Genomic DNA, 125,147 nt, shown 5'->3' on the forward strand with positions numbered 1-125,147 from the left:
GCTGAAATAGGAGGACCACAAATTCAAGGATAGCCTGGGCAACTTGATGAGATCCTGTCTCAAAATAAAAGGGCTGGGATGTAGCTCAGTGGTAGAGTACTTGCCTATCCTGAGTGAGGCCCTGGGCTCAATCCTTAGTACTGAGGGGAAAAGGACTTTGAAAACCTGATATTTTGTGCTGGGTGTGGTGGTGCACGCTTTTAATCCCAGCATTTGAGAGGCTGAGACCAGAGAGGATCATGGTTTGTGGACAGCCTCAGCTACTTAGTGAGGCCCTCTGCAACTTAGTGAGACCCCGTTTCAAAAATAAAGAATGAGCCGGGCGTGGTGGCGCACTGCTTGTAATCCCTGCGCTTGGGAGGCGGAGACAGGAGGATCGTGGAGGTTCAAAGCCACCCTCTCTGGCTTAAGAGACCCTGTTTCCAAATAAAATATAAAATAGGTCTGGGAGTTGTAACCCGGAGGTAGAAGGGTTTCATCCCCAGTACCACCAAAAATAAAAAAAGAAAGCAAGAATAAAAAATAGGGCAGAGGGTATAACTTGGAGGTCAAATGCCCCTTGGTTCCATCCCCAAACCCGCAAAAAAAGAAAAAACAAAAAACAAAAAAAACCCTGATATTTTATTTTAAAATGAGGGCTAGAGAGCTGTTACATTAGAGACTCAGTAAGTATATTATTTGCTGATGAGGGTATTTATTTTGTTCATTTATTTTTTATTTTATTTTATTTTTTGGTGGTACTGGGGTTCCCGGAAGCCCTTCTACCTCCAGGCTACACTCCCAGACCTATTTTATATTTTTGAAACAGGGTCTCTTAAGCCAGCATGGATGGCTTTGAACCTTCGCGATCTTCCTATTTCCGCCTCCCAAGCGCAGGGATTACAAGCATGTGCCACCACACCTGGCTATTTTGTTCATTTATAAATGAGCTTTTGATCCCAGTACTTGGAAGGCTAAGACAGGAGGATTGCAGTTCACGGCCAGCCTCAGCAACCTTGTGAGGCCTTCTATAACTTAGTGACACCCTGCTTCCAAATAAAAAACAAAATATGGTTGGGAGTGTACCATAGAGGTAGGATTCAAATCCTAGTACCACACACACACACACACACAGAGATTTTTTGTTTGTGGTACTGGCAATTGAACTCAGGGGCATTTTACCTCTGAGCTACACCCTCAAGCCCTTTTTTATTTTTTATCTTCAAACAGGGTCTTGCTAAGTTGTTTAGAGTCTCACTGCATTCCTGAGGCTGGCCTTGAGCCTACAATCCTGTCTCTGCCTCCTTTGTACTACAGTTACAAGTGTGAGCCACCACACCCAGCTAATGAGTTTTTAAATTAAAAAATATGGTGATTATATTTTTCTGAAACTGAAAAATAAAAAAGGGCACATGGTCAGAGAGAAAGATATTCTTTGGGCTGGGGCGGTGTGGTCAGTGGTAGAGCACACACTCTGCGTGTGCAGGGCCCTGGGTCTGACCCCAGCATCACAAGAAAAGGGAGGAAAGGCGGAAGGAAGGGGATATTTTCTAATGTATAAAATCACTGGGATGAAAGCTCTTATCCTGGTAGAAGAATTAAATCATACCTAGCTGTACATTTAATGGATCCTTCTTAAGGAAAATGCAAAGTCACATGAAATTCAACCCAACCCAGAACGTCCTATGTCTCACCACCCTCCTCTGTCCCGCATGAGTCAGGCCCTGACTAGGATAGGGCCCAACACGTCACCGCATTTCAGAAGCAGGGAAACTCGAAGTCGGTCCAAGAAAAACAAGGGTACGGAGAGTGATTGAAAGAGCGGAGATGAGGCTCCTTTGAGGGGATCTGGGAGTGTTTCCCGAGGAGGCTCCAAGGAGGGGAGGCTCTAACACTGTGTCCAAGTACAGATTTTTTTTTTTTTTTTTTCAGTACTGGGGATGGAACCCAGGGGCATTCGACCTTCAAGGTGCAGCCCCAGTGCTATTTTTTATTTTTTATTTTGAAACAGGGTCTCGCTAAGTTGCAAAGGGCCTCACTAAGTAGCCGAGGCTGTCCACGAACCGTGATCCTCCTGTCTCAGCCCCCTGAATGCTGGGATTACAAGCGTGCACCACCACGCCCGGCTCAAATACAGATTTTTATTCATTGAAAGTTGGCAAATCAATTCTCAGGTATGCAGAGGGTTAAGCAAGAAGATACAGGCTGTAGAGAAATAAATAAAAATGTTCGTACCCCAACCCTTCCTTTGGCTTCTGGGCAGCCCCCTGCCTGGCTGTGCTCAGGTGGCTTTTCCTCGGCAGGGCTGGGAGCCGTGGCGCCGGTGGGGAGAGTGCGCCAGTGTCTTTTCTCATAACGTCTCAGTCATTCCTTCCCCGTGGGGCTTGGCCTCTGTGTCACGGAACCCTTACGGTTAGGTGCCACGGGGGGTTCTCTTCCATCTAACTTAGAAAAGCTGGGAGATGTTCAGCGGCTCTTAAGCAAAGTTTTATTATTACAGAAAGAGGGAAAGAGAGGGAAAAAAAAAAGGCAATGTGTCTAGACCTTCTGGGCAGAATACCCCTCCAAGAAAGACCCCCGATATTAAATAGGGTTTCTAGTGCTTCCTACCTGGGTTGCTGTGTTCAGACTGTTTTCCTCGCACAAAGCAGGCACGGGGTTATTTATTTTTTTTGTCTTTTGGGTTCTTAGGGAAGGGGGAAAAAGGGAGGGGAATTACTGGCAAAGCTGGGTGTGTAAAATCTTTTTATTTTTCCCAAGGGTGTGTTTAATCTTTCCTTGCAGCCTTGGCTTTTGTTTTTGTTTTTTTCTTAAAAAAAAAAAAAGCAAAAAGCAGCTTCAGTAGGCTACGAGTGTCTGTGTCTTCCTTGCTTGCTCAGCATGAGATGCCCACCTGAACACATCGCCGGCACACAGCCGGGCAGGGCTTTAACTCTGTAAGAACTGAAATGCAGCTGCTGAACTATACCAGAACGGGGCTCTGTATACACTTGGGCTACCCACGCCCCATCTCTCAGGATCTCATCTCACCCTCAGTGCCCCTCACCCATCCCACCTCCAAAGGGTGCCCTGTCGGGGCTTAGGCTTAAACATACAGGTCTGGGGGCACGGTCGGCCCCCGACACCCCCTCCCTCACTTCTCTGTGGGCTCCCTGGCTCCTCAGAACTTCACGGCTGAGCTGCACTTCCTGCTCTGGCCCACTCCTGCTCCAGGGCTGGTGGACTGGGCTTTTCCTTTCCAGGCTCCCACATCAGGAGGGGTAGCAGCCCCCCAGCTCAGAAAGGCCCTGCGCCCCCACCCTCCACCTGTGCCATGGCGGGGAGCTGTCTCCCTGAGTGTTCCCAGTTGCTTTCTCCATCTGCTGCAGGTGCCGGGGTCCAGGTGGCCCGTGGTCTGCAAGGTTTTTGACTGTCCTGCCTGAAACCAGAGGGCAGAGACCTGAACATCATGTTGATACATCAGGCCGTGTGTGTGTGTGTGTGTGTGTGTGTGTGTGTGTGTGTGTGTGCGCGCTGGGAATTGAACTCAGGGGCATTCTACCTCTAAGCTACACCCCAAGCCCTGTTTTATTTTTTACTTTGAAACAGGGTCCTGCTAAGTTGGTAGACAGCCTCACTAGGCTGCTGAGGCTGGCCATGCAGGGGCCATCGCTCCTGTCTCAGCCTCTCAAGTCCTGGGACTACAGGTGCTCACCAGGCTCTTGATTGATCCTTGGGCAGAGCTTACCCTTAGTGGTATTTTAGAGCTTAATTGGAAGTGGTTTGTTTGTTTGGTTGGTTGGTAGGTTGGTTGTTTGGCTGGTTTTTCTCCATGGTACATAAAACAGTGGTTGATGGTGTCAGCTCAAGTGGTCTGAATTGTAGAAAAATTTCTGAAATAAGTACAGCATGTCACAGCACAGGATTTGATTGATTGATTGATTGATTGATGCTGGGGATTGAACCCAGAGGCATTCTACCTTCTAGCTAAACCCCCAGCCCTATTTTATTTTAATTTTGAAATAAGGTCTCACTAGATTGATGGGAGTCTCACTATTGCTGAGGCTGTCCTTAAACCTGTGATCCTCCTTTCTCAGCCTCCCCTGTACTGAGATTACAGGCGGGTGCCGCCACACCCAGCTAGAACTTTAGAGATAAGAAAGAGGGGAGATAAAATAATTAGAAGACTTGCTTCCTTGCCTAAGACCTCACCGCCCAATTTGTAAAATGCAGTTTAAGAAAAAAAAATTACTTCTCAAGCAACATATAAGCAAGTGAGAACTGAGGGTCCATCAATGCATCTGAGTGTGTCATAGACACCGTTGTCTAGGGCTGAGCATTCCAGGAAGGCTTAAAGTGAGCTTTGGTTTAAAAAGAAAGGAAAAGTGGTCTAAAGGCTCATCTGCTTAAATGGACACACCGTTTCCATGAGGTCGTAAAATCTCCAATTTACAGAAAAATAAGCTGTGCAGCTGGGCTCTGAGCTCCCGGCCTGGGGTCTCTGCGCATCAAGGTCGACTCTGGCAAGGCTGAGGCTGGAGTGGCCGGGTCTGCCTGGGCTGCTCACCTTTACTTTGCCCTCCAGGGCATCCCTGGGCTGCCCACGAGGAAAAACATCTGCTGGCTGTCACAGCTGGATTCTACCAGGACATCACAGTGTCTGCTGGCTCTGGGGCTATGCTCTTTCCGGAATGTGCCCTGTCTTCTAACCCAGCACAGCAGAGTGCGGTGGGAGAGAGGAGGCCAGTTTGGGGTAGTTTTGGGTACTGGGGATTGAACCCAGGGACATTCTACCTCTGAGATACACTCTAGTCCTATTTTTCATTTTTTTAAAATGTATTTAGCCTGGCGTGGTGGCACATGCTTGTAATCCCCACGCTTAGGAGGCAGAGACAGGAGGATCATGCAGGTTCGAAGCCAGCCGTACTGACTTAAGACACCCTGTTTCCAAATTTAAAAAAGTATAAAAATGGGTCTGGAAGTGTAGCCTGGAGGTAGAAGTGTTTCCAGGAACCCCAGTACCACCAAAAAAATTAAAAAAATTTTTTAAATGTATTTATTTATTTTGCGGTACTGAGGATGGAACCCAGGGTCATTGTACTTCCGAGCTACACCCCCCGGCCCTATTTTTTAGTCTTTTATTTTTACTTATTTTGTGGCACTAGGGATAGAACCCAGGGACATTCTACCTCCAAGTCACCCCCACCCCCAGCCCTATTTTTTTATTCTTTATTTTGAAACAGAGTCTTGCTGAGTTGCAAAGGGCCCCACTAAGTAGCTGAGGCTGTCTGTGAACTGCGATCCTCCTGTCTCAGTCTCCCAGATGCGGGATTAGAAGCATGTACCACCACACCTGGCTCTAGTCTTTCTTGAATCAAGGTCTCACTGAGTTGTGGAGGGCCTAAGTAGCTGAGACAGTCTGCAAATCTGCAATCCCCCTGTCGTAGCCTCTCAAGTACTGGGATTACGAGAGTGTGCCACCACACACGGCTTACGAGCCCAGTTTTGGGGGAGCCTGATGAGAGAAGTCCCTGGGTTCCATCCCCAGTCCTGCAAAACAAACAAACAAACAAACAAAAAAACACCTGCACAGCTCTCAGCAGGGTGACCCAGGTAAGCTGGCAGCCCCTGCCCCTCCTCCGCAGACTGCCGTGGTGGGCCTGGGCCTCAGGACGGGGAGGGCGCTGGCACTGAGGGGTTGCGCAGGCGGACCTCAGGAACTGCGCCGTGGTTTGGGGCTACGACCCCGGCGCGGCTGCCCGGGGCCTCGGGGGCCCTGGCCCAGGACGCTCGGCCGGGGCAGCCCGTCCACTGGCCGCGCGCCTTCGCTGGCGCCCGCCGTCCAGGGCGGCGGCCACGCCCGGCCGGGAGGGTGCGGGCTCGGGCGGCCCTTAGAAGGCGGCGCCGTCCAGGGTCCGGCTCGGCCGCGTGCCAGGCGGCCGCCGGGGGGCGCGCCCTCCCCGCCCGCGAGGAGGCTGCGGCGGGCCGGCGCCATGGCCTGAGCACCGGGCTGCGGCCGCGAGCGAGCCCTGAGCCATGGCCCTGAGCTCCGGGCTGCGGCTGCGGCGGCGGGGCGCGGGCGGCGTGCTGCTGGAGACGCGCGGCCGCGCGGACGGGCTGCTGTTCGAGGCGGGCACGGTGGCCGCGCTGGGTGAGCCGGGCGGGGGCCGGCGGGGGGCGGGGGCCGTGGACCCGTCGGGGAAGCGGGGGAGCCCGAGCCAGACTCGGCGGGGCGGCCGGCACCGCGGCGCTCGGTGCTCGGTGCTCGGTGCTTGGCGCTCGGTGCTCGGCGCTCGGTGCTCGGTGCTCGGTGCTCGGCGCTCGGTGCTCGGTGCTCGGCGCTCGGTGCTCGGCGCTCGGTGCTCGGCGCTCGGTGCTCGGTGCTCGGTGCTCGGTGCTCGGAGCGGCCGCGCGGCTGGCGGCCTCCACCTGGGCTGGGTGTTAGGGTTCCCACCTGCGGTGCCCGGCACGCGGAGACGGAATTCCCCCCCCCTATGTTTTCACGATTTTATGAAATCGCGCTCGTTATTCCCATAATTCAGATGAGCACACTGAGGCCTGAGAGGCAGGGAAGCCTTGTTTGCTCATACAGGGCGCCTGTCTCGAGTGTGGCGTGTGTGTGTGTGTGTGTGTGTGTGTGTGTGTGTGTGTGTGTACTGGAAAGAGAACTCGGCGTATTCTACCTCTGAGTGACACCCCCAGCCCTATTCTCTATTCTTTCATTTGAAACAGGGCCTCACTAAGTAGCCGAGGCTGTCTGCCAACCGCGATCCTCTTGTCTCAGCCTCCCGAATGCTGGGGATATTGTGGTGTGGTCCTTCGGTGCCTGGTTCCCTGGGCAGGCACCCCCTGGCCCTAGTTTTGTGGCGGGTTCAGGAGGAAGGCCTAGGTAGCGCCAACGCCCGGCATCCGGGGTTCTTAGGACGGCGCTCCCGGCCTCTGGAGAGTGCAGCAGCACCTGTTCATCTGCACCGTCTTGTCCTTGTTGGACCTCGCTGGCACAACGCTTTATAAATGTCTCTAGCCTGGTATTTTGGGGTGTGGGTGGTGCTGGTGCTGGGGATTGAGTCCAGGGCCTGACACATTTAGACCCTTCTCTCCCAGAACTACACACATCCTCCGCCCTCGCCTCTAGTCTTGTATTTTGGCTCTTGTGTTTGACTCCATTTAGAACATATATGTGTGTGCATAGACATACGCATGACGTTTTGGAGTGACCATCTCTTCTGTTTCTGCTTTCCGGGTCGGTTCACTGACGATATCTACTTGGCTAGCTTTCAGGCTCTTGACTACTAAAAGTGTCTCCCGTTTTCTCAACATCAAAAGCGTGTTGCAAATCATGGATTGAGTTATTATTATCAAGTTATTCTGATTTGGGCTTAGTCCTAAAAAGTCCAAGTTTGGTCATTTGTTATGGCCTTGAAAGAAAACCACAGAAATTTCCACTCCATTTTAGATGTCTGCTTCATACCACATTTATCAGAACTGAGAGATTAAATTTCATAGTGCAAAACAACTGTTTCATCAAAGAGATTAAATGGTCCGGTTGGATTGAGACGAAGCCCGGCAGGGTTCGCGCCCACGTACGAGCTCCTTTGAAGTCACCTGGGACCAAAAAGTACTTCGCTTTTTCAAAGTGGAGACTTTAAAATGATTAATGAAAGTCACACAATTTCCATTAGGAAATTAAGTTGGGATTTTATGGCCGAGCAGGCGATGAGGGAGATGGGCCTGTCTCTGGCCAGCGGGCAGGCCACATGTGTTCCTTAACCCACTGCTTGTTTTCCAGATCTCAGGCTGAACACTTAAGCTTTCTAAAAAACGTTTTTATTGGTGCATTGTAAGTACACATCACAGTGAGTCAGTGGTGCACATACCCGCACCCATCGCTGGCGTACCTCGGCGCCCCTCTCTCCCTCCCCTTTCCTCCTTTGTATGTTGGTGAGGGGGGTAGTGATACCTTCCTGAACAGACAGAACTTTGCTAGAATGCTCCCTGCCTCCGTCCTTCCACTTTCCTTCCACTCCCTCTCTAACCCCTTCCACTCCTCCCATTTGACTGGTCTCATGGTGTTCTTTTCCTTCTGATCTCATCTGCTCTAGTTCCACCCATTTCCCTGCCAGTGACATAGTTTTGTTCTTTGTGACTGAGTGCAGTCCGTTCTGTGGAAGTACCACGTTTCATTTCTCTGTTCATCTGTTGCCGACACCTACGCGGGGCCCACCAAGTGGCTACCGTGAGTTACTAGAGCTGGGTATGTGGGCTGGAATGAACCCTTCAGCTTTTAAAAGTCTGTCTTGATTAAGTGAAACTTTTTGAAAACAGCAACTGTAGCACTTGGCGGGTATTGCTCAACCAACTGATTTCTTTGTGTTACTAGAAAAACTGTTTCAAACTTTTACAACATCCCACACCTATCCAGCAGCACTTTTGGATGGGTGGGAGGAACTTGGAGTGCCCATCTTTGGCTGGCTAGTTGTCCTTTCTTGACAAGGTTAAGGGTGTTTTACTTTTTCTCAAGAAGGCTGCAGCCTCTCCTTTTGGGGGGCTGTGCACTGTAGTAGCCTAATCCCTACCTTTCCACGGTTAGGGTTGGGGCTTCTTTTTCTCTTCAGCTGGGCTTTTAGGGGCCAGAGACTAAGTGTGTGCTTTGTTACCGTGCAGGGTTCCCAGTTCTGCCCAGCTCTGTTGCAGACACACCCAGCTGCTTTCACTGGGCGCGGCAGGTGGGCAGGGACGTGGCCTGGCACCCTCAGCACCTCTTTGACACCGTTGCCCACACCTTCCTAGCACATTTCACCTTGGAGGGGCCTGACTGGTGTTTGCAGGCAATGCCTTAAGCTGGTGGTGTGTGATTGGTCGGTGGTTGGACTCCACCCCTTCGTACCTGTTCTAACCTGTTCTTACCTGACCTTACCTGTTCCAACCTGATCCATTCTGCAGGGAACTTTGCAGATGGTCTCCACACAAGGCCAACTACCCTGCTCACAGGGGAATCCTTTAAGGAATAATTCCAAAATTCTGTCTCTAAGAATTCAGTTGAGAATCCTTTATGTGGAATGGTGAGCTGGGATTTCATGGGTACCTTGCCCTCGGTCCAGAATTGGTGTACACAGGTTCTCGTTTACACGCTTAGACCACAAGCCCTGGCTGTCTTCTGTCTCTGTGTCTTGGGTGGACAGAACAGAGGGAAACGTGCGGATCCTTAGCAGAGTTCATGGGATTTAAGAGCCAGTGCTCCAAAGTTCAGTGTTCTCCAAACACTGAAGGGCGCCTGGAGGGTGTCCCCGTGTTTGCACTGGGCTTGTGTGTGTAACCTGTAACCTGTCTCTTCCTCGCCAGCCCTCAGTGTTGAACCACAGCAGGAGAGAGGATTTAGTAGTGAAAGTCCCCGGATTTCCTTGAGCTTTGGGGGAGACTGTTCTGTGTAAACAGGAGCTTCAGGATCCTCCTCTCAGCTGCCCTGTTTGCCCCGAGGCCGCGAGTTGTGCTTGGTCGAGGTGGCGGAGCTGGCCCTGGAACCTGCCAAGGCGTGGGCTGGCCACTTACTCTAACCTTGTGAGATGTCGGAGAAAGTGGAGTTATTTGGTCACTGACCTGATTGTGAGCGTCACAGAGAACCCAGCAGGTATCCAGTGTGCCCCTTCACACAGAAGTGTGTGTCAGGTGCAGGGCCCGGGCTCCTGGCCTGGGACGTTCTGACCGGGCGCAGCGGCCTCTGCCCACATAAGCCCTGCGGTCCCTGCCCTTGCTGCGGGATCCCTCAGGGTAGTGCGTGCAGAAATGCACGGGAGGCGAGCGTGTATCTCTCCCTGCTATTTTTGGGTTTTGTTTGTTTGCAGTACTGGGGATGGAACCCAGAGGCTTTCTACCTCTGAGCTATACCCCCAGTCCTATTTTTTAGTCTATATTTTTTGAAACAGGGTCTCATTAAGTAGCTGAGGCTGCCCGCGAACCCCATCCTCAGGTTTCCGCCTCCTGAATGCTGGGATTACAAGCATGCGCCTAGCTCCATAGTTTTTTTTGTTGTTGTTGTTGTTAGATTGTGACTTCAAATCTTGCCAGGCTCTCATTTTGGTGTCTCAAAAGCTTTGCTTTTAACCTTTAATGGTGAAAATGTAAAAACATACACCGAAAAAGAAGGAAAAATCGATCTCCGTGGGCTTTTCTTTCAGTGTTGACAGAAGTATGTTGTCAATTTTATTTCACTATCCTTGTATTGTATTGTATTTTTCTTTTTCTTTTTTCTTTTCTTTTTTTTTTTTTTTTTTTTTTTGCAGTACTGGGGATGAAACCCAGGGAATTCTACCTCCAAGCGACACCTCCAGCTCTATTTTTAATTCTTTATTTTAAAACAAGGGCTCACTGAGTTGTAAAGAGCCTCACTAAGTAGCTGAGGTTGTCCACGAACCACAATCCTTCACACCTGGCTTATCCCTGTATTTTTAATGAGAAAAATAATGAATCTCCTAAAATGCAGTTTGTTCAGTGTCAAGAAAGATTTTATTTAGATTGTTTTTCCCCCAGCTTACATTTATATATGTAAGTTCAACTTTTTATTGTATTGTCAATTGACAGATTATATTTGCAGGGTTCAAGTATTGTGATGATACATGTATGCAGTGTGGGGTGATTAAGACAAGATAATGAGCATGTCCAGGGGCATTCTGCCACCAAGATATATGTATATATGTATATATACATATATATATATATATAAATATATATATTTTTTTACTATTATTTATTTAGGAGCAGGGTCTCACTAAGTTGCTGAGAGCCTCACTAAGCTGCTGAGGCTGGTCATGAACCTGCAATCCTCCTGTCTCAGCCTCCCAAGTACTGGGATTATAAGCACACCCAGCTCTGGTACTTTAAAAAAAAAAAAAAAAAGTTTTCTGGCTCAATTGAAAACCCGCAGGGCGCAGAGCAGGCCCTTCCCCTGTTCAGGTGGGCTTTGTCTGATGAGCCTGGGTCTGGCTTGTGGAACATTCCTTGGCAGCTCTGGCTCCTGTTGGTAATTTTTGGCTGCTCCATGGTCTTGCCAACTGAGCATGGGAACTACGTTGTGCTTTATTTCACTTGATTGTCCTTCTGGCCCTGGGTAAACTGACCCAGGCTCAGACTTGGGAATTCAGTTGGGTCCCAGCATTTCAGGGCTGGGCTGTGTAGTGGTGGCCCGTCTCCCCTTGAAGGAAAACTCAGCTTCGGCCAGGAGGTTGTCTGCATCCCAGAACACTGAAGGCCACGAACAGAGCCCAGCGCCGCGCCCTTCCTTCTCCACACACTGGTGCCCTAAGGCTGCTGGGGACAAACTGGGTCCTGTTTAGTACAAACACAGCCCAGGCCACCTCCTGTCTACAGGACAGATTGCAAGGGGGCTTCAGGTACTGGTCAGGTAAATGTGAGCCAGTCTTTCTCAAGAAATTTAGGCAAGTGAGTGAAAACCCGTAAACGTAGGCACGTCGTTGGTCCAGAATTCTGCCTATGGAAACTCATCTCAGGATCGAGTCACAGATCATATTAGCCCATGTTGCTTCGAGGATGTTTGTGGCGAGGTTTTTTTTAAAAAATATTTTACTGGTTAAATGAACTTTGATGCCACAATTGGTGGTGCACACTTGTAATCCCAGTACATGGGAGGCTGAGACATGAAGATTGAAGGTTCAAGGCCAGCCTGGGCAACTTAGCAAGACACTGTTTTAAAATTTAAAAAATTAAGGGGCTGGGGGTATAGTTCAGAATTAAGAGTGCCCTTGGGTAATAAATCCCGAGTGCCAAATATAAAAATAAAAATGAAAAAACTTTGGTTCAACTTGATAGTGGCTAACGTTTTATGACCATCTTCCAGAAGCTGCTAAGTGGTTTACATATATTAATTTAGGTAATCTTCACAATTAGCAGCTGCTATAATCCCCACTTTACACTTGGAGAAACTGAGGCTCAGAGAGGTGTAAGGACTTGCCTGAGGTTCCACCTCTAGTTAGCGGCAGAGCCACGATTTGAATAGGGCCCGCAGGTGCAGAGACAGTACTGTCAGTACAATCTCATTCTTAGCGAACAAAATAAATAGATGGGACATGCACTTTGTCCCACTGTTCTTGGTTCTTATCTGCAAGTTTAAACACTCACGTGTAGCTGGTAAAGACAGGCTTGCTGGTGCGTGTAACTCACCAGCCCGGTCGCTCGGATTGTGAAGCGTTAATCAGCCACTCTTCCACAGCAGAGGTGCCCACTTGGGGAACCAGCTGTGCTCTTGCCTCGCAGGGGCGCAGCCTCCCCAGACAGGTTTGACCATTGTGAGACCTGCGGGCTCGAGCCTGTGTGTCTGGAGGGCAGAGCCAGTGCTCTGTGTGGGTGCTGGGGCACCGGAGCACAAACCAGGTGCAGCCTCAAGGTGCTAGAGAACGGAGCCCCGAGACCCCAGGCTCTTGGGGGACATTCTGGACTTGAGGACTGTCGAACATGAAATGCTGGCCGGGGTCATCACTGAGGTCTCCTGGGTTTCGAGTTGGGAGAAGCCCTTGAGGGAGCTCCTCTTGGGCCCGGTTGGCTTCTTCTGGGACTGGAGCCCTCGGCCAGGTGGGTGGACAAGCAGTGCTTTGCACTGAGTTGGCCCTGGGCGGGTGCCAGCAGCTTTGCCAAGGACCCATGCAGGAAGACTGGGTGCAGCGGCCAGTCCTTTGCATGTTGGCACATGCAGCTTAGGAGCTGGCAGGGTCCCGTTGCTGCTCAAGCTTCCTGATTCAGAAATGCTCAGAGCAGGAGGATTCCTTTGGTGTAGATCAATCCTGGAGGGCAGGTGGGCACCTCACTCCTGGTTGCCCGGACGACCCAAGTTGTAAGAGCATGTCCTGAGGTGTTGTGACCGTGGTGGCCAGGTGAGGACAACCCGGCCTTCGAGGGGAGGTAGGTCTGTATCCCTTCTCACACCCCAATAGCTCTGTGAGCCTGGGACAGCAGTGCTTTGAAACGTGACCGTCCACCCATCTGCAGCCCCCAGAGAGCTTGTGAAGATGCTGAGCCTGGCAGCTCTGGGGAGGGGTGGAGAATTCATGTCTCAAAAGCTCTCAGGTGGTGCTGCTTCACAGATGGAGCTTCCAGCACTAGGGCTTGGAGGAAATGTGAATTCCAGCCCTGGCTCCTGCTGTTCCTCCACTTGGGAAAGTTACTATTCCTTCCAGGCCTCAGAATCTGTGTCTATGTATGTGTTACACTCTTGGCCCTTTTTTTTGTTTGTTTGTTTGTTTGTTTTTTGTTTTGTTTTGGTGGTACTGGGGTTCCTGGAAGCCCTTCAACCTCCGGGCTACACTCCCAGACCTATTTTTACATTTATATTTGGAAACAGGGTCTCCTAAGCCAGCGCGTGCAGCTGGCTTCGAACCTGCGCGATCCTCCTGTCTCCGCCTCCCAAGCGCGGGGATTACAAGCGTGCGCCACCACGCCCGGATCCTTGTTTTGTTTTGAAACCAGGTCTCATTAAGTGTTGCCCAGCGTCTCCCTTTGTTGCTGAGGCTGTCCTTAAACCCGTGATCCTCCGATCTCAGCCTTCCAGGCACTGAGATTAAAGACATGCACCGCCGTGCCCGGCTTCAAACCTTAGACTCTTAACCTGAAAACAGATGAGTTACAATCTGTGTTACCTTTCGTAGGCTGAAATTCTGTGTATCCAAAAGTAAAAAATAAAATAAAATAAAGCCAAGCATGGTGGCACATGTCTGTAATCCTAGTACTCAAGAGGCTGAGATAGGAGGATCACAGGTTTGTGGCCAGCCGCAGCAACTTAGGCCCTCAGCAACTTAGGGAAACCTTGTTTCATAATAAAATAAAATAAAATAGGAGCTGGGTGTGGTGGGCACGCTTGTAATCCCAGCATGCATGAGGCTGAGACTGGAGGATTGTGGTTCGCAGACGGCCTCAGCTACTTAGGCCCTCCGCAACTTAGTGAGAGCCTGTTTCAAAAATAAAGAATAAAAATAGGGCAGGAGGTGTAGCTCAGAGGTCGAATGGCCCTGGGTTCCATCCTCAGACCCACACACACAAATAAATAAATAAATAAATAATAAAAATTAAAAAAAATAGGGCTGGGGGTATACTCAGAGGTAGAATGCCCCTGGGTTCAAGCCCTAGTACTGTAAAGTAAATAAGTAAAATAAAAAATAAAAAACACTAAGTGTCAGCACCATCACTACCTCACTACCTAAAATTTTAAACTACCCAGGAATTTGACTCTCAGAAGTGGTCTGGCAAGGTGCAAGCTAAGATGGCTTTGAGGTCTGAGCTAAGCCTAGAAATCTGCTTTTACACATTTTTTTTTGGTGACTTATGAGATAATGAAAATATAAGAGATTATCTCTCCTTGATTCTTCCCTTTTCCTATCACAAGCAAAAAAAATAGTAATTTAGTAATTTAAGCTTAAACTGGGAATACAAAGTATTCCTTAACATGTCATAAATTATGTCATTTCATGGCTGCATTAGCAGATCCTTCTTAGGAGCCATTGACATCATTAAAACCATAAGTCTCAGCATTGCCCAGCATTTTTTTTTTTTTTTTTTTTTGGTGGTACTGGGGTTCCTGGAAGCCCTTCTACCTACGGGCTACACTCCCAGACTTATTTTTACATTTTTGTTTGGAAACAGGGTCTCATAAGCCAGCGCGCGCGGCTGGCTTCGAACCTGCGCGATCCTCCTGTCTCTGCCTCCCAAGCGTGGGGATTACAAGCGTGCGCCACCACGCCCGGCTTGCCCAGCATTTTATTTTTAATTTTTTATTGGTGCACTGTATTCATACATCATAGTGGGATACAAAAAAAACTTTTGTAGACATACATGCATACATTGCCCAGTCAGCCCCCACCCGATCCCCACCCCATTCCCTCCCCATCCCTCCTTCCCATGCTTGGCTTAGTGGTTGACATCTAGTATTATAGCAATTTATCCAAAATTAAAAATGATAATCTCATATAACAGTTTCATTTGTCTGATACCAAGCTTTTGATAACTTAAAGATAACATTTCAATATTTCTTTTTGCTTTCTTTCTTCCCAGAGAATATTTTTTTCTTTTTTTTTTAGGTGAAACTACCATATATTTATATATTTATTTTTCAGAAAAAACTCTATCCTAATATGGAATATGGACTCTAGATACCCAAAATGATCTTGAAAAAGAACAAAGCTAGAAGATATATATTTTCTGATTTCAAACCATATAAAGCTACAATAATTGAAACAGTGTAGAACGGGTCTAAAGGCAGATATATAAACCATTGGAGTTAAGTAAAAGCCTAGAGCTAAATTCTTCTCTATATTGTCAAGTTATTTTTGACAAGGTTTCCACAAATATTTGGTGGAGAAAATAATAATCTTTTAACTAAATATTGTTGAAAAATAATAATTACATGAAAAAGAATAAAATTGGACCCTTACCTAATACCATATACAAATATTAACTCAAAATAGATAAAAGACCTAAATATAAATCTTAAGAATATAAACTTTTAGAAGAAAATCTGGGTCATAAAACCTCACAACATTGAAATTGGCAGTGATTCTTGGATATGATTTCAATGGCACAGGCAACAGAAGAGTATACAAACTCCCTAAAAAAAAAAATATTGTATATCCAAAGACAATGTAAACAGAGTTAAAAGTTACTAATAGAATGGGATAAAATATTTCCAAATGCTATATCTGAAGGCATATTAATATTCCAACTAGAAATCCTAAAAATTAGCAATAATAAAAGCAAAAATACAATTTAGAGATAGGTAAAAGACTAACATAAATAATGAATCTCCACAGATAACCAATCTTAGTTGTCTGTTGGATGGAAAATCTTGTTTCTCTGGTTCTGGTGTGTGTTACCTATTTCTTCTTTGTAGTTAATCTCTTTGAGTATTTTCTCTAGCGCTGGTTTTGAAGACATAAATTCCTTCAGTTTCTGTTTGTCATGGAAGCTTCTTATTTCTCCATCTAATTTGATAGAAAGTTTTGCTGGGTAGGAAATTTTTGGCTGGAAGTTGTTTTCTTTCAGAGTTTGGAATATGTTACTCCAAGCCCTTCTGGCTCTCATGACTTGGTTTGGGAAGTCTGGAGTGATTCTAATTGGTTTGCCTCTGAATGTCACTTGGCCCTTTGTTTTTGTTGCCTTTAAGATTCTCTGCTTGGCTTCCACATTGGACATTTTGACAATTATGTGGCGTGGGGATCCTCTTCTCCGATCCTGTCTAAAGGGAGTTCTATAAGTTTCCTGGACCTGTGTATCAACCTCTTGCTCTATGTTTGGAAAATTTTCTGCTATTACTTCCTTGAAGAGATTGTTGATCCCTTTGGTTTCACCTTCTTTTCCCTCCTCTATTCCAATTATTCTTAGGTGAGCTCTCTTAAAATGGACCTATATTTCTTCAATGTCAGATTCCTGCTGTCGGATATTTTTTTCTAGATTAGAAACCATGGGTTCATTTTTGGATTGATCATCTTCTAAGAACGAGATTCTATTCTCTATGTGGTCTAATCGGTTGTTTGTACTTTGAATTGAGGCCTTTACTTCATTAATTGCATCCTTTATCTCTTTTTGGCTCTCTCTGAATTCTTTTCAAAACACCTCTATTATTTCTACAGTTATTTTCCCGATTTGATCTTCTAGATATCTCTGATTTTCTGTTTTATCAGGTTCTGATGATGTGGGGTTGTGGGCATTCATTGCTCCATTGTTATTCCTCTTTCCCATGATTTCAGAAGTTTGTGCCTTCTCTGGGTTCTTCCCTTGGGTCACTACGACTTCACTTAAGGTGCTCTGGATCTTGAGTCTGTGGTATCTCAGACCCCACTACTCCTGTACTGGGTTGTATCGCAGAGTCTCAGACCCCGGGAGTCAATTGAGGCTGCTTTAGACCATGGGTGGTGCCAGGTTGCGTGTTCTCCTATGGTGTAATATCTCTGCCACCGCCACTTCCCCACTGGGTCAAGTCCCTGGGAGTACAGTACTGGGATTTCTCCTCTGGGGCCCGCAATTTGACTCACTGTTGTTGAGTGCGCAGATGGAGCTGTAGTGGACTCAGTGAATTCACTGCTGCTGCCGCCGGTGGCAATATGGCGCCACTGCCACGCCCTCGGCCGTGAGGCTGGCGTATTTCTTCTCTGGTTATGAGCTCTGCTCTGAGTCCCTCAACTTGCTGTCTGCTGCTCCTCTGTGGAGCCTGGTGGGCTGTTGAGTGCGTTGGTCTGTAGCCGTAGCCGTCCTGTGAAGTCGCCTCTGCCGCCGGCAGTAAGGCGCTGCTGCCGTGTCCTCAGGCGTGAAGCCGGCATATCTCCTCTGTGGCTCTGAGCTCTGTTATGAGACCCCCTCCTCTCTGGAGCCTGGTGATTTTTTTGTTTCTCTAGTGATGGTGTTTTCTGGCTATGAAAGGCGCTGATTTTGTGGTAATGGAGATTGGTTGTTAGCTTTTCTCGGTCACCATCTTCCCGGAAGTCCAAGCATTTGTTTTAATGACTGGACTCATTCGCCTACAAAGGTATCAGTTTCTGTGTCAGAAAGAGAGAGAGAGAGAGAGAGAGCGGGCATGTGTGTTTTAATCTGTTTTAATCAAGTGAAGTCAGCTTTGCCACAGATCTTATCAGTGGCTGACAACTGTGTTGGGAGCACCCAGGCCCTGGGCTCCTGCATGATCCACAGGAGGCCAGCTGGAGCCTGCTGCAGGTGAGGGGTAAGCTTGCTGGGCCTGGGCTCCAGGGGGGACAGTGACACTGGCTGTCACTCAGTTTCCGTGGGGGTAGGGGGACTGTTCTTCAGTGGTGTGGCTAAAGAAAGGAATATTAGCTGGACTTAGTGACACACACCTGTAATCTCACCACGTTGGAGGCTGGGACAGTAGGATCGCAGGTTCAAGGCCAGTGTGCGAGGTAACTTAGTGAGACCTTGTTTCAAAACTTTAAAAAGGGCTGAGATAAAGCTCACTGGTAGAGTACCCCAGGATTCAACCCTCAGTACCATACACACACACACACACACACACACACACACACACACACACACAGAATGTTAGAAGTAGCCAGGGCTGGAATGAACTGCTGTCCAGCCACCCAGGCCTGAGCCAGGCCCTGGTAACAGGCTCCATCTTGGGCTGGGCTCAGCTTCCCTTTCTCTGGACCACCAGGAGGAGAGGGGCAGGCGCGGGCCAGTCTTGGAGCTGGGGGGAAAGAAAGCCCAGCTGGAATCTCTCTCCAGCCTGAGTCAGCAGCGTCTTGTGTATCTTATTTCAAAGCTTCCCCCCCCCCCACTCTATTTCTCTAGACAGACCCTTGGATGTAGAGTGAGGACTGGAAAATTTTGCCTGAGAGGATAAATTGATTTTAACCAGAAGTAATAACACTTGACTTCTTTTTTTTTTTTTTTTTTTGGTGGTACTGGGGGTAGAACCCAGAGGCTTTCTACCTCCGGGCTGTACTCCCAGACCTTTTTTATATTTTATTTGGAAACAGGGTCTCACTAAGTTGATGAGAACCTCAGTAAGTAGCTGAGGCTGGCTTCGAACCTGTGCGATCCTCCTGACTCAGCCTCCCAAGCGCGGGGATTACAAGCGTGCCCACCACACCCGGCACACTTGACTTATTTTTTATTTTAATTTTGCTATGTATTAATAGAGAAAGAAGTATGGTTTTAAATTTTAGAATACTGACAGCTCTAGAGACCCCTGGAGAGGTGGAATTCCTAGCCTTCAGTGAGGTTCTCTGGGGATTAGGACAGGCGCTCCCCCTTGCCCTGTCCCCCGCCTGCCCCTTCCTTAACTGCAGTTCCGCATCTGGATCTGCCTGGGCTCCTCCTAAATCCCATGGAGCCTCCAGGCTGCCCTGGATTGCCTGTGGTGGTGAGAATGGCTGACTCGGCCCTCCCCTCCCCCTCCTCCATCTTTTTTTTTTTTTTTTTTTCTGTGCTAGGGATGGAACCCAGGGCCTTGAGCATGCCTGGCAAGCCCTCTACCACCAAGCTACACCCCAGCCCTGTAATGCAATTTTCAATCCACTGTGGAATTGTGTTTGTAGCCTCCACCCTAAAGCAGGATCTAAATGCCTAAAAGCAAACAGGGAAACAGAAGGAAATTTTGCGGTCTGTGTGGGATGGCAGGAGACCTCCTTCCTGGGTGCGACTTAGCAGCACCCTTCCTTTTAGGTTTCTGGTTCAGTTTGCTGTCGAGAAAATTAGGTTACTGGGAGCTTATTAGAATGTTGCCTTCAAAGAGCAGATGAGCTCAGAAGTATTCCTTGAGGTGCCGTCCCCTAGAAAGATGTGCCTGCCATGGGGGGGGGCACACCCCTCCCTGGCCTTCCTGGAGGGTGTGGGTGATAAGAGACTCCTGTCTGGCATTTGTCTGGAGTCATACAGCAGACAAACAGATGGACTTATGCTTAGATACACAGCTGGGGCTGGGAGGCAGGAGAAACCAGAGTGGAAAATGCTGATAACTCTTGTCCAGGGTCATACGCTGAATGAAGGTTCATTGGACTTAGCGAGTGAGTTCATAAATTGACTGTTTTTCAGTATCAAGAAAAGCATTCTGGGGGCTGAGCTGGAGGACCGCGCTCCCGGACAGCCTCAGCTACTAAGCGGGGCCCTTTGCAACTCAGTGAGACCCTGTTTCAAAAACTAAAAATAGGGCTGGGGTGTGGCTCAGAGGTACAATGCCCCTGGGTTCCATTCCCAGTACCGCAAAAAAAAAAAAAAAAAAAAAAAAGAGAGAGATAAAAAATCAAAAGCCTTTCCGTATACTATCATTAGCTAATTAAAGTATGTAATGGGAAAAAGAAAAACAATTCCACTCCCCACAGTTTCTAGGAATAAGCAAAATAATTAAGGTTGAAAAGAAAACAGCTTGCTGGGTGTGGTGGCAGATACTTGTAAACCCAGTCATTGGGAGGCTGATACAAAAGGATTACAGGTTTGAGGCCAGACTCAGGAACTTAGACCCTGGTTCAAAACAAAAAACAGAAGGGCTGGGGTGTAGCTCAGAGGTAGAACATCCCTGGGTTCAATTCCCAGTACCACAGAAGGAAAGAAGAAAAAAAGAAAGGAAGAGAGGAAAGGAAGAAAGAGGGAGGGAGAAGGGGAAGGGAAGGGAAGGAAGACAGCTGTGGAGTCACGCTCTGGTCCTGGGAGGTGCGCATTCCCTCCGGCCGAGTCACTGATCAGAATTTGGCAGAGTCCCGACTGGGACTTAGGGAGCACTTAGAGGCTGATGTCAAAGTAGGCCTGGAAGTCCCCGTTACCCAGACTCATTCTGACCTCAGCCCTCCCGTCTTGGTTCCCTGCAGCCCCATCAGGCAGCTACCCTAGGCGGAAGCCCCAGTCACCCGACTGCCCGATTCCTTAGCCGCAGCCACCTGCCGGCCAGCCCAGCCGCGGCCTTCAGCGCTCTGCCCGGCCACCTCCCCATCCGGAGCTCAGCTTGGTGACTGCAGGGAGACCTGTGCACCGACCATCTCTCTTCCCCCTCCTGTCCTTTCCCTGTAGCTGGTCACTGAAATGACCTTCTGTATTTGCTTGTGTGCGTGACTCCTGTTGCGCACACCACAACAATGTGACTGTGTTGGTGTCAAACACCCAAGACAGGTTGGCCTCCCAAACTTTCGTGCCTGTGATCTAACTAGAGGTAGGGTCTTTGCAGGTGCAATTGAGGTGTAAGTTAAGTCTCAGCCGGGCGCACAGCTGGGTGTGGTGTTGAGAGATGAGAAGAAACTAGCCCAGAAGATTCTGAAAAAGACCCACACAGGCCTGCTTGGTCTACCAGAGCACAGAAGCTCTGATAAATCCCGACCGTGGCCCAGGTGACTTGGTTTATTAAAAGGTGACAATCAAATGCAGCCAGGGAAAGGGTGAGCATTTGGAAGTGGCCCTGGCCCAGGTGGCTGCGTGGGCCCTGACAGAGCTCTTGCTTTATTCAGCTGAGTATTCAGACGGAGCCCTGCTTGGTGTGTCGCCGAAGAAAGGAGCAGGCCAGAAATGTCCCCGTGCCGCAGGCAGGGCACTGCGCCCATTCAAGGAGTGCGTGGCCCTCGCAGCATTCACACAGCCGAGGGGTTGTAGAGCTACCTCCTCCCTCAGTAAAGCCCCACTCCCACAGGAGCCAGGATCCCTTATAAAAAAATCCATATGCATAGACCCCAGGGTTCATTAAGGAACAGGCCCCATTATAAAAGTTATTGTCCCTAAGAAGGCCTCAAGCCGGTGTCCCGCTGATGGGTTATGATTCACTTAGAAGCCGAGTGTGGTGGCACAAACCTATAATCCCAGTACTTGGGAGGCTGAGACAGGATGATCACAGGTTTGTAGCCAGCATAAGCAACTTAGTGAGGCCCTGTTTCAAAATAAAAGAATAAGATAGGGCTGGAAGTGTAGCTTAGAGGTAAAATGCTCCCTGGGCTCCATTCCCAGTACCACAAAATGATAACAATAATAACAATAACAACAGCAACAATAATATAATTCACTTATGGACCTTTACTGTCCAGAGGCAATTTTCTAATCAAGGTCATCTTTACTGCAAGCAATGTTGAACTACATTAGTTAACAGTCTACTTTTATGGGTTCCCAGGTGCATTTGTGCATATTCTGTTGCTATAACAAAATACCTGAGACTGGGCACTTGATAAAAGAAGTTTATTTAGCTTATAGTTCTGGAGATCTAATAGCATGACACTGGCACCAGCTTCTGGTGAGAGACTTTGGTAGACAGAATCACATGTCGTGGAGGGGCTAGACTCTTGAGGTCATGACCCCATCACCTCCCATGAGGCCCCAGCTCCTCAAGGCCCCACCTTCCAGTACCACCACGCCGGGGACCAAGAGTCTAGCACATGAAGCTTTAGAGAAAAAACCATATCCAAACCACGGCACCAGGGAACCAGAGGCCGAGAAAGAAACAGACATTGGATTCTAACTCATAAGGGAGAAGAGAGTGGCTAAGCCTACGACCACAACTATCCTGTGGACACTGTTGAGGTAGACCCTGGGCTGGGGTGCAGCTCAGTGACAGATGACCTGCCCAATGTGTACACAGCCCTGGGTTCCATACTCAGCACCTCCTAAAAAAAATTAGCCAGGCATAGTGGCGCATGCTTGTAATTTCAGTACTTGGGAGACTGAGACAGGAGGATCGCCTGTTTAAAGCCAGCCTGGGGAATATAGGGAGTTCTCAGAAACCTAAAGAGATCCAAATGAAGAAATAATATCGGCTGGGGCATAGCTTGGAGGTAGAATGCTTCTGGCTTCAATCCCAGGTACCAAAAAAAAAAAAAAAAAAAAAAGATCCCTATATCATGCATTTAAATAAATGCCAGAGAAGGAGATGCAGGTGATGCTTTCACAGGCTTAGGGTGTGGGGAGATGTTCTAAGCAAAGCATAAAATGCAGAAGACATAAGGGAAAAAATAAGGACAGATTTAAGAAATACGTTTTACTGAAATGTAACACACAAACGGAGAAGACGCACTGGAGGTGCACGGCTCCATGAATCCCAGCCAGTGAGCGCCCTGGAGATGCCGGGTGGCAGCGTCCTGGGACACCCCCCCCCCCAGTGCCACGCGGGCAGATGTGCCGACACAAAGGCTCTAGTATGTCAAGGACACCTGAGTGTCACTACAAGACAGCAGCCGCCTCTAGGAAAGGAGCCTCTGCAGTACGTACGACTCATCTTAGAGCATGGAGGAGAGTTCCCGCAGATCACTCAGGAAGACGGTGCGGCAGGAAAACAGACAAGGGACTCAACAAGCGATTCTTAGAAGGAAAAGTCCAGACGGCCAGAACAATGGAGCCAGCACAGCCGGCTCCGCCTAGCACGGCTGTCGGCGTGGCCAGGCCGGGTGGGCCCAGGCTGATTCTTCTCCCTTTGGGCTTGCAGTCTCCTCCTGGGATCTAAACACACAGGTGGCGGAACGGAGGCCCCAAGTGACAGACAGCACACTCTGGGCAGGCAGGGAGCCCTCCCTGCTGGGGCTGCAGCTGTGGCCTCGCACCTGTCACCCCACCATGGGACATGAAGTTCTCTGGTGTGTGGGCTCCTTGGGTGGGTCCAACAGGCTCCAGGGTGGGTCCGGGGCAGGCCCAGGCTGGACTCGGCCCCAGGGAGCACACCTGCTGGGCTGCCAGCCAAGACCTTAAGAGCAACCTGAGGGCCCAGAGCATCAAGGCAGGACTCTGGAGCTTGGGCAGGAGGCAGGACTAGTGTGCAGGACAGGTGGACAGGGGCTGGGGCATCCCATCTGAAGAGGTCAGGGGTAGGGAGGACCGAGCAAGCCTCTGAGAGGAGTCTGGGACAGGTGTCAGAGCCAGGCCCCGCCCTCCTTCTGTAAAGGCTGGTCACCCCAGAGAGGGGCCCCAGCACCCAAGGATTCCACAGGCAGATGACTGTCACAGGAGAAGAGGTGATGGGAGAGAGAGAGGGACTCAACTCAGGACTGCTGCAAAAAAACCTTTCAGCATGCGCCAGAGACATGGGCAGGGATTTATTCAGAAAGCAGAGTGCATGTTCAGGGGACTGTGGGCCTTCTCCAGAGGGAGAGGTGTGCTTTGTGGGTTTGTGGCTCTCCTCCTCCCTTTTCTTTCTCCTCTCCCCTTCCTTCTTCTCTTCCCCCTCCCTACCCCCTCCTTTTTCTCTCTGAGCTACACCGCCAGACCTTTTCATTTTTAATTTTGAAATGGTCTCACTAAATTGCCAAGGATGCTAAGTTGCCGAGGTGGCCTTTAACCTTGATCCTCCTGCCCCAGCCTCCCAAGTACTGGGATTACAGGTGTGTGCCACCTTGCCCAGGATGGCCCCTCATTTAAAGGAAGCCCGTGACAGGGAGCACGGCGAGGTCTGTGAGGACCACAGTACTCCAGGGATCAAAGATGGCGTATGGTGGAGCGGTCACCTCCTGGATCCTGATGTGGTCTCTGCCTTCAACTCTCCATTGCTGTGCAGTTAAAGTGCTCATGGTAATTGCCGTAGGTGAATGAGTAAAGACTGGTCAATTTCCCAGAAGTCTGAGTGCAGCCTGCTGGCCTGGGGGTGAGGGCTGAGGAGCTTTGGCCTAAGGCTTCTGTATTCCAGCTCCTTTTCCTCGTCCCTCCCTCTGTCTCTTTTCTGCTTATGTCTTTTATGTCCTCTGACCTACCTCAAGTGGACACCGCTCACCCTGTGTAGAATGTCCTGCAGCTCCCGAGGCCCCGTGGAACTGCCTCCAGGGCTGAATACCGACCAGGAGGAAGCTGTTTCCAGATCAGTGATATGGAGGTGTCTCCGGGTCGCCCAAGGCTTCTGCTGCCGGTCTATGGGAAATAGTGTGAACGCTCTTTGCTGATCTAGTCCGGCCCTCTGATGAGCAGCCAGGTTCAGTCCAATGGTCACGTGTTGAAAGAGACCAGAAGACTCTTGAACAATATGGATCCCCAGATATGGAGTCTGTGAACGCACGTGGCTGCCGCAGCCACTGTAGCATGTTTGCTCAGAGTTAACTTGGCGGCTGACCCCTTTGTTTTTCCTGGACTGTGTGTCCGTGTGTCTTTCTGAGACCCAAGGCTCAGGCATCTGACACAGTGAAACGCAGGTCTCGTTAGCTACACACACACACCTGAGACGATGTGAAATGGATTGTGGCGTGTTTTCTGGGTCGTGGACTAAGACGTGGGGTAGGAACCACCTCTGGGCTGATTGGCTTCCCCAGCCTTCTGTCCTTCCTGTCCTATCTCTACAAAACCTGCACGATCTCCTTGCCACCTCACTCTTCCTCACCTGTACACGCCCCCTGGTTGGAACAGTGTTTTGCAAAGTTGCTAAGGGTCCTGCTCAGTTGCTAAGGCTGGCCTCTAACCTGCAATACTCTGGTCTCAACCTCCCCAGTACTGGCATCAAAGGTGGGCGCCATGGCACTGGGCTTGAGCCTTCTACAGGCCACTCCGCCATTTGTCCACAGGGGTGGGTCTCCATGTCCTTCACGCTGCCTGGCCAGGTCTCTGCCTCGCGCGCCCCAGTGGGAACTTTCAGGCCCCTCCTGGGTGCCACGGGCTGCCTTCCCAGTGGAGGTGGGAGCTGGCTAGGGCTCGCTCTGACCCCATCCCAGGTGAAGCCAGGGCTAGAGGATGCTTCCCCCGCTGGCCCCGCCCCTGACCTCTCACATCCGAGGGGAAGCCCCGCCTCCTGCAGTCCCCCCATCAGATCCTGCAGCCCCAGGGTGCCACACACCCCACCCCTTCCCCTCCCCTCGGCCCAGAGCTGGGAGTCCAGCCCTTGCACTCTCCGCTCTTCATCCCGGCTCCTCCCTGCACTGGCCAAGGGCGTCCCGGGCGCTGGGGGCACTGCCCAGCTCCCTGTGGCCTAAGGGAGACCAGCTCTGCTCATTTTCTTTTGTGCCCCTGTGTGGTCCTGGCTGGTCACCTTCCGCTCCCCAGGGTGGCTATTTCATGTCTTCTCACCTAATGACAGCTTCCTGCCTCCCTAAGAAAATGAAAGCAGTTCAGAGAACTTTCACTTAGTCCCCAGCTCCTGAGTCTGCACCGCCCTCCTCTGTCACCTGGTGACCTGCCCGGCTCCTCCGCTCCAGCCACCGCCCTGGCCCGTCCACCTTCATCTGTTAGGGCCTCGCCATCGCACTCCCCTTTTCCCACCCACGGGGCCATTTCCATGCTGCCAACAGGCCGGCATCTCAGTTAAGAAGCCCTTGCCAATGGCCACCCGGGGGGTCCGTCTGAGAATGAAATGAATGGGTGGAAATGGATGGAACCACTAAGTGAGACCTGTCAGTCTCAGAAGACACATAGTTGTGTGTTTTCTTTCATCGGTAGAAGCTAGGGAGAACTTGGCTGACAAGAGAGACCTCAGAGGAACAGAAGGTCCAGTGGGGCGAGGGAGGGGCTGGGGGAAGGGGGCACACTGAAGGTGACAGTCCAGATAATACCACGCACGTGTGCCAGATTGTCAACACCAGACTCAGTGGTAAGGACATGGACCGGAAGGGGAGGGAGGGCCGTGGTTAGTATCCAGAGGGAAACCCCAAGTATGCGCACGAGGATATTCCTAACACGCTATTAACTGTGTCATGTAATTATACGTTAAGGCGTATAATTACAATGCACCAATAAAAGTGTGTGTGTGCGTGCGTGCGTGTGTGTGTGTGTTCCTGCACTCCTGGTGGACACAGGCAAGAGACACTGAGAGGGAAGAATCAAGGGAGAAGAGGTAGGAGCCCAGAAACTGGTCTGGCAGGTCTGATCAGGAAACTGGAAAAGCGGCTAAGGCCAGGGGCTGGAGCCAGATGGAGCATCCGGTGTTTGGAGAAAGGAAGGGGGAGGACGCGCGGCTCTGGGGACGTCTCTGGGGGAGACTGAGGACCTGCCTGTGTCTTCACAGATGTGCGCACGCACATTTGGAGAGGAGTGTCAGTATACTGCCTTCTTGTCCCCTGCCGGGGCTGTGGGTCCTGAGCAGAAGGACCTGCTTAGGGTGGGCCCTCCAGACCTTAGCAACACTGTGCCAGGGTTTTTGTTTGGTTTGGTTTTGTGGATGCAAATTGCTTTCCTGGATTCCTTCTTTTTTATTTTATTTGCTTATTTATTTAATTTTTTCAGTACTGTAGGTGGAACCCAGGGGCACTCTACCTCCAAGCTACACCCCCAGCCCTATTTTTTATTCTTTATTTTGAAACAGGGTCTCACTGAGTTGCGGAGGGTCTCACTAAGTAGCTGAGGCTGGCCGCAAACCTGCCATCCTCCTGTCTCAACCTCCCAAGTATTGGGATTACAAGAGTGCGCCACCATGCCTGGCTTGGATTCCTTCTTTAAAAAAAAAAAAAATAGACTCAGTGGCCAGTTGTGTCTCCAGCTGTCTTGTCCAAGCAGTGGCCTCCCCAGGGTCGGGTCACCTCGGCCACACCAACAGCTCAGCACAGGGCCCGGCTAGCCAGTTTCCCAGCTCTGGCCGCAGAAGGCTCAAACTTCCTCCCTCTTTCTCTGGTGCCCTGGTGCGATGCAGTTAGCTAATGATTTTAGTGTCCCCTCCCCTGGCCCTTTGTGGCCTGGACTTTTTGGTGGAGAGGAGGGGAGTTGGCGGGGAAGGCAGTTAAGTTTCCTGTGGCTGGCTGGCTGGCTGGCTGGCTGATGGCTGACGTGTCTGGCCAGTTGGCTTTTGTCTTGGAGCTCCGCTTGTGTTTGAAACAGATGTTTTGATTTCTACTTTGCTTAGCAACCCTCCTGCAGCCTCTCTCTGCTCAGGGGAAACCATCGTCTTTCTGAAGAGCTTGCTTCAGCTCCAAACTGATAACTCAGGGTGAAGTCTGCGCTGTGCTCAGGATCATCACAGGGGAGACTTGGCCCTGGAGCTGGACCAGCTTACCCTCTTGAGACCCTGAAATGCAAGAAGATGGCTTAACGACATGCTCAAGAATGTGGCCAGAACTGAAGCCTCAGGCCTGGGCCGTCTGCAGTCTTCAGTTGACCCATTTATTTTGCTAACCCGTGGGCAGAGCTTAGCTGGCATTTCCTTATGGCATGATATTGTGGAAAATACAGTCAAAAAGAAAGAAGCATGTGAGGTTTGTCCGACTTCAGAGCTGGACTGGCTGCCTGCTGACCAGAGCGCAGCTGCCAGGCCTGGTGCTTCAGAAGAGCAGGCGCCGGGGAACAGCTGCTCCCAGCCAGGCCGGCCCCCACCTCGGGAGGCCTGATCTCCCGAGCTCCATCCTGGAAATCCGAATTCCCAGGCCGTCACTGCTCTGCCCTGGGGGGGCAAATCTCTGCTCCCCAGAGGTGGCAGCTTTCTCCTCCACTGGAGGTAGGAGCCTCCTGATCTCCTCGGGTCTCTGCCTGGCTCCCAGCCTGTGCGTGCAGTTCTTCTGCTCAGCCTGCATGGCCCTATGTTGTGATGGTGGTACTGGGTGATGAGCCCAGGGGCATTTTGTCTCTGAGCTACACCCCCAGCCCTATTTTTTATTCTTTCTTTTGAAACAGGGTTTCACTAAGTTGCAGAGGGCCTCACTAAGTAGCTGAGGCTGTCTTTGAGCCTGTGATCCTCCTGTCTCAGCCTCCCAAGTACTGGGATTTTAAGCGTGCACCACCACGCCCAGCTAAGTGACTCTTTCTCGGTCCTTATGCTGTAGACATCCAGCAGCCTCTGCCCCTGGCCATTCCAGCTTTTCCTTCCATACTCCAGGATCTTGTCTTCTCAGATACTTTTCAGTGTGCCTGACCTTCCAGCCCTGTGCCTAGAAGCCAGCACCCAGCCCTCCCAGGCCCTGGACACCTCCTGCTGGCCAGGGCCCAGCCGGACTCCTGCTGCACGGCCTCATGTTGTGTGGCCACTCGGTGGCGTGTCGACCTGGCCTGTGCTGCGCCATAGCTGTCCTCAGGCTCTACCACCTGCACTTCAGAAAGCGGGCCTGGCATCAGCCTGGAGCCTTGTCTTTCTCTCCCCACCTACAACCTGTCCTGAGCCCTTCTGGTTCCTCCTCCAAGTGCACCCAGACATTGGATGTTCTCCAAGAATTATGGTTAGGTTGCTGAGATGTGGTAACGGTATTGTGGTTATTTTTATTAAAAGAGTCCTTAGCCAGGCATGGTGGCGTATGTCTGTAATCCCAGTATTTAGGAGGCTGAGACAGGAGGATCACAGGCTCAAGGCCAGCCTCAGCAACTTAGCAAGACCCTGTTTCCAAAATAATAATAATAATAATAATAATAATAATAATAATGATGATGATGATAGGGCTGGAGGTGTAGCTCAGGGATGGAATGCCCCTGGGTTCAATCCCTAGTACCACAGGCGCTCACAACGGGTCTTACCTTCTAGTGCTCCTTACTGAGGTGGGAATGGATGGAACGATGTGGATATTGGGGTTTACCCAGTCACCCAGCGTACTGAGGAGTCTTGAGTTAGACTCCCCCAGAGGGCTTGATACGCGGCAGGGTTCTGGGTCTCACTCAAGGCCAGTGTCTCTGGGTCAGTAGACCTGGGATGGGGCCAGTGGCTTGTGTTTCTGAGACGTGATGCTGCTGGTTCCCGGTCCACACTGAGGCCCACTGATCCTGGGGCAGGGAGGGGGTGGGGGCTGAAGCAAGCTGGGCAGGGCGGGTTGATGGAGGTGGAGCCGGGCTCAGGGTGATGTGAGTACACGGGGCCTTTATGTTGCTTAGAAAATTTTCAAAGGAGAGAGAGAGAGAGAGAGAGAGAGACAGACAGACAGACAGACAGACAGACAGACTGTCTCCAGAGTTTATTGCTTCCTGCTTCTTAGCACCTGTTGCTACTGCCCTGGGCCACACTAGGTCCTCCCTTGCCTAGATCACAGACTGCCTCTAGAGTGTTCTCAACAGCAGCTAGAATGACCCTCAAAACCCTGCCGTGGCTCCATCTCCCTGAGCGAAGCCCCGCATCTTTATGGCCAGCAAGGCCCTGTGTGGCCTCTGTGAACCTTCAGCAGAGCTCCGCACTCATCCTTGCACACATTAGAAGTGCTGGGACAGGAGGATCGCAGGTTCGAGGACAGCCTCAGCAAGTGGTGAGACTCTCATCAACCTACTGAGACCCTGTTTCCAAATAAGAAATAAAACCAGGCTGGGGTGTAGCTTAAAGGTAGAATACTCCTGGGTCCAGTCCCCAGTACCACACACACACACACACACACACACACACAAGTGCTTCTGCCTCAGATTCTTTGCACGAGCTCTTCTGGGCCTGTTGCACCCCACCCACCCCACATTTCTCTCTACCTTCAGGCTTGCAGTCAAATGTCACCTGTATCAAGGTCTTCTCAGACCAAAGTGTCCAAAATGTCGTCCCCCTGCCTCGCATGCTCCTCTCTTCTCTGAGCTCCTCCTTGGTCCCTGTCTGTAGTGGATGTGTTGACCTTGTCTGCCTGGGCACCAGTGGACTTTGCCCAGCCTTGCATCCTGGTCTGCCCGGGCAGCGGCACCTCCCGCTGCACCCAGGCCAGCCCACCGGCTGCCACTCCTCTGTCTGCTGAGTCCCACCTTTGCCGTTGTCAGCTGCCGGCCTCGCTCCCTTCTGCCATGGATGACTTTCATCGGGTTTTCCAGGGTCCCTGTGCCTGGACGGGGTGTGCCATGACAGGTTGGCACTCCTAACGGGGTCCGCTGATCAGTGGCTGAACCCGGGGACAGAGGCTGAGGGGCAGGGCATCCTCACAGGCCGGAAGTTCATGGGCAGGGAGAGGGCGCAAAAGAGATCTCCTGTGGGAAAACCTGCCGGAAACGCAGCCAAAGGTGTGAAGATGGGAATATTCCAGCTATTTTTGAGGGTAAGGAGGGGCGAGTTGCTGTGGGCAGGCGCATGCAGCCTGCTGAGGTGTGGGGCCACCCACGCGGCGCCGAAAATAAACCCTGACTGGCTGCCAACACTGAAAACCAGAGCTGTCCTATTTCTCTCAAGAAACTACAGCCTGGCGGCCCGACAGTGGCTGTCCACTTCGCCTGCCCAGGAGGTGTGTTCTCTGGCCAGCGTGGCCTTCCCGGGCTTCCCTCATTCACTCACACCTGGTACTCTTAGACATCTGATTTGTGCAAGCCAAGGGAATTTCTTCCTCCTTCTGGACTCCTTGTGGAGAAACGGTTGTTTAGGGTGAGCAGAGTGGGCGATGTGTCTGGACCAGGCCAATGCTGGGAGGGGCAGTGAGGGCAGTTGGGGTCCTGCAGCCTGGGGGCAGGAAAGAGAAGAAGCCCACTGGATAACATCTGCAGGGGAGTCTGACTTTTATTTTATTTTGGGGGGATATTGGTCTCACACACACAGAAAAGTGGTGCTCTATCTCTGATCTATACCTCAAGCCTTATTTTATTTTTATTTATTTATTTATTTATTTTTGATGTACTGAGAATTGAACCCAGGGGCATTGTACCTCCTAGCTACACCCCTAGCCCTGTTTTTTAATTAATTAATTAATTAATTTTTATTTTTGCAGTACTGAGGATGGACCCTAGGGGCATTCTACCTCTGAGAGTTATACCCCCAGCCCTATATTTTATTTTATTTTGAAATGGTCTCACTGAGTTGCAAAGGGCCTCACTAAGCAGCTGAGGCTGTCTGTGAACCGTGATCCTCCTGTCTCAGCCTCCCAAATGCTATTACAAGCGTGTGCCACCATGCCCAGCTTTATTCTTTATTTTGAAACAGGGTCTTACTAAGTTGCAGAGGGCCTAAGTAGCTGAGATTGGCTACAAACCTGCAATCTTCCTGTCTCAGCTTCCCAATTACTGGGATTCAAGCATGCGCCACCATGCCTGGCTCTTTTATTTGTATTATTATTATTATTATTATTATTATTATTATTATTATTTTGGTGGTACTGGGGATGGAACCCTTCTGCCTCTGGGCTACACTCCCAGACCTATTTTATATTTTATTTGGAAACAGGGTCTCTTAAGCCAGTGCGGCTGGCTTCAAACCTGCGCGATCCTCCTGTCTCCGCCTCCCAAGCGCAGGGATTACAAGCGTGCGCCACCACACGCTTGTGTTTCTGTTTTTTTTTTTTTTTTTTTTTTTTTAAACAGGGTCTCACTTGTGGGCACTGTGAAGTCTGGTCATGAGGTCATGCCTGAGGAGCCCCCTTACCATTGCTGTACCCTGAGATGACCTGACCAGTGGCTTACACAACGACTTCTGTACTCACCCCCTGGCTTCCATGCCCATAAAAAGCCCCTAGCCTGTGAAGAGTGTGCTCTCTCCCCAGTCAGATGCTTCCTTCCAGGTTTTATTCCTAAATAAAGCCTGTTCCCTGCCGTCGGGCCATATTTTCTTTGCCCCCATGTACCCCAATATCACTGAGTTGTGGGAACCTCACTAAATTGCTGAGGTTGGCCTCAAACCTTGGATCTTGTTGTTTCGGCCTCCCAAATACTGGGAGGTATGTACCACCATGCATTTATTTTTTATTTAGAAACAGGGTTTCTCTAAGTTACTGTGTGCTGGTGTAGAACCTGCAATCCTCCTGTCTCAGCCTCCTATGTCCTAGGATTACAGGCATGTGTCACTTCACTGAGCTGGGACAGTCCAGCTTTTAAAAGGAGTAGCTTACACACCTGAAATACCAGTACTTAGGAGGCTGAGACAGGAGGATCACAGGTTCCAGGCCAGCCTCAACAATTTTGTGATGCCCTTAGCCACTTAGTGAGACCCTGTTTCCAAAAAGTAACATAGTGCTAGGAGGGTAGCTCAGAGATAGAATGCCCTTGGGTTCAGTACACACACACACACACACACACACACACACACAAGTACTGGCTCCCCAAGTAAGATTACCCAGTGTTACAGGCTGGGCTATGTCCTCCCCAAACCACGTGTTCAAGTCCTAGCCCCCAGAATGGGACCTTATTTTGAAGTAGGGTCGTTGTGGCCACGACGTTGAGATGACTTTGCGTTGGAAAAGGGTGGGCTGCTAACCCAGGGAACTCTGAGAAGACGGCCGGATGGTGATGGGAGCCGAGAGTAGGCCCCGAACCCCAGGTCACCGAGGATGGATGCAGACTCCAGGCAGGCCCGAGGGAGCCTGGAGTTCAGACTTTTCCCATCCTGACCTGGGAGAGAATGATTTTTGTTGTTTTAACCCTCTCAGTGTGTTTACTATAATAGTTAACACTGATTATGATGGTCATAGCCACAAAGACCAGGGCCCATTAAGTCAGTGACAAAGTTTTTTTTTTTTCAAATCAGGGAGTTAATAATTTATAGGAACAGAATGGAACAAGGCGGCCCTTTGGGTTTGGTTTGCTTTTAAAACGTGGGGGTGAAGGCTGTTTTGCCCTGAGTTTGTTTAATCATGATGCAGTGTCCTGTGCCATCTGGGCGGGGGGGGGGGGGGTCCTCTTTCTTCCCACTGTGGTCACTTTCCCACCCTGGGGTGTGGACTGGACCACAGCCGTTGTTTAGTTTTCCTGTCATTTTTGGTTTATTTGCCAAGGTTTGTTTGCATAGCTGAATGCATGCACAAAGATTTCTTTGTTTTTTGGTTAACAAGTGAGAAACAGATAGCCCAGATAATACCCAGGCTTCAGGGTCAGTGTGAGGGCTTTGCAAAGCTGCTGGTGCTGGGGTTGAAATAGATGTTCTTGGTGTCAGAATTACTTTATTGCATTTATCAATTCTCTACTGGGATGAAAACCCAGAACTGCCCTTTACCTCCTCCTGGCCCTGCCTGCAACTGTGAACTGGGGGAGGGGGAGAGGTTGGCAGTGCACCCAGCTTGCAGGAGAGACCTGCAGGGAGGGTCCTTCTCAGGCCCTTTCCCAAGAGGAGCCCATAAGCACTGAAAGTCGTCCAGATTCCTTAATGGTAGGCTCCCTACGGGTACCAACACGGGACATTCTTCATCTTGGGTCTGGGAGCAGATGCTGGGAAGAGGTGATTCCTCCTCCTCCTCCTCCTCCTCCTCCTCCTCCTCCTCCTCCTCCTTCCTCTTTATGAGGACAGAGAGCAGGAGACCTGAGGCTAGAAGAAGTGGGCTGTTTCCATCCATGGGCCCCAGGAGGTCGGCATCCTAATGCCCTACCTGTGGGTGTGGTGCCTCACACAGCAAAAGGGGCTTGGCTGATGTTATCAGATTGAGGACCTTGAACTGGAGATATGGTATTGGATTATCTGGGTGGGTCCACTGTGCTCTAGGGTCATCTAAAGATGGAAGAGGGTGCAGGAGGGAAGAGTTGTGGGGATGGAAGCTCAGATGAGTGCTGTAATTGTTGACTTAGATGAGGGAGGAGGGCCAGGCACAAGGCAGGCAGGCAGCCCCCAGGAGCTGAAAAAGGCAAAGAAATGAGCGAATTCTCCTGTAGTCTCCTGGGAGGACACAGTCTCTCTGACACCTCTTAGCACAGTGACCCCATTTCACAATTCTGACTCGAGAATTATAAGATAAATTTGTATGGTTTGAAGCTATGTGTCCACAGGAGTTTGTTATCGCTGCAGGAAGAGACTAATACATCATTCTGACACCTCTTCCAGATGCCTGAGGTTTTTGAGGCAGGTTGATGGGAATAGGTGGGACTTTGTTAAGGGACCTGAGACCTTTAATTTCATGATTTACTTGTTTGCTGTCATTAACCTTCCATACACCATCAGAGTCTACTTAGCTATCAGGACTAAGGGCATCTGACTGCTCATAGAGGTTTATGATTTCATTAATTATCACTAGGTTACTCTGCCAAGTCTCAAACAAAACCAAACAAAATAAACAAAAATACAAGCCAAGCATGGTGGCGCTTGCATGTAATCCTAGTACTTGGGACACTGAGATAGGAAAATTTCAGCTTTGAAGACAGCCTCAGCCAATAGTGAGACTCTCCACAACCTAATGAGACTCTGTTTCAAAAGAAAAAAATAAAAGAGGGCTGGGGGTGTAGAACCCAGAGGTAGAATGCCCCTGGGTTCCATCCCAAGTGCCACACTCCTGGGGCACACGCAGGGTTCCCGTGAGCCCAGGGGCAACTTTTTCATCATCTCATCCTTATGTAACTGTGTTGTGTGTGTTTCTGTTTAAGGACACCTTACTCAGTGCTAATCTCAATATCATGTAGAGCCAAGAGATGAAGACGGGAAGGGACCGGGGAGTTCACCAAGTGCTACGAGTGTCTGCCCCGATCACTCCGAGCCCCACTAGGATGTGAAACGCTAATGCACCAGGAAGAGTATATTTAAAAAACACAGTGGAAAAGAAAATAAAGGCACCCCAGTGAGCGGACATTGTTGATTCATTCACATTGAACTCATGGCCCACAGCATGACAGCTCAAGCTGAACGAAGCTTACCCAAACAGGCATTTTCTTCGGAAGGCACATCACGGCCCTGTGGCACTTAGAGATGCCAGCCAGCACTTTGGCACTGTGTTGGGGGCCATGTTAAGCAGTGAGGTCACAACAGAAAGCACAAAAATGACCAAATGTGGTGCGACTTTGTAGAAGAAGCTGCTTCGGATAAGGAGACATGAGGGCGTCACAAGCTGTTGGACTCGGCTCCCTAGGCTGGAACCCGCCTGCCTGCCTGCCTGCCTTTTTCCTCCATTTCTTTCTTCCCTTTCCTTTTTTTCTTTCTTTTCTTCTTTCCTTTCTTTTCTTCTTTCTTTTTTTCTTGGTACAGGTAGTTGAGCCCAAGTTCATTCTACCTCCAAGCCACACCCCCACCCTATTTTTTCTTTATTTTGAAACAGAGTCTCACTACATTTTTTTCTTTATTTTGAAACAGAGTCTCAGTAAATTGCTGAAGGTCTCCTAAAGCGGCCGAAGCTGGCCTCAAGCCTGTGATCCTCCTGCCTCCATCTCCCAAGAGCTGGGACGACAGCCATAAGCCACTGCGCCCACCTCCCTTTGCCTTTAGGCCCCAGCTAAGCTCCAGCCCCGCCTGGTGGAGCAGAGGCAGAATCTCTGGCCTTGCCGCCTGCCCTGCCTCCCTCCCCCACCGGCATCTGAGCCCAGCCTGGACACAGCTATGGACAGAGGTACCCTGTTTGGCAGGCGCGACGAGTCCTGCTGAGACCCAGGTGGAGAGGGAGGGCACCCTGACACTGACCACCCTGTCCGCCCATCGAGACGTGAGGCCCCCAAGGGCACAGATGTGCTTTCAGGGGACACTCAAGAGGATCAGGAAACTGGGTGCATCCTGGACACTGTGGCGGTGGCCTTTTGAGCTGGGGGGCCAGGGTGGGTGCTGGCTAACAGCAGGTGTGCCCCTTCCGATGCTTTCTCTCCTGGGTGGACATCTGCCCGCAGCAGGAAGCCACCAGGACAAGCAGTCTGCTCCCAGGTTATGGTTTATTTTTATTTTATTTTATTTTATTTTTTGTGATACTGGGGATGGAACCAGGGGCCTTCTATCTCTAGACCTATTTTATATTTTATTTGGAAGCCGGGTGTGGTGGCGCACGCTTGTAATCCCCGCACTTGGGAGGCAGAGACAGGATCATGCAGGTTCGAAGCCAGCCGCGCTGCTGGCTTAGGAGACCCTGTTCCCAAATAAAAATGTAAAAATAGGTCTGGGAGTGTAACCTGGAGGTAGAAGTGCTTCCAGGAACCTCAGTACCACCAAAATAAATAAATAAATAAATATTTTCTTTGGAGACAGGGTCTCACTAAGTTGCTCAGAGCCTCACTAAGTAGCTGAGGCTGGCTTTGAACCCGTGGTCCTCCCGTCTCAGCCTCCCAAGCACTGGGATTACAAGCGTGCGCCACCGTGCCCGGCTCCAGTATTATGGTTTAAATGGTGCCTCGGCTCTTTTTCTTACTCAACTAAGGCTTGTTGAATAGAAAAATTAAAACTAATAGGCAGCTTGGTGCAGCTTTAACAAATCTTTATTACACAATCAGTAGGAAATAGAGAAGAAAATGGAGAGCCCGAAAATGGAGCTCTCCCCTCCTGGGACCCCAGCCCTTAAGTACATTTTGTATTGGTATCTTCTTACCAGCGTCACCAAGGCAACGGGCTAGTAACTTATTTATTAGGCAGGCGGTGCCTCTTGTCTCCGGACAGTGCACTCACTAAGTGCAGGGGTCCAGGACCTACCTGGCCTTCGCCTCTGCTGTATTGGGCAGTACTGGCTGCTCATCAAGTAGGGGTGCCTCGAAGCAGCACATGGAGTTGAGCTTCCTACGCCAGGCCAGGTCGCAGAGGAGAGGAGGTCAACAGAGGCACCGATTGCCTCTCTGTATTTTTAGGGCTAAAGGCTTCAATTGACTCTGGGGCTTTTACTAGAGGTTAATCATTAGAACCAAGGGCAAAGGGAGAGGGGAGCTCTGCACTGTAACAGCGGCCCCCTCCCTGCCTGAGCGCCTGCGCAGCCCAGGCCCTGACTACTTTTTACATTTTGGAAATTAGTACCAGAGCAGTTTTCCAGTACTAGCACGCCAGGGCTGGGGGAGGGGCTGCTGTTGTCTGTCATTTTCTCTTTTTAACATTCCACTCTGGGATCTTAGCCCCCAGCTGAGTTTCAGCCAGTCCCAGGGCCTCTTTCTGGAGCTTCGCAGGACGAGGGCAGACAGGGACAGGGACGGGCCGCTTCTTCTCCCTCGGTGAGGACGCGGAGGTTGCTCCTCCAGCTCCGGGTCCCCAAGAGCACCGTGTCCACTGCGGGGCGGGGCGTTCTCGGATGGGGAGACAGCCAGCCTTACTCTGTATTTCCTAACTGAAACTTAGCATTTTCTTTAGTTAGGGAGGAAATAAGAGCAGACAACAAAACCTGTCGCTTAACCGCATCTCTGACTTTGCCACCAATAGAAATCATAGACATTTCAGTAACCAAATGGAAGGTTCTGCCGCTCACTGAGGAAGCAGAGCTCGGCAGACAGAGGGTGGCGGAGGAAAACTAGCCCGAGGGAGGTGGAGAATAGACCCCGCTGGACTTTGATATGCTAATAAGATGCTAATAAGCCAGATGAGGTGGTGCAGGCCTATAATCCCATACTTAGGAAGGAGGCTGAGGCAGGAGGATCACAGCTTCCAAGACAGAGTGCAGAAACTTAGTGACACTATTTCAAAATAAAATAGTTGAGAGTATACCTCAATAGTAGCATGCCCTTGGGTTCAACACCCAGTAAAACACACACAAACACACATACACACATACACACACAAAATGCTAATAACAAGGCACATATAGCCGGGCATGGTGGCACACACTTGTAATTCCAGTACTTGGGAGGCTGAGACAGGAGGATCCAGGTTTGAGGCTACTTAAGCCCTCTGCAACTCAGTGAGACCTTGTTTCAAAATAAAGAATAAAAAATAGGGCTGGGGGGTGTAGCTGGGAGGCCATCCCCAGTAACACACACACACACACACACACACACACACACACACACACACACACACACAGAGAGAAACATGTATTATTATATTATAACATTAAAATATTTGATAACTAGATGCTAATCAGATTGGTATTCTTGTAATTCTATTCATTTTGTTGTTGATGGTGTGCATGTGTGTGCTATGGTACTGAGGAGTGAACCCGGAGAAGTTCTACCTCTGCGCCACACTCCCAGCCCTATTTTATTTTATTTTTAAATTTTTGAAACAAAGTCTCCCTAAATTACCACTTACTGGCCTCAAACCTGCAATCCTTCTGCCCCAGTCTCCCAAATACTTGGTTGTGATTTTTATAACAACTTTATTGAGATATAATTCACATACCATACAACTTACCCATTAAAGTGTATAATTCCCTGCTTTTTAATACACTTCTCGGGTTGTACAACCATCTCACCACAATCTGATTTTAGAACATTGTTATTTCCCTTAAGAAAGACCCCATAGTTAGCAAAAGCCCCGACTTGTTCCTCCCCACTCAGTCTGACAGCCACGCGGCTACTTTCTGTCCCTCTAGATCCGCCTGTTGTGAGCAGTTTCGTATTCATGGAATGTTTATGAGGTCTTGTTTTGGCACTGCTTTCATTCACGTACTGTCATATTTTCATGTTTCGTCCATGTTCACATTTTGTTCGATGCATTGACAGCACTGTGCTGAGCCAGGCTCCCGAGCCCCCTGCCCAGGGCACCTGATGGCGTCGGGTTCCCTGTTCCTCAGTCCTTCCTGGTCATCTTGCTTTTATTTATTTATTTATTTATTTATTTATTTATTTATTTACTTACTTACTTACTTACTTATTTTTGCAGTACTGGGGATGGAACACAGGGGCATTCGACCTCCAAGCTACACCCCCAGCCCAATTTTTTATTCTTTTTTTTTTTTTTTTTGTGGTACTGGGGTTTCTGGAAACCCTTCTACCTCCAGGCTACACTCCCAGACCTATTTTTATACTTTTTTTTAATTCTAGAAACAGGGTCTCTTAAGCCAGTGAGGCTGGCTTCGAACCTGTGCGATCCTCCTGTCTCAGCCTCCCAAGTGCGGGCATTACAAATGTGCGCCACCACGCCCGGCTCTCATCTTGCTTTTAAACTGGGCTATGCATCAGCTTGGGCACTGCTGGTCACTCAGGACCACCCGGGCCCCTCTGTTCAGGTGTCCTCGGGTAGAAGCAGTTCCCCTGGGGAATTCCAGGATGCAGCCACCCATGCTGATCCATAGGAGGAAAGACGGAGACAGTTACATGGTCTCGCCCTGAGCCTCCAGAGCCGGCAGGGGTAGAGGCGACTGCTCCCAACTGGAAGCTGCAGCCCCTTGCACCCCGGGCTCGCCCCCCTCCCGCAGCCCCCAGGAAGCCGTCAGCTCGCAGAGGACAAGCCTTGCGTGGGAAGCGCTGCATCCCTGCGGCTCAGCGATTCTCGGGCTCTACGCCCCCACCCTGGTGTTTGGGGGCCGCGCTATTGTCTGCATTTCCTCTCGCGGTGGGTGGGGGCGGGTTGGCAAGCCGGTGTGAACGAAGGGGCGTGAGCCGAGCTGCGCTCATGTCTGCCCTCATGTGCTTCTCCCTCAGCGCCGGAAGAGAAGGAGGTGATTAAGGGACAGTATGGAAAGCTCACGGAAGCGTATGGCTGCCTGGGGGAGCTCAGGTTAAAATCCGGTGAGTACCTGCCAGCTGGGTGGCACTGTGTGGCTCTCGTGTTCCTTTGGGGAGGGGCGGGTGGCATTCTGTTTTAATCCCTCCAGGTGACAGTAGCCCGGTTGCCTCTCACTGTCTGGGATGGAGGGGGACTGGAGTCCTGGCCCTAAAGCTCCCTTCAGCTCGCCCTCCAGGACCCAAGTTTTGCCCAAGTGTGACCTGGGGCTTCTGTCCCCAGGGCCTCAGTCACTTTCTAGGGATCTGTGTTCCTTCTAAGAGAAGGATGCTGACCGGGACGGACAGATGCCCAAGGCTCTGCATTGCTGGGCTCCCTGGGTGTGCTGGACAGAGGGGGCTGGGGGCCCGGAGGGAAGAGCCACTGAGGCCCCTGGCCAGCGCTGGCGTGGGGTGGGAGAGAGGGATGGGCGCTGCGTCACAGGTGGTGCGGTCTCGCCAAGGGAAGAACCTCAGAAAGAAGTGAGTACCCTTGTTCAGGGGCGACCCGAGACCCTAGCAGCCACTTCTGCGTCACCCCTGCAACTCCTGCCTTGGGCTCCCGGGGATCTGGTCCCGCTGCCAAGTTTCCTTCCTCCTCCCTCTGCACCCAGGTTTTTTCAGTCGTGTCTGCTGTGCCCTGGCTGTGGAGATCCCCCGGGGCCTCAGGACCACGGCAGAGCTGGGGTCGCATTCCTGACTCTGGGTCCTGCTTGGTTGAAGTGGGAATGATTGAGCTGTGCAGGCTCAGGCCCGCCATCTCCCGAGCCGAGCATCTGAAACTTGTCTGTTCTCAGAGACTGGGGGCTTTAAAGCTGACGAGATAGTGCTGTGCTCGCCACTGCTTTTCTGGGTCATTTCTGTCGGGGGCTGTTTCTTCCTGAGCTATGATGATTACATGCCTCGTTCTCAAATAGGAAACACGGAGGGAAAGCCCGCAGTACTCACATGATTACATGCGTCTATTAAATGTTGATTCCCCGCCAAAGGCCAGACAGGGTCAATCCAAACATGAGCCAAGATGATAAGGCACCTTTGCCCCCACTACAATAAAGGAAGCAGGCTTGCCGAAGGCGGGAAGCCCCGCTGGGATTCAGATGGCCCCCAGCTGCGGCCGAATTAGCTTTTCTGCAAACCATGTTGCCTGCCAAGGGTTTGGAGCAGGGCTTCCCTCTGCAGTGATCTTTCTGCCATTAGAAGGATTCCCATGGCCCTTGCCTTCCCGTGGTGATGGGAAGGACCTTGACAGTGTCTCTTCTGCGCAGTACACCGGCTTAAGCCTTTGCATTTGTAACTCGGTTTTCCCAAGGACCCAGCTCACAGGCCTGGCCACTGTCCTGCTTCACAACGGGCAGCCCGGGAGCACACGCCCGTTCTCTGTCCAACACCCCTCTTCACAGAGTAGTATCTAGGCACACAGGAGGGTTTATAAGCAAACCCTATGGGTGCACTTGGCTGGTTTGGGGGGAGTCTATAGAGGAAGGATTCCTTTCCCATTTCCTGTGGACTTGAATTCAGGGAAGTACAGTAACTGCCTCAAGTTCACACCATCCTCAAGCCCTGACCCGGCTTTAAACTGATGCCTGGGGCACAGGGGTCGCCGCACCACCGGGATGTCCGCCTTCCTGGAAGGGGCAGACAGCTGGGCTTCCTAGGACTGGAAAAGTAGTGCCTTCCCCATCCCCGGAAGAGGGATTTTTCCTGGGCTGTTACTAGAAGATAGCTGCTGGCAATTGGTTCTAACCAGGAAGGATGGCAGCTCCCAGAGAAATTTTATCTGAGCCAGCAAGGCTACCTGGCAGTCCCTGGTCCAGGACACAGGGTGTGCTACCACAGGGTCTTTTCTAGTGGTGGGGAGTAGAGAGAGAGGCGACCAACATCAGAGCCGCCAGCCCCAGTAGGCATATCCCCCACATAGAGACGGGTACCCTGAGGGCCAGCACTTCCCCAGCCCCCCAGCCCTGTTTCTTTTTTTATACCCACTTTTGTTTGAGATGGGGTCTTGCTATGTTGCCCAGGTTGGCCTTGAACTCCTGCACTCAAGTGATCCTCCTGCCTCAGCCTTCTGAGTAGCTGGGACTATGGGTGGGCACCACTGCACCTGGCTGGCAGTTCATTTTTGGTGCTAAGACTCCCAGCCCCCGTAGCCAGAGTCCCCTCAAGGGGGCTGGAAGCCTCCCTGGCGGCAAGACTGAGCTGGGCTTTTGAAAGGGCAGGATCTCCCGTTTCGGCACATTTCAGAAAGTTCCCTGGGCCTCTGAGGGCTGGGCACATTGGGCTTTCAGTTGGGCTTTTCAGTTCGCTTTGGTCACGCTGAGGGGGGTTTTGACTTTGACTCGATGCTCTTCTCCCCTAGCAGCAGTCCCCAGACCTGTTTTATTTTGTTTTTCACTGAGTGAGCGTGTCCAGCAACACAAAGTCTAATTCCAACTCTGGCTGACTCCATCAGGAGGAGCCTCCCTTCCAGCTTTTTAGGCTAATGTTTTCCTTACAAAAGAAGCTTCCTCTTGATTTGGGACAAGTTGATAAATAAAGCTGAATGAAAATAGCCTTTTGTGCAAGAAATAAAAAAACACGCATGAAGATTGCATAAAAGCCTTCTCCCAGGCTCCCAGGTTTCCGTGGAGAGCCGGAGTCCCCCCTGAAATGTTCGCGGGAAGGGCGGGGCCCCAAGAGTAACCAGGAGTTGGGCCGCCTGATGTTTTGTTATCGTTATTTTTTTTTTGAAAGTGAGTATAACAGAGAGAAGACTCTATCCCCACAATTATAGGGATTTAACTCCCCTTTAACACCAGCTCTTCCTATTGCATAGTTGAAGAGACTCGTGTTCAAATCCCAGTCTGTAGCGAATGGCGTCCCAGGCTGGCAGCGGGGCGTGGCCGCCCTGCATGGGCCACGCTGGGCAGCCCTCCTGGCTTCTCCTTCCGGCTCCACAGCTGACTTCCCACGTCCTTTCCTCTCTCTGGGGCCATCTCCCCATCTGCAAAATCAGGAAGCTGTTGCATCTCTAACACAGCTCTTAAGAGCTGTGCATGAGGAGATGAACATGGAAACTTTGAAAGCTGTGGGTGCTCCTCAGGCCTGAGGCAGACTCCTGAGAGAGTTTGTCGGGCGGCTGGGCACAGTGGCTGTCCCCAGGCAGTTGGGAGAAGCCTGTGCTTCCCTGCCCTGAGAAGCGCTCTGTCGCCTTCTTCTGTCTCTGACAGAGAGAGCTGGAGGGGGCTGGCCTGCCGAGGGCTCCCCTTGGGAGGACCAGGCGTGAGGCCAGCCCCCTGCGCTGGGTGGCTGACTTCTCAGCCACTGCAGCAGCTGGCGGGTGGCAACCTCTGCGTGTGCTCATGTCAGGGTGAAAGCTGTCCTCAGTCCTCGGAGATTTGTGCTATGCTGCATTCTGCAGCAAGTCTCGAGATGGACTGGCCCTGTGTCTTAGAAGAATTTATTTGAATATTCATACCCAGTGGTGTGCTGGTAAATATTTGGCCCCCAGCTTGGGGCGGGGGGCTCTGATAGAAAGCACGTGCCATTTTCCATGGTGTAAATACGCAGGCTGTGCTGGGTTGGCTCGGGCTGCCTCGGTGTTGCTGGGAACAGCTGTGGGCCGTGGGCTCCCATGGGTGGGAGAAGCTGGCTCCCCCTGGAGCTTCGAGCACTCGCGGCTTCTATGGGCCACATGCAGGGGCAGAGGGACTCGAGGCCCTGCGGGCATTTCAGCCTCTGAACCTTGGGGGTGCACGGGCATCATCTAGTCGGGGGTCCTCGCTGCCAAGGTGGGTAGCTGAGACTTCCTGAGTCCTTGGAGATGTGAGTGTGTGTGTCTCATGTATGGGTAGAGGGCAGGAAATGTGGAGGGCACTGATTTGAGGGTGGTATGGACATGGCTTGGGAGGTGAGCTCAGGGTGAGCCAGCACCAGCAACCTAGCACCAGGAGAAGAGGAGGCCCGGAGCTGCCCCTCCAAACACAGGGACTGAATTTTCATTTCACATCTTTATCCCAGCAGCTGGCGCACCACAGCTGGTGACGATGGCCCCCACTGGTAAGACCCTGTTACTGCAGAGCCCAGGGATCCTGCAGCTTTGATGTGGAGTCGATTTTGAAGGCAGCCCTTCTGAGGGAGGGAATTTCTAAGCTGATACTGAGCTTTGGGGTTGTATGTATGTATGTATTATTTGAGTGCTGAGGGTGGGGATGTGAGACCCTCATCAACTTAGCAGCACCCAGTTCAGAATAAACAGGGCTGGGGCTGTATCTCAGGGATGGAGGCCCAGTGCAGAGGTCCTGGGGCCTCTTCTGTGTGGCTACACATACTGTCCGAGGGGCACAGACAGACACGGGGGTTCCAAGGAAAGAACCCCTTGATTGGCCTAGGAACCTGCCCGCAGAGGAGGCAGGTCTCACCACCCCCTGGAGCTGTCCTCGGATGTTACTCAGGACAAGCACCTCTCTCCCACCCGGAATCTCTCTATGGCGGATGTCTCAGGAGGTGGCTACCCTTGGGATGTCCTGCGACAGGACAATTCAGAATGCTGTCATCAGTGTTGATGTCTGTCGTGTTGATATTTGGTTCCAAATTCATTTGCACGTTGCGGGACAGCCAGTTGTCTGCTGTCCGCAAAGCTGAAGGAGGATGTAATTGGGGTCTCAGCTAACAGCATGAACAGTGATTTTTGTCAATGAGTTGCTGGTATTTTTAATACTGACTCAGGGGCTTTGAAGAATGAAATGAAATGTCTATATTGAAGGCCTTTTGTCCCCATCTATTTATTAACATGACCAAGGTTGTTTACATTTACAGAAATGAAAAACAGAATTAGACACGGTACAGACTTTTTCATTCCGTCAATAAGTGATATTTACCCACGGCATGATGAGCTGCCTTCCCAGCACTTTTTTACTTGTATTTAACATAAAGTTAACTAATTGTTTGCCAAGCCGGCAAAGTATGATGGCACATACTTATAATCCCAATACTTGGGAGGCTAAAACAGGAGGACCACAGGTTTGAGGCTAGCTTCAGCAATTTAGTGAGACTCTCGGCAACTTAGCAAGACACTGTCTTAAAAAAAATAGCACTGGGGGCATAGCTAGGAGGTAAATGCCATTGGGTTCAGTCTCCCGTTTAAAAAAAAAATGTCTTCTTTACATTGTTTGACCATTAGGGCACTAAAAATACTTGCAGTGACAAACCAGGAGAAACTCCTTCTTAAACACTGAGTTTGGAAACACACTGCTGCATAGTGTGACAGGGTGGCCAATAGAAGACGCCGGCACAAAGCCTGCTACGGGAGGACGGCACCGTGCGGGGAAAGAAGGATGGAAACATGGCCAGAAGTTCTACCTGTCAGGGGAGAGCTTGCTCACGTGTTCTTTAAATAATAGATGGAGATGCGCACACGAGCTCCAGAGTCCAGTGGATCCTATAAAGGAATGGCAGCACTTGGCTTCTTACCTGCCAACATGTACAGTATGCCGAAAAATAGATTATTTCATTTTAATTTTTAGTTTTCGCAGTACTGGGGATGGAACCCAGGGACATTCCACCTCTGAGCTACACCCCCAGCCCTATTTTTTACTCTTTATTTTGAAGCAGGGTCTTGCTGAGTTGCAAAGGTAGCTGAGATGCAGTCCTCCTGTCTCGGCCTCCCAAATGCTGGGATTATAAGTGTGCACCACCATGCCCGGCGAAAAAGAAATGATTTTAAATGGAAGGTGAAAACCTTTACCACCAGGGTATTTGTTTGTTTGTTTGTTTGGTGGTACTGAAGATTGAACTCAGAGGCATTCTACTTCTGAGCTACCCTCCAAGCCCTTTTTACTTTTTGTTTGAAACAGGGTCTCAGTAGGTTGCTAAGACTCTAGCTACATTGCTGAGGCTGTCCTTGAACCTGCAATTCTCCTGTCTCAGCCTCCCAAGTACTGGGATCGCGGTGTGCACCACCACACCCAGCTTAGTATTAAAGTGAGCAAGGGGTGCTGCGTGGATCTGCTCGGGCTGCCGGAGCAGAGGTCCCTAGATGGAAACTGTGGTCTGTGAACAGCAGGAGTTCATTTTTCTCAGCTCTGGAGGCCCCGGGTCCAAGATCAGGGTGCCAGCAGGCTTGGCGCCTGGTTGCTGGGGGCTGGCATCCTGGTTCATAGATGGCACCTTGTGTGTATGCTCGCGTGGGGGAAGAGGCCGGAGTGCTCCCTGCGGCTGCTCTCATAAGGGCACTGATCCCATGCCCGGAGCTCAGCTGCTATGACCTCATCATTCCCAGAGGCCCCGCCTCCTCACGCCCCTCCCCGGCGGGGGGGGGGCTTAGGATTCAGCCTGCAGGTGTGGAGGAGATGTGGGCCCATTGGCTGGCCACACGCTCCTGAGGATGTAGCGAGCCAGCCTGTGTGAAAGGCACGTCAGCTCAGTCCCACCTTAGCTCCAAGCACCAACAGACTGGCCTCGTGCTGGGCTGCCCATCAGCTCCCTGGGACAGTCATTCCTGAGTAAATGGCCACGGTGGTCTGGAAGAGCCGCGTCCTGAGGAGGGTTGGGGCTTCCCCCTGGGAGGAGCGTGGAGCTCCCACGCTAAAGCCACACTTGGCTTGAGTACCTAGCTCGGGCGGTGGATCCAGAAAGTGGGTCTGGATCCCAGCCGCCTTTGTCACGTGGGTGGCAGCTTAAGCTCCCGGCGTCTCTTTTCCTCCCTGTAAGATCCATTCCCTCTGGGGCTGTGGGGAGGACTAAGTCAGCTTACAGGGTGCCTGATGCTGTGTGTAGCTGTAGACTGAGCCCCAGACTCAGGACTCAGGACACTGTGGTGGCCGCACCTCCCATCTTCTCCTTCACGTTAAAAGCCCTTCCTCCCGTGCCTGGTGCAGGCAGCCTCCCCATCCTCGCCCAGGCTGTCTTGGCAGCAGCCCGGGACTCCTGCCAGGGACTCCGACCCACACACACAGGCTGGTGGGGGGCGGGGCTTGAAATCGACTTCCTGGCTGGAGGATGGAGAGCAAATTTTTCCTCTGCCTTCGCCTCTGCCTCTTGTCTCCCCCCCCCCCCCAGTACTGGGGATGGAACCCAGGGCCATTTCACCTCTGAACTATACCCCCAGCCCTATTTTTTATTCTTTCTTTCTTTGGGTGGTACTGGGGTTCCTGGAAACCCTTCTTCCTCCGGGCTACACTCCCAGACCTATTTTATATATTTTTTTATTTGGAAACAGGGTCTCTTAAGCGAGTGAGGCTGGCTTCGAACCTGCGCGATCCTCCTGTCTCCGCCTCCCAAGTGCGGGGATTACAAGTGTGTACCACCACGCCCGGCTATTCTTTATTTTGAAACAGGGTCTCACTGAGTTGCGAAGGGCCTCACTAAGTAGCCGAGGCTGGGCACTCGCCTCGATCCTCCTGTCTCAGCCTCCCGAATGCTGGGATTACAAGTGTGCGCCATGACGCCTGGCTCCTCTTGTCTTCTTGTGCTTTTTTTTTTTTTTCATGGTACTGGGGATTGAATTAGAAACCAGCCTACCTCTGAGCTATACCCTCAACTCTATTTTATTTTTTATTTAGAAATAGAGTGTCTCTGAGTTGCTGAGAGTCTAAGTGGCTGGGGCTGGACTCGGACCTGCGATCCTCCTGTCTCAGCCTCCCAGTCTGAGAATTACAGGGAGCATCACCCTAGACCGCAGGGGTTGTCTGGGGAGTTGACCGACGGGAGAAGGGAGCTGAGGATGCAGAACTGTGCATCCGGAGGCTGTCAACCTCACCTCCCTGTCCTAGGACACACTCAGCTCTGTGGCGCCACGCACAGCATGACTTCCTGGCTCCCTCTTGTGTTAGAGCTGATTCCTGATGAGCGGTGGAAGCTGTGGTAGGAGCCTGAGCCGCAGCTCTGTGGCACCCGCCCCCGCCTCCCCAGCCGAGACCCCTTTCCTCAGCAGTCCCCTCCGGGTCCTCAGCTACATTCTCCCTCCCAGGCAGTGTGTGCGGCAGTGGGAGGGTCTGTCCGAGGACCGGGTGAGCCACTTTCCTGGGAGGCCACTGATGGCTTGGCGCCTCTGGACGGGCAGAGCATCCTTGGGCGGGACCAGGACGCTGTCCACCCCGCCCTGGGGACAGAGTCCTGCTGTCCCCGGCCCTTGACTTGTCCAGTGTGTGTTGTGAAGCAGCAGTGTGTGGGGGAGGGGGGAGACAGAACAGGGCAGGGCCAGGAAAGGGCGCGCCTGCTTCCACAGTGGGGCAGCGTGGTCTGGGTGGCAGCGGCACAGGGATTTATTTAGGAAGTGTTTTTCAGATAGACCCTGGGGTGCGGGGTGACACCAAGGCCGCAGAGCCAGCCCCAGAGGGCCTGCTTCCACTGAGGGGCGCCGCTGAGGGGAAGGAGACTGTTAGCTCTGGGGCGCCAGGGGCCGCGGGCACTGTTGGCACACAGGAGGAGGGAGGAGGTGTGGCCGCTGAGGCCCAGGCCTGAGGCTGCAGCCCGCAGAGCAGTGGGAGGCCTGTGCTGTTCTGGAAGGTGGAATGCCTGGACCTGAGTCTCCAGCCTGATGGCGGCGAAGGCCTTGCTGGGCGGGCGGCTGAGGGATGTATCTCCCTCCACCATCCCCTTCCACCCTTCCCAGACTTGATGCCTTTAGATATGGACATAACATGATCGGAACTCTCCTTCCTCAGGCTTTCCCCCTCCCTCCATCCCCCCAACACCTTCTACTGTCCTCCTGGCCTCTCTCCTCCCTTATCTGAAGCCCCTCTTTCCTTCTCCTCTCTAGCTCCCAGCTATGAGAGAAAACAAAGGACCCTTGACTTTCTGAGACCGGCTCATCTCACTTGGTGTAGAATTCTCTAGATCCATCCATTTTTCTGCAAACAACATAATTCTGCTCTTTCTGGCTGAGTAAAACTCCCCTGAGTCTATAGACCACGTTCTCTTTATCCAGCGGTTGACCACACCCGGGCTGGTTCCACCCACATTTCTAAGGGGCCCCAGGTGCCGGGCCACTGGACGGGGCGGCCTGTGAGGAGCCCGCGCCTGGCCCGTCAGCCCTCCCGTCCGCTTTCTTTCCAGGCGGCGCTTCCCAGAGCTTCCTGGTGTTGGTGACAAGCTGCACGTCGGTGGGCAGGATTCCAGACGCGGAGATCTACAAAATCACCTCCACGGATTTCTACCCCCTTCAGGAGGAGGCCAGGGAGGAGGAGCGGCTGCTGGCCTTGAGGAAGATTCTCAGCTCGGGGGTCTTCTACTTTGCGTGGCCCACCGATGGCTCCCGCTTTGACCTGACCGTGCGGGCGCAGAAGCAGGGCGACGACAGCTCCGAGTGTGGGGACCCCTTCTTCTGGTGAGGGCCTGGGCCCCAGAGGGGGCTCTGGCTGGAGTCCCCGCGCCCACCTTGCACCTGGGTCGTCCCTGGAGCTTTGGGATCATGCCCACTCTCTGCACAATGAGAAAGCTAGCCCCGAGGTGCCCACTCTCGCGGCTTGGGAAATGTGCCAAATGTGTATATTTAGGACACAGAATCTCTTCTGTTAGCAAGGCACCTTCACACCAACATCTGCAAGTCCTGAGAACGGGTGCCAGGTGCCGTGCTTGGTGCTTCTGCCTGGGTTAGGTCTTTGGGCATCTCGACAGCTCTGGATATTTGCCGCATGCAGGTATTTACTGCCGACATTTGTGAAGCACTGTGTTCCAGGAACCGATCTAAGCTCGCTGTGGAGAATAACTCAGAATTCTCAGAGTTATTCTATTAAGAAGCGTCTGCTACCCCATTTTTCAGATAGGAACACTGAGGCATGAACAAGTGGGGGGATTTTGCCAAACACCACATACCTGATAAGTAGCAGAGCCAGAATTTGTTGGGTTTTTGTTTGTCTGTTTTGTTTTGTTCTGTTTTGTGATACTGGGGATAGAAGTCAGGGGCTTTCTATCTCTGAGCTACACCCTTAAATCTATTTTATTTTATTTTTTATTTGGAAAGAGGGTCTTGCTAAATTGCCGAGACTGGCTTCAAACCTGCGATCCTCCTGTCTCAGCTTTCCAAGTACTGGGATTACAGGCATGCCCCACCATATTGGCTCAGAGCCAGGATTTGAACCCAAGCTTTAATCACAAAGTTAAACCAGTGTTATCAGTGGGGAGGAAACTGAGTCATCTTCCCCTGGTGACTTGCAGTAGCTGATCCGGCTGAATTTCTGTGTGTTAGGCTCATCTGGCCTTCCCTCCATGTATGGACAGAGGGAGGAGTGGACAACCCCATAAATGTTTCAGTTAGCTAGGGACCTGTCCATGGCCCTGCCACCTCCTGCAAAGGAGCTGAGAGCGGATAGAGCCCAGGACCGCTGGGCAGTGCTGGGAATTCTGCGGCAGCGGTCTTTCCCATAAACCTGTGTAAGGCGGTGTTCTGGGATCCTAGCGTCTGTCTTTTGCAGCCACATCAGTTTTCCCAGCCCTGAGACAGAAGTAGAGTTTGAGTCTCATCCTCCCTTCTTCCCTTCGGCTACACAGGACCATCAGAGGTTCCCCTCCCGAGTGAGAGTTCTTTCCTTAAAGTTTTGATTCCCTCACTTATGAATTCCTGGCTTCTGTTGAAAAAAGGGCCCCCTTCCACAGCCCTGTGTCCATCCCAGGGCTCCCTGCCCCTGCTCCTAGATTCTACTGCTTTTGAGTTGGGGTTTTTTTGTTTGTTTGGTTTTGGTTTTGTTTTGGGGGGGGGTTTCCTTTTTTTTTTTTCAGTACTGGGGATGGAACTCAGGGGCATTCTACCTCTGAGCTGCACACCCAGCCTTATTTTTTATTCTTTATTTTGAAACCGGGTCTCACTGATTTGCAGAGGGCCTCACTAAGTAGCTGGGGCTGGCTGCAAACCACGATCCTCTTGTCTCAGACTCCTGAATGCTGGGATTACAAGCGTGCGCCACCACACTTTTTTGTTTTTTAACACTTTTGTTTGTTTTTTAACGTGCATACACTTCAAGGTGCATATGAATCCTGCAGAGCTTGTTAAGATGTAGGTTTTAATCAGGTGTGGTGATGTACACATAATCCCAGAATTTAGTAGGCTGAGACAGGAGGATTGTAGGTTTGCATCCAGCCTTCGAAATTTAGTGAGACCCTGCTTCAAAAGAAAAGAATAAAATAGGGCTGAGGGTGTAGCTCATTGTTAGAATGTCCCTGGGTTCCATACCCAGTACCAAAAAAAAAAAAAAAAAAAAAAAAAAGTAGGTTCTGAGCTGGGTGTAGTGGCACTTACCTGTAAACCCAGTACTTGGAAGGCTGATACGGAAGGATTGCAGGTTCAAGGCCAGCCTTGGTAATTTACCAAGACCCTGTTTCAAAATAAAAATGGCTGGGGCTATAACTCAGAGTTAATACACCATTGAGTTCAATCTTCAGTCACACACACACACACACACACACACACACACACACACACCAGGTTCTGGTGCCTTCGGTTTGGGTCTGGCCTGAGAATCTTCCACGGTTCTATTTGCCTACAGTGGCCCTCAGCACACATGCTGAGCAGCGAGCCTTGGGCATCTGGTTTCTGTGGATCGCTGGTTCCCCTTTGCAGAGACCAGTGTGTGTCCTTAACTCATGGTACCCTTTCTTTTTATTATGCGGTATTGGAAATTGAACCCAGGAGTGTTCTACTTCTGAGCTACAACTCCCAGCTCTATCTCATTTTTAAATTTTGAAATAGGGTCTCTTAAGTTGAGGGGCTCACTAAATGGCTGAGGCTGGCCGCGAACCTGTGATCCTCCTCCGATATCAGAATTACAGGCACTGGTATGCTTTTTGCACGGACACCAAAACAAGATTTGCAGCTGGAGAGGCGAAGGCTGCGGTGGGGTGGATGGATGGTGCCGGATGCTGCGTTGGTACACACTCACGGCATGGTGCTGGAGCTCAGGGTGGAGCCCACAAACCAACCACGGCTGAATCACCAGGAAGAGTGGTCGCAGGCCTAATTGCCTAAACCTGCCACTTTGTGGTGCAGCATGTGAAAAGTGCTCCCAGCACACTCAGACTCTAGAGAGAAGCACAAATTGCTCTGTGTGTGTGCGTCTGTGTGTCTGTGTGTGTGTCTATGTATGTCTGTGTGTCTGTGTGTGTCTGTGTGTGTGTATGTGTGTCTGGGTGTGTATGTGTGTATGGGTCTCCTCCTGGGACGAGCTATTCTCCCCAGAGGGCCAGGCAAGTGTCTCTAGAAGCAGACCATCTGGAGTCACGCATCTGACAAGAGGCTGCCCCTCCCCTGCCTCCTGGCACAGGGGCCACAGCTGCGTGGCTGGCGGAGGGAGCTGGCCCTTGATGCCCTGAAGTGCTTCATCAGCTGAAGTTTAAGGAGGGAAGGTTGTTTTTGTTAAGTCACACTCTGTGGCCATTCTTTTTCATGCAGAGGAGGCCTTGAGCTCAGGGGCTCCCTGCAGGGTGGAAATGGCTGTGGTCACCAGCAGGGGCCTTGAGAGCCCTGAGATCCTCCAGCACTCACAGCACAGATGCCCAGCCAGGAGAACATGCCGCTGTCTTTGAGGAAGGCTCAAGGGCAGGAATCGGGTCGCCTTTTTTAACAAGTAGGGCACTGTGACCTCGATTTGCTGCAGCCCCTGTAAGAGCCAGTTCCCTGGTGCCCAGGTCCCCTGGGTGTGGGGGAGGCAGCTTCTGGGGGAGGAGGGTGGTGTGGCCATACGTAAATGTCGGGCCTTCACCAGAGGGCTGAGGGACACCACACTGCTGCTTACTGGCTCTGTGACCTTGGGCAAGTCTTCACTCCCCATGCCTCCGTTTCTTTATCTGTAAAATGGAGTTTCCGGCAACATTTTCACTTGGGATTGTTTCAAGGATGCGCTGAGTTAATCCGTCCCAGAGCCCTTAGTATGGGGTGTCAAGCACTAAATCAGTGTTGAGCACCGACTGCAGAACCTGGACTAATCTGCCAAGTCTGAGGAAAACTACTGAAAATTTTATTAAGCTTTATTTTCATCTCAACTTTTCTCATTTATTTTTCATTTGTTTTGGGTTGTTTTGTAATGCTTTTATCATACGTACCTCCTGGTGTGTGTGTGTGTGTGTGTGTGTGTGTGTGTGTGTGTGTTATAATTTAAATAAGTGTTCATTTGTTTAATAGGACTATTTTGCCATTTGTCATTTTATCATTGACCATGATTATTATTTAACTCAAACATATGACTAAACCCTTTACTGATGGGGTTCTGGTAAAAACAGCGGTGGGCAAGGGTCTGTCCAGAGGCTCCTCTGAAGTCCCCGGGTGACGATGGCTCACTCCAGCTCCACCCCCATTTGCCAGTGTTGACAACCTCTTTACAGCCTTGGGAAGGGCTTCCTGCTCCTCCCTCCTGTGCTTTGCCCCAGTGGCCCTGCTGAAATGGTTTGAGACGTCGATGTAAGTTCTTGTTCTTAGCTAGCTTAGAAAAAATAGCCAGAACTATGCTGCTGCAAGCTTAAGCCTAAATTATTACAAAGGCAGAAAGAAGGGACGGAACAAAAAAGCACTGCGTCAGAGAAAACGCAGTGGAGTGCCTCGGAAGTAAGACACTGAAGTTTTTGAACACAAAACGGTTTTTATAAGGATTCATTATCTCCTTCCTCCCATCCTGTTTACCAGTAGCCTTTTTACCTCCCCCTGACCTATGCAGGCGCAAGCCCACCATTATCTCTGTTACGGTGTGAGATGATATGGTTTTGGGGAAACTGTCCCTGAGGACCCCCGTTAGGGTTCCAGACACAATTTCCCTCAGAACACACAAAAAAACCCAAAACAGAAAAACTGTGGGTTCTTGTCTTGAGCTAAGGGTGAATACACATTAGCCCAGACTCTTGCTAAAGATTTTTAAAAGTTTATTAAAAAGATAGAAATACAGAAGACAGTTAAAACCCCATGTCATTCAGAAATGGCACGGGATGGGGGGTGATTTGAGTGAATTCACCAAAGGGACTACATGTGGACCTGGCTTTTTTATACACATGACCTCCATCTTGTTCACGTAATTCTGACGTAGTAAAAACCCTGTAAGGCTCCTCTCCTTATTTCCCTGCCAAGGTGGAGCCCAGGTGTCCTTTCCACCTAGGTCTCTTTTCACGAAGGTCATGATCAAAGGTCAGGTCGACCCCTCCTCCCATCCTAGCTAGATTATCTAATCATGTAGATATGTCTTTAGACAGAGAAAGTCCTAGTTCTCCCCTCTCCTATTGACTTGCTAATTACTTGTAGCTGAGTCAATCTAAGTTTCAACAGCTGTTTGCTTCCTGACCAAGCCAAGCCTTTCTCTCTCCAGGTCTGCCATTTTGACACAATTATTTCTGAAATACATCTATTAATAATCAGAGCTTTCTCAAATCTTCCCAAGCCATTCCCAATACTGGTACAATCTCCAGTGCAAGCCTTTGTTATGACCAAGATGTGTTACTTTGTTAACAGTGTCAAGGGTCACATGGTATATGCCCTTTTTGAAGAAGGCCTGTATCATCCTCCCGCATCCTTGGGGAAGTTTTTAGCCTTTTTTTATGCCTAAGTATGAAAGCTTATTCTTATTAGCAGTTAATACAGCTCTAATTAACAATCAGTACAGGTTTAGTCCCCATCAGGTGCTTCAAAGCAGCACATGGATTTTACCTTTCCTATACCCAGGCCAGGTCACAGAGGAGAGGAGGTAAACTGAGGCACTGGTTACCTCTATGTAGTTTTAGGGCTAAAGGCTTTAATTGTCTCTAACGATTTTACTATAGGTTAATCATTAGAACGAAGGGCAAAGAGAGAGGGGAGCTCCGCATTGTAACAGCTGCTGCCCTCCCTGCCTGAGTACCTGCGCAGCCTCTAGGCCCTGACTACTTTTTGCATTTTTGAAATTAATACAAAAGCAATTTTCCAATGCCGGCACACCTGCCACTTGGGGTCCCTGAAGCGTGTGAACATTCCGTGTCTGTGGGTCCCGAGTGCAGAGTCCTCTAGGGACAGTGTTGTTTTATCTCGTCTCGTGCGGGTGTGCCCGGCCCCACAGGTGCTCACCCACGCTGCTTTGGCGCAGAATGTGCTGGAGGCTGTACAGTGACTGAATCGTCGTGGGCTGTTTTGCAGGAACCAGCTGCTGCACGTGCCCCTGAAGCAGCACCAGGTGAGCTGCTGTGACTGGCTGCTGAAGGTCATCTGCGGGGTGGTGGCCATCCGCACCGTGTACGCATCGCACAAGCAGGCCAAGGCCTGCCTCATCTCTCGCATCAGCTGCGAGCGCGCCGGCACTCGCTTCTACACCCGTGGGGTGAACGACGATGGCCACGTATCCAACTTCGTGGAGACAGAGCAGGTCAGTGCCCGGAACAGACCATGGTACCAAGTGGTTCAGGGCCTGTGCTCCTCAGACAACTGTGTTTTCTCGGGGCAGAAGAGGCCCTGGAGTATTTGAGCTGGTTTCTGGAAGGGAAGCACACAACAGGCAAGCCAAAGAGGGTTGAAAAATCTTTCTAGGGAACTGGGTGTGGGGGCCTGACATCCCAGTACTTGAGAGGCTGAGACAGGAGGGTTGCAGGTTCGAGGACAGCCTCAGCAGCTTAGCAAGGCCCTCCACAATTTAGCAAGATCCTGTTTCAAAATAAAAAAATAAGACTGAGGGGTAATTCAGAGGTAGAACACTGCTGAGTTTAACCCCCCAGTACCACATACACACACAAGTATCTTTTTAGGACAAGAAAAGTAAACCAATGCCATAGGAGGAAGAGAAAAGACACTTGCTTTTATCCTAAATCTCTGAAGCTCCGTCCTAGAAGCGAGGCTTCGCGTTGCAGTTGTGAGTTGCGTGTGGAGCCGCCTTTGCCTTCGGCGCCCACGTCTTTCTCCTCCTCCGTGTCTTATAACTGCTGTGTTCCGCTTGCGTGTACCCCACAGGGTGATGCCACCCCGTAGCATAGCAGGTGGGAGCAGCCGTGAGAGAGGAAAGCCCAGGTGGGCAAGGTGTGCCGACGGCGCCCAGGTGGACTTGAGCCAGTTCAGTTCGGCACAGACTCGCACCCCTGCATCCCCCCTGCACGGGCTTCTGCACGCTCAGGTGTGGGAGGTAACTGAGTCAGCCTGGGGCTCCATTGCAGGAGCGCTGTTGTGCATCAAAGGCGGGAGGGCCCAGAGGCCCCTGCTGGAATCAGGTGCTCATAGGAGGGACCTTGGAACGGGAGACCCTACTAAGAGCAGGTGCAATGACTCGCCTGTGACTCTGCTCACGGTCCCAGCTCTCCTGGGTAGACAAGCCTGCTAATAACCGCTGGATAAAAAGGGAAGAGACTTATGCGCCCCTCCCCATGGAGGCCATTTTCTCTTGTTCGTGTCTGCAAGATGCAAAGGGCTTTCTTTAGCACCTCTCTTTCCCTTCATTACCATTTCTCCACCCTCACTTCTAACCCATGTCATCACCCCTGACACCGTTCGCTTCGTTTGGCAGATCTTTATTATTTATCTCCTGCCACGAGCTGAGTGCTGTTCCAGGAACAGGGTCAGAAGGTGCAAAGCACGGTTGTGTACATCAGCATGCCAGAGCCCCTGACCTTGGTGACAGAGCCAGATTCCAGAGGTCACTGCCAGGCGTCCCGGCCTCTGCCCCATCCCCCACCTGGCCCCAGGACAATAACCCCTTATTTGGCCTGGTATTGGTTTCAACCAGCTTTTAAAAACAGTGGTCTCAACTGCTCTTACTGAGTTCATTATTAACCAATCACTGCCTTCCACTATCACTTCCTTTTCCTGAAAAATAGGATATTTTAGCACAAACTTCATAGTGGACCCTGAGAGTTTCCTGGGCTTCTGTAAGACAGTGCCGCACACAGCACAGCTTAAAACAATGGGTGTTTGTTCTCTCCAGGGCTGGAGGCTGAAATCACAGGGTCGGACAGGCGGCCTTCTCCTCACAGCCCTGGGGAGACGCCTCACTCCTAAGCCAGACTGCGGAGCGCCCCTCCATCCCTGCCCCCGCTCCCTGCTTGTCTCTCTGTGTGAGGACTCCAGTCCTGTGGCGTCAAGGGCCATGTTCCTCCAGGAGGGCCTCACCCCACTCACCACCTCTGCCAAGGCCCCACTTCCAAAGGAGCCCACGGTCTAAAGCCCTGGGGGCTGGGACGTCCACAGCTCCGCCACAACAGGATGCGCTCCCTTGTTCAAGCGCTGTGCTTTGGGCGCAGTGCCGGTGGTGATCCGAGACAGCTCCCTGTAAGCTTCCTTCTCTGGGTTTCTGCAGACCAGCAAGCACGCCCTGGTTCAGCCCCAGCCCTCGCTGGCCTGCTTTATGCTGTGTGTCTCAGGCTGTGTGTGTCTCTTGTTTCCCCATTTACTTGTTAGGGCTCAGGAGCAGAAGCACTTGCCCCACATCTCCAGAACCTCCCAGCTTGGGGCCACCCTGCAGGGCCCTAGAGATGCGAACACCCTGCTCCTCCAGCTCCCAGGGTCCAGTGGGTCTTTGTCTGTTTCCTGTTGTTAATAACACAATACCACTGGTATTATAACTGGCTAAGTTATAAAGGAAAAGGCTGATTTGGGCCAGTGGTTCTGGTCCATGGAGAGCCACCTCTGAAGACGGCCTCTGTGTTGGCAGAGAGCCCCCAGACGCAGGACAGGCGAGGGACGGGAGCGCGGGAGGCCTAGCCAAGGCAGCGTTATTACCAGACTCCTCTCAAGATAGCCCGCTAATTCCTTAATTACACGAACGGATTAATCCATTTGTGAGGGCAGAGCCCTAACCACCAATTTAAGGTCCCACGTGGTCCTACGTCTTAATACCTCTCAATGGCTCATTTCAACATAAGTATCCGAGGGAATGAACCACAAGCTCGTCGCTCTTGAAACCGCCTCCACCTCCTCCCCGGGCTTTGTGGGAAGGCTTTCTTGGCTTCCCAGCACCTTTGCAGTTTTCTCAGCTTCTGCTCATCCCTCCTTCTTCTCTGGACCAGGCAGTGCTGGTCTGTCTCTGAAACTCCCAACCAGCCTCTCTCCCAAGAGCTGCGGCCTCTGACGGCAGCCGGGTACCACCATCTGCTGTCCACGCAGAGATGCAGGCAGCTGGGACACTGGCCGCCACCCCTCCAAGGGGCGTAACTTAGCCCCATGGAGTTTGTTTTACCAGATACATAGCCGGGGACAAGGGCTGTGGCATTGGACCAAGAGCGGCTTTTTGCGGGGCATGAGTATTTCAGGACGCTCTGGATGGACCGCATGGGAAGTAGGCCAGGCTGGCCCCATGCGTCTGGCCATTGCGATGCTGGGGGACAGGGTGATCCTGGGGAGGGGCTGTCACTCCCCAGAGCTGTGTTCAGGGCTGTTTTCATTGGCAACTTGGAAAAGAACCCCAGACCCCTTAGCAGATCTGCCTGTGAGCTGGCAGGCCCTGATTCTGCTGCAGGACACGTGGGGACCAGGGAGTGTCAGGAGCAAGACAGCCTTCACAGCCAGGGCTCAGCTGCCAGCCTCCGGCCTGGCTCTGGCCACTTGCGGGGGGAGATCCTGCTCAGTGATGCACGGAGACTAGAGCCAGGTGGGAGGAGGCCCAGCGAGCCTGCCGTCTCTGCTGACCCGGGGTCCATCCCTGGTGGAGGAGGTTGGCACTGGTCCGCAGGGAAGCCTGCCCCATGACCCTGTCGCAGTTTACCCACGTAGGGCCAAGGTGGTCTGATGGGAGCCTGGTGTGACCGCTCCCTGGAGTCGGCAGAGCGGGACCACGGGCCTCTGGTGGGGGTCATAAGGTGGAGCGTGCGCACGGCTTTGCTCGTGGAGAAACAGATCGTACGCTGCTCCGAGGCTTTTAATCCACGTGGTCTGATAGGCAGAGTAGGGTCAATTCACATGGGTGGCAGGTCGATTCTCACCCAGTGGGAGGGAGGCGCGGGCAGGGATGGCCTGTGGGCTGGATGGGGATCTCCAGACCCCAGCCTGTCCTGCCTCGTAGCCACGCTCCAGGCAGCCACACAGCCCTTGCAGGTGTCAGGGCCACAGGAAGTGGGGACCCCCACAGAGCCACGGCCCCACCCCAGGGCAAGTGGGCTTTTCATGAATTAATCCTCAGAGAGCCTTTTCCCTTGCAAAACATTTCCTCAGAGGAAGAACGGTCCTGCCTGCAGGCTCTCCGCTCCTATGTCTGGTACACATGCCACATGTGTTGTGTGTTTTGTGGCATTGGTGTGTATCAAGTTTGTAATGCTTGTATTGAGTGTGTGCTATATGTGTATATGCATGCCCTGTGTGTTTGTGTAGTGTGTGCATGCATGTGTGGTCTGTGCTTGTATGTTGTGTACATATGCCATGTGCATTTTGTGTGGTGTGTGTTCGGCTGTGCTTGCGTGGTGTGTGCATGCATGTGTGCTCTGCTTATGTGTAGTGTGTTTGTGTGGTGTGTTGCTTGTCATGTTCATGCTTGTGCTACATGTGTGTGTGCCGTGTCTCCACTCGTGTTCTGCGTGTGCACGCACAGGCTGTGTGCCTGTCTGGACAGCATCTCAGGCACCTTGGGCAGGAGCCCTGAGTCCCTCGGTCCTGCTGTGAGTCACACTCAAGGGCTCGCTCTGCTGCTGTGACTCATTGTGCAGAAAAACAACCCCCAAAGTCCCCTCAAAACAATAAAAGATGCATGATAAATATTTGGCTGTGGAAGACACGAGGCCCTGACAAATCCAGTTACATTAGGAGGACTGCTTGCCTCCCCGGGGTCCATGGGGAGTCTCTGGTTTGCTTAGGAGAAAAGCAGTCCAGGAAAAGGCTTCCAGCAGAAGGTGTTAACAGCAGCTGTGTGTTTTCCTGCTTTTTCTTATTCCAGCCCTTTGGTTTCTGCTCCCATCCCAGTGTGAAAGGGGCATCTCAGCATGGTTTCCGGGCTATCCCCCATGCCCCCTCCAGGGCTGCAGCCCTGCGTGACCCCAGGCCTTGGCACTGGGCTCCCTCCTCGCCTTCCAGGGCCTTTGTTCTTCCTGGCCTCCCTCCCAACCTTGCCTGCCCTGGGGCTCCCTGCTCAAGCAGGGCCCAGCTCTGTCTGCTTCACTCCCAGCTCACAACAGCCGCTGCTTTCTTGAGTGACTACTTCATGCTGGGAGCAGCACCCTCATTCCCTCTGCACCAGGTGACACCGACTCCATTTAGAGGGAAACTGAGGCAGGAAGTGGTTTGGTAATGTAGTACCCAGGGCCGTCCTGCTGGGCAGGTCAGGCCAGCTGGGGCTTCCCCGGCACCTCGTCCTCATCTGCCCCACTCTCAGCCTGGTTTCTCTGGGGCCTCAAATACCCCCCTGTGAGCACAGTGGCTGGGAAATAGGGTCCTCCAGAGTATGGGGACCATTCTGCCCAGAATGGAGGCTCTGCAGAGCCTCCTTGTGCAGGTGGCCGGGTTGTGGCCCCGATGGTGTAGGGGAGGGTTGGGAAGGAGACAGGTGAGGCTGACTTCTCTGGGAGGAAGGAATGGAGCACTCTGCAGCATCCAGCCTCACAGGCCCTTCTCCAGAGGCCTGGGCACCTGCTGCCTGGTGTTTCAGGAGCTTGTCCTGAGCACGTCTCAGCCAGGAGGAGCCAGGCTGCTGATGAACCAGCTCCCTGGCCTGTGGTGCTCTGAGTGCAGGATGGAGCCCTTCACTTAGCTCAGTACATCTGTGCCTGAGGTAGTTTGAACAACCTGCTGTTCTGTCTGTTTTCTTTCTTTCTTTCTTTCTTTCTTTCTTTCTTTCTTTCTTTCCTTCTTTCCTTCTTTTGTAGTACTGGGGATGGAATCCAGGGGCATTCTACCTCTGAACTTCACTCCAGCCCTATTTTTTAGTCTTTATTTTGAAACAGGGTCTCACGAAGTTGCAGAGGGCCTCATTCAGGAGCCGAGGCTGTCCATGAACCACGATCCTTCTATCTCAGCCTCCCAAGTACTGGGATTAAAAGTGTACCCCACCGTGCTGGGCCATTCTGGCCTGTTTTCGTTACTAGAATAATGAGGGTTGCTGATAGTCATTGCTTGGAAACAGACAGCACGTTCTTAACCCAGCACTTTTTTCCTTTGGAGACTGGGGCTGGAATTACAGTTCACAGCATAGATACCAAGCTTGAGCCATCCCCGTGGTCTGGGGAGCTGCGGGTCTCGTTGTCACAGCCTCCCCTGAGGAATTACTAATGCATTGTGATCTGAGTGTGCTGCAGTCTGGGTGGAAAGCTACCCTGTAAGGGAGCGTGCTGGTAAGCAGTGGAAAGGCCCTCAACAGTACCCAGGCTGGCCCTGCCAGGCTGGGGTCGGGTTGCGCAGATAGAGGCCAGGCATCTGATAACCGCTACAGCCTTTCCGTGTGAGCGCTCGGGACTTACTTTTAAACTCCGTTGCCCTTGCGGTCCACAGTAAGTAACTGGGGGGAAGAGATTGCTGTTTAAAGCCTCAGTATCATTTGTTTCTCTGCAGGCATGTACACGGGAAGCGTGTGGAAACTATGTTGTGTGTATCAACTGAGCACCCTGTTTAAAAACAGTGGCACAGGGCCAGGACTAAGTACAAGTTCAGGTTGAGTCTTGACTTGTATTGTCAAGTACACGACTGGCAGGTGCAGTCAGCTAGGTCCTTTGGCTGGAGAGCTTGTCCATTTTACTTCGTTTAATCTCTTTCCAGTAGGTCTCTGCTACATAGCTATTGGACAGGTAAAAATAGAGGGCTCTAAGGAAAGTCTTAGTTAAATGCCAGCGTATATCTGATTCTATTCCTAAATGCGGGTGGGGATGTTCTGGGCTTTTCAGAGAGGTGGGTAAGGTGGTACCCAATTCCCGCAGACCCCAGGGAGGCACTGGGTCAGGGGGCCTCCAGCCCGCTCCAGACCCCTCCTCAGAGGCTGGCCGGCACTGTGTGCCCCGCCCCTGGCCAGTGGTCAGGAGCAGCGCCAGCCGCACTGGGCGAGGGAGCAGAGGGCACCGAAGTCCACCATCTGCCCCTTCGTGGCTGGTGTCAGGTCGCAGGCACCGGATCCTGTTACGGGCCCAGGACGTTCAGTTTCATTGAAGAATACCTTCCCCTTTCTGTTCCTTGTGCTGCAGACGATTTACATGGATGATGGAGTGTCGTCCTTTGTCCAGATCAGAGGCTCCGTGCCACTGTTTTGGGAGCAGCCAGGGCTTCAGGTAGGTAATTTAAACAAAAAACATGCCCACCTATGTTACTCTTTCTCTGCCCTTTTTAATAACTGTGGTCTGTTTTTTTCAACTATGTCTCTGTCCAGGTATAGTTTTTGATTTCTCCTCTGCCCAGCTGTATTGAGCTGAGCTGTCAAGAAGCGCGCGCGCGCGTGTGTGTGTGTGTGTGTGTGTGTGTGTGTACACATGTGGAGAACTGCATGCCGGTTTGCACTTTCAGGATCGGCGAGTGTGTGTGTCGTTCACTGACAACTGGGGTGCGGGGTGGGGCTCTCTGCAGAGGGAGGGGAGCCTGGAGCTGCCTGCGTGAGATACTTAGAGAGACCTGAGTTCTGTGTGTGAGCACGGGCTCCCCGAGGCCTCGGGAGGGTCTGCCAGCCCTGCGTGGTGGTGTTGGGGTCTGGCTCTAGGTTTGCCCGTGCTGGCCACAGGAGAATTGTACAGAGCTTTCCCGTGACTTCTAAAAATACCCCGAACCATCCAAAGCAGGGCGCTGGTCAGTGCCAGAGGGATTTGGCTTCTGTGTCCTGGGAAAAGTTCAAGGGCTGAGGATGTGGCCCAAGAACACACTTGTGGTCCATGGACACGACTGCCCAGAAGCAGCGGGTCGTGGACATTCTGTGCGGCCTGGAGATCCCTCCCCCTGGCCCCCATCTCCCCCTGACCTGAGGGAGCATGAGTGCCTCCAGAAAGCCTCTCCCCTGAGATCTTGTCACCTCTAGCTCTTCTTACTCAGGGCTCTCGTGTGACTGCGGTCGGGTCGCCAGCCAGCAGCAGAAGGGGTCCAGGATACCTGTGCCAGGTCATTAGTGGTGTTAGACACGCAGGGCTCAGAGACTCAGCCTTGGCTTCAGCTTCTCAGCCCAGCCCTGAACTTGACCCAGGGCCACTGGCAGGTGAACCTCTTGGCCATCAGCATGCCGTGTTGACAGCACCGCCATGTCAGCTAAGTGCCAGGTTAACTCAGTGTGGGATTGATGGATCGATGGATTGATGGGTAGTCTCTGGGTCCTACAAGGGGTGGGGATGGTTTTACTGACAAGCCTAAAGGTAACAGGGAAAATCCCCCCAGAGCACCTCCCAAAGGAGGTTTTTATTGAGCTAGAACTTTTTTTTAATTGAGATAGAATTTCCATACCATCAAATCTACCCATTTAAAGTATTCATCCCACTGGGCATGGTGGAGCACGCTTGTAATCCCAGCTGAGACAGGAGGATTGAGGTTCGTGGCCAGCCTCGGCTACTTAGTGAGGCCCTTTGCAACTAAGTGAGATCCTGTTTCAAAATAAAGAATAAAAAATAGGTCTGGGGGTGTCACTTGGAGGAAGAATGCCCCTGGCTTCCATCCCCAGTGCTGCAAATAAATAAATAAAATTTAAAAATAAAACATTCATCCCAGTGGCTTTTAGTGCACTTGTAGGGTTGTATAACAAGCTCCACAGTCTAATTTTAGGACATTCTCATCTCTGCTGGAAAATCTTGGTCTATTAGCAATTACCCTGTCCCCAACTCCATCTCTGGCCTGAGCAACCCTTAATCTACTCCCGTCTCTATAGCTGTCCCATTCTGGATACTCCAAACTGGTTTTGGAAGCTTAAGTTTTTTTAAACTTGGAGTTTTTCCTTTGGCAATGTCTTGAGTTCTGTATTTAGGAGGACAAAAAACAAGAGTGTATTACAAAAAAGAACACACTAAAAATGAACGTACTACAAGAGGAATGGGGGCGACCGTGTTACAGTTCCTGTAGGAATTACAAAAAACCCCCACATCAAGGTGCTGGTCACGATGGAGTCAGAATTTAAACAGGACCCCCTGGAGTCTCTGCTTCACCCTCACACCGTGCTCAGCGGTCCTCCTTCCAGGACCACAGAGAGGCCCTGCCCAGGCCGTGTCTGGGAACCCCTCGGTTGTTGGTGAGCTCCTCCTGGTGCTGTGGGCGCCATCTGTCTGCCTGTCTCTCTCCAGTGTTCAGGGTGCACAGGAGTAAGCCTGGCTCTTTCCCCGTGGCTCACTTGCAGCCCCCGAGAGGTTTCCCCTCTGCCACTTGGTCTTCTCATGACCTTCCGAGTCCTTGGACACCATCTTTCTGGTTTCTAGGACTCTCAGTGCCTGGTCTCCAACAGACAAGAGAGACTATTTCTTAGACAAGGGAGACCAGAACATTGAGCATACTAGAAACTGGACAGAAGGCCTCCAGGTTGCCCTTCCCCAATTTAATGCAGCTGTGGTCTCCAGCTTGGCCTGGCGCTGCCCCCGATGCGGCTGGGCCCTGCGTGGAAGCCATGCTGGGCTGACTCAGTGAGGCAGGGTCAGGGGCCCGTGGCAGGCTCAGCTTTGGGGCAGCACAGAGCCCCGTGGATTCCTAACACTTGGCCTTCGCCGGAGTCCCCTACGATTGCTTCAGACAGATTCTAAAGGCATGCGTGCTTGGGAATCTTCTCAGGGACTTGTCAGCCGTTGGCCCTAATGCCCGCTTTTCCTCTGTCGTCCCTCATCAGAAAGACCAAGTCATTTGGAGGGGACGGGAGGGCAGCGCTGCCTGGTGGTCCCTGGCCCCCGCCTCCGCTGTCAGTGTCAGGCTCGAGGAGCAGGTCTTGGGTGTTTTCATCCACTTTGAGCTTTTTTCCTTCTTTCTTCATTTAGAAGGCAAAGTGCAAAGACGTGGGGGCAAAAAGCTTGCGTTCTAAGTTGCAGCAATGTGCCATGTTCTCGGGGGTCGCGTGAGCCTGGCAGGGTGGGCAAGGGGGTGAGCGGAGACCACGTGGCTGGTGACTCGGGCATGTGCTCACGGGTGTGACGCCGCAGCACGACTTGGGCTCAGATTCAAATTCTGGCCCCCACCAGGGACCATAATATCCTTTTGAGAGGTTCTTATCCTTGCTAAGCCTAAGTTTACTCTTCTGTAAAATGGCTTAACAATCCCTACCTCAAAGGGCTACAGAGAAGATTAATGATCATAACGTGTATTGGAATTTAGCCCAGTATCTAGAACCTAAGAAGTACTCAGAAGAATAGCTAATAATAATAATAATAATAATAATAATAATAATAATGATAATGATAATAAATGGTAGTTTGGGAGGCTGAGACAGGAGGATCTGGTTCCCAGACAGCCTCAGCTATTTAGTGAGGCCCTTTGCAACTCTGTTTCAAAATAAAGAACAAAGGGCTGAGGGTATAGTTCAGAGGTAGAATGCCCCTGAGTTCCATGCCCAGTACTGTAAAAATTAAAAAAAAAAAAAAAAAAAAAAAAGTGCTGTCTGGGACGAGCACAGAAAAGTGTGGCTTCACGTCCTGGTTGCGGGTAAGAGCTCCCCAACTTCACCACTTGGATGCAGTGACAGCACAGACCAGTTTTCCAGAATGTTCCCTGCCATCCCCCATAGACTGATGGGAGATCAACAACCCCAGCAGAAGCCATTCATTCATCCCAGGCATTGATGGACTGTCTACAGGTTCTGGGACACCAGAGATCAGATACAGCCCTTGCGTTCAAAGAGTAGGGCGGGGACCACTCTGGGGAGGGGCGCAGGCCCAGGTGGAGAGGTGGGCGGGCTGCCCCAGGCTCCAGCAGTCTCCTGCAGGGCTCTTGTCTGGACGGACTGGGGTAGTGCAGATTTTGACCCTCGTGGCCTGGGCTGATCCAGGGACGGGTGCTGGCTTGGGTGCTGGGGCTCCTAGGCATGGGGCCAGGTGAGACGGGGAAAGGGCAGGGACCTGATTGAGGTAGCTGCGTGTGTTACGCTGAGGTGTTGGATTTTCACCCAGGATCTACAGGGCGTTGGGGCCAAACTTGGCTGCACATTAGACCCTCCGCTCAGCGGTAGAGTCCCTGCCTGGCAGTCCTGAAGCCCCAGGTTTCAGCCCCAGCTCCAGGAACACTGAAAACCACCTGGGGGCTGCAAGCCTCCTGGCACTCCTGCCGATGCCGCACTGGGTCTCAGTGTCAGGGCTGAGAGGCAGCAGCGGCCCGTCCTAAACACCCCTACGGGACCCCAGTGTGCACAAAGTGCAGGGACCCCTTGGGTATGCAGGCCAGCCCATTTTTAGGGGTGCAGGGAGCTGTAATTTGTAGCACTTGTCTATTTCTGTAAACACTCCCATCAGGGTCACTCTGGGGAGAACGGCACCCTGTGGGCAGGTGACTGTGGGGCCGCTTCAGTACTACCATGCCACCATCCGCTGTGCTGAGGGCTTCAGGGGTGGTGGCAGCAGTCTCCTCGGTTTGTTTGCTGGGGGAGGAAGAGACTGAAGGCAAGGACCCATGAGAGTTGCTGCAGGAGAGCTCTGGGCGCCGGGACAGCTGCAGGCCCTGTTTGTGGTTTCAGCCCCGTCCTCCGTGACCACAGCAGAGTGTTCTCCGGACTCCGACCTCTCCAGCGGTCAACTCCCTCATGCTCAGCATGGAGTCTAGCGACATCAGGACTAGACGGATCATTGAGTCTTTAGCCACAAGGGGAGACCAGGTGGAAGGAGAGGGAGGAAAGCTTAAAAAGCAGCACACTCAGCTTCCCGGGCCGGCCATGGGGCTTCACTCCGCGGCTGCAGCTTCTGTCCTGTGGCCAGTGTAGGTGTCGCCGTGACGCCAGAGCCAGGCAGCGTGGGCAGTGCTGGAACCAAGGTGAAGAAGGGCCTGGTGGGGTTGGGAGAGGCAGCAGGCCAAGCCTGAGGAATCTAGACGGGAAGGAGGAGGGACGATCTCCTGCAAAACTGGGGGCCCCGGCTCCCCTCCTTTTCTACCCAAGGCCCAGCCTGAGGCTGCCGCAGCTGAGAGGTCCAGAGGCCTCTCCCACCCCTCGGCAGGCATTTGCAACCCAGCAGAAGGGGGCCAGAGGTAGGAAGCAGATCTCCGGTGCTGGAGTGGGTGGTGCAGCCTCACCCTAAGAGCGCCCACGCCTGGCCCAGCTCCAGAGATATGGCTCAGCGGCCCTGGCCTGGGCCAGAGGCTTGGCATGCTCAGGGTACATCCTGGGACTGGACTTGGAGAGCCGCTGCCCTAGACCTCCACCCAGGTCCCTTCCACCCGCTGAGGGTCCTCAGCGGCTTCATGTTTGTGGTCCACAGTGATGTGGGAGATGCAGGCTGTCTGCCTGTCCCGTTCCTTCCTGGTGGAATGGTTATCTCCACCAAGACCAGCCATGCTGTGGCCTCCGGTCAGACCACGCAGCTCCTGCTGCTGTCTGGCTTCCTGTCACCTGCCACCCTCCCTGTGTCCCGCTGATGCGGTCCAAGGGCCCACAGATAGCCAGACATCCCTGTTACTGTTTGTGGCTGGTCCTCAGTGCTCGGGGCACTTCCTCCCACAGGCTTGGTGGGAACTCTCCGTTCTCCTGAGTCTTTCTGCGGTGATCCTGGCTAGAAAGGAATCTCCCAGGGCCAGGGAATCTGTCTCCACCTAGGTGATCTTTCTATGTGGACTCGGGTGCTCAGTGTCCCAGCAGTTGGCTGACTCCAGAAGTCTTTATCACGGGATCGCAGAGCCGGGGCCCAGGCGCTGCCAGGTGTGGCCAGCTGTGCCTGCAGCTTTGCCTTTCCAAACAAGAGCCTGTGGGCCCTGACCTGGGAGACGCAGATGCTTCTGATGCTGGGTGGGCCAGGACTGAAGGCTAGGCCACTGAGCCACATGATTCTGGCCTCCTCTCTCTGGCACCCATAGGACAGTTCTGAAGGCCACTGCTGGCCATCCCTGACCCCAGGGATTTGGCACTGTCTAACAGACAAGCAGCCCCTCCCTTCCCTTGGACCCCAGCCCTTGGGGTTCTCAGTGGGTGGCTGAAGACCCAGACCCCTCACCACAGGTGTCCCATAGGTACTCTTCTCAGTACTGCAGGGCCAGAAGCAGAGTGGGGGCGTACTGGGCATTCTAACTCCCAGCTACGTCCTTTTTATTTTCTATTGAAACAGGGTCTTGCTAGGTTGCTGAGGGTATCAGTAAGTTGCCAAGGCTGGCCTTGAGCCTGTGATCTACTGACTCAGCCTCTCAAATACTGGGATTACAGGGGTCTGCCACCAAGCCTGACTCAGGAATGTGCTTTGAATTAAGTTGTTGACATTTTCTTAGACAGACACCAGTGGCCACTGGGAAGAAGGGGGGCAGGGTAAACACAGCAGGAAGATGCGGTGCTCTGGCCCATTAGTTCATGGCCAGATGCCCATTTTACACACTCGTTTCCCTAGTGACTATGGTCTGGAGGAGCAAAAAGGATTTGGACTGTGTTGAGTCAGTCCCATAAACAACCTTCTTTCATGATTTCTGAATTTCTTGCTGAGAAACTGCTTTTCTTTCTTTTATTTTTTTTCTTTTGTGGTACTGGGGGTGGAACCAAGAGGCTTTCTACCTCTGGGCTATACTCCCAGACCTATTTTATTCTTTATTTGGTAACAGGGTCTCACTAAGTTGCTGAGAGCCTCACTAAGTAAATGAAGCTGGCTTCAAACCTGTGTGATCCTCCTGTCTCAGCCTCCCAAGCACTGGGATTACAAGCGTGTGCCACCACGCCCGGCTTAGAAACTGCTTTTCTTGACCTCTGCTCGCCTCAAGCGCGAGGTGGGATAGTAGTATGGCCTGTTAGGAGCCATGAAATACTACATTATCCAGGCTCAGGAAAGGCCCTGCCGGGTCATGGAAACACTCTTTTTATTGCGCTCAGAAGCAGCAAACAGGACATTTTCAGTACTTGAAATTCACACCCAAAGAAAGTTGTAAGTCCGTCCCTCAGATTCACAAAGTTGTTAATGTTTGATCACACATGTGCATGTAACCATGTATCTTCACTTGTGAGTAGGCACTATTGTTGAGCACCATCTGGAGCTCAACAATATTAATATTGTTAATATTAATTAATATTAATCAATATTAATTAATATTAATATTGTTAATATTAATGTTAATATTCAGAATGTTTTTCCTAAAACAGTTATACTCCGCTGGGCATGGTAGCACACACCTGTAATCCCAGCACTTGAAAGGCTGAGACAGGAGGACTGCAGGTTCAAAGCCAGCCTTACTAATTAAACGAGGCCCTTAGCAACTTTGTGAAAACCAGCTTTAAAGTTTCAAAAAATATTAAATAAGGCTGGGGATATAGCTCAGAGTAGAATGCCTCTGGGTTCAATCCCTAATACAAAAAAATTATATTTTTATGTCACCACAACATAGATACCAATTTAAGAAATTCAGCATGATATAACACTTTTTGTATGTGTATTGTGGTACTGGGGATTGAACTCAGAGGCATTCTACCTCTGAACTGCACTCCCAGCCCTATTTTAATTTTAATTTTAATTTTTTTGTGGTACTGGGTATGGAACCCAAGGGCATTCTACCTCCAAGCTACATCTCCAGCCCTACTTTTTTTTATCCTTTATTCTGAAACAGGATCTCACTGAGTTGCAAAGGGCTTCACTAAGTAGATGAGACTGTCCACGAACCATGATCCTCCTGTCTCAGCCTCACAAATGTTGGGATTACAAGCATATGCCACCATGCCCAGCTAGTTTTTATATTTGAAATAGAGTTTTGCTAGATTGCTGTGGCTGGCCTCAAACCTGTGATCCTCCTGTCTCAAACTCCCAAGTACTGGGATTACAGGTGTGTAGCACCACCCCCAGCAAGATGTAACACTTTAATCAGATCTGCAGTCATTTTGCAGGTCGACCAGTTGTCTCGGTGACAGCCTCAGTCTCACCTGTCCCCTTTGGTCCAGGATCACATTCTGCATTTCGTTGTCTTATCTCTAGTCATCCTTCCCTGAATCTATTTCTCAGCCTTTCTGTCGTCCATGACAGTGAAATTGTGTGAACGTGCAGGCTTTAGTTTTATGTTAAGAGTCTCTCATTGTGGCTTTTCATGGTGTTTTAGGGTGTGGAATACTACCTACATGACACTGTCCTGCTGGTACATGATGTCCATTGGCCCCTCGTGATAATTTTAATTTTGACCACCAGACACAGTGTATTCAACTTTACCACTTGTAATTAACATTTTTCCTCCTAACTAACGAGCAGTTTATGGTAAACAGTTTGAGATCATGTGAGTGTCTTGCTCTTTCCTTGAGATTTCTCATCAATGGATGACTTGCTGTTCTTTACTATGATGGTTATAAAATGATTTTTCTATGACTCTCTCCACATTTGTCATTTGATATTCTACTGAAAGTAAGAGCCTTCCCTCCTTCCCCGTTTACCCACCCACCCGCCTATCCATGAACTCATTCACCCGTCTATCCATCTACCCATAATATCAGCAATACCAATTTATAGATTTCTGTTTTATTAATTAGGTTCTAATTCTCTACTGTTCACATATATATATGGTGTGTGTGTGTGTGTGTGTGTGTGTGTGTGTGTGTGTGTTATTAGTGATTGATTTCAGGGTGTTCTCTTATATGCTTTGATGCTCAAATACCCTAGATTTGCAACAGTATGTATTTTAAGTTTATTTTTTAAAGTGAGTTGAGTGTAAGTAGGTAGGTCTAAGTATTAAGACAAAAGAGATAATTAGGATACCTAGATTTTAGCAGGAAATTGAGGTCCATGCAAGAGTATGGAGACTGAAAAGCAGCTTCTTCATCCCCAGTCGCTTGGACTGGAGAGTTTGGGGAGCTGCCAACTGCCTCAGGGTCTCACCCTAGAATTTCTCTTGTCTGTGGATGAACCCCACCTGCGTGTCCATGCTGTAGCCTGGACTGGGTGGCAGCAGAGCTATCCTCAAGGCTGGTGAACCCGAGCAGGGAGCACTGTCAGCAGAGTCCAGGGAGCACAGCCCTTCTGAGCAGGGAATGGGCCCGCGAGGTGGGCCAGTGGCCGCCATGTGCAGCGAGTGGGCTGGCAGTGGGTGGAGCCCGGGTTTCTTTGGCTCGGTGGTGCCAGTCACCACTGTTCTCTCTCCTTGCTGCAGGTCGGCTCTCACCATCTGAGGCTCCACCGAGGCCTGGAGGCCAACGCCCCTGCTTTTGACAGGTAGGGATCCTGAAGCAACAGCTAAGGCTGCCATCCTCCAGCCCCAGACAGTGGGGCGGGGGGACCCCAAGCCCTGCACCTAAGCTGACTTCTACTTTGGTCCTTCAGCAAGATAAGAGTTTGTAAAGTGAATTTGTGTTTGCCCTCAGGTTTGCCTGAAGGTTGCATGAGCGATGTTCAGGTAGTAATTTGCCATTATTTTATCTTATCGGCTCCTTTTCATTCATTTTGCAATGAAGCCTCATCCATTGGTTCTGATTAATAAATGGGTAATCTAAATTATAGGGCGTGAGCTGTTTTTGTTTTGAAACAAAAAGTAATGCATAGGTTTCAAAAAAAGATATAAAGTAAATGAATACTCTTCACAAATCCCCGCTCTTAGGTATTTTACAGTCGGCATTTTTTTTTAATCCTAGACAATATTTGGGGTATATGTTTTATTTTTTAAAACACAGATTGGATCCTAACACACTGAGTTGGCAACTGGCTTGAGAACGCCATTGCTAACCTGCACTGTATGTACTTGAAGTAGTTGATAGCTTCTGAAGAGATTTGCTCTTCTACTCGAAGCACTAAGTTTTAAAATCATCGTAGTGAATACAACAAAAGTTGTTCTCAAAAGTAATGTTTAAGTGTTTTAATTTATCCTGCCTGAAGCTTTAGGAGACGAAGTTTGCTCGCATATTCTTTTGCCAACAAATAACAGGAGTCCAGCTGTGACCCCTAATTAGCATGTTACAAACAATAGACTTTTACTGCACAGGGAGTGAAAAAGCATGCATCTTTCTTTTCTTTTTGGTTTTCTTTTTCTTTTACTTTTTTTCTGTGCTCGGGATTGAACCCAGGGGGACTTTACCACTGAGCTATATCCCCAGCCTCTTTTGAAACAGATGAGTTGCCCAGGCTGGCCTCAAACTTGCAATCCTCCTACCTTAGCCTCCAAATTGCTGGGTTTACAGGTACCCAGCTAAAGAAAAGTTCTGTTTAGCCAGGCATGGTGGCATATGCCTATGATCTGCCTGTAATCCCAGTACTTGGGAGACAGAGAAAGGAGGATCACAATTTCAAGGCCAACCTCTGCAATTTAGCGAGATCCTGTTTCAAAACAAAAATGGCTTTGGGGGCTCAGTAAAGCATTCCTGGGTTTAATCCCCAGCACTACACACACACACACTCACACACACACACACACATATATACACATTTACTAAGGAAAATTGTCGACAGTAGATATTTGGAAGAGACAACAATGTTTAAAGAAGAAAAACACTTTTTTTTTTTTTTGGTGGTACTGGGGTTCCTGGAAGCCCTTCTACCTCCGGGCTACACTCCCAGACCTATTTTTTAACATTTTTATGTGGAAACAGAGTCTCTTAAGCCAGCGAGGCTGGCTCCAAACCAGCGCGATCCTCCTGTCTCCGCCTCCCAAGCGCGGGGGATTACAAGCATGCGCCACCACGCCCGGTGTGAAAAACACTTTTTAATCATATAATGTTCCACCCCTTTTAATATCATAGTGTCATTCCTTTCAATCTTTTCCTATATCAAGGCCTAAATATTTCACTATTAAATTATAATTTCACATCTGCTTTTTACATTGTATCTTTTCCTTGTGTTTTTAAAATCATTTAAGCATTTTTAGCATTAAAATTAAAAAGTTATTCTGAACAGGTTGATGATAAAGGACAAATATTGGAGTCTCTAATATTTCAACATACATGTTTTCAAATAGCCTTTGAGCCGGGCGCACGCTTGTAATCCCTGTGCTTGGGAGGTGGAGACAGGAGGATCACGCAGGTTCGAAGCAGCTTAAGAGACCCTGTCTGGGAGTGTAGCCCAGAGGTAGAAGGGTTTCTAGGAACCCCAGAACCACCACAAAAAAAAAAAAAAAATAGCCTTTGATACAGACATATTTTTCTGCAAGATTTGTTGCACCTTCTGATTTGGGTTCAACCTAGTGAGCTGCAGCACTTGGGAGGGAATGTGGACACTGAGGTCCAGGGCTTATCGCCGAGTGTTTCTAGTACTGAGAAGGGTGAGCGCCAAGCCAGACGAGAGGTTACTTTCAGAGAGGTTACTTTCAGAGCCCAGCACCATGGCACACACCTGTAGTCCCAGCTTCTTGGGAGGCTGAGGCCTATCAATTTAGGGAGACTCTCTCTTAAATTTTTTTTTTAAAAGGTGCATAATTTCAATGATCTGTGTATTATATTTACCAGACTATTTATGAAAGTTTGGATTGGCTGGGGTTTTTTTTGTTTTGGTTTGTTTTGGTTTGATTTGGTTTTTGGGGGGTGGTACTGGGGATTGAAACGAGGGGCATTCTACCTCTGAGCTACTCTCTACTCTCTCTGCCCTATTTTTTTTTTTTTTTTTTTTGGTAGTACTGGGGTTCCTGGAAGCCCTTCTATCTCTGGGCTACACTCCCAGACCTATTTTATATATTTTTCATTTGGAAACAGGGTCTCTTAAGCCAGGGCGGCTTCTAACCAGCGCGATCCTCCTGTCTCCGCCTCCCAAGCGCGGGGATTATAAGCGTGCACCACCATGCCTGGCCCTCTGCCCTATTTTTATTCTTTATTTTAAAACAGGGTCTCACTGAGCTGCAAAGTGCCTCACTAAGTAGCAGAGGCTGCCCTCAAACCGCAATCCCACTGTCTCAGCCTCCCAAATGCTGGGATGGATTGCAAGTGTGCGCCACCGCGCCCGGCTACGGCTGTTCCATTTGACAGTGGCACTGTATAGAAGGGCCAGCGCAGCCTTCCTGCAGAGGTCTGCCAGGTGTCATCCCTGGCCCAGCCTTTCATGCAAACCATGCTCCTCCATGGCTCCCAGTGGGCAGTGGTGGTGGGCTAGGGTGGTTGGGCCTCTCCTGGGCTCTTTTGCCCACTCGGGTCAGTGGCATGGCCGAGCCTGGAGCGTTGACATTGAGGGAGCCCTGCCCCTTCTGTACCTCTTCCCTCGAGGACAGGGCGGGCAGCCAGGCGGGGCCCAGGGGCCATGGCGTCACCGCCTCCCCCATGCCTTGCAGGCACATGGTACTGCTGAAGGAGCAGTACGGGAAGCAGGTGGTCGTGAACCTGCTGGGAAGCAGAGGCGGAGAGGAGGTGCTCAACAGGGCCTTCAAGGTAACGCCCCTGGGCTGGGCTGGGCGGGAGAGGGGGAGGGGGCCCTGCCCGGGCGCAGAGCCCCCGAGGCACAGGGCAGCCATCTCTCCTTAGGTTTTCAGAGGTTTCCCCAGGGCTTCACCGGCCAGGCTCTCTGGAGGAGCTGTGCTTCAGTCCAAAGGGGGAGAAGGTGGAGCTTAACTGGCACCTCCTGGGCCTTCCTGCCAGTACCGCAGGGCATCTGTGCCTTGGTTACTCTCCAGAGCCCTGCTCGGCTCAAAGCACCGGTGCGGTGTGGCCCCCTCCAGCTGTTCGGCGACCCTCACATCTCTGCTCTCGCTTGGGTCACCAGTGGGACCTGTGTGTCAACTCCTGACAGGCTCATCCCACCTCCTGGGTGCCCAGGGCAGGGGAGGGCAGATGGTGGACGGGGAGAGGAAGCCCTCGGACAAGGCGATCACCCAGGTCTCTCTCTGGGCACGGAGCCCAGGCCTTCCGCGAGCTCTCTGCCTGCCTCAGAAGCCTCTGGGGTCGGTTGCCGTGGCCTCTTCCTGCTCTGCCCAGCCTCCCACGTGAGGCTCAAGGGAGGCTCTGGTGGAGAGAGCCAGAAGGCACCGCCAGGGGCCGGGTGACCTCCAAGGCCTCTGCTCCGCCCTGGCTGGAGGAGCCTGGGAGAGCTCACTTCACTGATTAGGAAAACCACACTCTTGGAGCAGGGACTTTCTGGTGGCCAGCGTCACTAGGCCAGACCTGCTTTTCCTGTTTTGGTTTGTTGCTATGAGCAACAAGTTTAAGAAACACTTCCCTCCCACCCATCTTGGCAGCAGTGCTGGCTACTTATTTTAAGAAAGGGGTGGGGGGAGACAAAAGAAAACAAAACAACAAAAAAAACCAGTCCCTTTCCCTTTTCTGCCTGGAGTTATGAGGAAAGGATGCTCCCAGGCCTCCCCAGCATCTGGAGGCAGGGCCTCTTTTGTAGCCAGAGGGCAAAAGATAGCCAGGTGCGGAGGGCAGAAACCTGGGAGAGCAATAGGCAGCCAGCTGGGCGTGGTAGCACACACCTATTTTCCCAAGGAGGCTGAGACAGGCAGATCACTAGTTCAATCCCTTGGCAACTTAGACCCTGTTTCAAAATAAAAAATAAGGTGTGTGTGGTGGCATACGTTTGTGTTTGGGAGACCGAGACAAGAAGATCGCAGGTACATGCCCAGCCTCAGCTCCTTAGTGAGGCCCTCCACAATTTAGTGACACCCTGTTTCAAAATAAAGAATAAAAAAATAGGGTTAGAGATGTAGGTCAGAGGTAAAATGCCCCTGGGTTCCATCCCTAGTACCACAAAATAATAAAAATAAAAAATAGAAATGACTAGAGTTGTAGTTTGGAGGTGGAATACCTCTGGGTTAAAACCTCAGTACCAAAAAAGAAAGAAAGAAAGAAAGAAAGAAAGAAAGAAAGAAAGAAAGAAAGAAAGAAAGAGAAAAAAAAGGCAGCCCTTCAACTGGGGCCTGGTCATGCCTTGGTCAGGTCAGGGAGCCCCAACAGACTGGGGCTCAGGCACCCAGGCAGGACCCAGTGCCATCAGGCCCTCAGCAGCACTTCCTTGATGCTGGCAGCCTGTCAATTTACATTCTGGCCAGCTGGGGTGAGCAGGGTACCTCAAAATCGCCAGAGCACCTGGCTGGGCAGGTGTCGGGCGCATCTGACCTGAGGCCACACCAGACCAGATGGGTGGAGGGAGGCAGGAAGGCAGACAGTGTGTCCTTGACCCTGGAGCTCTTTGGTAAGAAGGACAAGGAATTGCCAAGCCAGGGAGGTCTCTTGTAGAAAGGAAGCCTCCTGTGAGCAGCCCCAGGCTCTGTTCCCTCCTCAACTTCCCCCAGCTCCTGGGCTGAGCCAGGGCCAGGTGGGGCCCTGATGGCTCATGCACCCCATTCTGGGGTTTTACCAGCCTGTGCATCCTGCCGGCCACACCAAGCCTAGAGCCCACTCGCCCAGGCTGGTCACTGTCAAGATGAGGCTGGTTGCCAGGGCAACGGGAACTAGATTATGAGCTCCACAACCTGCTACCTGCTGTTGGCCCTGGGGGCCGGGGCACTGGGGCCCCTGAAGAACAGAGCAGCCCTCCCCTCACCTGTGCCCTCCGAGAGCCCTGCAGGAGTGCTGTGTCCCCAGGGAGCCCCTGCTCTGGCCTCTTTTGCCCAAAGGGGACCTTCTGCCCTTGTGCAGGCAAGATGCTCTTTGTGGCTTTTGTCTCTCCAGGGCCCTTCGACGGTGCTTCCCATTCAGGGTCAGGGCTGATCCACCCCCTGGACCACCACAAGCCTCTCCCAGCCGGCCCGTGCACCCAGGGGTGACCGCGGTTGGCCACAGATGCTGCAAGAAGTTTGTAGTCGCAGCCACCCCGCCCTGCCCCTCACTGCCCACCCCTTCCCTTTGCAGAAGTTGCTCTGGGCCTCTTGCCATGCCGAAGACACGCCTATGATAAACTTTGACTTCCATCAGTTCGCCAAAGGCGGGAAGCTAGAGAAATTGGAGAACCTGCTGCGGCCTCAGTTGAAGCTGCACTGGGATGACTTTGATGTGTTCGCGAAGGGCGAGAACGTGAGCCCACGGTGAGTCTCTGCTGGCTCCTGGACAGGCACCTCCTGGGGTTGGGTACCTCAGGCCCCACCCCTGCCCTCCTGCATTCAGAGAGGAGCTTGCGGATTTTGTGAGTAATGGTAAAGAATGGTGTTCTGGGAAAAGCAGCATCCTATTATAAGAGACTCCATTATGCTGAGCTCAGATGACCCCACAGCTTATCATCTACGCTGTGATAGAGCGACAGAAACTATGACCATCACAGTATAGCAGCTGGTGTAAACCACAGTGCTCAGAGGAGTCGGGCTCTTGGTGGTACTGGGGATTAAACCTGGGAGCATTCCACCCACCTCTGAGCTAAACCCCTAGCCCTTTTTACTTTGAAACAGGGCCTCGCTAAATTGCCGAGGCTGGCCATGAGCCTGTGATCCTCCTGGCTCAGCCTCCCAAGGTCTGGGATTACAGGTGTGTGCCCCCACCCTCGGCTGTGGGGCTCCCGTATTTGCAAACTCACTTACTTGCTACAACTAACTTGTAGCCTCGGAGTCTACTCACCGCACTTTGTGGTCATTCACAGACATGTGAAAAAGTGTGTCACAGAATACACACGTTCTCAGTGAGATCAAAAGGTGATGTCCTACTCGGCTCTTACACCAGGATGGAATGTTCTTTAGCTTTTTTTTTTTTAACAGTACTGGGAATTGAACCCAGGGGCATTGTGCCTCTGAGCTATACCCCCAGCCCTATTTTTTAGTCTTTTTTTATTTTCGAAACAGGCTCTCACCGAGTTGCAAAGGGCCTTGCTAAGTAGCTAAGGCTGTCGGTGAACTGCGATCCTCCAGTCTCCGCCTCCCAAATGCTGGGATTACAAGCGTGCACCCCCGCGCCTGGCTTCTCCTTTTGCTATTTAGTGCCATGTTTTTCACATTTTTGTGCTTTTTGTTGGTGACTTTGCTTTTTAATGTGGTCCCCAAGCATGAAGTGCTGAAGTGCCATTTAATTCTAAGGAAGCCGGTGACATACCTTCCAGAAGAAACAAATTCCATAAACCTTGTCCAGAGATGAGTTCAGCGCCGCTGAAGCAGCGGCATTCAGAGGCACTGCCATTCACAAGGGGTTACATCCTGTTCTCGTAAGACTTAATTTCCACATAGAATGTCAAAAATATCTTAAGTTCAAATGGACTTAATACTCAAGTATCCCATCATAAAGTCAGATCTTTGGATTGAACCATCCTGAGTCAGCGGCTCCCTGTATATATTCAGGAAGGGGTATCTTTACTTGATTTTGTAGTATTTATTGGTTTATTACCATTTCACATCATAATGTAGTTCCCAGTGATCGTGACATACATTCACACAGCGCTCAGAGGCAGGTGTCTAAACAGAACACACATACAAGGTAGATGGCGGCGTGCCCAGAGCCCGCAGCCCCCTAACCACACTTCTCCCAGGAGCAGCGCTTCATTCAGGACTGGTTCATTTAACACACATGCGACTTCATAGAGTGTCACTGCTGTGGATAAAAGAACTGGCTGTGCTTACAGAGAACAGCGGCCTGGGCTGCTGAGACTGTGTTCTGGGGCCTGCCTGCCATCCCTGCAGTGCGGGGCCCCCACGATGGGTACTGGGGTGCTGGTAGGTCTCGAGGGGGGAAGTGAGGGATCTCCTCTTGGGACAGAATTCCATGGGGGTGGACACGTAGGCCATTGTGCTACACCGTCATACATCTCCTAACTATCCCCGTTTCTTCCTGCTGCCCTCAGTTTTCAGAAAGGCACTTTGCGGATGAACTGCCTTGACTGCCTGGACCGGACCAACACCGTGCAGAGCTTCATCGCGCTCGAGGTCCGTGTCAAGCCATCTGTGTCGCGTCCTGTGCCTTCAGCAGCCAAATGGGTGGCGTCTCTGGTTGACTTTCCAACATGGGGACATGCCGAGGCATCTAGAGAGGGTCCCTGGGTGTCACAAGCCTATGCTACCATGGGCCTTTCCTTGCTATAAGCCACTTTGTTTTGCAGTGCTGGGGGACAGAACCCAGGGCCTCCCACATGCTAGGCAAGCGCTCTGCCGCCGAGCCACCCCCACACCCCAAGCCCATAGGCACACCTTTGCACACTCTGGGACCCATCTCAGACATGGTGGCCCAGGGGCTGCCGGCGCCCTTGGGAAGCAGAGGTTCTGCACAGTGATGGTGGTGAACGTGCCCCGGGCCAGGGCAGCCTAAGGCCAGCCGATAGGAGGCCTGGGAGGGACACATCTGTCAGCCTGGCCCCTGCCGCCTGGGTGGATGAGGAGCTTCTTTCTCTGCTGCCTCAGAGGTGCACAGGGTCTTCCAGGGCCGAGTATCTGTAGGCCACTGCATAAGGAACTCGTTAGGAAGTGTCTGGGGACTTTCCCAGGGCAGTCAGCGAAGACTGCCACTTATTCCCCTCCCGCCCAGGTCCTTCATCTGCAACTCGAGAGCCTGGGGCTGAACTCGAAACCCATTGTTGACCGCTTTGTGGAGGCCTTCAAAGCCATGTGGTCTCTGAACGGGCACAGCCTGAGCAAGGTGTTCACGGGCAGCAGAGCCCTGGAAGGGAAGGCCAAGGTAGGCGCAGGCTGGGGGGACGGCGGGGGCCTCCTGGACCTGTCTCACGCCTGCGGCTGGGCTCACACAGGTGGGGAAGCTGAAGGACGGGGCCCGCTCCGTATCTCGCACAATCCAGTCCAACTTCTTTGATGGGGTGAAACAGGAGGCCCTCAAGCTGCTGCTGGTCGGGGATGTCTACAACGAGGAGTCGACGGACAAAGGGAAGATGCTGCTGGATAACACGGCCCTTCTGGGTAATGCTCTGCTTGCATGGGGGTGTCACGAGGGACAGGCGGTGGTGGCAGGAGAGGCTGACCAGCCCCACTTCCCTGATCATGTAACCCAAGATGGCGGGCGGCGGGCCGAGCCGAGGCGCTGGGCTCTGGGCTTCTGGCCTGTGGTGTCCTGGTCTGACCAGTTGACCGAAGCAGCTTGCAGTTTCCCTATATGGTGTCCCTCTGTATCTGTGGGTGATTGGTTCTAGGACCCCTTTGTATACCAAAATCCACAGATTTTCAAGCTCCTTATAGAAAATGGCTTAATCTGACCGGGCGTGGTGGCGCACGCTTGTAATCCCTGTACTTGGGAGGCTGAGACAGGAGGATCACATGGGTTTGAAGCCAGCCTTAGCTACTTAGTAAGGCTCTCAGAACCTTAATGAGACCCTGTTTTCAAATAAAAATATAAAGTAGGTCTGGGAGTATATCCCAGAGGTAGAAGACCCCTGGGTTCCATCTCCTGTACTACACAAAAAAAATAAAATAAAATGGCTTAATCTTTGCATATATCTACATCATACCATATACTTTAAATAATCTCCATTCATAATACCTAATGCAATGTAAATAGAGAACAATAGCTGCTACACTGTGTTGTTTAGGGGAAAATGACAAGGAAAAAAGTCTGCGTGTTCAGTATAGATGGAATACTTTTCAAATATTGTCAATGCATGGCTGAATAAATCTGATGCAAAACCTGTAGAGGGTGCTTATTTCCAGGAAACGTGTGACTTTTGGCCTCTTGTACTTTCCCAGCTTTGAGTATTTTCTGCACCAAGGGAAGGGGAGGAATTAAGAGGACTCTGTGAGCCTGCCATTCTGAATGCCAGCTCATTCCAGACACTTCTTCAGCCATCAATAGTGAGAGGGTGGGCTGCAGCATAGCTCAGCGGTCACACACCCGCCTTGCACGTGTGAGGCCCTCGGCTCAATTTCCAGCCAAAAAAGGAGGCAAATAGCTAGAGGTTTCTTTGGACAAATTTTAATTATATCTTACTTCCTAAAGCCTGTCAACTTTAGAGGTCTCATGGGGGAAAAAAGAAGAAACCCAGCATTTTTTCTGATAAGAGTATGTTTTATTTCAGAAATTTTTGTTTTTTTGTTTTTTTTGTTTTTTGGTGGTACTGGGTTCCTGGAAGCCCTTCTACCTCCGGGATACACTCCCAGACCTATTTTTACTTTTTTTTAAATTTGGAAACAGGGTCTCCTAAGCCAGCGTGCGCGGCTGGCTTCGAACCTGCGCGATCCTCCTGTCTCTGCCTCCCAAGCGCGGGGATTACAAGCGTGCGCCACCACGCCCGGCTTAATTTTTGGTGTTTTTGAAAAAGGAACAAGCTTATGTTTAAAATGGTTCTCTAGGCCTTTCCTATTCTTATTTTTCCATATCGGGAGATTTTCTTTTTCTTTTTCTTTTCTTTTGCCTCTTGTAGCCAGAGTGATACTTAGTTTTTGCTCTGGGAATAATGCTCCTCAGGCCCCAGCAGCAGAGTGAGTTTTACTCAGTGGAGACAGCGGAGAATGGAGCTAAGTCACGAGTTTTAAAAATGGGGTAGCTTTTGGCTCTCTGGAGGATGGGGATGAAGTCATAGCTTGGTTTTCTGACGCCTTAAGTCTGAGACCAGATGAACAAGGAGTGAACCTGCAGGCATGTCGGAAGGAAGGTAGAGGAGGCAAAGGTGGGAGTTATACGTGTAAATATGTATGGTTACATATAGATAGGCTTCTTAGTAAAAATTTACATAGTGCACCGTAACCTCCCCTTCCTCTAATTCCGGTGCCTCGCTCTTGGGGACTGTGGGGTGAACCCTGAGGACACTGTGTTTCCCCGCTGAGCCGACAAGTTCCCTGCGACCCCATGGCCTCGGGCTGGGGCTGGGGCCAGGGCGTGGAAGTGGCTTTCTGGTCCCGGGTGTTTGTGCCTTTATTGTTGAACAGGAGTATAGAGTTGGTGGCGGGTGTTATCTCCCTGAGGAGCATGTTGCTGTTTATAGCTACAGGCTCATGAACCTTCTTTCTCTAAGAGGTGGCCCCTCCTGTCACTTTGGAAGATGCCTGAGGTTTGGGCTACAGAGAAAAAATATGCCTCCTAACAGTGACCTTTTATGCCTCCTAACAGTGACCCCAAGGATCCTGAAAGCTATGACGGAGCGTCAGTCAGAATTCACAAATTTCAAGCGGGTCCGTATTGCCGTGGGGACCTGGAACGTGAACGGAGGCAAACAGTTCCGGAGCAACCTGCTGGGGACTGCCGAGCTCACAGACTGGCTGCTGGACGCGCCCCAGCTCTCTGGAGCTGCTGACTGCCAGGGTGAGGACAGCCACTTTGCCAAGACCAAGTAGGGGTTCCATCAAGCCTGTTGCATCAGGCTTGACCTCCTTAATTGCCATCACCATGTGAAAGTTAGTATTTGGTGTTTGTGCTCTTCAAAATGTTTTAAAAGCATGCTGATCTAACCTTCTAGATTACCACCTAAACCAAACCTCATAGTGCATGCTTATAATTCTAGTACTTGGGAGGCTGAGACAGAAGGCTCGAAGGTTCACAGCCACAGCCTCAGCAACTTAGTGAGGCCCTCCACAATTTTAATGAGACCCTGTTTCAAAATAAAAAAGATAAGCCGGGCGTGGTGGCTCACACTTGTAATCCCAGCATTCGGGAGGCTGAGGCAGGAAGATCACAATTCACCGCCAGCCTCAGCTACTTAGTGAGGCCCTCCCTTTGCAACTCAGTGCGACCCGGTTTCAAAATAAAGAATAAAATATAGGGCAGGGCTATAGCTCGGAGGTCGAATGCCCCTAGGTTCCATCCCCAGACCCGCAAAAATCAATCAATCAATAAATAGATAAATAAGATAAAATTGGGCTAGGGGCGTAGCTCAGAGATAGACACCCCAGGGTTCAATCCCCAGTACCATACAAAAAAAAAATTTTTTTTAATAGAATGCCACCTAGCAAATTAGCCACATGACTCTTTTTTTTTTTTATGGTACTGGGGTTCCTGGAAGCCCTTCTACCTCTGGGCTACACTCCCAGACCTATTTTATACTTTTATTTGGAAACAGGGTCTCTTACGCCAGCACGGCTGACTTCGAACCTGCGCGATCCTCCTGTCTCCACCTCCCAAGCGCGGGGATTACAAGTGTGCGCCACCACGCCCGGCGTACTTTTCTTTCCTGAATATTTGGAAGAGTTACCAGGCAGTGGACTCTTTTCATGTGTAGAGATGTTTCAGATTTAGGGCAGGGTCTTTAGAACCTCGTCCTTGTCAGGGGATGCGGTCCCTGGAGCTGAGCTCCTGCCGGGACCTTTTGTTCCTGCAGCCCAACATCATCTTTCCTTGTCTGTCCCTGAACTGACTATGCTTGGGCAGCCCTGCTCTAAAACCTAAAATGCTCCAAGAGCAGCAACTTTATGAGCCACTCCAAACTTCATGTGATGGGTCACCGTCAAAACATAGCTAACGAAAACTGTGGCGTAGCAGTGCACACTTGTAATCTCAACATTTGGGAGGCTGAGACAGGAGGATCAAGATTCGTGGCCAGCCTCAGCCACTTAGTGAGGCCCTCTGTAAGACCTTGTTTCAAAATAAAGAATAAAAAATAGGGCTGGGGGTATAGCTCAGGGGTAGAATGTACCTGGGTTCCATTTCCAGTACTGCAAAAAATAAAATTACATTCAGGCTAGCATACCAGGTCTTTATAAAACAAGTGGATTTCATGTTTAGACTTGAGTCTCATTCCTAAGATATTTCATTATGCAAATATTCCAGAATCTGAAATCCAAAACACTTCTGGTTCCAAGCGTTTCAGATTAAGGATGCTCAGTCTATAATATTTATCTGCTCTAAGTAGCCATGAAAGATCTGGGCCTGGTGCCGCACACCTGCAATCCCAGGACTTGGGAGGCTGAGACAGGAGGATCACGGGTTCCAGGACAGCCTCGACAACCTAACGAGACCCTGGTTCCAAATAAAAGAGAATAGGGCTGGGGTGTAGTTCAGAAATAGATTACTTCTAAGTTCAATTCCCAGTGCCTCTACCCCCACAAAAAAAAATATATATATATATATATTTAATGAAGAATCATCATAGCTTTTATGAAAAAAAAAAAAAAAAAAAACAACTTCCAAATCTGATCCTGCTAGTGGTCTCAGAGGCCAGGGCTTGAGGGGTTAATGGTCTTTTTCTGGTTGTGTCACCTCAGGAATTTGCTTTCTCTGCATTCGTGGACTTGGCGAAAGGCTCATGCCAGGTTCCTTTCCTGATGCTGAGTGGCCTGTGGTCCAGTACATGCGGCCTGTCTTGATCCACATTAGCTCCTGCCACACATACCCTCCTTTCTACCTCAGGCCCGGTGGCAGAGCCCACAGTCAGGGCCACTGGATAATCTTGTCAGTGGTGGCCTGTCCAGTGTCAGCATTGGTGGTGTTTCCAGACACCATCTGAACACCCATGAAAGCCACCTGGCATGTTCAGCACCACCCTGGTGCCACAGGACCTTCCTGCTCCTGCAGGACCTGACAGGTGGTCATAGCAGGAGATTTTATTGGAGTTGACAATCGTGGGCTCTCTGGAAACCCTCCAGGGTCAGGAGAAGGAAGGAGTTGACTCACTGTCGCCAACTAGGTCACAGGAAAGTTATTTCCTTTAAAAAAAAAAAAAAAAAGAGAGAGAAGGAGGAAGAGGGTAAGAAGGAGAAAAGGAAGGGAGGGAGGGAGGGAGGGAGCTTTGAGCCTTAGCCCAGTTCCTCAGAGGCGCAGGTGCCCTGTGGCTGCAGAGAAGGAAGTGGAGGCTGCCTGGCCTCACCCCCAAGGCTGCTTCCTCCCCTATAGCACCTCACTTTCTGCCGCTGGAAGCTTGATGGCTGGGGTACCCGTCTTGTTGGAGGATGTCACAGGGGGGTTCAGCAAATGGCTGCAGGGGGCACATGAGGCCCCCGCCTCCCCTGTTCAAAGGGAACAGTGACAGAGCCAGGGCCGCTCTAGGCTTGCTGTCCTTGAGTAAGCCGGGCATTTCTGCAGCAGACCCTGCCAAAGTGCTTCCCAAGCACCAGTGACACCCATCTTGGTCATCTTCTCTGGATGCTAAATAACGTTCCCCTCAAATGGGAGCCTATCAGCCACCCTTTACTGGGTGGTGCTGTGTCCAGCACTATGTGCCGGGGTCCAGCCCTAGCAAGAGACGGGGGTCCGCGAGCAGTGGAGTGAGGAGTCGGCAAAGTTCGGCGGAGAACAGCTCACAGATGCAATGGAGGGTGAAGCTGCTCTTTTTATTTTACATTCTTGCTCTCTCTACTTTTGGTTTCGGCAAGCATTTTATACTTTCTTTTTTGGCTACATTCTACTCTTACAATTTTTTCAGAATTAATCCATCAGTAAGTGTATAAAGAACTAATACATCAAGGCAAGGTGACAGACGGCCAGTTTCTTTTTTTAAGGAAATATTTCCTCTTACAAGCAACCAAGGAAAAGACCAGAAGTTTATTATTAACTACTAATGTAACATCATAACAATATCCTATACTAAGCATTAAATTGTCTGATCGATACACATCATTGTTTTTCATCAGTAGGCACTACTGAGGAGAGGAACGTTTCATACTTTCCCATGTCCCAGGGCTGTGCCTGGTACCCATCTCTTCTGCTGCTGTCCACGTACCCAGTGTACAACCAAAGGGGGTAGGGTTCCTGGGGGGTCAGTGGGCACGCTACCATAGCCACCTCGGATTACATATGCTGGCTGCCCAGAACTCATGAGGGTGGGAACAACTTGTCTTGGCTCTGTTTTAGGTGTATTGTTAATATTTTCTCGGGAAAGGCCTGGGGAGGATCGGTTGCCTTTAAGGCTTGTTCTGCTTGTTATTGTCTGAGTCTTTATAGAATTCTTGTTAGATCGGTCATTTGGAAATTTAGGTGCAACCCATTCATAAATGTTACAGCTTCAGGGAGTAAATCTTGAATTATTTTAAACAATTTGAAGTCATTTATAACATAAGTCTCAGGTATCTTTTTGGTAACAAGGCCAGTTTCAAAAAATCCCCAAATCCCCATGCCTAATACTACTGCCCCGAAGGAGATGCCGCGCGCCTGTTCAGAGAATGTCTGCGGTGCAGCATTCCTGCTGAAACGCGCGCTCAGTTGGAGACTGGGAAGAAGGCGCGGCAACTATGACAGCACTGGGAGAAAGGAGCAAAGGTTCAGAGGTTGATGACGTGCCCTGGGTGTACACGGGAGGGCTGTGTGGTGTGGAGAGGCTTCTCAGGACGCTCCGGGGCTGTCTCCAGGAGCGGTGAGGTTGAGCCGACTCTATCAGTGAATGGCCTGGCTCAAAAGATGAAATAGACGCCGGGCGTGGTGGCGCACGCTTGTAATCCTCGCGCTTGGGAGGCAGAGACAGGAGGATTGCGCAGGTTCGAAGCCAGCCGCGCACGCTGGCTTAGGAGACCCTGTTTCCAAATAAAAATGTAAAAATAGGTCTGGGAGTGTAGCCCAGAGGTAGAAGGGCTTCCAGGAACCCCAGTACCACCAAAAAAAAAAAAAAAAAAAGATGAAATAGAGCCCGGCGTGGAGGCGCACGCGTGTGATCCCAGTACCTGGGAGGCTGAGACAGGAGGACCACACGTTCACGCCAGCCTCAGCAACTTAGTGAGGCCCTCTGCAGCTTAGTGAGACCCTGTCTCCCCCCCAAAAAAAAAATAATATAGGGCTGGGGGTGTATCTCGGAGGTAGAATGGCCCTGAGTACCACAAAAACAAAAAGAGGGAAGTGGAGAACCCCAAGCACCTGGCGTGGACTTGGCGGTCCTCATTCCTTATCTCCTGCCCTCTTCCCAGATGACAGCAGCCCCGCTGACGTCTTTGCTGTGGGGTTTGAAGAGATGGTGGAGCTGAGCGCGGGGAATATTGTCAATGCCAGGTAAGGGCCTGTGTGGGGCTGGGCGTCCCTGAGCTGCTCTCCAGCCAGCCACAGCGGCCTGTGACCCTGGCTGTGTGGGATCTTTCTGATCCTTTCTGATCGGCTCCTTCCCGCACTCAACAGGTGTGCTACCTGCCTCCCTCCCTGCCAGTCAAGCACACGGGAGGAGGGCTGTCCTCCCTGTTGTCTGTGAGGTGCTGGGCTGGGGCTGCAGGGTGTGGCTGATTCGGCCCTGCTGCCCTAAGCGCTGGCCTGGAGTGTTGGACCAGGCGGGGCAGGGGGAGGGGCTGAGTCACATTTCCCGAGGAGAGGGTGAGAACCATGAGTGCCAGGGGAGGTGCTCCTTTACACTAGACTCCAAGGAAAGGCCTAAATACACGAGCATTTGTTATAAAGGCGACTGGACTTCTCTCCCTCCTCGCAAAACGGGTCTAGTTTTATTTCAAGTAATTTTCTGAACAAAGAAAGACGGGATGGAGCTCTTACAGAAATATCCCCTGCTGGGTGTCAGGGTTTGAGAAGCCGGCTACTGCAGTGTCTAAGAAACAGCCGAGAATATGTAGATAGAAGGAGAGGTGAACCTCTCCTACTGTGCCACCGGCAGTGTGAAATCAGTCCAGCAAGAACAGACTAAGGGGGAAGGCCGCGTGGGTGGGAGGCGGCGCCTCCAGCTGACTGCACACAGCTGTCCTTCCTCCTCCTCCAGCACCACCAACAGGAAGATGTGGGGGGAGCAGCTCCAGAAGGCCATCTCCCGCGCCCATAGGTACATCCTCCTGACTTCGGCACAGCTGGTGGGCGTCTGTCTATTTATCTTTGTACGTCCGTACCATGTTCCATTCATCAGGTAAGAACACAGCACTTATAAACATCAGGGAGCTAGCGGTTGCGAGTATTTTGTGTTTTGTTCTGTGACTTCCTCCTGTTCCCCCTTCTGCAACAGGAATCAAGACCTGCCATTATTTTAGATAAATGGAGCAAAAACCCCCGAGGAAAAGCCAGGCTCAATAGAATATTGTTTTGCAATTAAAAAGCCACCACTGGAAATTCCACGATTCCCATCACCCAGGCTGAGCTCCATGCAAGGCAGCCGGAGCCCATGCTCACTCTACAGACAGGAAGCCTCTGCAAGAGCCAGAGCTGAGTCACCTGTTGGGAAATGCTGAGTCTTTTGTCTCTTTTATTTTATTTTATTTTATTTATTTATTTTTTCGGGTTTGGGGATGGAACCCAGGGGCATTCGACCTCCGAGCTATACCCCCTGCCCTATTTTTTATTCTTTATTTTGAAACCGGGTCTCACTGAGTTGCAGAGGGCCTCACTAAGTAGCTGAGGCTGTCTGCGAACCGCGATCCTCCAGTCTCAGCCTGTCGAATGCTGGGATTACAAGCGTGCGCCACCATGCCCGGCTCTTTTGTCTCTTTTAAAAAGAATTCTAAGTAGTTTGTCTCACCTCATTATTTCTCCAAGGTGACAGTTCTGGGAGTGTAAGGAGGGAGAAGCCTTAGGAAATGAGTCTCCTTATAGGAAAGGCTGTGTGTGGGGGGGTGGGGGGAGCTTGCCTTTTTCCTCAATTTTCTAATATTCCTACTGCTCCTGGTCTTGCTCATGGCATTAGGATTTCCTGCAGTCTTTCTAACTGCTGATGCCAGGCCTGGAGCTGACCTTCCTCCTATATCTAGGGGGAGGAGACCCGGTGGCCAAGCGCCTGGTCTGTGCACTGAGGGCCCTGGACAAGCCCTTGTGGCCCTTGGAGAGCAAGACTGGGCTCTGCGTTCCTTGTCCTCATTGTGACTTTTGGAAAATGTGTAGGTCCCTGCCTCGCTGATTGTGTAACCAGGCCAGCTTGACCGAGCTCCAAGCTCATGGGTAAAGGTTACTGAGGGAAGGCCAGGCAAGGGTTGGTGCTGGGAACAAGGCTGGGCGGGCAGAGGTGGTTCTCCAGCGCAGCCTCGGCCTCAAGCCTGTTTTGCTTAATCCCCAGCGGCCAATGGTCCCCTCACCTGCGCATCCACAGCGGTCTGCCTGTGGCACAGCCACAGAAACATTAAACAGTTGGCTCCCGTGGGCCCCCACTCTCGTGTACATCCTGAGTTGGTTTTTCACACAAGCAGAGTGTGCACTGTGACCACCTGGCGGGCCGCAGGGCGACTGGCTGCTCTTCTTCTTGAGCCCCTTGGGTGATCGCAGTGGTCCCGCCTGCTCTGCTGAGAGCTGGTGGGCGTGGGCTGCTGACCGGAGAGCCAGGGTCGCCGGGGACGCTGTGTCTGCAGTGTCTTGGGTGTCTGTGGAGTGGGAGCTCTTCAGAGCCGGGCTGTGGAGAAGATGTCGTGCGCAGCGGTAAGGGCAGGAAGGCAGCTGACAGCCACAGGAAGAAGCGGCCTCCTGCCCCAGGAGTCGGTGGTGGCCATGATGGTCATTGTATTCTTGGCCATAAAAGATGGGATCCAACCACGCTCTGAGCCAATGGCTCGGGGGTGTTAGAGAACAGGCCTTGTGCAGCTGCCCGGCTTTTCTATGGCAAAACAGGCGTATATATTTCTACAGCCAGTGAACCGTGCACACCCTTCTGTTGCAGGGATGTGGCCATCGACACGGTGAAGACCGGCATGGGGGGCAAGGCGGGCAACAAAGGCGCCGTGGGCATCCGCTTCCAGTTCCACAGCACCAGCTTCTGCTTCATCTGCAGCCACTTGACCGCCGGACAGACGCAGGTGAAGGAGAGGAACGAAGACTACAGGGAGATCACGCACAAGCTCTCCTTCCCCGCGGTGAGCGCGGCCACTGAGGCCTCTCACAGCTCCTGCCCCCAGCCCAGGGCACAAGGAGCCGCCACCCCCAGCGATTGGGACTGGGGAGGGAGCTGTGGGGTCATCCTAGAGACCAGGTGGGGTGGAGGGGCGCCCACAGGAGCCAGCCCTGCGGTGTGCGGCTCTATTTTCTGCACCTCCCTTAGGTGCATTTTTCTGGTGTTCTAATTCGGGTGATGGAGTGGGGCGAGAAAACCAACATGTCTGTGCTTTGTCCAAGATTATCAACAACATTTGATTCCAAATAATATATTTTGGGGCGTCGGACACAACTCAGTAGTAGCTTAGGATGCATGAGGCCCTTGGTTCAGTTCCCAGAGCTGCCCTCCCCAGCTGTTTTCTTGGGATCCATGATCTGGGTCTTGTTCCCTTTTCAAAATCTGGGAAATCATGACAGAGTCAGAATTCCCCCATCTGACCTGAGGTTGCCAGTAATGTGCGCCAGCCTGCCTTCTCATGGTGACCCAGACGTTTTCAGGCTGAAGCCAGTGTGTGTGTGGGGGGGGGTGGGTGGATATATATATATATATATATATATATATATATATATATATATATATATATATATATACACACATACCTCCTGGGGATTGAACCCCTGGCTTTCCTGCACATTCTTGGTAAGATCTCTACCACCAAGCCACACTTTCAGCCCTGGACTTCAAATTTGTATGCGCTCCTTCCTGGGCAAAGATGGTGCCCCGCACACCTTCAGGGTGCTCACCTGTTCCCTGAGGGGACGGCAGACTGCAGCCCTTCTTGCCAGGTTCTCCAGCATCTGAGACAGGCTAGACAGCTCCTTGAACTCTTCCCTAGGAGAGCAGATCCCCTAAACCTGGCATCCTGATGACTGGGCTGCACAAGGATGTAAGGCAAAAGGTCCCTCATTGCGACCTTTGGAAAACATTTAAGTCCCTGCCTCTCTGATTGTATAACCAGCTTGACCGAGCCCCAAGCTCCTGGGTAAAGGTTATTGAGGGAAGGCCAGGCAAGGGTTAGAAATGGGAATGAGCAGGGCAGGCGGAGGGGCTATGGACTCTCAGGTCTGCCTTGGCTTTAAGCCTGTTTTGCTCATTTCCCTACTGGCACACACCTGTAATCCCAGTACTTGGGAGGCTGAGACAGGAGGATCACAGGTTTGTGGCCAGCCTCAGCAACTTAGTGAGGCCCTCTGCAACTCAGTGAGACTCTGTTTCAAAATTTAAAAAATAAAAATAGAGCTGGGATATAGCTCAGGTAGAATACCCCTGGGTTCAATCCCTATTCTCACTACATACATACATACATACATACATACATACCCAACCAACCATGTCAGAGTTCTTTCAAAGTTTATTTAATTAGCATAAAATGAAATGCTCTAATGGACACTTAAAAATAACCATTTTAAGAAAAGTACTTCTGCTCGTCCTTTTCCTGGGAATCTTTTCTCCCCTCTTGTACCTTTCTTATAAGATGGCTAAGAATGATCATGATTTTTTTTTCACAACTTAGGGGAGAAATGTTTTTTCTCACGATTATGTATTTTGGTGTGGTGATTTCAACTACCGCATTGATCTTACATATGAGGAAGTCTTCTATTTCGTTAAACGCCAAGACTGGAAGAAACTTCTGGAATTCGATCAGCTCCAACTGCAGAAATCAAGTGGAAAAGTAAGTTGTGCTTTTACAATATTCTTAGCAGCTCCTCTGACAGGGAATAACGTTCATATTCCAATGTGGAATGCTCTCTACTAAATGCAAGTGCTGATATTCAACCAATTAAGTTCCATGAGTCAATTTAATGGTGTTTCTGACACTGTAGCAAACATGAGGCTTATTAGGTTAGAAGACAGGAGCATCTGCTCACACATTTCTGCCTCTGCTGGAATGGGCTCTGGCCAGCTCTTGCGGGGTCCCTGTGTCTTCTGAAGGCTGGAGGGGCTGTGGCTATTAGAAAGCCACCTGCGTGCATTTAACCCAGCAGCAGGAGCAACAGCACCCGACCCTCCCTGCCAAGTCCCAAGTGGGGACTCCAGTCCTCAGTCTTTTCAGAGCTGAGCACATTTCCCCGGCGAATAGCTGTGCTTGGTGTGAGACACAGCTGCCTCCAAGTGGCCCCAAGATCGTCTCGCCCTGTGAGGACGTCGAGCACCGATGTGCACAGTTCCACGTGCACTAGATCCACCCCACTTCTTCGTGTTCACGTGCAGTATTCTTAGGGATTGCTTTATTTCAGACAAGGTAAATCATCAAGTGAAACTCTGGACTCTACTCAAACTCTTGGTGCCAATTTCTTGGTGGTGAAAACCATAACAAATTATGATGGTATTTACTATATCCTACACACCTCAAGTCTGCCCTACAAATGAGCTTTTATATCCTTTCTATGGTCAAAGAAACCTGAAGACAAAGCCAAATTACTTACTCAGAGTCACCCGGGCAGTACACAGAGCCGTGCTTTGGCCCAGGAGCCAGGCTCAGGTTTCCCTCCTTGCCCACGTGCAGGTGTTAAGGGCTGGTTAGACCACGGCAGAAGTGCAGATCATCTGTAGAATCCGCTCAGTGCACACTATCAGCCAGCTTCCAGATATCCGGAATGTTCTTCTCCACTAATTTGCTCAGCTTTGTGGGCTTCCTAGCAGCACAGCAGAGGCCAGGAGAGTCTAAATGCCAGTTACCTCTTGAGGGGGAAGCTAAGGCCTTTCCCTCTCCAAAGGCACAGCTTGGGAACCCTGGAGGTGTTTTCTTCCTGCCTCCTAGCACGTTCTCACACCTTCCCTCTGCACTGAGGGACGGAGTATTTGCTCCTGGCCGTCCCTGCACCTGGGCAGGTCAGAGCTCAGCTGAGAGACCGCGCGCTCTCTCTGTGCTTCTGTGCTCTTGGTCCATTTATTAACAGACCTTTTGGGCGCGGGGCCAGGCATCGCACAGGCCTGGGATGTGAGGTGAGCACGGTCCCTGACACTGCCCTTCTCTGTCCTCGCGGGTGACAGGGACCCGGAGGGATGTGAGCGGCACAGGAAGGTACTGTGGCCAGGGGTCCATCAATGAGGGTCGCCATTGTTGGCTGATTAAAAGGCACATATATGTCCAGCTTAAGACACATTTGCAAATATAACATAGGTTATATAAATTTTTAGGACAAGAACACTCTGGAATGTGCCCTTTTTTTTCCCTTGTGGTACTAGGGTTGAACTCAGCGACACGGTACCTCTGAGCTACACTCCAAATCTTTTTATTTTTCCTTTTGAAGCACAGTCTCACTAAGTTGCTGGGGCTGGCCTCAAACCTATGATCCTCCTGTTTCAGCCTTCTAAACATGCACCTTCTACGTGCCTTTCTTCTTGTTTCTCTCTCTCTCTCTCTCTCTCTCTCTCTCTCTCTCGTGTGTGTGTGTGTGTGTGTGTGTGTGTGTTACTGAAGAGTGAACCCAGGGGCATTCTACACTGAGCTTTACCTACCCCCAGCCCTTTTCATGTTGTATTTTGAGACACTAAATTGCCCTGACCAGCCCCAAACGTGTAATCCTCCCATCTCCGCCTCCCGAGGAGTGGAGATTATGGATCTGTGCCACCCTGTGCCTTTTTGTTTTCTGAAGGTGGTCTTGTGGCTTCTTCCTCCCAATAGATTTTTAAAGACTTTTACGAAGGAGCCATCAACTTTGGACCCACCTACAAGTACGACGTGGGCTCTGCCGCCTACGACACCAGCGACAAATGCCGCACCCCGGCCTGGACAGACAGGGTGCTGTGGTGGAGGAAGAAGCATCCTTTCGACAAGACTGGTGAGTGCCAGTGCCTGCCAGAGGGCCCGGGGCAGACTGTAAACACCATGAGGGAAAGAAATCACAGTCCTGCAGGCCAGTGCTCTGCAACATACATCACGACCTTGGTAACCCAAATGACAAAAAATCGTCCCAGAAAGTAACCCTGGAAGTTGACCTTGGTGGGTTCCCTTTGGGCTCTACCTGGAGACTGCAACCTGCAGACTGACCCGTCACGCACTCCCATCCCTGCATCGGGGCCGCCCCGCCCTCACACACAGGAACTTTGTCCAGCCCATTTTACTTAAAGCTCTACTTTCAAATTGACCATGAGTAAGGCACAGCAATAGGGAAAAAAAATTTTTTAATCAATTAGTCGCTAAGTACATTTTGAACAGTTATTGGTATCCGACTGAGGATTTAGAACGCCTGTAACCTGGTACATAAACAATAATTCCACATTTTGGGATAGAAGTCTACCCAGCTCTCAAAGCCAGGAAGCCACATCTGAAGGTAGAAAAGATCAGTATTCTTTCAGACCAGCTTGAGAACACCTGTCCGGCCCCAGAGCACCAAGGGCCAGGTGCACCCTGGCTTCTCTGTGGCTACGCCTCCTACTACCTTGGCTGTGGTCCACCCATAAATCCTGGGACCCTCAGGGTGGCATCCCAGGTCCACGCACACAGGTAGCCAGGGTCATTACTGTTCTGGATAACCTGCATGTGAGGAACTTCTTTAACCCTAAGGCCCAAACCCCATAAGCTTGAACGGGGTTAAAGCAGATGGGCCTGAGGTGCTGGGGGGCTCAGGACAGAGCTGAGGATGCTCATAAGCATGTTCTATACACTGATACCATTGTATGTCCCCTGTGTGTCTCCTGAACGGACCCCCGGGAGCAGCTGGCGAACTCAATCTTCTAGACAACGATCTTGATGACAACACCAACGTCAGACACACCTGGTCTCCTGGGACCCTCAGGTACTACGGCCGCGCGGAGCTGCAAGCTTCAGACCACAGGTAAGGACCTTGCGGGGAAGGCAGTGTGCTCTCTTCACAGGGAGCCCGCCTGTGGTCCCCGTAGGGCTGTGTGTGTGTGTGTGTGTGTGTGTGTGTGTAAAATACACTAAGGCACAAAGAGGAGATACAACGAATTCCCGTGTACTCACCACCAAGCACCACCATTAGCATTTATCACTGCTCCGTATCACCACGACCACGGCGAAGGCCCCACCCATGCTGCTCCCTCGGTCCAGACACTCAGTAGGTGGTCGCACAACTTGTTTCTTGTTATTTTCCAGACACAGTCGTGCTGGCAGGACCCATACAGCGCACTCGCTGTGGCTGCGGCCCAGGGTGCCACGGGGCAGATCAGTAGAACTTACCCACTCACCTAGCAATGATTTTTTTTTCTAGTGTTTTGTTTCTAGAAGCTCCATAGGGTTTTTACATCTTGGATTTGGGGCTACTTATGCTCTGAGCTCTCAGTTTGGCCTCAGTGAGGACGGGCAGGGCGCCTTCTGAGCCAGAGCAGCCTCGGGGACACCCTGGAAGAGGTTTTGACATTTGAGGGTAGCTGAGGAAGGGTTTCATCTTCCCACAGCTACTACCAAGACTATTATGTCAGTTTCAACTTCTCCAAGGAAAGAAATGAAGAAAGCAGGGTGGCCACCCAGTAGGCCTAAACTTCTAGATGCTTCTAAGTTTATTAGATACCTGTTGTTGCCTAGACACCCCTAGAGTCTTGGAAATCTTAGACCCATGATTTCCAGGTTAACGTGGTGAAGGAGTGTTATCTAGAGACCTTCATCTAACCAGTATTTACACTCGTTATAAATTGGCTCTCTTGGCCGGGCGTGGTGGCGCTTGGGAGGCAGAGACAGGAGGATCACGCAGGTTCGAAGCCAGCCGCGCATGCTGGCTTAGGAGACCCTGTTTCCAAATAAAAATGTGAAAATAGGTCTGGGAGTGTAGCCCAGAGGTAGAAGGGCTTCCAGGAACCCCAGTACCACCAAAAATAAAATAAAATAAAATAAAAACTTGGGCAGTGGGTGTAGCTCGGAGGTCAAATGCCTCTGGGTTACATCTCCAGACCCGCAAAAAAAAATAAATAAACAAATAAATAAATAAATAAATTGGCTCTCTGTGGCAGGTATTAGAGGAAAGTGGTAAACAATACACATAAGACTGTGCTCTCATGGAATTCTCTAGAAGGGACAAGTAAAAAACAACTGTAAGCCGGGCGTGGTGGCGCACACTTTAATCCCAGCATTCGGGAGGCTGAGACAGGAGGATCGTGGTTCGTGGCCAGCCTCAGCTACTTAGTGAGGCCCTCTGCAACTCAATGAGACCCTGTTTCAAAATAAAGAATAAAATATAGGGCAGGGGGTGTAGCTTGGAGGAAGAATGCCCTGGGTTCTATTCCTACTACCTCAAAAAAACCCACAAAAAACCTTTAAGTGCGAGGGTAGCGCAGTAGTGGCAGGAGTCAGGCTGGCCTGGTGCTGTCTTGGTGCTGGACTTTGGAGTAGAGGCCTAGAATGAATGAGTGTGTGAGCTACGTGGGCATCTGAGTGGAGCATTCCTGGTGGACACATGTCTACTTGTACCACGGAGTCCCGGAGGAGGGAGACACTGGCCCAGAGAGGGAGGGAGGAGTCACAGGGGCAAGACAGGCAAGAGCCCAGGCCCACGCAGCGCTGGGGGTGGGCTGGGCTCGTGCTGCAGAGGGCTTCGCAATGCCAGTGCGAAGCACAGCCGAGTGAAGTGGGAGCAGGGAGCCAGACAGCTGGAGGCAGCTGGAGGCAGGCACCGGCTCCAACCCCAGGACCACAAGAAAGAGAAAGAAAGAAAATCACTCGGTGCCTGTCCCTGTGTCATCTTTTCTTCTTCTAGATGGAAAAAAAATAGCAATATAAATGTGAGAGGAGGGACTGATGTAACCCATTATGTCTTAATTTTTACAGAATTCTCTGGTTTTAAAGATTGCCACCTTGCTATTATATAATATATATATATATATATATATATATATATATATATATATATAATTTCTTTTTTGTGGTACTGGGGATGGATCACAGGGACAAGCTATACCCCCAGCCCTATTTTTCATCCTTTATTTTGAAACAAGGTCTCACTAAGTTTCAGAGGGCCACACTAAGTAGCTGAGGTTGTCTGCGAACCTGTGATCCTCCTGTCTCAGCCTCCCTAGTACTGGGATCACAAGAGTACACCACCACGCCCGGCATATTTTCATGTTTGAGTTGGGTTTTACTCTGTTCCCCAGGCTGGTGCTCCAGTGATCTTCCTGCCTTAGCCTCCTGTGTAGCCAGGACAAGAAGTACCCTCCACCATGCTGGCAACAGTGTGTGGCGTGATGTGTGTATGCGTGTGTGTGTGTGTGTGTGTGTGTGTGTGTGTGTGTGTGTCTGGGACTCAAGCCCTGAGCCTCGCGTGTGATGGGCAAGTGCTCTACCACAGAACTGTGCCCCAGGCCCACCACCTAATTGGACATTATTTTATAGTATATGCCATTTCTAATTAAAATGACATTATAAATCTTGGTTCAGATTGCATAATCATCATACTGGATGTTCTAAGTTTTTATAAACAGAGTGCAGCCCAATCCTATCAAAATCCCAGTCATGCTTGCGTTACGTGCTGCCGGCCTGCCTCCTTCCCGTGCGCATCAGGTAGCTTTGCACAGTCTCTCAGCACTGAGCGGAGCATCACCATACGGAGGCATCATAACTGCTTCCGCCCAGGGAACAGTTAGAATGGTTCTCATTCTTCTCTCCCACCATCAGTGCTGCAGACGGCCAGCCCACAGAGAAGACTGTCTGAATCCCTGGTCGTTTCCTTAGGGTAAAGTCTTTATACCTTATAAATGAAATCATGAAGTCTAAAGAGACAAACAGTAGGCGTGGTGGCACACACCCATCATCCCAGTACTTGGGAGGCTGAGACAGGAGGATCGCAGGTTTGCAGCCAGCCTCAGCTACTTAGTGAGGCCCTCTGCAACTCAGTGAGACCATGTTTCAAATAAAGAATAAAAAATAGGGCTAAGAATATAACTTAAAGGTAGAATGCCCCTGGGTTCAGTCCCTAGGAACACACACACACACACACACACACACACACACACACACACACACACACATAAACATCCTTGAGACCTGTAACAAACTGCTACATAGCCTGGTGAAAAGCTTGGTCCTGCAAGGGTGCGATGCCCGACTCTCCGCATCCCAGCGGTACTAGGGAACACCGCAGAAGGAAGGGCTGGTGATTTTTAAGTACTGGGTAATATTATTAGAGCACTGCTTTTGTTTCTATTCCCAAATCACACTTAGATTAAAATGCTGCCAGGCGTGATGGGGCACGCTTGTAATCTAAGCATTTGGGAGACTGAGACAGGAGGATTGCGGTTTGTGGACAGCCTCAGCTACTTAGTGAGGTGCTTTGCAGTTTCAAAATAAAAAAATCAAAGATAGGGCTGGGGGTGTAACTCGGAGGTAGAATGCCCCTGGGTTCCCCCAACACACACACACACACAAATACATGCATAAATGCCAAGATACTACTAGATTGGGGAAAGATAAAGATGAAGCCCTGGGCTCAGCGGCTGGCCTGCGAGTTCATAGGTTGACATTACTGACTCCGGCAGAGCGCTAGGGGACGGAGGCCGGGTTCTGGAGGCTGGGGGCTCTGCAGCAGGCTAATGGTCTTCCGCCATGTCCCCTTCATGTCTGACAGACCCGTGTTGGCCATCGTGGAGGTGGAAGTACAAGAAGTCGACGTGGGTGCTCGTGACAGAGTTTTCCAGGAAGTGTCCTCTTTCCAGGGCCCCCTGGATGCCACCATTGTGGTCAACCTCCAGTCACCAACCCTAGAAGAGAAAAACGAGTTTCCCGAGGACCTGCGGATGGAGCTCATGCAGACCCTGGGCAATTACGGGACGATCGTCCTTGTCAGGTGACCGCGGGCGCGGGTGTGCACGGATCCAGGACGGCGGCTGAGTGGGCCCTGGTGCTGATTCAGCCTGTCTCATGTATCCCAGGATCAACCAAGGACAGATGCTGGTGACCTTTGCGGACAGTCACTCGGCCCTCAGCGTCCTGGACGTGGATGGCATGAAGGTAAGTGGCACCTGGTCTTACCATGGTTGGGGCTGACCAACCCCACTCTTCTGCAGCCACGTCCCACCCTCCTCTGTGCCAAGCCTGTGTCTCCGTGTCGACTCCACAAGGGGGACAAGCTGGGATTCTCTGTGCTGGTCCTCAGGTGCCTTCTGGCACTGGCCCTGGGGTCATGAGCGAGCTGCGTCATTAGCATAGACCATACACATTCCTGTCTTTCCAGATGTCAGAATTTACTGAATAACAATAAACACTTTTATTGGTTGCTCTTTACTGAGTACTTATGGGTTGCCTGGAAGCCACAGACCCAGCAATTGCAAGTTCGTTCTTTCTTTCTTTCTTTCTTTCTTTCTTTCTTTCTTTCTTTCTTTCTTTTTTTTCTAGCACTGGGGACTGAACCCACAGACATTCTATCTCCATGCTATACCGCCAGCCCTAATTTTCATTCTTTATTTTTCTTTATTTTGAAGCAGGGTCTCACTAAGTTGCGGAGGGCCTCACTAAGTAGCTGAGGCTGGCCGTGAACCTGCGATCCTCCTGTCTCAGCCTGCCAAGTACTGGGATTACAAGTGTGCACCACCAAGCCCAGCTTCCCAATCTTAGATGCAAAGAGTCACTGTGGGTGGTTCGAGAAGGGTTTTAACCAGTGCTGTCATGGGGTCCTCAAGAGAGTCCAAGTAGATGGCAGTTTGAGAGTCAGTTTTGAAGTGTCAGCTTGAGGTATCATGTTGTCACAGGCAGGAGGACCTGGGCTGAGCAGAAGCCTGGGGACAGGGAATCAGGCTTATAGCTCTGGCAATTTTCCTACGCAAGGCTCATGATCCATGGCCAGGTAAGGGAATCAGGAAGCAGCCGTGGCCTATCTTGGGGTGCTCCTCCTTCTATGGGTCTCAGGTAAGGGGCAGTAAGTTGCTGTGTCTGGTGGTCCTGGTGTGGTTTGGGATGCCCTGGTCCTTCTGATCTAATTCAGTGGGTTGATAGAGGTCATTACTTATTAACATGATTACTTTTTCAGTTTGTGCATCATGGTTGTGCCGTGTAGATAGTAGTTGTTGACTTATACAAGATATAGAGTCTTTTTACTTATTACTTGGACTCAAAATGGAATAACTCATGGCAAACTACTGCTTGACAAAAGGGAGCAACTCAGAGCTAGGCACAGCCTGCTTTTCATGCCTGTCTCCTTGCAGGATCTAGGGGACAGAGCAGGCGTGGCTGGCTCCCACTGGGCCTCAGTGTACCTGCTTGCTCCTCCCTGCGGGAAGGTTCTATCCTTCTCATGAGACTGTGTGTTTGTGGGGACATGCAGTTCATAAGTAGTTTGCATTTTAATAAAGTTCTGGTTTTAAATTTCCATAGGCCAGGTGGGGTAGCATGTGCCTGTAATCTCAGCACTTGGGTGGCTAGGATAGAAGGATCACAGGTTCAAGGCCTGCCTCAGCAACCTAGTGAGACCCTGTCTTAAAATAAAAAAATAAAATAAAGCTGGAGAGCCAGACATGGTGGTATACGCTTGTAATCCTAGTACTTGAGCGGCTGAGACAGGAAGATCACAGGTTTGAGAACGGTCTCAGCAAGTAGTAAGTCTCTCACCAGCCTTGTAAGACCCTGTTTCCAAATAAAAATTCTAAAAAGATAGGGCTGGGGGTGTATCTTAGAGGTAGAATGCCCCTGGGTTCAACCCCCAGAGCCAAAAAAAAAATAGGGTGGGTTAGCTCATAGGTAGAGCACCCCTGGGTGCAATCCCCAGTATCTAATAAGTATACATTTGCACTGAATGAAAAGCTGGTAATGACAGTTCAAATTTTATTCAGACCAAATGGGAGTGCCACACTGAGCCCACCTGGGGCCCCCACCCTCGGCCCTTCTGGGCAAACAGCAGATGGGTCTGGTTCCTGTGCAGGGCTTGGGCAGAGAGGCCCTCACGGATCCGGTATTGACTCTCACCCACCCTCGCAGGTGAAAGGCCGAGCAGTGAAGATCAGACCAAAGACAAAGGACTGGCTTAAAGGTCTGCGGGAGGAGCTCATTCGCAAACGGGACAGCGTGGCGCCCGTGTCCCCCACCGCCAACTCCTGTTTGCTGGAGGAGAACTTCGACTTCACAAGTCTGGACTATGAGTCAGAAGGTTAGTGCCCCTACGGAGAGGGGCAGCCGACTGCAAAGACCCCTTCTGAGCCTGCTTACAAAGGTGACGGGATGTTTGAAGAAAAACTCACCTCCCTTAAAGCCGGGTGCAGTGGGCACGCTTGTGATCCCCGCATAGGGGAGGCTGAGACCGGAGGATCGCGGTTTGCGGCCAGTCTCAGCTACTAAATGAGGCCCATTGCAACTCAGTGAGACCCTGTTTCAAAATAAAGAATAAAAAAATATAGCTGGGGGTGTAGCCAGGAAGTAGAATGCCCCAGGTTCCATCCCCAGTACCGCACACACACACAAAGTTCACCTCCATTGCTGGGTGATGGGTGTGGCTCACACCCAGGTGGCCAGCGTCCCTCCGTGGGAACGATGCAGGGAGCTGTAAAGTGGCTTCAAGAAGGCAGCTGAGCTGTGGGTGTGAGCGCAGGGGGGACCTGACCCGGGGGTGTGCCAAGACAGACGCGCCGACCAGTGAAGGGCCCTTGCACCCCGTGTTCACCCTCACTGCGATCCCTTCTCCTGCTAGGCGATGTTCTTGAAGATGACGACGATGTGGTGGACTCAGACAGCGAAGTGGGAGGGGACGCCCCGCCTGACGCCCTCAGCTCCTCAGCCGCCCCTGCCAGCAAGTCACCTGCACTAACTAAAAAGAAGCAGCACCCGGCCTACAAAGGTAGCTCGGCCTCCTCCCCCTCGGGATCGGGCGCCGTGTCTCTCTCCCACCGGTGCAAACTGCAAGGTGCCAGTGGGCGTGTGCAGCCCCAGGGGGGCTGGCCAGGGCCCCGGGAAGGGTAGACCTGGGCTCTGGAGAGGCCACCTCGTTTGGGCATTTCAGTCTTTCCAACTCATGCCCCTGGCCCATGCCATATTCCTCTTATCTCTGTATTCAAGTGGCCACCGCTCCCAACAGGGCTTAATTCCCCCCAAAAAAAACTTGTGATTCAAGTTTTGAATCACAAAAATATATATTAAAAAGGCAAAAATTATATTAAAATATATATAAAATATATATAATTAAAATATATTTAAAATTAAATATATCAAGAGATATATTTAATATCTGCCCTAATGTTTCAATCACATCATACTGTATTTTCTACAACCATCTTATACAGCAGCAGCGTTATATCAGTTTAGATGTAAGAGGAACATGGATTGAGCTGTGTAGCCCTGGGTTCATGGTACAGTCATTCCTTAGGTTTTATTTTTATATTTACTTACTTACTGGGAATGGAATCCAGGGGCAGTCCAACTCTGAGCTACACCCCAGCCCTAGTTTTTTTTAATTCTATATTTTGTAACAGTGTCTCACTAAGTTGCGGGGGGGGGGGGGGGGCTCACCCAGTAGCTGAGGCTGGCTGGGAACCTGCGCGATCCTCCTGTCTCAGCCTCCCAGGCACTGGGATTACAAGCGTGTGCCACCACCCCCAGCTACATCCCTTGGGTTTTAAAGCCAACAGGCAACACACAACTGGCAAGTAAGGTACTTCCCGTGTCAGCATTTGGCCAGATTGATTCTGTTTCATTCCGAATGCCTGGAGCTCCTCCTGCCATCAGTCACTCCCCACGCGGAGGGCAGCTGCAGCCAGCAGGTGCAGGAGCTTAGCCACTGTCAGCGGGTGCTGCACAGTGGGGCACGTGCTAGGGTGGATTCCAAGGACCGCCTCCTGCCTTGGGATGCCAAGTGGTCCCCAACCTGACAGTGTGTGCGTGTGCAGAGCCATCGGGAGCTCAGGCTCACCATCTGCTTAGGCCTGCCGCAGCGATTTGGATTTGGCAGGGTAGGAAGCACTTCAGGAGGCTCCACAGCCAGGTTGGAGGAGTGCCGCCCGGCGGACAGCAGCCCAAGTCAGTGTTGAGGCTCCTGGAGTCACTGGCCGGAGGTTCCGCCCCGGCGTGGCACGCTCTCTACCAAGAGAGGCCTTTTCTCTGGGGAGGGGCAGCCTCTGAAGCCTGGGCAGGTGTGAGCACCGATGCTTCCATTTTTTTTTTTTTTTTTTCATTACTGGAGATGAAACCTAGGGGCATGCTACCTCCAGGCTACACCTCCAGCCCTATTTTTTAGTCTTTTTATTTTTTTAAACAGAGTCTCACTGAATTGCGAAGGGCCTTGCTAAGTAACTGAGGCTGTCCTCAAACCGCAATCCTCCAGTCTTAGCCTCCCAAATGCAGGGATTACAAGCCTGCACCACCATGCCCAGAGATTCCCACAGACCTTTTTGAATAAAGGAGTTGAAGGATGGACAGGACACAGGGGCTGCCTGGCCCCCTGGGGGCCTCAGGAGGACATCTAGAAGCTGTGAGGGTTCAGCCCTTCCTACTATAGGGAAGCTCTGCTTCTTCCCGGGTCTAACCTTGGGCACATGGGCGTGAGCTGTTGGGTATCTGAGCCAAAATGAAGTGGGAAGGGCTGTATCATAGTGTGAGACAGAAGACCTGCGACTGCCTGGGGTTTACAATTCATCATACAGAAGCCGTCTCCTCGGGGGGCCTCTCCTGGCCTCTCTGAGGGCATGGGAGGGCCAGTTCAGATGGCCGGGCCCTCCTGAGGCAGCCTGCAGAGGTGCTGGTGTGTAGAAACTCACCACCAACAGCAGGCTGCCCGAGAACAGTGTCTAGAACAGTGCTCGTGTTGCAGTAACAAGCTAATAATTCATCTTCTGAGCCAGGCAGGGTGGTGCACATGGGTAATCCCAGCTCTTGGGAGATTGAGACAGGAGGATCACAGGCTTGAGACCAGCTTTGGCACCTTAGCAGTACCTTGTTTCAAAATAAAAACTAAGTGATTGGATAATGCTAATTGGGTGATATGTGCATGTATGTCTACACAAGTCTTGTATCCTGTTAAGATGTATGACTACAATGCACCAATAAAAACATTTAAAAAAACTAAGAAGGGCTGAGGGTGTACCTCAGAGTTAGAACATTCCTGGGTTTGTTGCTCTTGTTGTGATTGAGACTGGGGATGGAACCTAGGGCCTTCTACATTCAACCTTTCAGCTATACCCACAGCCCTATTTTAGTCTTTTTTTTTTTTTTTTTTTTTTTTTTTGGAAACAAAATCTCACTAAGTTTTAGAGTGCCTCACTTAGTTGCTGAGCCTGGCTGTGAACCAGAAAACAATCCTCCTATCTCAGCCTCTCAGCCTCCCAAGTACTAGGATTACAGGTGTATACCACCACGCCCCATTGCCGCTGGGTTAATCCAATACCACCAAAAAAAAAAAAAAAAGAGCCAGGCATGGTCATACACACTCGTAATCCCAGGACTTGGGAGTCTGACACAGGTGGATTGCAGGTTCAAGGACAGCCTCAGCAAGTAGTGAGACTCTGTTTCAAAATAAAATAGTGCTGGAGTGTAGCTTGGAGGTAGATTGCCCCTGTGATCCATCCCCAGTACCACACACAAAAAAAAATAAAAAATAAAAAAAGACGTCACCGTCCTTGTGTGTGTGGTACTGGAGTCTTCAGGCTCTGGTTTTCCACTATCTCTTGACTGTGCATGGAAATCTGGCTGATTAGTCACAAGGAATCAGGCGTACTCTTTAGAATATGCCAGTGTCTCTCATCTGGAAAAAAATCTGTCCGTGGTTCACTGAATGTTCCAAGCAGGCATTGGCGTCCCCGCCCTGCAGAAAGGGGTGGCCCGTGCCATCCCGACAGGTCTGCCTGCGGCAGGCTCTTGTCTGACCGTCTCCTGCTCGCCATGTCCTCCAGACGATGCCCACCTGGTGGAGTTAAAGCAGGAGCTGGAAGCCGCTGGGGATTTCCGCCACCGTTCTCCAAGCAGGTCTCTGTCGGTCCCCAATAGGCCTCGGCCACCTCACCCACCGCAGAGACCACCCCCTCCAAGTAAGGCTCTGCTTGCTTCTGACTTGCCACGATGCCTGCTGGGAACAGCTGCACCTTTCCTGCTGCCGCTGAAACACTGGCGCTAAGCCAGACCGACTTCCTCCTAGCCACCTGCCCGCGTGCACTTCCCGCCTCGGCTCCTTCTTGCCTGAGCCCCAGGGGCCTTCGGTAGCACAGGCGGTCATGTTTCTCATGGCCAACGGAGCCAACCCTTCATACCGCTGCTCACTCTGAAGCTCTGCACTCCTCTCAGCTGCCTTGTCTGAAGCCTCCAGAACGGGGTGCAGCCTGGGAGGGACTTTTCTAGGTTTTCAGGGCTGGGCCCCACGTCCCTGGCTGCCTGGCCCCCGCTCTGCCGTGGAGGGATCTGGTAGCCCAGGCCCCTGGTGCGCATGCTCTAACCCAGGTCAGGGTCCCAGGCTCCTGCCCCTGGCCCGCCCCCACCCAGCCTGGACCTCTCGGGACGTGGTTTCCTTCTGCCTCTTCAATCTTTTTCCCATTAAACTTTGCTTAATAACCTCAAAATAAAGATGCTATTTTACCATCACAGTTTACTTCCCCCACAAAACGACAAGGAGACATAGATGTTTTTGGTAAGCCATTCCTTTCAGAATTGGGTCCACCCCAATTCTGATTCCTATTGTGACAGCTCATTCGCAACAGGAATCTGTGGCAAGCCAGAAACATATTATTTTGAAGCATAGTTCAAATGTTATACTCAGAAAATAAAAGATAAATAACATAAATAAAATTTATTCCAGGCACAGTGGCAAACACCTGTAATCCCAGGTACTGGGGAGGCTGAGGTAGGAGGATCAGATGTTCGAGGCCAGCCTGGGCAACTTAGTGAGACCTTGTCTCAAAATAAAAAGGACTGAGGATGTCATCAGTGGTAAAGTAGCACTGGGTTCAGTCCCAAGTACTACAAAAATAAAATGAAATTTATAAGTCACATATTATTGTGGACATTTTATAAATATAGGAAATTATGGAGAAGAATTCAGTTTTAAAATTCGACTAACTTCCAGGCTTTCTTCAGTTACATATATCTATAGCTATACACAATTTTTTAAAAAATTGTGGTACTGGGGATTGAACCCAGGGGCATTCTACCTCCAAGCTATACCTGCAAGCCCTATTTTTTATTCCTTATTTTGAAATAGAACCCCTTAAAAATAAAAAGCTATGAAAAGGTGTCTCACTAAGTCAGGGAAGGCCTCAAACTTAGCTCAGTAGCCGAGGCTGGCCACAAGCCTGCGATCCTCCTGTCTCAGCCCCCTAAGTAGGACTGGGAATACAAGTATGTACCACCACGCCTGGCTTTCGTTTTAAAATTTTTAAACAAAATTGGTTGGCTATTTCTTTTGGTAGTTTGTCTTTCATTGAATGTATCATATTTTCTGTGTCATAAATATTCTAAAATATGACTTGCTAATGCAGTAAGCATAATGGAACAGGTTTTTTTCTGATTTGGAATTTTCTTGAATTTTTCTTTTTCCCCAAGACATCTTAAAAATTTGAACCTAATAATAGTAGTGTGTTCTGAACCACTTAAAAATCAATTGGTTTTTGTATCAAATTAGAATCCTCTAGGGCATTAGATTTAAATTTATGCTCACATCCTACTTCTCCAGAGAGTCTGCATTAATAGGCCAAGCTGTTAGAGAATGGAGGAGACTTCTCTTGAGTCTGCTGGGCACGTGCCCTGCCTGAGCCGCAGTCCCCAGGCTGCCACGGGCACTCCGGGTGCCACGGGCGCCCCCAGCCCGAACCACAGCTGTGCCTGCCTGCAGGGCCACCTCTCGTGGGGCGTCTGCAGCCATGACAGGGCTGAGGCTGACTGCCCTTGTTGGTCTTCCCAGCTGGTTTGGTGGTGAAGAAGTCAGCTTCGGATGCGTCCATCTCTTCCGGCACCCACGGGCAGTATTCAATTTTGCAGACGGCGAGACTTCTGCCAGGAGCACCTCAGCAACCGGTGAGCCCCTTGTTCAGCTCCAACTGAAATGGCCAGCATTTCAGACCCCAGGGCTGGCCCTGAGGTCACATGCGAGCAGACTAGTACTTTTCAGCAACTGCATAGTCCTCTTTACCCTCTCCTTGCCACCACTTTATCCCCAAACTCCTAATGCTCAGCCCCAGCTCTGCAGGCTGGTAGGAGGTGCACGGGTGCTCTAGAGGAAGCCCCAGGGCTGAGCAAGCCAGCGTCCCTGTGAGTGGGGTCGCCCACCCCAGACTCGTGTCTCTCCCTTCCCATTCTCGCCTTCGCCCCTGGTCTGCAGAGAGCTGGTTGGTAGAAGGGAAGATAGGAGAAATCCAGATCCAGCTTGTGACTGAGTGGCCATCTGGCATCAGGTCAGTTGAGAAGAGGGGCTGACTGCTGGAATATTAGGTCTCAAACAAGCAGGGGAACACCGTGAGGGTCACCATCGCGTGCGGGGTGGGTGGTGCACCATCACTCTGTACATGGAGAATGTGGATAAAGGTCCGTGGGACAGAGTTGAGGGAGGTGAAGCCAGGTGCTGATACGCCCGGGTGCCACACGTAGGCTGGCGAGCCAAGACGGGCAGGTGCATGGTCTCGGCAGGTGTATGTGGTGAAGGTGGGGCCTCAAAGGTGGCCCACATCCTGGATGAGAAGGTAGGAAATCCACCTATAAGGAAACCAAGGTATTTGGCAGGTGTTTTAATACTCAGACCATGGAAGATGTGGCCTCTGATTCAGCTCTCCAGCTTTTATCCAGTTACTAAAGATAGAAGATAATTTGCCCACATTGCAGATACCCGTCATCACCCCATGTGGGAGATGGTCATCGGCTCTGACCATTACCATGTTCCTCTTGGAATGGGGTGCTCCTGGGGAAGGAGGGATGCGGTTAGACCTGTGAGTCTCAGAGGGCCCTGCAGACCACCTCTCCCCAGACAGCCTACAGGAGGGGGGCGCGCCGTGGGGGCCGGTTTCCTTCCCATGTTAATAAGTCCTTCTTCTGAATTCTGTTCTCAAGCCCAAAGGTAGGACTGGAATCAGTAAGCCTTACAATGTCAAGCAGATCAAAACCACCAATGCCCAGGAGGCAGAAGCAGCAATCCGATGTCTCCTGGAAGCCGGAGGAGGTAGGTGGGCCCTTGGGACCCTCCTCCCAACAGAGGAGGGCTGCATCTCTCTATATTCAGCTTCCCACCAAAAGTAGTCCAGGAAAAAAAAAAAATTTTTTTGAGGCAATAGTAAATAAAAGTACCTTTTCTATATTTTCTGTACTTAGATTTGCTGTTCATTTAGAATAATGTATTCAAAATTCAGTAAATATATAAAACTAATCCCAGGATTATTAAGCAGTACTTAAAGGAGAAATAAACAAAATGAATTTCTTAAAAATGTTAACACTACCTGGGCGTGGTGGTGCATGCTTGTAATCCCAGCATTTGGGAGGCTGAGATAGGAGGTTTGCAGTTCACAGAGAGTCTCAGCTGTTTGGCAACTCAGTGAGATCCTGTTTCAAAATAAAGAATAGAAAATAGGGTTGAGGGTGTAGCTTGGAGGTAGGATGTCCCTGGGTTCAATCCCCAATCGACAAAAAAAAAAAAAAAAAAAAAATGTTAACACTACAGCAGGCGTGATGGTGCACACCTGTAATCCCAGTACTTGAGAGGCTGAGACAGGAGGATCACAGGTTTGAGGACAGCCTCAGCACATAGTGAGACTCTCATCAACCTAGTAAGACCCTGTTTCAAATTAAAAAAAAATAAATTAGGGCTGGAGGTGTAGCTCAGAGGTAGAATGACTTTGGGTTCAATTCCCAGTACCACACACTCAAAAAAAATTTTTTTTAATGTTAACATTATAAGCACTGAGTCTGTCTCCCAGGTCTGTTAAAAAAAAAGAAAAAGAAAAAGACAGTGGTGCATGTGTCCTTATTTTAGGCACAAAATCTACCTTTTAAACCACTGGCAAACCAAGCATGGTGGTGCAGGCCTGTAATCCCAGTACCTGGGAGGCCGAGACAGTATGATTACAGATCTGAAGACAGCCTCATTAAGTAGTGAGACTCTCACCAACATAGGGAGACCCTGTTTCAACATATAAACATAGGGCTGGAGCCGGGCGTGGTGGCGCATGCTTGTCATCCCAGCATTCGGGAGGCTGAGACAGGATGATCGCGGTTTGCAGCCAGCCTCAGCTACTTAGTGAGGCCCTCTGCAACTCAGTGAGACCCTGTTTCAAAATAAAGAATAAAAATAGGGCAGGGGGTGTAGCTAGGAGGTTGAATGTCCCTGGGTTCCATCCCCAGACTCCCCCCCCACACACACACACACACAAAAATAGGGCTGGGAGTTTAGCTCAGAGGTAGAACACCACTGGGTTCCATCCCTAGTACTACAAAAAAGCTGGCAAGTCTAGATCAAGTCTGTGCTGTCGGCAGGGACCTCTTCTCCGCCACAACGCCTGTTGGCTCTGTGTCGCGATCCTCTCACTCAGTCCATGCGGTCATATTTGATTCTGGAACTTTCCCCATTCGTTCAGAATCATTGGTGATCCGCGTTCGCTGTCTGGACTGGGCTCTGTTATGGACTCTCTTCTGTAGGGGGGCCAGGCCCTGTTAAAGGCATCTGCAATGGCAGTCCCCTAAGTCACTTCTAAGCCAGTGCATTTCACCTACTTTGGATTCCCAAACAACGTTTAAGGATGGGATGAGTTAGGAGGGCTGAGAAACGCGGCTTCTTATAGATACACCGTAGAGGTCTTCTTTATTTAAAAAATAATTAACCTCAACTGTGGATGTAACAATCCACATGCCCATCAAGCTATAAATGGAGAAACAAAATATGGTATATCTACACAGTGGAATATCAGTCAGACAATAAAAAGAAGTGGAAATGTTAGGCTAAGTGGGAGACGTCACACAGAGGCCCCTTTCTGGGATTCCGCGGATACAGCGTCCGGAATGGGCAGCCTCGTCGGAAAGTTAGTCATGGTGCCAGGCTAGAAAGAGGAGGGGATGGGGCGCCTGAAATACGTGGGGTTTCTTCTGATGTAATGCATATGTTCTAGAATTAAATCGTGCTAAAGCATTGCAACTTTGTGGGTATGAAAAAAACCACCAAATGGTACACTTACAATGGGTGGGTTTTATGGTATGTGAATTATATTTTGACGTGTGTGTGTGTGTGTGTGTGTGTGTGTGTGTTCCTGAGGATTGAACCCAAAGGCGTTCTACCTTTGAGAGACACCCTGTCTTTTTGTTCCTTTTGCTTAAAACAAGGTCTCACTAAATTGCTGAGGCTGGCCTCAGACTGGAGATCCTCCTATCTCGCCTCCCAACTGGAATTACAGTTGTGCATCATTGCACCCAGGCTTCAACAAAGTGTGTGTGTGTGTGTGTGTGTGTGTGTGTGTGTGTGTGTGTGTGTGTTATTGGGATTGAACCTAGGAGCTACACCCCAGCCCAATTTTATTTTTATTTTTGAAACAAGGCCTCACTAAGTCTGAGAGTCTCACTACTTACTGAGGGATTACAGGCATGCGCCACCACACCCAGCTTCAACAAAGCACTTTTTTTTTTTTAAACTCTAGAGTTGTAGATATTAGTAGTTTAAGGTTTGAGTTCTATCCAACATCCCCACTTAATATATTTGTGAGCCTGTTGGGATTTTTATGTGTTTGGGGTCATTTCCTCTGAAAAACTTCACACAGGGTGTCAGGGTCTCACTGGTCTCCTCAGGACCACCCATGAATCCCAGGTTCCCACCCCTGCTAGGAAGGTAAGAGTGAAAAACGGGCTGGTCCTAGCTGGTTGATCTTGACAATATTAAGGATTTTTTTTTTTTTTTTTTTTTGTAGTACTGAGGTTAGGACCCAGGGGCATTCTACCTCTGAGCTACACCCCCAATACCCCCAGCCCTACTTTTTTCTTTACTTTGAAGCATGGCCTCATTGAGTTGCAAAGGACCTCACTAAGCAGCTGAGGCTGTCCGCGAACTGCTATCCTCCGGTCTCAGCCTCCCAAATGTTGGGATTACAAGTGTGCACCACCACGCCCGGCTAGGAATTTTTTTTTTTTTTTTTAAGAAAGAGGGAGCCAGGCATGGTGGCACACGCTTGTAATCCCAGTACTTGGCAGACTGAAACAGGAGGATCTCAGGTTTGAGGACAGCCTCAGCTACTTAGTGAGACCCTGTTTCAAAATAAAGAATAAAAAAATAGAGCTGAGGGTATAGCTTAGAGGTAGAACGCCCCTGACCCAGTACCACACACACACACACAAAGAATGAACGCATTGAATTAGTAAATTATCCTTGAGATTCCGCCTGCCTGCAGGAGCCATAATGCACTGAATGTTCTTGTCTTCACTTGAGCCTTGGAATTTTATGCTGCAGGTGCCCCAGAAGAAGCCCTCAATGCCATGGCCCTGAGAGACCAAGAACCCTCCAAGCTGGAGCCGTCCCTGGTGCCCCCGCTCCTGCCCCGCCGGCCCGCGCCCAGGGTTCCCACCATTAAGAAGCCCACCTTGAGAAGGACAGGAAAGGTAAGAGCCCGGGCGCGGAAGCTGCTGGTTCTGAAGTCGCTCAAACGTCTTCTTGGATAAAAGTACATCGCACAGACAAAAATGTAGTTCTGGAGTCCCAGACCCGTGAAGACCACTTTCTCCCTCCTGCGCGGGGACCAGGAGCTGCTGTCTCCCGCGCATAAGGATGTGCTTCCTTGTGTCCCGGGCCCCCAGGGAACCGCTGCGGAGCACCGGTCCCCAAGGCTCTGCCACTGGTGCGGGCGCGTTGCCTGCACGTGGTCTCATGCACAGATTTGCCGGTGCATGCCTGAGGAAAGGAGCCCGTCCTGGAGGAGCCGCCAAGGCGCCCTCCACCGCGCTCTCGCCACTTTTCTTGCAGATTGTGTTTTGCTCTCGCCCTGAAGCTTCGCAGCCTTGCTTACTGCTTCAAAGACATGAGTTTGTAAGGACAGTCGCTGCCCAAAGACTGGCACCCATAGACACAGCTGGATCTTCCGTTTGATCTCCGTTCTAGGAACGGGACACTCGGTAATCCCTGCCTGGGCTTCGCGGATGGCAGCGTGCAGCGTGCGTGAGAGGCCCCCGCGCCGCACTCTCTGCCCAGCTTACTTTGTATTTTCCGGGTTGTGCTTCTGTTCATACTGGTTCGTTGATATCTGTCCATTTTCCATGCATTCTTGCAAACTGGACCTTTCTCCCGTCTCCTCTCTGTGCATGCTTTGTCTTTTAAAAGCCAGGAGCAGAGCCGGGCGTGGTGGCGCACCCTTGTAATCCCCGCGCTTGGGAGGCTAAGACAGGAGGATCGCACAGGTTCGAAGCCAGCCTCAGCTACTTAGTGAGGCTCTCAGCAACTTACTGAAACCCTGCTTCCAAATAAAATAGAAAATAGGTCTGGGAGTATAGCCCGGTGGTAGAAAGCCTCTGGGTTCCACCCCCAGTGCCACAAAAAAATATATAAATAAATAAAAGCCAGGAGCAGAGATGGGTTCATTTTCTCACCCTGCTGCATGGGAGTGATGCTGGGAGGCTGGTGGAGAGAGTTCTCTTTTGAGCGTGTTTTCTAAAGAGGCAACACTACTGAGCCGGGCATGGTGGTGCACACCTGTAAGCCCAGTATTTGGAAGGCTGAGACAGGAGGAACACAGGTTTGAGGCCAGCCCCAGCAGCCTAGTGAGACCCTGTTTCAAAATACAAAAATAAAACAGGGCAGGGAGTGTAGCTCAGAGGTAGAACGGCCCTGGGCTCAGTCCCCAGCAATAAATAAAGAAAAAGCGTTTGCTGGTAAATCCTAGCACACAAAAGCAGGCAACTACTTCCAGAGCAAAGCTTTGGTTCACACTGCAGTTATTCCTTGTGACAGTTTGAATCAGAACCAAGGAAAGGAAGTCCCCGCGTACAGTTCTCCATTCTTCTGTAGTCAAATACAAGATTCCTGGGGAAAGCCTGGCCGCGGGCCCTCCGGTTGGCTCGTGCGGTAGCACGTCACATTCCCCTAGCATGGTACAGCCTGGGAATTATCTGACCAGCTGCAGCCTCAAAGCCTGGGTTCAGAGAGGCTGGTGGTGGTAAGGGAAGAGCAGGAGCAGGCCCCTTTTCTACGGTAAAAGACACAACTGCCTCGTGGTCCCCTGTGGCCCTGGCTTTCAGTTCCCCACTCATCTCTCACCGGACGTGTGGTCTGACCTGGTCATCGTGTGCTTCCCCTGTCTGCTCAAGTTTCTGGCATCCCGGATATTCTGCAATCCAGAACCGGCTGGGATGTCAGCTCCGCCTCGTCTCTGTTCCCTGCTGCCCTGAGTGTCTCCTGAGCCTTGCCTGCCGAGCACCGGCTTCTCATTGTCACTCTGTCTTGCCTCTTCTCAGCCCGCATCACCAGAAGAAGAGCTGGAGCAGCAGCCTGTCCGTTTTACAGTCGGGGCCCCGGAGCCAAGCCTTGAAACCCCTCCTCCAGCGACAACCCCTCGGGTCCCTCCGGTTCCCAAGCCGAGAACATTTCAGCCAGGGAAGGGGGTCGAGAGGAGGCCCAGCAACAGCAAGCCAGCACCAGATGACACAGCGCTCATGCCAGGGGCCCCCGGGCCACCAACTCCAGAGTTTCCGTCTCCGGTACCCAAGGTGCCTCCCAGGAGGAAGAAGTCGGCGCCGGCCGCCTTCCACCTGCAGTTCCTGCAGAGCAACAGCCAGCTCCTGCAGAGCCTCGCGTGCCACAGCGACGGTGGTAGCAGCCATCCCCCCGGACCCCAGCTCGATGCCGACAGCCTGCTGCCACAGGTGGGTTTTCTTGGCACCTCATCTGCCACGAGCCCCGGAGCTGACGGCTCCAGAGTGGCGAAGCCAGAGCTTGCCTCCCTTCTTGATGACTACCAGGATCCCTTCTGGAGCCTTCTCCACCACCCCAAACTGTTGAATAACACCTGGCTTTCCAAGAGCTCTGACCCACTGGACCCTGGGGCCAGGAGCCCTGAGAGGGCACCCATGGACCCCCCGCAGGGCAGCCCACTGGACCATGGGGAAAACAGCTTCAGCCCCTGGGTGACCATCAGTGACAAAGACAAGAGACCGACGCTGCAGGTGTTTGACCCGCTGGCAAAAACATGACCGGTCACCCCCGAAGGCACTCCCTCGCAGAATGCGGACCTTCTTCTCTCCGGGCCTGGTTTGCCCAGGTCAACAGAGACATCTGTTTAAAGTCACGATGAAAAAAAAAACTGTGCCTCTGTTGCCCTTGTATAGTTTACAAAATTGTGTTGCTTTTCCAATAAGATCATTCGGCCACCAAAATGTTTTCTGCAAGACTCGAGCGTTTTAAGCTCGCTCTCAGGGGAACAGGAATCTTCCTGTTAGATTCAGCGTGTGGATTCTAAGAAAGGAACTCCAGCTGATAAAGCCCAAGAAGTTCTCCACCATTGAATTTTAAATTGTGGTTTGACTTCACGTACCCAGTGGAGTGTTTGGTTTTTATTGTTTGTGTTTTGCAAATGTAGGATAATTCTTGGGTGAACCACCTGTAAAGGTTGCTATGTAGATGACATCAAAAATAGTTGGGACCATTAAGAGTTTTTCTTGGCCCAGTTTAAAGCAAGGTTTTTTTAAAAAAAAATCAGAGTTGGAAACGTTAATAGGTCAACCACTTTTCTAGGCTTACATTCTCGTGAGATTCCAAATCCAGAGTCAACCACTGATCAAAAATGTGTTTAAAAAATTGCATCTGTACTGAACACACTGACATTTTCTTGTCCTTATTCCCCAGTCATTATAACACAACCACTATTTTCACAGTATGCATACTATAATAGGTACGGTAGGTAGTCTAGAGAGGATTTAAGTGTATGGGAGGATCTGCATAGGTTATATGCAAATACTATGCCATTTTATATAAAGGACTGGAGCGTCTGTGGGCTTTGGTATCTAAGATGGTTCTAGAAATACTCTCCTGCGGATGCCCGTACATGTACATTAACCATTTGTACCTGTAAACCTGTGGGAGCTGAGGTCATATATTAACCATTTGTACCTGTAAACCCGTGGGAGCTGAGGTCATACGCTGTGTGTTGTCCCTAAAACACACCCCATCGGCTAGCCCTCAGTCTAAGCTAGCTCGAGCCCTGAACGCTGTCTTCGACGTTGCATGCCGTAAGTGCCTGTGGTCTGAAGCTGTGCACACCACTCCAACCACTCTGAAGCTACCACCTAGTCCTTATCAAATGAAACCTTGTACACTGCCTCCTCCCCTACATTCTGTGTACCATAAAGACACAAAATGTGAAAGTTCATACTGGCACATAATATTGATTTTCACTGTTAACAGTCTGAAGGCTGCTTCTTATTGTAGCCTTATCTACCTGGCGGTGGCTTAGAAAGGAGACAGCTACATGTCCTTGTGTGTAAGAGTGCCCAGGGTAGCATCTTTGGGTTTGCCATCTGTAAGTTATTAGGTTTATTTTTTGCCTATACATATTTTCATACACATTTCCAACACTTCTCACCTATTCAAGAATTGAAAAAGACATCACCATGCTGTTTTACATTTTTAAATAGCATCATTATAAGAGTGAGGCGTGGTCACGCATGCCTGTAATCTCAGTACTTGGGAGGCCGAGACAGGATCACAGGTTCAAGGCTAACTTTAATAATTTAGTCCTCAGAAACTTAGTGAGACCCTATTTCCAAACAAAAAATAAGATAGAATAGGGATGGGTATATAGCTTGAAGGTAGAATGCCCCTGGGTTCAATCTAGTAGTGCGCACACGCACACACACACACACACACACACACACACACACACACACAGTATTATAAGGTGTAGAATCCATTGGGGCAGATATCATTGATGAAAAGTTATCTGGAAAATCTTTTTTTTTTTTTTTTTTTTTGGTGGTACTGGGGATGGAACCCTTCTACCTCCAGGTTACACTCCCAGACCTATTTTATATTTTTATTTGGAAACAGGGTCTCTTAAACCAGCGAGGCTGGCTTCAAACCTGCGCGATCCTCCTGTCTACCTCCCAAGCGCAAGGATGACAAGCGTGCGCCACCACGCCTGGCTATTTGGCAGATCTTAATGTGTCAGTTGTATCTTTTATGTCACAGAAGCACACAGCAAAGATATTGTCCCTCGTGGCTCGGGGAATGCAGTCCTGACTGCTAGCGGTTGGGATAGTATTCATTTTGCCAGGATATGCCACTCTTCACTACCAATCACATCTGGGATTTCAGAATTCTCTTTTATTGTCACTATCAAGATAAATTGTGAGTCACATCCGGCACTCAAAAACCTTCATGCACCTCATTTCACCTGAAAATTGACAAAGTAAAAAGGAATCCATGACTCACAGATATAAACAGAACACGTGGTCTCAGTCACCAGGTGATCAGAGCACCTTCTCTGGCATTTACGTACTTTAAAGGATTATGTGTTTACTTACATGTTTGTTATTGAGGTCAAAAGTCATACAAAGAGGTACGGAGAAAGCATGACGGGTGGCCCCGAGAAGTTACATCGCTAGCCAGGAGGCCCATCTCTACTAACAGATACATCCAGGAATGGAATTGAAGTTTGTTTTTCAATCACATGCTCTTCCCACCAAAAGGAGATGGATTTAAAACAGACTTATCTGCCGGGCGTGGTGGGCACGCTCGTCATCCCCGCGCTTGGGAGGCGGAGACAGGAGGATTGCGAAAGGTTCGAAGCCAGCCTCGCTGGCTTAAGAGACCCTGTTTCTCTGGCTTAAGAGACCCTGTTTCCAAATAAAAACATAAAAAAATAGGTCTGGGAGTGTACCCCGGAGGTAGAAAGGTTTCCGGGAACCCCAGTACCACCAAAAAAAAAAAAAAAAAGCAGATATATCTAATAATCAGTTAGAAAAGCAGTAGGGAATCAGCCTCACAGAAGTTGCTTGGAAATCTGGGAATAGGCCCGATTTGTCAGTTTCTCCTTTGCTCTAAGGAGCAAATAGTGAACTAATTGTACAGAAAAGAGTCACTTCCTCAAGACAAGGGCTCCTCGGGTGGGTCACGCTGGACACTAATGGTAGCTATTAACACATAGAATTGTTTGTGTTTTTTGGAGGAGGGGGATGGAACCCAGGGACATTATACTTCTGAGCTACACCCCCATCCTCTTTCTTTAATTTTTATTTGCAAAACATGATCCAAGTGTCTGAAAATAGCGTTGACTTTGGTGAGTCCAAGCAAAATTACGAGTAGTTTAACATTAAGAATTGGATAAAAACTGTTTGGTCATGTGTATTCAAAGTTAGCGAAAGGCATAGATTGGATTTTGAGTTGGTAATTTGTTCTCACACCAGAGTTTGTCTTAAACAGAACGACCTTGTGTATTTCTTAAACCAATGTTTACTAGCTGGGAGTTTTCCCGAGTTAGTAACTGAGTCCACATGTTTGTTAGACCATGAGCAGGCACTGCTGAGACTGCATTCTCTGCTTTATTTTTGGTCTGTCTGTGATGCTCCAAGACCTGCTTGTTGTGACCTTGTGTTGCTGCTGTTGTATACCACGGTTCCCTGCAAAGTGGTTCAGGTACAGTGCTTCACAGTGCAGCGCTCTCTCCCAGACCCCAGCACAGTGTTCTCAGACATCCTGCCCAGTCTTAAAGTTTGTTTGGTAAGTGACTGAAATTACGACATCTGCCTAAGCAATTCCTGGAAATGTTGGAAGTTGTTGAAGTTTAACGCGCTTAATAAAATTCTCCCTGACGTGTAAGTTTATAAACAAAGTAATAGAAGAAAGTATTTGTTTTATAATAAAGTCATTGAGGAGGAAAGCTAGGTGCAAAGATTATTTGCTGAGGGAAGTAGAGATTAATAAAATCCTGTAATATTTTTGAAGTGATAATTTATACTGATGTCATATAAAATACCTATTAAATCTTTTTGTCTTCTTTTTAATTGGGCATATTTATTTCCAGATTCGAAAAGAACCTTGGACTATCTTTGGCTAGCCTTGTGTCTGGAAATGAATTGCTAGCTATTTCTCTGTGGTGGTGTTCATCTTATGAATTTGGGAAGATGTATAATGACATGTATCTGCCAATTTCTTTTTATTGCGGCGTTAGGATGATACATCTCGTTCAAGTTCAAGTTCAAGGTGTTAGAAGCTCACTGCACACAGCACGCATGAGCCTCCCCAGGCCCGCCCGCCTCTCCCACCCTCCTTCCTGTGCTCAGCACAGTGATGGGCTCTCATAAGTTTGTGCATGGACATCATGTCCAATGAGGTCTTTCCCTCTTCCCCTGCCCATCTCCCTCTGCTAGGTTCCCTTCACTTAACCAAGGGTTTTCCTCCTCTGTCTGGAGTTCCTCCTGTGTCCCAATTTCCAGTTTCCCTGCCCTAAAGAAAAAAACACACCTGTACTCTGCCTATGTACCCCTCCCCAGCCCCACAGGCCTGGCAGCTGCTGACCTTCTGCCTGTCTCCAGGGTTTCGTCCTTGAGGGTATCACAGAGTTGGAAACACAGCATGTGCCCTTCCTGTATCATCTTCTTGCCATGAGTAAGTACCATTTAAGGTTCCTCCATGGCTTTTCATGGGTCGATCATGTGTTTTTTTGGTTTGTTTTTTGTTCTGCAGCTTTATAACTTTTATTTGGTTTTCAGTGGTTAGTTCTCATCCGCGTTGACTGTCTGCAGATTGTAGAAGGTGGTAACGGGAACGTAGGTGACCAAGGTGTAAAGTTTGTTGGGTGAGTCTTCATCCTCATTCTGCTTTCTGGACAATCCCACATGAATCCGATATGGAATGTTCCTGATTCCTTTGGTCCAGACGGCTTTGTTGAGCCTGGTATCAACGCGCACATCTGGAGTCCCCATCTCCTTCATGGCAAATTTCCGGATCCCTTTGAGTGCCCAAGGGGCATGCTTCTTGAAACCCAGTCCGTTGCACTTGTGAATATTGATGGTGCACTCCCGCGTCACCACCTCGTTGATGGCTAAACGGCCCTTCTTCTCGCCACCCTTTTTTGCGGGAGCCATTTTGCCAGGCCCCAGTTGGAAAGGAAGAGCACAAGGGATTGTGGCCGATCCCGTGTTTCTTGTCAGAGCTGAATACTCCATGGTCTGGGTGTGACAGCTTTATCTCTTCACCTACTAGAGGGATCCGTGGTTGTGTCCAAGTTTTGTCCCTCTACCAAGGAGTGCAGCTGCTGCATATGGTAAAAGTACATCTCATAAGAAACTGCCATACCATCTTCCAGGGGGCTGCTCCAGCCTAGATTCTCACCCGGTGACTGAGAGGCGCTGTTGTCCCGCATCTTCCTTGGCATTTGGCATTGGTTTGTGGGTTTGGGCCATTCTAATAGGTGTGCAATGGTATCTTCTTGTTTTAATTTGCAATTCCCTATTGTTATATGATGTTCAAAATCTTTCATTTGTTTGCCATCTGTGCATCTTTGATAAGGTGTCTGCAAATATTTGGCCCATTTTTTAAATAGTTTGTTTTCTCACTATTAAGTTTTGAGTTCTTTGTATACTTTGACTATTAGTCCTATTTATTTATTTATTTATTTATTTATTTATTTAGTGGGGATGGAACCCAAGGGCATTGTACCTCTGAGCTATACCTTCAGCCCAGTTTTTTTATTATTTATTTTGAAACAGGGTCTCACTGAGTGGCAAAAGGCTTCACTAAGTAGCTGAGGCTGTTTGAGAACCATGATCCTCAGGTCTCAGCCTCCCAAATGCTGGGATTACAAGCATGCACCACCACACCTGGCAATAGTCCTTTTTAATTTTTTTTATTATTTTATTTTATTCTATTTTTATTTTATTTTTGCAGGTCTGGGAATGGAACCCAGGGGCATTCTACCTCGGAGTGACATGCCGAGCCCTATTTTTTATTCTTTATTTGGAAACAGGATCTCACTGAGTTGCAAAAGGCCTAAGTAGCTAAGGCTGTCAGTGAACTGTGATCCTCCTGTGTCAGCCTCCCAAATGCTGGGATTACAAGTGTGTGCCACCACATCCGGCAATAGGCCTTTTTTAAATATGTCTTTCACAAATGTTTTCTCCCAATCTGTGGCTTTGCCTTCTCGTTCTCTTGATAATCCTTTTGCAAGTAAGAAGAGTTAAGAATTTGAAAAGTAAGCTGGTCATGGTGGCACATGCTTGTAATCCCAGTACTTGGGAGGCCGAGACAGGAGGATCGCAAGTTCTCAGCTAGCCTCAACTACTTAGTGAGGCCCTCAGCAACTTAGTGAGACCCTGCTTCAAAATGAAGAATAAATAATAGGGCTGGGAGTGTAGCTCCAAGGTAGAATGACCCTGGGTTCAATCCCAGAACCACACACACACAAAAGAAGGAGGAGGAGGAGGAGGAGGAGGAGGAGGAGGAGGAGGAGGAGGAGAAGAGGAGTAGTTAAAAAAAAGTAAAAAGAGTGTTAACTGATAGAGGAAAACCAAAATCAGAGAATCTTAACAGTTTAGGTCTTTAATCTGTAGATAATAGAAGCAGTGGGTAATGGTGATATCTAAATAAAATCTGTGTAAAACAGCAACGATTACAGGTGTTGCTTGGATTAATGCCATTTATTTAATAAACTATTGCTCTTCCTTAATTACGTTTCTCAAGGGGTTAATTTTATTGACATTTTCAAACAACTTTGAGATTTATATACACTAATTATTTTTAATTTTTTTAGTTAAAAATTTAGTTTTAGCTTCTGTGTGTGTGTGTGTGTGTGTGTGTGTGTGTGTGTGTGTGTGTAATACTGGGGATTGGACCCAGGAGAATTCTACCTCCGAGCTCCACCTCCAGCCCTCTTTGTTTGTTCTGCTGGGGTCTCACTAGGTTGCTGAGAGCCTCTCTAAGTTGCCTAGGCTGATCTTGAACCTGCGATCCTTCCGTCTGTCTCCCAAGTACTAGGATTACGGGCATGTGCCACCTCACTTGGCTGATTTCAACTTTTAATTTATATTCTTTCCTTTTGTTTGATTTTGTTTTTCATAATCTTAATTAAAAGCATTGGTTTCCATTGTTTTTATTTGTGTATTTATTTTTAGCACTGGGGATTGAACCCAGGGGCTTCTACCTCTGGGCTGTACCCCCAGCTCTATTTTAGCTCTATTTTAGACCTTAAAATGGTCTCTAAGTTGCAGAGTGCCAAGTTGCTGAGGCTGGCCTGGAATCTGTGATCCTCCTGTCTCGGCCTCCTAAATACCAGGATTATAGGCACATGCCACCACACCTGAGAATTTCCACTGTTTTTAGTCTTTCATACTCAACAATATAGATACGTAAGGTCACGTATTTTCACCTAAGTACAGCCTTAATAGCATCCTCCATGCGCAGCATGGAATACCCTCCTCGTCATTAGTTGCTAAATTATAATTTTGGTTTTCTCTTCTCTTCAAGGACTAATTAAGACACTGTGAACTCAAAGTGAGGGTTTGTTTTGCTTTTGGCATTTTAGAGCTCCTTCTAATCTTATTGGAATATGATGAGAATGTGACCTAGATACGCATCTACTTTGTACAATGTGCCATTTGTGGGCATGGGCAGGGCTGGTGCGCGTTGCTAGGAATGAAGCCCAGGCCTTGTGCTTTCTAGCCGAGCACTCTACTGCTAAGCCCCAGGCCTTCTTTTCATTGTTATTTTGAAATGAGTTCCAGGCTGGTGTGGAACATGCAATCCTCCTGCCTCCACCTCCTCAGTAGCTTCATTGCAGGCGGTCATATAGCCAGTGCAGGAGGATGGCAGGTTCAAAGACAGCCTCAGCAAGTAGTGAGACTCTCATCAACCTAGTGAGACCCTGGGTTCAAACCCCAGTAACAACAAAAAACTCAGTTGTCGGTCACAAAATGTGTGTGTGTGTGTGTGTGTGTGTGTGTGTGTGTGTGAGAGAGAGAGAGAGAGAGAGAGAGAGAAGAAGAAGAAGAAGAAGAAGAAGAAGAAGAAGAAGAAGAGGAGGAGGAGGAGGAGGAGGAGGAGGAGGAGGAGGAGGAGGAGGAGGAGGAGGAGGAGGAGGAGGAGGAGGAGGAAAGAAAAGAGAGGAGGAGAAGGGGAAGGAGGAGGAGATTGATTAAAAGCACGAGGCTAGCCCTGCATGGTGGCACACGCTTGTAATCCCAGCACTCTGGAGGCTGGGACTGGAGGACTGTAGTTCTCAGACAGCCTGAGCTACTTAGTGAGGCCCTTTGCAACTTAGTGAGACCCTGTTTCAAAAAATAAAAAAAGACTAAAAAAAAGGACTGGGGGTGTAGCTCAGAGGCACAATGCCCCTGGGTTCCATCCCCAGTACTGCAGGGGGAAAAAAGCATGAGGCTTCCTCTGAGGCAGGTCTGGGATGTGGGGAATGCTACCCACAGTTCTTACTAAGATTCCTTAGAATTTGTTGAGTAAATGTTTCTTAATTTGTTGTAAGCCTTTTGAGCACTCTATAGAGACTCTGAATGAATGATTGCCTTTGCTAATTTTGGTCAACATAATGGATGTCTTTCTGGGGAAAGTTCCCCTGAGCTCCTCATACAGCTGTTCAAGGATTTGACCCTCTGAGCTCTCTGTTCTGTGCTGTTTACCTCGCTGTCCCTGTGTCGATACAACATTGTCTCATTGCATTTAACTTTGATATCTGGTAAAAACAAGCCTTTCCACTATAATCCTTGTGTGTAGGGGTACTAGGGATGGAACCTAGGGACCTTTGAGCTATACCCTTATCCCTATTTTATTTTTTATTTTGAAACAGGCTCTCGCTAAGTTGCTGATATTCTTATTAATGATGCTGGCCTCGAAGCTGCTATCCTCCTGTCTCAATCTCCCAAGTACTGGGATTACAAGCGTGTGCTATTATGCCCAGCATAACCCTTCTTTTTGAGAATATGTTGGCTAAGTTTGACTTCACACAAATTTTAGAATCAATTCATCAAGTTCCGTTAAAAAAAAAACTTGGAATTTTTGCCTGGGACTGCATGGAATAAAACATCTTAGCCAGGCATGGTGGCTCACGCTTGTAATCGTTGAGCTTGGGAGGCGGAGACAGGAGGATCGCCCAGGTTCGAAGCCAGCCGTGCTGGCTTAAGAGACCCTGTTTCCAAGTAAAAAAATATAAAAATAGGTCTGGGAGTATAGCCCGGAGGTAGAAGGGCTTCCAGGAACCCCAGAACCACCAAAAATAATAATAAAAGTAAAACATCTTAATGATATTGAGTCTTTAATCCAAGAACATGAAGTATGTCTCCACTTAAAGTTTATGTTAAGATTTCTCCAAGTTATTTTTTTCTAGTGTTTATTATTTATGTGGGTCATACTGAAAATGGCATATACTCAGACTGTGCTTGGTGCCCTCTCCCCACTTCCCCTTCCCCCCGCCCAACAATGAGTGTCCAGCTCCTCCATTAATCAACCTCAGCCTTCTTCCTCTCCTACCCTTCCATTCTAGCTTTATTGAGGTTCTCCAAGTTATTTTTAAACATACATGAAATCATTGGGACTATTTGAACTTTCATATCTATCACCTAATTTTAATAGTAACTAATATTGTGCAATTTTTTATTTTTTCCTTTGCTAAAATATATTAAAATAATTCTGGTACCATAGGAGACTCCTAAAGGTTATCCTTTTTTTCTTCCATAACCTTAATACTATGATTATATCTAACAATGAACAATTCTTATTTTAAAATTAAACTGCTATTTTTTGCTAGTATATTTAATTATGGAAGTTTTTCTATATTGGCTTGCATCAACAGCCTTCCCAAGCTTTCAAAAAAAATTCTTAATGACCTAATATGTCATCAAATGTAAGATAAACCATTTACATACCATCTTTTTTTTTTTTGGTGGTACTGGGGTTCCTGGAAGCCCTTCTACCTCCGGGATATACTCCCACGGGCTACACTCCCAGACCTATTTTTTAACTTTTTTATGTGGAAACAGGGTCTCTTAAGCCAGCGAGGCTGGCCTCCTGTCTCCGCCTCCCAAGTGCGGGGATTACAAGCGTGGCCACCATGCCTGGCTCAGCATTTTTAAACTGTGCTCACAAGTAAGAATGGCTGCTCCTTGGCTACCTCTCTGTCTGTACCATCATTCTGTTGATCTCAGAAGACAAGCTGGGAAGCACTGACTTTTCTATAAACTGTAAGAAATGGTAATATTAGAACTATTTTCTCCATGTGCATGTGTGTGATGTAGGGGGTTGAACCCAGGCACATTCTACCTCCAAGCGACACCTCCAGCTCCCCTTTTTATTTTGAAATACAGTCTCATTAGTTGCTCAGGGCCTTCCTAATTTGCTGAGGCTGACCGGTCTTAAACCTGCGATCTCCCTGTCTCAGCCTCGCAAGTCCTGGGATTCCAGGTGTGCGCTGTCCTGAATCGCTCATTCTGTCCCTTTACTAGTCAGTTTTCTACTTTACTAGTCATGTTTTCTACTTCACATGCAAGTTGGGCAAGTGACATTTTTCTCAGGTTTCTATTCATTTAGAATTTAGCTGGGCGTGGTGGCGCACACTTGTCATCCCCGCGCTTGGGAGGCAGAGACAGGAGGATCGCGCAGGTTCGAAGCCAGCCGCGCGCGCTGGCTTAGGAGACCCTGTTTCCAAATAAAAATGTAAAAATAGGTCTGGGAGTGTAGCCCGGAGGTAGAAGGGCTTCCAGGAACCCCAGTACCACCAAAAAAAAAAAAAAAAAAAAAAAAACAAAGAATTTAACATGATCCGGCCGGGCATGGTGGCGCACGCTTGTAATCCCAGCATTCAGGAGGCTGAGACCCGAGGATCGCAGTTCGCGGACAGCCTTAGCTACTTAGTGAGGCTCTCTGCAACTTAGTGAGACCCTGTTTCAAAATAAAGAACAAAACATAGGACAGGAGGTGTAGCTCAGAGGTCAAATCCCCCTGGGTTCCATCCTCAGACCCAGAAATTAAAAAAAAAAAAAAAAAAGAATTTAACATGATCCGTCTAGTGTTCATACATTATCTTCTCGTGGTTTTCTCCATTTTTACATTTTGTAATTTTGGACCATTTACTCACATTCATACACAATTTACAATTTTTCTAGTGAATGCAATCTTTTACTACTATGAAATGACTTTTTCTTTGCTATTTTTCCCCCCTAAAGCATGTTTTGTCTGAGAGTTACACCAGCTTTCTTTCAGAATCTTCTTCTTTATTATTCATTTAGTGTGTGTGTTATTAGTAATCGAACCTTGGAACATTCTGCCTCTGAGATATATCCCCAGCCCTATTTTATTTTTATTTTGAACCAGGGTCCCACCAGGTTGCAGAGGGCTTCATTAAGTTGCTGAACTGGCCACAAACCTGCGATCCTCCCGTCTCGGCCCCCAAGTACTGGGGTCACAAGTGTGCGCCGCCACATCCAGCTGACAATTGAACTTCAGCCACCATTCTACACTAGTTTTGGGTCGCTATGTTGGCGCAGTGCCAGGGTGGTTGTGTATGAGCACCTGTTTCCCTCATTAAAAATGGAGCGTGGAGCCAGGTGTGGTGGCACACACTTGTAATCCCAGCATTTGGGAGGCTGAGACAGGAGGATCGGGGTTCGAGGACAGCCTCAGCTACTTAGCGAGGCCCTCTGCCAGGGTCTGCTGATGATCCCAGTTTACTGTCGAATGCTGAGCTCCGTCTTCATTTTTGTAGTCTTATTATTATTATTATTATTATTTTTTTTTTTTTTGCGGTACTGGGAATGAAACCCAGGGCATTTTTCCTCTGAGCTACACCCCCAGCCCTATTTTTTTAGTTTTTGAAATAGAGTCTCACTGCGTTGCAAGGGGCCTCACTAGGGAGCTGAGGCTGTCTGCGAACTGCGGTCCTCCTGTCTCAGCCTCCCGAGTGCTGGGGTTACAAGTGAGCCCACCACGCCCGGCTCCCATCTTTATTTTTGATGGTTCCCCTACATGAAAGTCAATCACCTTCATGATGTCAAAGGCAGATTTGGCATTTGGCAAGCAATTCCACCCCTAGTACATATCCAAGACAGGAAAAGTCATCTTTCCACACAGAACTTTTGTACGTAAATGATCTCAGCAGCATAATCCTTAATAACCAACAGATGGACAGAACGTGTGTGCCTGTCAGCGTATGAGTGGATAAGTGTGGCAGTTCACACACGGATATTTCTGGTCATGAAAAGGAAGTAGATACATGCCACACCACCGAGAACCTTGAAAGCATTATTCTAAGACGGCAGACACTGAAGCCACCTGTTCTGTGATGCCGTTCATATGAAATGTCCGGAGCAGGCAGGTCCACGGCAGCAGAAAACACAGTGGTGGTGATCAGGGCTGGGATCTGAGGAGGGGAGGTGACTACTGGTTAGAGGGGTTGTTTAGGAGATGGTGAGGTGTTCTGAAATTAGGGGTTGTAACTGTGCAAATCTGTGAATATATAAAAAACCAATTAATTGTATGCTGCTCTGCATGTGGGTGTGTTACTGGGAAATGAACCCAGAGCATTCTACTTCTAAACTACACCCTCAGCATTACTTTTTTTATCTTGAAACAGTGTGGTCTAAGTTCTGGAGGGTCTTGACAAATTGCTAAGGCTGGCTGTGAACTTTTGATCCTCCAATCTCAGCC

At 50.3% G+C, this 125,147-nt stretch overlaps 2 protein-coding genes across 3 annotated transcripts; one reads left to right on the top strand and one right to left on the bottom strand.

The window, feature by feature from the left end:
- Positions 1 to 5,994: 5,994 nt before the first annotated feature.
- Positions 5,995 to 112,699, top strand: SYNJ2 (synaptojanin 2; the record flags this gene model as incomplete). 2 transcript variants are annotated; one of them, XM_080700251.1, is made up of 27 exons in its annotated part: positions 5,995 to 6,109; positions 39,355 to 39,441; positions 48,448 to 48,718; positions 54,473 to 54,698; positions 61,408 to 61,491; positions 70,403 to 70,464; positions 73,496 to 73,592; positions 76,011 to 76,183; positions 77,917 to 77,998; positions 78,594 to 78,743; positions 78,814 to 78,979; positions 81,120 to 81,311; positions 85,835 to 85,916; positions 86,623 to 86,763; positions 88,495 to 88,687; positions 90,221 to 90,379; positions 92,336 to 92,492; positions 93,371 to 93,488; positions 97,227 to 97,445; positions 97,531 to 97,609; positions 99,569 to 99,737; positions 100,275 to 100,421; positions 103,465 to 103,599; positions 105,462 to 105,574; positions 106,601 to 106,709; positions 109,971 to 110,119; positions 111,965 to 112,699. In XM_080700251.1, the coding sequence occupies 27 exons, from the start codon at positions 5,995 to 5,997 to the stop codon at positions 112,697 to 112,699; spliced, it is 4,410 nt and encodes a 1,469-aa protein (XP_080556377.1). The 2 variants fall into 2 exon arrangements, with proteins under 2 accessions (XP_080556377.1, XP_080556378.1); XM_080700252.1 differs by lacking the exon at positions 111,965 to 112,699 and adding an exon at positions 110,481 to 110,603.
- A 4,518-nt stretch (positions 112,700 to 117,217) lies between these two features.
- Positions 117,218 to 117,613, bottom strand: LOC308266242 (large ribosomal subunit protein eL31-like; the record flags this gene model as incomplete). Its single annotated transcript, XM_080700342.1, has 1 exon — positions 117,218 to 117,613. Exon 1 carries the CDS (start codon positions 117,587 to 117,589, stop codon positions 117,218 to 117,220), a length of 372 nt encoding a protein of 123 aa, XP_080556468.1. The 5' UTR covers positions 117,590 to 117,613.
- Positions 117,614 to 125,147: the final 7,534 nt, after the last annotated feature.

This window comes from Muscardinus avellanarius (genome assembly GCF_963383645.1).
Source record: "Muscardinus avellanarius genome assembly, chromosome: 8".
Lineage (NCBI taxonomy): Eukaryota > Metazoa > Chordata > Mammalia > Rodentia > Gliridae > Muscardinus > Muscardinus avellanarius.